Source organism: Telopea speciosissima, chromosome 6 (genome assembly GCF_018873765.1).
Source record: "Telopea speciosissima isolate NSW1024214 ecotype Mountain lineage chromosome 6, Tspe_v1, whole genome shotgun sequence".
Taxonomy (NCBI): Eukaryota; Viridiplantae; Streptophyta; class Magnoliopsida; order Proteales; family Proteaceae; genus Telopea; species Telopea speciosissima.
The window spans coordinates 32,961,407-33,091,474 of record NC_057921.1 but is presented as its reverse complement, the minus strand read 5'-3'; the positions used below and the strand labels follow the sequence as shown (position 1 = coordinate 33,091,474).

General features: G+C 39.4%; 1 protein-coding gene across 1 annotated transcript; it reads right to left on the bottom strand.

The window, feature by feature from the left end:
* Positions 1-61,045: 61,045 nt before the first annotated feature.
* LOC122665275 (choline/ethanolaminephosphotransferase 1-like) lies at positions 61,046-124,358 on the bottom strand. The gene is made up of 18 exons (XM_043861385.1): positions 124,189-124,358; positions 119,680-119,689; positions 119,515-119,565; positions 113,638-113,715; positions 102,054-102,129; positions 101,934-101,956; positions 101,754-101,854; positions 91,780-91,874; positions 91,559-91,627; positions 85,813-85,882; positions 76,731-76,794; positions 76,606-76,646; positions 76,431-76,515; positions 73,993-74,055; positions 63,011-63,069; positions 62,842-62,894; positions 62,414-62,486; positions 61,046-61,416 (listed from the first exon to the last, which is right to left on the bottom strand). Exons 1-18 carry the CDS (start codon positions 124,323-124,325, stop codon positions 61,395-61,397), a joined length of 1,170 nt encoding a protein of 389 aa, XP_043717320.1. The 5' UTR covers positions 124,326-124,358; the 3' UTR covers positions 61,046-61,394.
* Positions 124,359-130,068: the final 5,710 nt, after the last annotated feature.

The window sequence follows — 130,068 nt, the reverse complement described above, 5'->3', positions numbered from 1 at the left end:
TTATCGTAGTCGATTACCCGGAACAGAGGATAAGATTGATGTGTATTTCACCAGTTTACGAGGAATTCAAAGGACTTATGAGGATTGTTGTGCTGTTCGTAATATATTTAGAGGATTTACGGTTTCTGTGGATGAGAATTTTTTCTTGGGTTTTCTTTTTTTCTGTGGAAATTGCTTTCCAATAGGGCATTCTTGTTCATCATCTCACTGAACATAATAAAGAAATAAATGGAATTTTTTTATTGGCTTTTGTTATCAATGTTGTGTATCTATATGTGAAGTTTAGTTTTCCATTTCTGGAAGATAGAAATTGAAGTTCATTTTTCTGATAATGAAATGTGGGTCTTTTGCTCTCTGAAGTCTTAACAGGAAAGGAAAGAAGTTTTGGTTCTAAGCAATCTCATCGGAATTGGGTCATCTTCATCATCAGCATAAATCATTTTCTTCTTTTCAATTGTTGGAGTTTTACAGGGGAAGGGTAAAGGAACAATTGAAACGAAACAGATTAATTTTGAACCAAACTCCAACAAAAACGAAAACCCAGATCCGGATCTTCCAAAAAGAAACCCAGATGGAAAAACTTGTGAACGGAGAAGAAGAAGAAGAAGAAGAAGAAGTCAGAGAAACCTGAAGCACTCCCTGCAACGAAGAAGAAACCTGTGAACAAAGAAGAAGAAAAATAGAAAAAAGAAGAAAATGGGATTTGATTTTGAGAGAAAAACGAAAAAAAAAAAAAGTGTAGACACTGAGTTTTGTCACCCCCCGACGATGATGACAACAGGACACGGACAGACATCGGTATCTCTCTCAAGCAGGACTCTTGTCCCTACATCTAAATCAAATCACCCTAACATCCCTAAAATGACTTATAAGACCCTTTTATCAAATGCTAAAGGAGGTACTGCTCACCCTCCCCCACCACGGCGCTCCCATGGTGCCGTGGACTCTTCCCACGGTGCCGTGGATGTCTTCCCACGGTACCGTGGGGATGTGTACCGGATTTCCACGGTGCCATAAGGGATTGTGACATCAGCCTGCTGACGTCACCCACGGCGCCGTGGAAAAGTCCCCCACGGTGCTGTGGACATCTCCACGGCGCCATGGAGGACTTATCTGGCCAGGAGAGAGAGGGGACCCCTCCCTATAAATAGGAGGGTCTCCCCCCCTCATTTCTCAAGCTTTTCTCGAGTAAGGAGACCCTCCAAAGCTTGTTTTGCCCCCTTTTTGGCCTTTTTTCCTCGTGAGTATGTGAGTGAGTGGAGTTCTTCGACGTGGGTAGATCCTTCGGTTACCCATCCAAGCATAGAGCGATTCTGCTCTTGGGTATTGTTATCCCGTCAGTGTACGGATAACGAAAAACTGCCTTTACAGCCGTTATTCTATCTGTATACAGATAACGAGAATCTCTTAAATTGGGACATCACATATTTTGCCCTCGGTGCGCTTTCATTTATTTCTTGCATTTCTAGACAGGTATCTGTCTCTTTCCCTTTCATTATTTTTGGCATAATGTAGACAATTAAAGCAACTCGTTTAGTGTACGTAATAAATGATTTTCTCTTCCTTTGTCAAGATTAGTGTATCATAATTTAGCCTTACATGTTAGTATAAGATATATTATCAAGGGAGAATATTCAAAAACCAGCATCTAGTAGAAAGACCGGTTTATCCGGGCGAGGTGGGTGCCTGACACCTTCCCACCCTCGTAACCTGACTACTTACCCTGAATCTCTGACCAGACCATATGGAATCACATAGCCCTTTCCGCTAATCCCGAATGGGGCTACACCCATTGGGTCCTAGGCCCTAATCCTAGGTGGCGACTCCATTTCTTTATAAAGCATGATCCCAATCCCCATGATGATATATCGGAATGATAGGTCGTTATTCATCGAAGCCAATCTTTGTCGCCATAAGGCTGAGGAACCCTCATCCCGAGGACCACAGTACTTACAAAAGTCCTTTGCTTTTGGGGGGAAAAACAATGAAAAAGGGGATTTTGGGATTGGAGGGGTAAAATTGGAATTAAAATAACTTAAGGGTAATTTGGAGTTTTAGATAAATTAGACCTGTCCACATCATCAGTTAATGATCATTTTTAATGGTTAGAGTACGGTTGATATAATCTTTATAAAGTAGGGGAAGGGGTAGACATTTTTCTAAACTTGGGTACTGGATTGATATTAGGCAAACTTAGAGGGGAGGGGGATGATATTTCCCCAAAAACTAATTAGTACCCTAAGCTTTTCCTATTCACTCTCCTTTCATATTTCAAAACCGCGGAACTCCCTTTGGACTAGTGCATGTAGAGGCATTCCCATTTTCTTTCCTAGTTTCCATATATTCCTTTTTTAATCTGTGCGAAGGAAGCATCCATAATATGAGTCTCTTCTTCGGTTTTCTCTCTGACATTTCTCCATCTTTGTTCTCGTCTTTTTTCTTATTTCCTCTATAATCTTTCTTTTGTCTTTCTTCTAATTTCAGCAGGGTGTTGTAGGAACAATGCGCCGATTGGTTTTGATCCACCCTTACGAGTGCCGATACAGGATTTACCAGAGATTGATATCTCATTTAACGACTCGAATTGAATGTGGTTCGTTAAACCGGTGATGGGGATGCACAATTTATTTAAAAAAAAAAAAAAAGGAGTCACCACCTAGGTTGTAAAGGGCCTAGAACCCTAAATGGATAGCCCAAATCCTAGTTAGAGGATAGGGCTACGATCGATTCCATATGATCTAGTCAAAAAATGGGTAAGAAGTCAAGTTATAGAGGTTGGAAGGTTTTACACACCCCACTCCGCCTGGATGAGTCAGTCCATCATATTAGATGCTAGGGTTCAAAGATTCTCTCAAAATAAAGTCTCATATACCAACATGCAAGATTAATCTACGGTCAAAATATCATAAATCATAAGAAATAAATATGCAAACTACTGCGCCTAGAGGGCATAATTGCATAAAATATAAATAAAGTCATTGATGAGCACATTTATGTGTGAAATCTTAGGGCCATAAAGCATGCATTTTTATACTTAGAACAGAGCTACTCGAGGTTTTTGTTTGTGTTTTCAGGTTTTAGGCGAATCCTTGTGAAAATATAGCAGATGATGATAAGAAACCATTTTTAAGCTGTTTAGTGGTGTTTTCCAGTAGTTGAAAGCGTCCAAGAATCGAGAAAATCAAGTTTAGATTGAGCACTGAAAGAATCACCACAATTAGTCAAATTTGAACATTATTATAGTGGGCCCTGAGTATAATTTTGAGGTATTAATAGTATGGATGCGTAGCCCATTGAGTCAGCTTCGCAACGGTTCAAACGGCACTTCATTCCGAGTTGGAATGAAGAAGTTACGACCGTTTCCGTAACGACGCGCGAAAATGACATATAGGGGTTTGTTTATAATTATCAAAAATCGGCTAGGGACAAGTAAAGGGGAAGTTCGGATTCGAGGGGTTTTAGCATAATTATCAGAAGTTATCTTTTCTGTTAGCCGAGAGATTCCATTTGGAAGGCTCTGGAGCAGTCCAACTTCAACTTGAAATATCTTGGGCTCCCGAACTCTAAATTAGACGAAATTTGGGTCTATTTTGGGTGATTTTTCGCAAGAAATGCAACAGTGAGGCCTATATAAGTATCTCATGCTCCACGTTTTTTTGAATGACAGAATGGGTACTGTATGATTTGTTGAGTGGAAGCCTAGTCATCACTTTCTCTCTCCTCCAACTTTTCAAGGGCACTTTTAGAATTTTACTATGGATAGATTTCTTTTGAAAAAGATGCTCTTATCCTTGGAAGGCTGAAAAGTCAGAGATGCCTTGATCTCATTGCTTGGAGAAGACTACTACAAGGAAAAGGAAGCACAAGATTAGAATGAGAAGGATACTTTTTAATAAATAGAAGGTTAATGTAGCTAGGATTCTTTTCTCTCCTTTATATTTTTTCTCTTTTTTCTTGGGATTCAAGGCATTTTAAAGGAGGAAGGAGAAGGGAATATTCCCTTATTTTGGATTTCCTTCTCCCACTCTCTCTCCTCTCCACGTTTTTTAGGAGAGAGGCCCCAAAACCATGGAACCCCTCTCCCTCTTCTCTCTTCTTCTCTCTTCCCCCTATAAATACCCCTACCCTCCCCTTTGTAAGGTAGTTCAAATTATTAGTGAAATTTCTTCTTTTCTTCTTCTAGTTTTTGGCTTTCTAAGTTCTAGTTTGAATTCATGCTTTCAATTCCATGGTTATAATGCTTTTGATTCATGCTTTAATTTTATGTCTTGAATATGATTGTAATAATTTTAGTTTAGTTTAAAGTTTTCTAGTCTAGGCTTCTAATTCTAGTGAGAAGATTTAGAAGACTTGGAAGAGGAATCCATGGTAGGATTATTCAAGTGCTCAAGCTTCATCAAATTACATTCATGCAAGGATTAATTAGTTCATGCAATTCAACTTGGGTAGAAGGGAGTATCAATTTCTTATTTTAATTTTATATTCTTCTTCTTCTTAACCTCTTAGTTCTTCTAGTTTCTAATTTCTTCTTCTTTTTCTCTTCCTCTTTCTTCTTCTATTAGTTTTATTTTATTAGTATTCTCATCTCCATTAATCCCTCCACTCTATTAGGAATTTTAATTCTCCATTATTTTTAGTTTATTCTCATTCTCTATTTCTCTAGTTCAATCATGCTTTTAGGATTCTTTTTTTTTTTTTTTATTTACTATTATCATCATGTTAGGATCTTAATTTAATTAATTTTATTTTAATTTCAGATTTGGTCACGCCAATTCAAGTGTGAGAAGTAAGCAATTTCAGTCCAATTCAAGCACCTTTGGGTTTACGTCTCTAATCTCTTATCTTTAGTTTTTCCTTTAGTTTTTTTTTATGTGGTTGTGGTTTATGGCTGCGATTTATTCCTTCCAATCTACGTTAGTTTGATAGGTTAGATGCTTATGTGTTAGGACGTCAATCAATTCATGCCAATTCAATTCCCTAGATGCGTAATTTCGATAGATGCTTGTGAGTTAGGACACGTTAATTTGATTATCATTAGTTTAATTCAACTTTTTCATCAATTTGGTTCGCTTTGCATTGCTTTAAAGTGAGTAAAATAGAGTGGCGTACATCTCCCTGAGTTCGACCCGTAGCTACGACTGATCCGTACGCTTGCGGTTAATTAGTTCTTGCAAACAGTCATATTTAAATTTCATCATTCATTAAAATATGAAAAAATACATTAACATGATGCATGTGAGATATTTCAAATATCAAAAAGGCAAACCAGCCTTAAATGAAAATAATTACCAAATGCCCCTAGAGGGCATAAAGGCATAAAAGAGCTGAGAAGTGATATTTGAACATCACCACTAATATAAATATGACTAAATACATCAATAACATGTATGTAAGACATTCTAAATGTCTAAAGTGCTATCCAACATAAAAGGATTATATTTACCAAAATGCCATTGGAGGTCATAAAGGCATTAAATACATATAAAGTCATGTTTAAACATCACCACTAATCCAAACATGACTAAATACATCAATAACATATATTTGAGGTATTGCAAATATCTAAATTGAAACCAACCTAAAATAGCAATATTTACCAAAATGCCCTTGGAGGGCATTAAGGTAGCAAATGCATAAAATGTCATATTTAAACATCAACACTTATCTAAACATTACTTAATACATCAATAGTATGCATGTGAGATATTCAAAATAACTAAAATACAAACTAACATTAAAATGAACATGATTACCAAAATGCCGCTGGAGGGCATGAAGGCAGGAAATGCATGAAAAGTCATATTTAAACATCACTACTGGTCTTAAACATGACTAAAACCATCAATAACATATATGTGAGACATTCTAAAAGTTGATATGCAATCCAGCATGAAATGAATATAATTACCAAAACACCCCCTAAGGGAAGAATTGATATTGTATATGCATTCAACCATATGTAAACATTACACTGGTCTTAAACTTGACTAAAACCATCAATAAAATATATGTGAGGTATTTCGAACACCTGAAAAGCAATCCAGCATGAAATGCTAATATTTACCAAAGTGCCTAATAGTTTATATGCATAAAACGTATAAGATGGACATATCTATACATGGAAACCTTATAAAGCACTTTTACAAACATTAATATGTATAATAAAGAGGCTAATTTTAATGGTCTACATTATGCCAAATTAGCACAAAGTAGGTAAGTGGAAATACTTGGATACGACCTTCCACAAGGGTTGGAAAAGGAAGAACTTTGGCGTAGAAATTTCGGTGGCGCTTCCGCTCTATCAGACGAGATTTGTTGATAAAAATCTGACAGAACCCTAACTTATCAAACATACTTTTGTTGACAAAATTCAGGCAAAACCTCGACCTATCGGAAGAACTTTGTTACAATTACGACAGAGCCTCGACATATTGGGAGAACTTTGTAAAAAATCAGATAGAACCTCGGCTTAAGTAGAGGGGAAAAGACTTCTGCTCTCTCACTTGAAGGGTTATACCTCCCACACGGTAGGGTTTGGAAAAATTCTCGTTATTTGTAGATTTGAGACTTCGAGGGCCTTATTGAAGGACTTTCCACAAAATAATAGGATATCGGGGTGATAAAGCCATGTTAAAAGAATAAAAAATTTGAACTGAAAACCAGAGGAGAGAAAACCTCAAAAAATCAAAACATTCGAATGTTTTGAGGTTATGAATTACAAAGGGAAAAAAAATTTATAGGATATTTGAGCTATTTTAGGGCAAAAATGGAATTAAAATTTAAATTCATGGTTCAAGAAGGCTTCCACGAATCCGTGGAAGTTCCATGGATTTGTGGGACCTTATGTGGATCGGTGGATCCGGATCACTCTGATTGGCATCTTTGACTATTTGGGGCACTGTTTTATGCCCGGATGTCGGATTTTAACACATAATATACCGTTGGATTCATTTTTTTTTAGAACTATCCAATGGTGCAATATTTAGTCCAAGTTTGGGTCAAAAAATATTTTAATTTTGATCAAAGTGATTAACCCTAATTTGGTGTCGAGGGAATTCCCGACAGTGTTTCCAATCACTGCTTTTGCACCCTTAGCTAGCATTGAGTATTTTGCACTTAAAAACACATGTTTGAACTTATCAGAGTCATGGTGAGCTAAATTAGGTGGTCGAGCCCTTCTTGGAAGAAAAACTTCATCAATCCAAGTTCAATCGTCATGATTACCGGTGATAAAATTCAGGATCTATAGGCATCCTCTTTAAGTTCTTTGTGGGAGTTTCGCTTTCTCTTTGACCGTGACTTGTTTACTTTTTCATCCTTGCATTGAGTAGAAGTCTACAAAACTACTACTGGTTTTTTGTGGGTTGGCAAAAGGCCCCATCAAGCTTTCTGTTGCATAAAGAAAGATGCTTGCCTCCCTATGAGGTTTCCCTCTCTACAACACTGAAATTAATAAGGGAAACAAAGAACTCTCTTGAAACAGTCTTGATTTCTTAATTGATTCATCTCTGCTAATTGGGGCTCAATGGCCTCTATTTATACAAGTTTCAACCCAATCCCCTTCACAAAGATCCTCTCAGTTAGTTTCCTTCCTCATCTAGAGATTGAGTCTTTCTCGATTAAGAATCTTTCCATACATGGATTACGGCTACCATTCAGAATGCCTTTAGGACTTTTCTATGTTGACATGGCTATACCAGTTTAACCGCCCTGTGCGTGATATGCAAATCTTGGACGGAACGTGGTTCTTGGGTTTCAAGCTTCCAAGTGTCACCTTGGGATTGGGTGGATAAAATACAGTGTATCATTTGCCCTCTACTCCATTTGTCTTGGATGAGGCATAGGGAGGACTTCACATTTCTTCCGAGTATCATTGTATCAGTCACTATGCTTCACTATACCGATTGTCATACTCGGTTAACGGTTATCTTTGTTGTAGACTTTCATTGATGGCCAGCTTTCGTCGAACCTCGCCAGTATTCGGTATCGATGAGCATCGCCTTGGTAAGGAAATTTCACTTCTAAAATATGTCTGGGCTGTTGTTGATTATACCCTTGGAGGGGAAGTTGAAACATGGGTTTCAAAAAGAGTGCCATCATTCGTCGTCTCTAGTACATGGGTCCAAAATATCTTCCAGATTTCACGTCTTTTGAGGGAACTTGAAAGGATGCCATAAAGTTTAAATTTGAAATCTTTAAGCTACCGACGTTTCCTTGTTGATGAAATGTCTTTCGAAGGTCTGACACGTGTTCACTACCTTCCCACTTTGAATTTTTGGTTGTATCATGATTGTCTGAATGCACAAATTGGATTGATCCGAGGCATCCAACCATTTTCCCCAGGGTGTATAAGATTCTATTTTCCTGGAGTCTTTCTTCTTCATCGTTTCCAAGTTCGGAAGCTCAAGAGTTCTGATTCTCTGCTTTCATTTCAACCCTTGAAGTCTTAGAAGTCTTCTCACTCTGTACTTTTTTCCTTCAGCCAGACTCTTCTTACTCGAGTAAGTTCTTCCTCTCTTCTCTTTTCTACCGTTGATTCCCTTTTCTTTTATCTAGAAATGTCAAGTTCTAAGGATGCCCCAACCTCTAAGACTTTGAGAGAGACAAATTCCTTATTTGAGGAATCAGATCGATTGTTCCATGGTTTAGTGGCCAGAAATGCCATCGTGGTCCCACCTAGGGAGTCTATTGTGGTTCACCGAACTCGCTCTGGTGCTTCTACCAACACCTCTTCCAGTAAGCCTTCGAAGAAATCATCCATCGCCCCTGGTAGGAAGGCCCAACACACTCGCCAGCCCCAAGTCGATCCCACTATAGGAAAGAGGGTAGAAGAGATCCTTTCGATACTAGATGTGTCGATGTCGTGGAAATCCGAGAAATCTACTCGATTTTGGAGTCCATTGATATTAGGGGTACTAGCCCTAAGGATAGGTTGAATATCGAGCATCCCAGCGAGGGCAACCTTATTTCTGACTCATTCGAGGCTGGTTCTGCCTTCGCGTTCCTTAGTTCATTTCATGCCTCCTTAGACACTACAACGTTGCCCCCATCCAGTTACTTCCAAACTCTTGTGGGTGCATCGACGCCTTCGTGCTCAGATGTACTTAGTTAAACCGACATCCTTCCCTTGCACTGTTCATCAGGTGCTTCTTGCTCAATTCATTGAACTCTCACCCTGGCTGGTACTGCTTCCACTAGTGAGAATCTAGTATCCAGGTTATGGAAAAAATCACTCCTCCATCCATGCTTGGAAAACCGATTCTTTTGGGCTAACTGCTTAGGGCACAAATTTCCCAGCAAGTTGGGCTCATCCAACACTTCTGCTCTGAACAAGATGATATCGATGCCTTAGATATGTCTTGCTTGTAGAAGGGTGAGACTGTGAGAGTATCTTACATATGTTTGCATGCTCTTTCATTATACGGACCTTGTCTTATTACTTTGCTGCTATGAATTTTGATATGGATTCCATGATGGACTTCATAACCGAGGAGAATCTCCAAATCACTGGGGACATGGTGTCCCTCCCCCAGTCACGGGTAAAGAAGAGGAAGCAAGCTCCACCCAAGCAAGGGGTGGACCCCATGAAGGAGTCCAATAGAGGAGATGGCTTGCCAATTAAGGTCCTTGAGGGCCAGATCCATCAGGAGCCCAGGAAGGGGAAGGGGCTCTCGGTGAGGATTACCGAGCACGGTGCTCGGGATAATGTCTCCCTTGGGCCTCTCAAAGAGGCCTACTCACGGTGCTATCGAACACCAAATTGCCCAAGGACTACCTACAGGAGTCCAAAGGCAAGGGAAAATTGTATCCAGACACGTTCATTCCCAAATGCTCCGTACAAGTAGAGCAAAAAGTTTTGGATGATGCCACTGCCGCCAAGTAGATGGCGTTGAATTCCCGCTGATCGGGAGGCTCTTTCCGGGTTGGTTGATGATGCTCTGGAGAGAAATACCAGCGCCCGGGCTTATGAGGTAATTTCCCTTCCAGTTTCCTCTTTTTTTTTAAAGTGTTTTCATTACTTTGACATATTCAAATTTTTAGGCACTGGCTTATGTCTCTGAGGTCGTTCAACGGAAGAGGGAGTATGCTTCCCTGTATGATAAGTAGGACTTGGAGTACAAGGAGTTACAGCAGGTCTACGAAGACTGCAACCAGTAAGTTTACACCCTCAAGAAGGGGGTCACGGAGTTAGAGGAGGCAAATGAAGCTACCGATTCCATTCGAGTGGCTGCTGAGAAGGCTCGGGAGGCAGCCAATAAGCGTGCTAACGATCTGCTTAGCCACAAAAGAAGGCCAAGGAAGAGTCAAGAGGATGGGCAATCTGGCGGAGAGCCAGAAGGTAGAGATCGCTAGCTTGAAGACCAGGTTGGAGAAGGCTGAGGCTCTAGAAAAGGAAGCCAAAAAATAAGTTGTGGCTGCCTATATTACCTCAATGGAGAATAGATGGGAGCACTTGAAGAATACCTCCAAGGTCCTTCTACAGTGCGCATATGCCTTCTGGAGGCTGGTGAAGGAGAGACAGCTCGACTTCAACTTTAAGGATATGACGGAAGTGGAGAGGATGCTCTCCAAGCTAGAGGACAACTCTTATGTTCTCATACCCTCCAAGGGAGAAGTGAGGATTCTGATACCAACGATCTCCAGAAGTGTTGTTGTGTCCTTGAGTATTGATGAGTAGGTTACTACAATTGAAGCTAAACAGACTGCCACATAGGAAGCTGAGTGTTCCAAGTTTGTGGTAGAAAAAGGCATGCAGGTTCTTATTGAATCTTCGCCCTCTACTCTGTCTCAAGATCCCAAGAAGTCCTCTGCCCCTGAAGCTGTAGATCCAAGCACCGATAGCCAAGCTCTAGTTTAGCCTCACTCCATATCTTTTTTATTTTTGTTTTATGCTTGTAGTCGGGCCTAACTGCCAATTTTTCCTTGTAGACAAGAAGTTACCTTAATGAAAAAGTTTTCTGCCTTTTGATTAAATTCAATTCCTGTACTTTCTTTGCATTTATAAATTCTGAGCAAAACCTTTTAACTCTGTATTTAGGATTATCTTACGATGCCCACTGTACAATCTGACACGACAAACAGAGAAGAAGAACTTCATGCTTGGATAAGGGCATTTGAATCCTCCAATGCTATGTTGAGGAAACTCAAGACACATCTTGAAGAGGAGCTGGACTACTACAAGTCGCTTGAAAGGTGGGAGGATGACTTGGTTCAAAGACTTGACTTTGTCAGAGACATAGTTAACAATGTTGTTGACTATCTTTGGGTTGAAAAGTATTCTTCCATCATTTCTATGAGGACAAGACATTAGAAGGTGCTCAACGCTTATACAACAAAGTGAAGAAAGTTGCCCCCTACTTTAATTAGGGGGGATTGACTTGGGTTTCAACCCCAAAGTTCCAGTACAAGATGTGCAGTTGCAGCTTTCTTCCATTTGCTTGCCCTTCTTTCCTACTCCTTAAGATCTTTCGGGTCCATTGCCCCTCAATCCTCGGCATCCTGACAGAAAACGTATGTATCATTGACATCTCCTTGTACTTATACATTTTGTAAATGTAATTTTTGCTAATATAAGCTTTTACGTATTTAATAATAAGTTTTCCACCCTTTTATCTATTTGTAGAAGAAGATTTTTTTTTTACGTTTGTCTCTTGCTGTCAACGTCATTCATCCCCCTTCTGATTGTTGTATCTTGACTTTAATTGTGGTGCAACTCACCACTATGGTATCCACCATTAAAGTCGGTAGACCATCATTTTACTTGTGATGCAACTCACCACTATGGTGCAGATCACCATTATTGTCGATGGACCATTATTTTTCATTGTGGTGCAAATCACCATTATGGTCGGTCGACCATCATTTTCCGTGTGATGCAAATCACCATTATGGTCGGTGGACCATCATTTTCCTTGTGATGCAACTCACCACTATGGTGCAAATCACCATTATAGTCAGTGGACCATTATTTTTTCATTGTGATGCAACTCACCACTATGGTGCAAATCACCATTATGGTCAACAGACCATCATTTTCCTTGGTGCAACTTACCACTACGATGTAAATCACCATTATGGTCGGTAGACCATCATTTCTTTTGTGGTGCAACTCACCACTACGGTGCAATACACCATTATGGTTAGTGGATCATTATTTTTTCATTGTGGTGCAAATCACCATTATGGTCGGTGGACCATTATTTTTTCATTGTGGTGCAACTCACCACTATGGTGCCAATTGTCATTATGGTCGATAGACCTTCATTTTTCTTGTGGTGCAAATCACCATGGTGGTCGGTAAACCATTAATTAACAACTTGCATATTAAAATGATTTAATGGAAAATGCCTTTAGTAAATGTAAAAGCCAAAACATTGGGAATAACCACAAATGAATTTAAAATACATGAGAACTAACCTCTACTGATAGAATTTCCTCAAATTTTCTAAATTCCATTATTGTGGTATGGGTTTCCCCTCCAAAGTCTCCAAATGATAAGCTCTGGAAGCCACTTGTTTAGAGATTCTGTATGATCCTTCCTTCCCAATTGGGTTCTAGCTTTCCCATGGCTCTTGGATCAAAAGCTTCTACTTTGTGGAGCACCAGGTCTCTCTGTTGAAATATTCTTGACTTTACTTTTGCATTATAGTGACGTGCTACTCGCTGTTGATGTGCAGCATTCTTCACCCGCACTCTGTTTGAATTCTTCAAACATGTCCAAATTTGTTCTTAATTCCCCATTGGTTTCTAGATTATAGAGTTGTACTCTCAGTGAGGTTTCTCCAGTCTCTAAAGGGATCATCGCTTCAGTTACATACGTTAGCATGAATGGGGTTTCTCCTATTGCAAGTCTTGTGGTTTTTCGGTAAGCCCACAAAATGTTGGGTAGCTCCTCTACCCACAATCCTTTAGCTGTCTCTAGCTTCATTTCGATCCCATCTAACAAGATTTTGTTCATGGCTTCAGCTAGGCCATTGGATTGTGGATGTGCTACTGAATTCTTGTGCAGTTGAATCTCATACCTATCACTGAATTCTTTGAATTTCTGTTCAAATTGCTTCCTATTTTCTGTTATAAAGGTTCTCAGAATTTCATATATGTAGATTACAAACTGAAAGAAAAACTTCCATACATTGGCTGTAGAGATAGTTGCTAATGCTTCTACCTCCACCCACTTGGTGAAGTAATCTACTTTTACCACCACAAACTGTCTGCCCCCAGTTGTCCTTGGGAACAATCCTAGAATATCCATCCCCCACTGTACAAATGGTAATGGGCTTGAGATAGTTGTGAACTCAGTTGCTGGTTGGCGGGTGATCGGTGCAAAGGTTTGGCACTTAACGCATTTGCGTACAAAACTCATTGCATCTTTATGCAGGTATGGTCAAAAATACCCTTGTCTGATCACCTTATGAGCTAACGCTGTGCCCTCAAGTGTTGTTCGCAAATGCCTGTATGAATTTCTCTGAGGACGCAATCAGCTTCTGATGGTCTGAGGTACTTTAAATATGGCATGTATGCCTTCTTATAGAGTACTCCTCCGATCATGATGAACCATGCTGCTCTCATCCTTATCTTCTTAGCTTCTTCTTTGTTGGTCGGGAGTATTCCTCCTACAGATATGTGATGAGTGGATCCATCCAGCATGGTTCTTCCTCAACTGGCATCACGTTTTCAATTTCTTCAATGGTCGGTGCTTCGAGGACATCAATGTATACTGTCCGGCCAAGGTCTTGAAAATATGACATTGCTAACCTGGATAATGCATCTGCAGATGCGTTCTATGCACGGGTTACTTGTAATATTTGAAAGTAATCAAATTCAGCCATTAGTTTACGTACCTCCTCTAAATATTATGTCATGCGTTGTTCCATTGCTTCATATTCTTTGTTTACTTGATTGACCACCAGTTGATAGACACTGTGTACGGTGATACTTTACCATTAGGCTCTTTGCAAGCCCCAAACTAGCTATCAATGCCTCGTATTCAGCTCCATTATTTGTAGTTTGGAATTTGAATACCAGTGCACACTGTACCACAAATCCCCTGAGCTGGTCAAAATCAGTCCAGCCCCTCATCTAGTGCTACTGGAGGATCCGTCCACATATAAGGTCGAAGGCTTTGGTCATTCTTCATGATCGGAATCTGCTACTATCTTGTCATCTGACAGGGTGCATTTGACGATGAAATCTACCAATGCTTGTGCTTTTATGGTGGTGCACGGTTTGTATTGCACATCAAATTCTCCAAGCTCAATTGACTATGCCACCAGACACCCCGAGTGATTGGGTTTTGACAAAATCTTCTTCAGCGGTTGGTTGGTCACTACCAATATCAAGTAAGCTTGAAAGCAGGGCCTTAATTTTCGTGCAGCCATTATCAACGCATAAGTGTGCTTTTCTATGTTGTTATATCTTGTTTATGTATCTAGAAGCACCTTGCTGACATAGTATATTGACTTTTACACTCGCCCTTCACCTTATACCAATATTACACTTACAACTACCTTGGTGGCCGCGAGGTAGAGCTGGAGCACATCCCCAGGGTCGGGTTTTATCAGCAGCGGTGGGTTGGCCTAGTATTTCTTCAGATCTGTGAATGCCTTTTGACATTCCTCCATCAATTTAAATGTTAGCTTTACCCCTTTGGTCTGCCTCTCAATTGCTTGATTTTTTAATGCTTTAAATAATGGAAGTCACTGATCACCAGAGGCAGAAATGAATCTCCCTTGCTACTATTCCTATTAACTCTTGCACTTCTTTGATTCGTCCATGTGGCAACATATCTAATATGGCCTTGATCTTGGCCGGATTGGCTTCTATCCCTCTTTGTGACACCATGAATTCAAAGAATTACCAGAATATACCCCGAATGCACACTTGGCAGGATTGAGCTTCATTTTGCTCCTTTTTAAAACTTGGATTGTTTCTTTGAGGTCAATTATGTGGCCGGATGCCTTCAGGCTCTTTACCAACATGTCGTCCATATAAACTTCTACATTGCGCCCTATTTATTTTTGAAAAAACTTGTTCACCAATTGCTGATAGGTGGCGCTTGCATTTTTTAGTTACTTTGTAGCAGTAAGTGTCTCTGCCCACTATAAAGGAGGTTTTTAGTATTTCTAGTTCATACACTTTGATTGAATTATATCTTGAATAGGCATTCATGAAACTTAGCAATTCATGGCCTGCCATGGCATCTATCAACAAGTCAATACGAGACAAAGGGTAGTAGTCTTTAGGGCATGCTTTATTCAAATCAGTGAAATCAATGCACATACGCCACTTGCCGTTAGGTTTGGGCATCATAACTACATTAGAGAGCCATTCAGGATAAATAGCCTTGTCAATAAATCCTACCTCTACTAACTTGACAACTTTCTCTACCACTTTTCCCTAGTGTTTGGGTGCAAAGTTGCTTTTCTTCTGGAAGACTGGCTGCGACGCTGGATGAACATTCAGCTTGTGCTTGGCTAATTCTCGATCAATCCCGGGCATATCAGTGGCTGACCATGCGAAGACATCTGCATTGGCCCTCAGGAACTCCACCATATGCTTCTTTCGCTCTCTCGTGAGACCTACGCTTACTTAGATGATGCAGCGATCATCTCCCTCAACAATCTCCACCGAAACTAGGTCCTTGATTGGTTCTATTCTTTCGTGTTCGGTATCATCACGAGCATCTTCAAGTGTGACTTGGAGCATCTGTGGCTCCTTCCCATTTCTTCTCAGATAGCCCTCATAGCACTTTCTTAAGGTTTTCTGGCTTCCACGACACTCTCCTACTCCTCTCTCAATAGGGAATTTTATTACGAGGTGGGGAGTGGAGACTACGGCATGCAAAGCATTGAGGCCTGGTCGACTGAGTATTCCATTGAAGGTGGGGTTAACCTTCACCACCAGGAAGTTCATCATCACTGTGGATAGTAATGGCTCAGTCTCTACAGTCACTAGTAGCTCAAGAGAGCCTTCCGCATGCATAGGGGCTTCATTAAATCCATAGAGTGAGGAGTCCACCCTTTTCAGCCTCTTGGGTTTTAGTTGCATTTTCTCAAACGCATCGTAGTAGAGTACATCCACCAAGTTTCTGTTATCAATGAGTATCCTGGCCACCGAGCAATTGGCGATGGTCATCTTGATCACCAGAGCGTCATCATGGGTTATTGGATATCAGAGAGGTCTTCATCCAAGAAGGTTATTTTCTGCTCGATTCTTCTTTTCTTGTCTAGTATTTCAGTCTGGAACATGCACTGAGCATGATTTTTTCTGGAAATTAAGGACTCTCCCCCCAAGCCTGGGCCCCCAAAGATTGTAGCTATCTCTCTGAGGGGCGCATTTTTAGTATGGCGCCTGTGCCCCACTGGATCTGCCCTATCTTCATTGTCCCCCAACCGAGCAGGGGACTTTGCTTTCTCCTCAAGTTCTCAAGTTCGGTTCCCCTGTCTTCTATCGTCGCCTTCTTTTTTCACAATTTTGCTCAGGCGGCCCCCTCTAGATGAGAGCTTCAATTTCATCTTTCAATTGCCTGCACTCCTCTGTGTCATGGCCATGATCTTGGTGGAATCTGTAGTATTTATTCTTGTTGTGCTCATGTGCAGGCTTTATCATCTTTTTCGACTAGCGCAATGTTACCTGGTCTTTAATCTCATTAAGGATGTATGTTGGGTTGTGTGTGAGGGCAGTGTACATGGGCTCCGGCCTCGAATCGCTTGTAGGAACCCATGCTCGATCATCTCTCTTCCTCTTACCGTCTTTCTGGTCTCTGCCATCTTTCTAGTCATTTCCCTCAGGTTGGGAATCTTTCTTTTCCAGACCTTTCTTCTTGGGCTTTCTCTCTATCTCTTGCTCGGCTGTAAAAACTTTCGCACGATTGATATGCTTTTCGCAATGTGAGAAATGTTCATACATATCAACTGGCTTGTCCATGATCAAAGACTTCTTCAATTCAACATCTCTAATGCCACTACATAGGGCTTGGAACTTCACAATTGGGTCCAAATTTTGTACCTCCAATGCCTCGTTGTTGAACCTTGTGAGAAAGTATTTGATCGTTTCACCAGAACATTGATTGATGGCCAAAAGATTGGTCGTTGTCTTCTTATAAATTCTGCTACTCCCATCCAAGCTCCATCAAGCTGGAGAGTGATAGTGGCTTCAGGTACGTAAACCACTGTCTCGTCGAACCCTTCAAGGTGGAGGGGAAGGCTCGGCACATAATAGTGTATGATGCCCTTTGAAAGAACATCAAAGATTTGAAGATTTCAAGATGGTCCTCCGGATCCGTCGTGCCTCCATACTACTCAATGGTCGGCATCTTGAAACCCTTAGGTAGGCACTCTGCTCTAATTTCGTCTGTGAAGGTGAGATCGGTGGTGAAATGGAAGTCATGGCTTGAAGCATGATTCTTTCCCTTCAGAACTTCTTGGATCTGCTCTTGCAGCTCCATCACTTTGTCATTCAAGGCCTCTTCCACCTTGGTCATATGAGATTCTTGTCTCTTGCTGTCTCCCATAGCTTCTTTACCCTTTCCCCGAACATTGTTTCCATCGCTGCGATTTTCACTGTGTTCTAAGGAATGAGTTCTTTCCTTCACTTGAGAGGGATGCAGGGGTGGCGGTGGAATTCCTTGTAGGATGTTACGTTGCACTTCCATCATCTGGTTCATCTGGTCCTGCCATCGATTTTGTTGGGCTTCGAATTGTTCCACCATCACAAACCGCGGAGGGGAGTCTTGGTTGAGAATCTTCCTTCTAGGAATCGTCCTCTTCTATGATCACATCGTCCCGTTCTGCGTGAGGGCCAGAGGGTCCCTCCGGTGCCCCTTCTTGAGTAGCGGCACGAGCCACGACTGTGGTGGTAACAGTAGCGGCCAAAATCTTTGATTGGTTGCGAGTGTTGGTCATCATGGGATCTTCGTAGGTTTCTGGCTCTTTGTTCCCACAGATGGCGCCAAATGTTGCACAAAGAAAAATGATGCTTGCCTCCCTATGAGGTTTCCCTCTCTACAACACAGAAATTAATAAGGGAAACAAAGAACTCTCTTGAAACAGTCTTGATCTCTTAATTGATTTATCTCTGCTAATTGTCGCTCAATGGCCTTTATTTATACAAATTTCACCCCAATCCCCTTTACAAAGACTCCCAGTTGGTTCCCTTCCTCGTCTACAGATTGAGTCATTCTCATTAGGAATCTTTCCATACGTGGATTACAGTTACCATTCATAACGCCTTTAGGATTTTCCTTTACTGTCTATGCGGACGTGGCTATACCGGTTTAACCGCCCCACGCGTGATATGCAAATCTTGGACGGAACGTGCTTCTTGGGCTTTAAGCTTCCAGATAGCACCTCGGGATTGGGTGGATAAAATACGATGTATCACTTTCTTATGGAATTTTTGCTTTCTTCTTGGGTATCTAGGGGTGCTAAGACAATTTACATTATTGGGGGAGTTTCTTTTATTGTTGCTTTTTCTAGGTGGTTGAGACCTTTTTTTAAGTACACTAATTTAGCGGAAGGTTCAATTACCACCAAAAAAAAAAATTTAACGGAGGGTTTAGGAGTTAGGGTTTTTGCTAACTCTTTTTGATTCTGATTATTCAACATTTTCTTAACATATAATATAAAAAGTTATATTTTGTTCCCAATTTTATTTTCAATAGTGTATTAGTTTTTCTAGTTTTTTATAGTAGTACAATATTTTCAGCAGATTGTATAAAACCATTGTGGTTTTGACTCTAATAAAGGCAATTTTTCAAACCGACATAATATATCTTTTTTTTACCTTACCAATATACTCCAGTCTCTAGCGAACTGCTAAAAAAGGAAAGGGTAATTTACACATACCATCCCTGAGGTTTAACGAAAGTATAATTTTATCCCTCAATTTTGGATAATTCTGTGTATCGCTTGAGGTTTACAAACGTTAATAAATACACCCATTCTGTTAGTTCATGGCTAACAACTTTGAAAATATATTGTGAAGTGACTAAATTACCTTTACAAGAAGAAAAAAATAAAAAAACAAACCTACAACTCATCTTCCCCAAAACCGATTGGGGAAGATGAGTTGCAGGTATGGGAAACACCATGGAAACCGAGACAGTGGCATAGCTCGTCCCTTACACATCACCACCATTCTAATGGCAGAGCTAATATAGGAGATCGTCTACCAGAGCCCACCACCAACAACACCACCGATTCTAAGCAGAGCTCCCCTGCGGTGGTTGTCGTGGCTGGTCTTGGCCAAAATTGCTCTGTCATCAACCTCAAAACCATGGTGGTCTTGGCTTCACCGCCTTCCGCTCCCACAACTCTGCTGCTGCCACCATCAACGCTTCCCTTGATCCCTCTTTCCCCATCACCGTCGATTCCAGAAAGGTAACAGGCACCCTAATAACTTTCCCTCACTACAAGAAATTGGTTCTACGACGGCGTTTTTAAGCGCCGCTATAGATCCAAAAAGCGCCGCCGTATGATATGACGGTGTTTATACTTTGTGCCGCAAAATGTCGGTGAAGGTACCCGTTTTTGTACAATGGCGTTTTTTGGGAGTGACTGTGTAGGTGCCTTTATCGCGGCGCTTTCTAATAAACGCCGTGGAAGATTTCCTACAACGATGCTTTTGGAAGTGCCGTAGTAGGCATCGAATTTCTAATTGTTGCGACGTTTATAGTAAATGTCGGGATAAGTATACTAAAGCGACGTTTATAAAAGTGCCGCCATAGACAACAACTTTTAATATTGCGGCATTTGTCAATAAACGCCGAATCGGGGTCCTCGCTTTTGTTTTTGCCGACGTTTATAAAAATGCCGCTAATATGGGTTTTTTTTTTACAAAAATAGCTTCTATATCTAATCCATTAACCCGTTTCAAATATAATAGATTCATCCCGCCACCTATTTCATATATAATACACATTCATTCATATTAATCTTTTCGATCACTTGTTTCATATAGAAGACATTAATCCCACAAAATAATGGTTTTACTAATGACAAGATAAATTGAACTATGTAAATTATCCATTAAATATAAAATAAAAACAGTGTCTAAAGTACTAAGGTTCCGATATCGCAAAAAGAGGAGATCCTCCTACACAAAATCCATAGTTTTAAGGTTCGAGATATTGCAAAAAGACAAAAGATCTCCTCCTACACAAAATCCACGATACCAAGGTTCTGATCGCAAAAAGACACAAAGAGACCCCCTTCTATACAAAATTCATAACCCAATTAGCAAAGAAAATAATATCAATTCATGGATCTCTAAGCCACCAAAGTTATACTCCCAGGAGGAAACCAAGCCCAAAAGTGAAATTCCAAGACCTGAACACCATCTCCATCCTACACAAAACCATTAAATAGCAATATAAACTAATTAGTAAGATCAAGGTGACAAGAGGTATGCACAAGTGCCAATAACAAAGTAAACAAAAAATTATGGGGACAGATAAACAATCCAATCAACCATCCTTCACTGGTTTGTATAAATAAAACCCCTTGACAGATCTTTACACTCAAGCCCACACTCACCTTGAATTGTGCAACTTTCCTAGATGTTCTTAATCGCTAATTAATTACTACCTCCGACTTGTCTATTTCAAACCACGCTTTGTTTCTTTCCTTGTGGTTTGCTCCTCAAGTGATTGAATAATGTTAATTATACTATAAGATGGAGATATGGCTTAATTGATCGCAATTGAGTAATTTTAATTATTCTGTTAGAAGAACATTCCTTCCAACATATTTCAGCTATTGGATTGCTTTTTGAAGTCTATACTTGATATAGGAAACATTTTTAAGCTTTACTTACCAACACTAATTGGTGCTTAACATAACAATTATAAGAAAATCTTTAAACCATATTCGTGATTTTTCTTTAATAGATATTGAAAAGGCTGGCCGAGTTTACTAAGTACCCGCTTGATAACCTTCTCGTTGGGAGCAGTAATAGGAGACTCGTTAGTATCTCAATAACCAGGGTAAGCTGGGCTGATATCAAGGTCGAGCAGCCCTATGGTTTCAATGGAGTTAAGCAAAGGGGATGGGTTAACAAGAAATGGTAGAAGGGATTTGAAGTGAATGGAGAAGAATACATATGAACTCGAGGTCTAAAACCAAACTTTAAAACATAGCAATCACAGGCAACATAAATTACAATTGAATGACATTTTTAATGACTGGAATAAGATTAAAATAAAATTTATGAAAGTAGGAACAGTAGCCAAAACAAGGTATGAGCTCAGAAGTTATAGGGATTTTCTTTTTTTTCTTTCCATCCAGCAAACTTTTGCTTGCATATGGCAAGTCTAACAGAAGTAGCTTTTTTTGCAAGAAGTGTAAAATAAAGCTTGCTATGAGAAAAACCTGAAGAAGATTTAGAAGGGTTGTTTCCATAGAAGTAAATTCAGAGCATTAAATATGGAAGCCATTATCAAAAGTAGCAAAGCATAAGGTGCCGACAACCTTATAAGATAGCCAATGTTTTACCATCATATGTATACCACCCAAGGGCAGTAGTACTTGGATATTATTACTTCCCTTCTTGGCCTACTTCATCAAGGAAAACCTGTATATATCTACTATAACTAATAAGATCACAAAATACTGTGGGTGGCTTGAAGAAGAAAGTTGCAAAATTAAATACAAGAAATGCCATGAAAATGCTCAAATGCAAGTGTCAATACAAGGGTTATGCAAGTGTAAATATAATGGAATGAGGGATGCACCCTTACTGAAATGGAAAAGAAAAATTCTTAAATGCATCAGGTTGTGTATTGTGAATAACCAAGCACATACCCCCCCCTTGCTGCCCTACAACTGAGCACACACACCCTCCCCCCCTTGCTGCCCTACACCTGAGCATACACCCCCCCTTGCTGCCCTACACCTGAGCACACCCCCCCCCCCTTGCTGCCCATTCTAATCGTTCCTTCTTGAATTAAAGCTTGTCTCAGGGAGAAGTAAGCATTAAAAAGTAGCATTACTTCCTATTGAAACCCTGGAATTGCTTACATAGAGACAAGAATCATGCTTCAATCAAAAAATGCTGAGAATACCCAAATGCCTAGGGATTTTAGATTCAATGAAAATCAAGGCAATAAATGCATTTAAATACACATGCACACAAATACTGAAATACGAAGAGAAAGATGAACCGGAGGTCCAAAAAAACAAATCTAACACAGATCATACAATTTTTTCAAGATAAATCAGAAATAAATATTCTAATAATGCTCTTTGTTCTTCCTACTCTTTAATCTTCTGTTTCACCATGTTTCTGCCTTAGTTCTTCCTACTCTTTATTTTTTTTTCTGGTTCAATAATGCTCTTTTCTGCTATTTGCATTACCTTGGGTTGGACCGAGTTGATACGACTCTAAACCCCCCAGCCCAAAAGACCTGAAACTGTGGGAGATCATTCCCCTCCCAAAAAAGATTCAAACCCATGATTCCTGGTCTTTACAAATCTCACTACTGTTGCATCTTTCCAACCTGCCATGTCTTGTGATTGTGTTGAACCAGTCCCATTCGAAGCCTCTCCATTCCTATCTATAAATGCTATTCCAGGTTTGAATCAACCCATTAGGTCTAGGCGATCCCATTGATTGATTTACAGACCATTTTAATTAGAAATTAGAGGGCTGCTATTGAAAGGAGAAGGGTGGGGCGGGATTGCAGGGGAGGGAGATTAAGGGAGTGGTTGGTTCCGTCGGGAGAAGGAGGAGGAGGAGAGAGAAGGATGTTGGGGCATTTTGGGTTATTCATTTAACTTTTTTTACTCATGTGGAGGTGTGGTAAATTTTTTTAAATCAAGTAACTTATGAATGTAAAACATAATTTACTACTAATGATTTTGTAATTTTTTTTTAATCTAGTAGATCTAGGAAATTCCCGCTTTTGATAATTAGCTTCTAAATATCATTTAATCTTAGCTGGAACAAGTATGTGGTAACCACTAACACACTCCTGCTGCTCAGATCAAAATATAGTTAGGTACGCATCTGACAGATTGCCTGAACGAATCAGCTGAGTTGATTGGAAGCCAGAAGACAGCTTGGAAGTTGGGGAACTAAGACAGCTTGAAAGTTGTGGGGAACTTACCTGACGAATGGGCAATGACTCAGTCCTTGACTGTTTCAGAATTCTTGAAATATTTTGAACTCATGAAAGAGTAATAGGAATTAGTACCCCAAAAAAAAAAAAAATAGAGTAATAGGAATGAGGAGATGGGTCGAAGTCAAAGGTCTCATGAACTCTATCTATGGGTGTGCAGATAATGGACCTTAGCTTACTGCTATTGCACAACTTGAATCAAGCTTATCCCAAGGCTTTTTTGAGGTCCCCTGGCATATTCTGTTCCTCGTAACCTTTCAACGTCATCCCACCGGCCAGCATTTGCGTATATGTTTGCTAACTGTACCTGAAGATCATCATTTTCAGGTCCTAACTTAATAAGTTGCTTCGCAGACAGCTCTGCAACTGCTGTGTCTCCTTGAACTGTTGCAGCCCCAAGCACTCTTCCTACAAGGCATGTCTGCCTACCCATAGTAGAGTTTTAATCCTTGCTGCCCTGCCTAGAAGGGGTGTCTAAAAGCTGTCCAAAATTTGAATCCTCGGAATTCTAGCTGCATTGCTACTACTTGCTCTACTACTACTGTATTGGAATCTTATCATCTCTCTCATTCACTCACTCACTCACTCACTCACTCATCAACTCGATCAGACTCAACTCAAGAAGATGTAATGGTTGCTGGCTTCTTGGTCTGTGACTCTCTAATAGTGTATGTATTATACATATATACTCGATCTGAAGCTCTCTCAATCATATCTATCGATCTCCAACATAACTTAATGTCAAAAACCCAGAAAACTTAATTGCATCAAAGTATCAGTTCCAGTACTACAACATTAATATCTCACATATGAAAGGATATTTATATAGAAAAACCAGGTATATATAGGAGAATCCATATAAGGTTACACCCTTCATGCATGAAAGATCTCCAAGGTTCAAGTTGATGAACAAATCCAATAAGGTCAAATTGGGATTTTTCATTTTCAATTGAGTTGCAAGCAAGTAGCAACAATGCAACAGCCATGTAGTATCATCAATTCATCGTTACAAAGGAAAAAGAATAAAAAAAGAAGTATCTCTGTAGAAGAATTAGTAGCAGCCAGCAACATCATCATTAGTCACTATAAATAAATAAAAAGTAGAGAAGAAGACTATCAAAAGAACCCAAATCAAACTCAAAACTTATCCATTCAACAGTTCAAATGAAACTCAAATCTTGACAGTACTGAAAGCTTACCTGTACAGATAGACGGTCAAAAAATAAGCCAACTTATGCAATGGCCTCAATTATCAACTGTTCAAATGAATGGGTGAGCAAAATCAATATATATAGTACTTCAAATAAAAATTAAAATAAAAAACCAACAAAATTTTATAATTTTATAACTTACATAAGTGAGTTGAACTTTCCGAACTACCTCTACCCCGAAGTATTTGGGATAGATCAGCTACAACACGTTTCAAATCAACAATTTCTTCCTTCATCATTGCAAATTCTCTTTGTCTTTCTTATTTCTCCCGTCTTTCCTCAATATTTCTTTGTGTAAGGCCAAGAGTACTCGGCTTTACGCCTAGGCCTGCACCGCGCACTCAGCTTGGAGGATCAACGCCAAATGCTTCCACGAAAAGATCATTTTGGACAACACTCATCTCTCTCATTTCTGGGGGCAATTCTTCCAATTTCTCGTCAAACTTATCCTACAAACCAATGTATAACAAGTTAACAACGGACATTCCAATAGATACCCAAGAATATGCATAAAATTTATAAACATTATTAATCTTGACAAATACTTACTATGATATCTCTTGTCACCTGATTTATGTAACTGCCATCTCTCCTTTGGTGGGTTTTCTTAAATACCTACACTCTAGTAGGATCTGCACCATCAGGGTGTTCAACTCGCTGAACAAGCAGATATGATAATTAGATCAAATATAATCACATCCATTTATGATATTACCAAATGTTCATGAGATGTGCATAAGAAAATTACCATCTCGTGTGCTACCTGTGCGAAACCCTTCCGGCCAGTTGTATGAGACACTTGTTGGTTCTCTCTCCTATTTTTGTTAGCTATAGATTTTACCTATCATATATCAAACCCATCATTAAAATATGTGTCATACTTAATTAAGTAAAATAAAATTAGGTCAATTCATTGTTTTAAAAAATATATATTACCTGCCAGTCCTCAGATGTCCACTTCCCTATGAGGTACGCCCATTGATCAGCTGGAATGTCTACGGGATCAGTAGGGCGGGGAGCATTATAAAAATTAGGATATTTTCTCTCTGTCTCTTTTTTCAGAACTTCCTTGAAATCCCGCCATGAGTGGCTCATTCTCATGAAAATAACACATTGGGCATCTTTCGAAACATTAAATTTTTCCTATTAAACAAATTCAATTAGTACAAGTCTAAACCCAAATAAAAAATCAATACTTACCTATGAAATTAGGTCAATCTTATAGTGAAAATAAGATGGGATATCACCATACCTCAATTTTCTTCCACGCATCTTCTTTATGATGATTCGGAACCTTTCTCCAGTCAGGATAGTTTAATGGTAGTAGGGTTGGGATCCTAGCAAGTAGTCCAGAGTATGTGGATGCCTCAGCTGCATTAGTTCCAACTACAATGTTATGCTTGTCTAATTCCAAATCTTTCTTAGTAGAGCTAGTCCTTGCATTGATAGAAAGGCCTCTTGTGCGCCCTCTCTTACGACCTACAATTAAAAAATGTGACGGTATTACTGACTAATGTGCTGTACGTCCAATTAATGCAATCAGCCTAATTATTAAGTATTCAAAACTAGAAACCGAATGTTGTACTTGTAGATGACGATGACAATGATGCATTAGGGTCCCCAGAACTCTGTTGCTCAGCCATCACCTATACATGCATTGGAACAAAATCACAATTATAGTAAGTATATGTGCTTGTCAAGTGCAAACTTAAAACAAATAAAGAGAAGTTAAGCACAATAAGCACCTTGCCATATGATGGTACCCTAACTTTCTTAATAACCTATAAAAAGAGAAGGCCTAAAATCAATCATAAATTGACTATCAACACAAGAAATCAAATCAGAAGCAGCTTTGGAAACTATCGAAATGTAGAATAACAGAACAACTCAGGCCTAAAACCTATGATAATTATAGCAATTAGAAAAAGGAAAATAAGACTCCATAAAAGACACCATTCTGGCATCACTATTTCATGCTTCTATATGCATGAACACTATTTTTTTTTTTTTACATATATGCCCATCAAATGTATTGGTTGTACAAGAGGATAGACGAAATTTGGCTGAGAAACAAGCTGAATTTGAATTGATGAAATTTGAATTGTAGATACAACCAAAACTGATGTCTGGAGCTTTGTTCATCTCTTGTTTTATCTTTGCCTCTCTCTATCTCTTTCTCTCTCTCAAGTCTCAACACAACCTTTGAAGGAGCTTTTCTATAAGAATGAGAGCCTCCAACAGAGTCCTCTATTCATTGTAACCGAATCTTATGGAGGGAAATTTGTTGTTACTAATGGACTGCCAGATGTAAAAGCCATTGAAGCTGGAGAATTGAAGTTTAAACTTGGAGGTAATTCAAACTGAATCTTTTCTTAATATCAGAAAATTTTAAACCCTTTAGGTCTCACCATCACCAAACTTTGTAATTCAACTAGGACTGTTTTGATCTAATTTTGTGTGTTCTTAGATATTGTCTTTAGGTCTCACCATTACACCTTGTAAGCTGCCATTACAATCATTACAATCCTAATTAGTCCATTTCAATTCCCTTTATTGTATGCATATATGGGTGTTCTCCTCATACTTTCTATCTTCAGTTACTTGTAATGGATTACAGTGCAAAATAAAATTGTCCATTAACTCAAACTTTCCTTAAGCCCTAGCCAACAACCATCATACCAAAACCTAACCCCCTAGTTTTACTGCAAACTGTACTTTTTACTTTAGTTTTAATCCTTTTCCCACCCAAACAGTTACTTTTCCTTCTCCTAAATTTACCCATCTAATTGCTATTTTGGTTATTTTAGGATTGTTTTTACTCTCAATGGATTAAAAAGCTGATTCTTTGTAGGACCATAGTTCTATATGCGATGTGGGATGTCCAGTGGTTGTCAAGCATCAAATTGGTATGAAAACTTTAGTGCGTGACTTTCCTACATCACTCCTCCCCTTCATGTATTTCTAAAACTAATTAAAATTTTATTTTTGCATATAATTCAAAACATCAATGAAGCAAATACAAGGAGAAAGAACAGTAACGAAGAATAAGTAAACATAGAATAGAAGAGGAGGAATAATGAAGAAGGATAAGGGAAAGGAGGATGAAACACCTGTAATGATGTAACGTGAGAAGAAAGGGGAAGAGAAGCAATCGGCTAACATGAATAGCATGATATTAGCTCTCAGCACCACATTAAGCCATAAAACTTGATTCAAATTCCAATCAATTTTATGTCTCCATAACTGGTTACATATATAAGGAAAATAAAGAAAAGAAATCCTAAATGGTTTCTAAAACTGGATGCAAAATTTATTCAAACACTATCTCTATGATTCTATCAACATTAATAAAATAATAAATGAAATTATAAAATTACCCAAAGAAATAAATTCCTATATCCTACATTTAACTGCATCAATGTCCCTCCTCCACAGATTTATTTACCATTATACCAAGATTATGTCTTCTTCTTGTTCAAGAACTTGGAACTTCCAACTAATTATGCAATTGCCACTACCTTTAAATTTGGAACTGTTTAGTGCTTGGGTGGGCCAATAGCGACACATAATCAAGATTTTGGAACTCAGGGTTCCATTAAAACCCCTTAAGAAACCAACCCTTGACCTTTCTAATACTTTCTATCAAAGGGAACCCTTTTAGCCCATTTTGAACATACTTCCAGCCCTAAAGAAAACTTAAGTAACCTACTAATCAGATCCACAGGTAAGGAACCTGGTCTCAAAGAACCTGCATGCCAAATTCCTTGGTTTTTACTCTTTAGCCTCCAATCCTCTGACTATGTTTAGCTTCCCAGCAAGTGAAATTTAAGGAATACGAAGGCTCCATCTGTTGGGAAAAGTGAAGTGAAATAAAGAAAATCCTCAATTCTCCTTGTCATGTTTGATTGTCTACCAGCATATTGCCAAGGGAAGGCTCTCTCTCTCTCTCTCTCTCTCTCTCTCTCTCTCTCATCTACAAATACAGTTAAGGCAATGAAAGGAACGATGGCAGTAGCACTGGCTGTTGGTCGGACAAAACTTTTGAACCACTGAAGTTTTGCACACCTTAAAATATAGGTGGGTGACAAGGAAAATCTTAGTCCCTAAATAAATCATGTCCCTAGACACAAGCAACCCAACATAGCCTTTGGGTCTCCAACAAACATCAGGAATTCTTCTAGGTCCTGTAATAACATATTATCAATAACAAGAGATCACCTCATAGCAAGTAGGTGTGGGTATCAGATTCAGAAAATCCCCAAAAAAATATACATGATTCTAGGACTAGCGGTATACAGAACTTTTAAAAAAAATTATACTTATTATTAGTTATCTTAATATTATAAGATGTTATCAAACATATCAACTTTAAATGTAAAAAAAAAAAAACTATGCCCCAAATAAATATTACATTATCGACTCTTATTCCCAAACAATGGTTTGTAAAGAGGTATAATATGTTACCAAACGGTGGCTTGTAGTTAGGGTCAACAGATTGGCTATGGATTCAGGGTCTAAAAAGAATCCATATATAAACTATGATCATATATGGTTTTATGATCCAGTAGAAACACATGTTCATACATATATAAACTAAATAAGCAAATCCATAGATAAACACAGAATGAATCGAAGCAGAAATAGAGAGAGCGAGAGAGAAAGGAGAGTTTAAGATTAAAAAACAAAAATTTAAAACAACAGAACTCAACTATAGAAACCCTAAACAAAAGAATATTGGACAAAAAACTTGAAATACTAACAACAGATCAAACACAAGAACTAATACTTTATGAGAAATCAAAACATGTAAGAAAAAAGCAGAGGAGAAGGGTTGAATGGGATCGAACCTTGTGGGACTTGCGAGAATTGGTATGACTGATGAGAATCTCCAAAATCTTTTACTAATAGAATGCCTCCAATCTATTACGTACCTGGTGAAACACCAGGTTACTGTCGAATTCACCAGCTCAACTAGCAACAGTTGCCGATTCACCGTTTCTCTGTCGTTTGAAAGAGATTTCAGAGAGGTTTGACGGTTGAGAGAGGAAAAAGATTTGAGAGAACTGATCGACTCACCGCTGCTCTGGAGTTTGAAAATACTTTTGAGAGAACTTTGAGAGAGAGATGGAAAGAGCGGGGGAAACGAAAAGGTTTTTGAGAGAGAGATGGAAATTAAGCGCGGGGAAGTGAAAACGAATTGGGGTTTTTTTTTTGAAACCTATTATTTTATACACGTTTATTTATAAACGCGTTGTATTAGTGACATACAACGGCATTTTATTGAAAATGCCGTTAATAAAAAATTAAATCGTTATTAAATAGTAAGCTACGATCGCTTGTTAGGAAACGCCACAAAACTAATTTGTTTAACGGCGATTGTGTACAAACGTCGTTATATATTCATATATGACGACGTTTATACCTAAACGCCGTTATACCTTTATATATCACGGAATTTTTACAAAATGTCGGTATATCTTCATATATGACGACATTTGTAGAAAATGCCGCAATAGCTCAACCCAAAGTGCCATCGTTGCACCAATTTCTTGTAGTGCCTGTTTACCTTTCCTTTATCAATGCTTGACCTTTCTCCGTTGGAGTTGGGATTATGGAAGAGGTCATCTTTACTGGACTCACCCAGCCCTCACTGAGTTTCAGTATTATCTAAAACTCTCAATCTGCTGTTGTAACCTAATTTTCCAAACATCATCACCATATGTGAATGTCAAATCATGCTACGAATTTCTTCAAATTAGGGGGAATATGACACATTTAGCTTTAAGCCTTTAACCAGAGTGGGGCTACCCATCTACGTTGGGTATTGTGGCATTCTCGACTAAACCTATCGATCTCTTTTATAATTAGGCAACAGTTTAGTTGTCCAAGGGGTCTCACCAAGACGAGGAACGAAATACTCATGTAAGGATCGAAATTCGCAGATAGAAAAAATTTCCTGTACCTGCAACTCATAGATGAAGGGTTGATTCATGGTGTTTCCCATACTTGCAACTCATCTTCCCCAATCTAGAAGGTACGCATAATTATCCAAAACTAGAAGGTAAAATTATGCTTTCGTTAAACTTCGGCGGTGGTATGTATAAATTACCCAAAAGAATCTTTTTTGGTGGCTTAGACCTAAATATTTCCGTTTTCTAGTATCATCTCACTAATTTCTTGTCGGTCAATGATGTCCCTCAAAATAAAAATTTTTCTTGCGTTATTTTTTTTTCTTGTTTTTTTGGAGAAAAAGATAAAATTATATTAATAAGGGGATAAAAAAATAAATTTACATCCTGAAATAAGTTTGGAAAGAGCCAGCGAAAGGCTCTTAATATAGAGGTGGATCTCATGGTGGGTCTGTAATAGCCCAGCCAAGAAATCTGCTCACCTACCAGACCAATTGAGTGTCACGGCACTTGAAATCGCCCACATAGCGTGTGGGACCTTTATCCGCTACTGTAACTGGAGCGTTGTTGTGCGCATCGTGCGGTGCAACAGTAGCCATGTGTACACAGTGGGCACCGCAGCGGCCATGTAAGCACAATGGGGTCTGCTGTGTACACATGGCAGCTACTGCGCCGCATGATGCGCACAGCAACGCTCCAGTTACAGCAGCAGATAAAAATTCAGCATCTGTACCGCAAGGCTGCAACTAAGGAGTCAGATCTTACTCAAACTTGAGGGAGGTTCAAAGATTTTGCTTTCACAAGGCCCTTCTGTATTGCCAGGAGTTCAACACAGAACGATATTATCATCTTCAACAGCCCTTGCTAAGGCAAACACAACATTTCTAGTAGAATCTCGACCCATGGCGCCATACCCGTCCAGGTTAATGGACCCATCACAGTTGATAGCAACCCATCCTCGAGGCGAACGCGGCCAAGAATATGGTGTCATAGTCTGATGACGTTATGCAACCTAGACTTTCCATCGAGCAAAAAAACTTCTATTGCTACCATTATCCAGCACTTGAATTTGCTTATCAAAGAAGCAAGCTCTAGTGTCATTAACAACTTGGTGGAATGCAAGTCCGCTCTTCCGTTTCCTGTAGAAGGATCCTATTGTTGCTCTTCCCCCCCCCCCCCAATAGCCTGGAGATTGCAGGGATCATGCTGAACTTCTTGATGTTGCACACCAAGGATGTTCCTTTGAAGTGTAGCACCACCCAAGAAACTTCTCCTTCCTAAGAGTCCAAAGAGTTTCTAGCATAGCTGTTTAACTGTATTATCCTTTCCCATACCATCGAAGAGAATGAGCATTGGAAAAACTGGTGGTCGGTCATCTCAGGGGAATTATTACAAAGGAGACGAGTGGTGTCAATGTTGATGCCCCAATGTGCCAGCTTGCACCGAGGTAGTCTTCTCTGAAAAGCCAACCAAGGAATTAAAGAAAAGCGAGTTTGTGCCACTGAAAACCAGAAAAGCTCAGACCATATAGTTCTATCCCCAACTTTGCGATCCCATGCTATTCTAAGACTGAAACGGCCATTCGAAGTGAGAGTCCAAGACTGCCATATCCTTTTGAAGCTTCGTGTGTAATCTAGTGTTGTGTATCTCCTCCAATCGATCAACAATTACTAGATCTGTGGTTATGGCATCTCACAAACCCGCACCTGATTGTAAGACAGCAACAAGATCCAAGACAATGTTGGCTGATGTGGCCCAAATTGCCGCATCAGCAAACGTGTTGCAATAGGTGGTTAGTTACCTTACTGACTAGGTAACTTCTGTGATGGTGGATAGTTATCTGTGGAATAAAATAAGGTAAAGAGGGTTCTGGCTCTATTACTCGATATGCACATAATTACCATCTTGGTGTGTTTTTGAGAGAAAAACTATCAAGAGACAGATAATCTCTTACTGATTGACGGAGTGCTATCGGAAGAAGACTTCACCGGAGAAGAAGATAGTTCGCTGTTTCCGCAACTTGATCAGAGACTTTGGCATCAGACGATTCAAATATTTTTCTGGGACCGTCAAGAGGTAGAGTGCATTACCTCCTTTTGATTATGACCATGATTAAGTTGTGTGGAAGAGGGCGGACAAGACCAACAGTTCGTGTGCGACAGGGATCGTCAAGAGTTCTGCGTCCACAAACATGCATCCAGGTATGCCAAGAACACCTCTATGTTTTTGTATGCTCATTGATCTCCATGGATGTTCCGCATGAATTTATTCTATCAATGATATCAGAGCTGATCATGGTTGATCAATGGGGCTGCAATTTTTTTTATTTTTAGTTTGGTTGTATGTGAATGCATCTGATGAAAAAAAAAAAAAAAATTTCTGCCGAGCCATGGCTGAAACCATGGCTGCAGCTTGCAGTAACAAAATTTATTTTTATTGGTTGTTTTTTTGATCGCCGGATCTTGGTGGTTCTTCGCCGTGGAGTTTTACGCAGCCAGTTGACTGTGTTTGGCTGTAATCAATATGGCTGCAACGAAAAAAAAAAAAAAAAATTTTGAAAACCCTGTAACCCGCAAGGGTTATGGATGGTAGATTTTCTTCTAAATCGTGGTCTCCATCGTTTTTCTTCGAGTTTTGAAATCGGAGTCTTGACCACCAGGGCCTGGCGGTCATTCGCCGGCAGTTTTGACGCCATCGGCTCTGTTTTTGGCCGCCTCAAGTGGAGTCGATGGTATTTTTGTAACCCTAAAAGTTTTGGCCGTTGGGGTTTTTATTGGCCATTGAGGCCGGGGTTCTGATCGTCGATGGAAGGCAAAAGTTCGGTGGCGGTTTCGCTGGCCATCGGTTCCTGGTTTGGCCACCGTGGCCGGCGGCAATGGTTTTTTTTTTTAAACTCTAAAACCTGTGTTTTCTCCTTTTGCGATTTGGGGAAGAAGATAGGGAATATTCCCTATTTGATTCCCCCCTTTAATTATTAAAAAAAAAAAAAAAAAAAAGATCGAAAGGTAAAAAAAGGTTTAAAAAGTCAAAAAAGGTTAAAAAAAAAATAAGTAAATAAATAAAACAAAAAGTTAATAAAGGTTGATAATGGGTAATGCTATCGTGCACCGGACTGTGGTGCTAACATGTGCCTGGGTCGGGTCGACCCGATTGATCGACCCGAACTTTTGACCCGTTGACCCGGTCTAGTAAAAGGTTGGCCGTTGACCGAATCGGTGTTGATTTGGGACTTGACCGATTTGGTTCAGGTTTATGTGGGTTGATTTTGGTTCGTCTGGTTCGATTCTGGTTCATAAAAAAAAAAAAAAGAGGGAAGAAACAAAAACACGTTTGGTTTTGTTTTTGTTTTATAAATAGAAATAGAAAAACAGATGAAACAGAAATAGAAAATAGGTAAAACAAAAACAGAAACAGAAAACGGGTGAAACAGAAAAACATTTTTTTTTTTTTTTGTAAACAGAAACAAAAAAAAAACAAAAAAAAGGTTTAGTTTACTTTTCTGTTTTTGTTTATATTCTGTGCTGTTCTGATCTGTCGCGATAGGGAACACATGATTTCTAACACTTAGAAATTTTTTTGCTGTGTTTCCAATTTTTACATAATGAGATTTTGTGATTGTCACTGTAATAGTAAATTATTTACTTGTTGGAACTAGTAATAGCATGATGGAACACCTTATATAGATATTAATTGTTTCATACTCTAGTGTTCCATAATACAGTACGAATCATTGATGGTATACATTGCAATAAAAAGACATATGTGATATATACCTCTTGACTCCTTGTTATTGTCATCGTGCGGCAATACTTGTACATTGTGGTGTTCCAATAGGAACACGTTTATGTGTTTGATTTGTACTTTGTTATGTTGAAAATTGGCACGATAAGGAACTAGTATGCAAGGTAACACTTAGTTTTATTTCAGTTGTACTTGTTACATGCCTAAAGAAGATTTTTAACAGAAATAAAATGAGCCCATTCGGTTTTTTGGTGGCTTATTATTGTTATAAAGTCCATTAAATTTGAAAATGTGTAATAAGTATATAAGCCTGTATTAATTTTTCTTTATTAAAGGCTTATCATCGTTTCATGCCATGTTTATCATATTGTCATATTGACTGGTCGAACCGGTGGGAGGATGGAATTATGTACTTCAAGCCAGTTATATGGTTCAACCAATGAGACAATGTAATTATGAACTTTGTTTAGTTTTTAGCTAAGTTTGTCTGTTTTGGTACAATTCAGATTATGGATTATTTGTAGAAAATGATTTGATTCATTTCATTTACAGAAGTAATTTTTTGTTGAGATATAATTCATGAAAATGTTGCAAAGAAATATTTTTGCTTCATAATACCATTTGTGCACTTCTACTTCAGGGAAACAATTCTATTTTGGAAAACAGTTTTAATAAAAGTGATTTTCTAAATTATTTTAAGGCTATTTTTAAGTCATTTTTTGACCGTTCTGATCCTGAATTTAAAGAGTACCTTGAACCGGTGGGAGTATAAAATTTAAGTTAAGGGTAATTTAATGTTCCATACAGTATCAGGAACGTGTTAAAGTATACTCTCAATTTTGAGAGACATTAAATTAAACTCCCATATAAGGGTTTATTTGACTACAGTATGTATCCATAAAGTAAATTTTGGTGCATATTGATTGTTTAATTGGCCAATCATCTATGTTTTGTTTTCCCTCATGCTATGTCACATGTACGATTTACAACATCACATTTTGGACTATTCTATGTGTGGATTCAATGCCATTAAGGTTGTGACATCTAAGTATGTCACAAGGCGATAATTAAACCACATGTGTTATAATACATAAGGAACTCGTGACATTTTGTATTGTCATGAGGTATTATAATCAGTGATGTATATTTTTTGATTATTTGTGACATTTAGGAAAACACAATCTTTAATGTCTGGTATTTATAAGTTTGCCACTGAGAGGATATTGTTGTCACATGTTCCATCGTTTCATATACCATAAAGTTATCTTATAAATATGAAAAGACATTGAAGTTTTATTTTTGTAACTTCTGTACAAGATGAACATGATGATGTCCACATAGAATTGATGTTTTTGAATTATTTAAGTAATAAGCTTGGGCTTATAAAGTTATAGATTAAATACTTCCATCATAGTTTTAATGAAACCTACTTGAAAAAAGGTCTTATAAATGGATTGATCATAAATTGCTTATGGAAGTGAATTAGAAATCATACGGATTAAGTTTGATCTATTGAAATAATTTCTGAAGTCAAGATATGACCTTATGAGTTTGGCTTCATTTTTAGAAATCGCTTCTGTTGATTGGTTCTAATATCATTTCTGATCTTGAAGATCATTTATCAAAAATTATTTGTGGATTACTTTTTGTGCTTATAGTCATTATTTTAGAATCTCTACGATGTCGTAATTATGAATCTATTGACTTGTTAGTCCTTCTATTGTGCATGGGTTTTTTTTTTTTTTCGTCATCGTATTCCATTAGGTTGGGTTGACTCAATAATCTGGCCCGTCGATTTATTTTTGGGCCAGTAGACTCGTTGTCAGTATGATCTTTTGATTTTGATCGATTTTGGTCTTTTGGTTTAAGACAGAGATTCAAACAAGATTAATTAGTTCAAAAGTGAACAAGTTTTAGATCTTATATGAAGTCTTCTTATGGTGTCACCATGGGAAGATAGAATTCTATCCTACTATGAGTGATGGATGCATCACATATTGATTTATATGTATTACACTGGCTTTTCATGAATTTTTTAGCCAATTTGATGTATTTTTGACTTGCTCATCGGTGTTATACAGTCTGCGACATTCGGTTTCATCACAAGGGATTGCATGTAGCCTATTCTTGGTATTGACATCCTATGATAATGATTTCCCTAAGCGTCACGAAAGGATTAATTTATGTGACATTTCTGTAAATATATTGGTTATGTGTGTTTTATGATAAAAGTAATATTGATGGAGATTATTGAAGTAAAATGGGCATTCAGTAGCAACCCAAGTCTATGGGATTCATGATTTAAATGATTACGCTTCCACTCAGTGGGCTAGTTATTTGGATTGTGAGATCATCATTGACTATTCGGATGGATTGCAGTCAAGGAAACCATATGGCGAATGATGTGCTCTTGCCACCACAGGTGAGTCATTGTTTGGTCAGTTTCGCTTGATGGTGTGAGGGTGACGTTTTGGACTTCGCTACTCTAGAGGTTCTTGTCTTGCCACCACAGGTGACGGAATCCTTAGAGTGGTGTTGTTGCAAGCGTCTCGTCTTACATGTGAGAGATTCCATTACGTATTGGGCGATCTTGCCACCACAGGTGTGACCCCGACGACGCCGGATCTTTTCCCAGTTTATGTTTTCCTACAGTTACCAATATACTCCAGTCTTTAGCGAACTGCTAAAAAAGGAAAGGGTAATTTACACATACCATCCCTGAGGTTTAACGGAAGTATAATTTTATCCCTCAATTTTGGATAATTCTGCGTATCCCTTGAGGTTTACAAACGTTAATAAATACACCCATTCCGTTAGTTCATGACTAACAACTTTAAAAATATACTGTGAAGTGACTAAATTACCTTTACAAGAAGAAAAAACATAAAAAAACAAACCTACAACTCATCTTTCCATCAACCTCAAGACCATGGTGGTCTTGGCTTCACTGCCTTCCGCTCCCACAACTCTGCTGCTGCCGCCATCAATGCTTCCCTTGATCCCTCTTTCCCCATCACCATCGATTCCAGAAAGGTAACAAACACCCTAATAACTTTCCCTGTTTACCTTTCCTTTATCAATGCTTGACCTTTCTCCGTTGGAGTTGGGATTATGGAAGAGGTCGTCTTTACTAGACTCACCCAGCCCTCATTGAGTTTCAGTATTATCTAAAACTCTCAATCTACTGTTGTAACCTAATTTTCCAAACATCATCACCATATGTGAATGTCAAATCATGCTACCAATTTCTTCAAATTAGGGGGAATATGACACATTTAGCTTTAAGCCTTTAACCAGAGTGGGGCTACCCATCTACGTTGGGTATTGTGTGGCATTCTCGACTAAACCTATCGATCTCTTTTATAATTAGGCAACAGTTTAGTTGTCCAAGGGGTCTCACCAAGACGAGGAATGAAATACTCATGTAAGGATCGAAATTCGCGGATAGAAAAAATTTCCTGTACCTGCAACTCATACATGAAGGGTTGATTCATGGTGTTTCCCATACCTGCAACTCATCTTCCCCAATCTAGAAGGTACGCATAATTATCCAAAACTGGAAGGTAAAATTATGCTTTCGTTAAACTTCGGCGGTGGTATGTATAAATTACCCAAAAGAATCTTTTTCCGTGGCTTAGACCTAAATATTTCCGTTTTCTAGTATCATCTCACTAATTTCTTGTCGGTCAATGATGTCCCTCAAAATAAAATCTTTTCTTGCGTTGTTTTTTTTTTTTTTTTGTTTTTGTGGAGAAAAAGATAAAATTATATTAATAAGGGGATAAAAAAATAAATTTACATCCTGAAATAAGTTTGGAAAGAGCCAGTGAAAGGCTATTATTATAGAGGTGGATCTCATGGCGGGTCTATAATAGCCCAGCCAAGAAATCTGCTCATCTACCAAACCAATTGAGTGTCACGGCACTTGAAATCGCCCACATAGCATGTGGGACCTTTATCCGCTGCTGTAACTGGAGCGTTGTTGTGCGCATCGTGCGGTGCAATAGTAGCCATGTGTACACAGTGGGCACCGCAGCGGCCATGTACGCACAGTGGGGTCTGCTGTGTACTCATGGCCGCTGCTGTGCCGCATGATGCGCACAGCAACGCTCCAGTTACAACAGCAGATAAAAATTCAGCATCTGTACCGCAAGTTCGCAACTAAGGAGTCAGAGCTTACTCGAACTTGAGGGAGGTTCAAAGATTTTGCTTTTATAAGGTCCTTCTTTATTACCAGGAGTTCAACACAGAACGATATTATCATCTTCAACAACCCCTGCTAAGGCAAACACAACATTTCCAGTAGAATTTTGACCCATGGCGCCATACCTGTCCAGGTTAATGGATCCATCACAGTTGACAGCAACCCATCCTCGAGGCGAACGCGGCCAAGAATATGGTGTCATAGTCTGATGACGTTATGCAACTTGGACTTTCCATCAAGCAAAAAAACTTCTATTGCCACCGTTGCCCAGCACTTGAATTTGCTTATCAGAGAAGCAAGCTCTAGTGTCATTAACAACTTGGTGGAATGCAAGTTCACTCTTCCGTTTCCGGTAGAAAGATCCTATTGTTGCGCTTCCCCCCCCCCCCCCCATAGCCTGTAGATTGCAGGGATCATGCTGAACTTCTTGATGTTGCACACCAAGGATGTTCCTTTGAAGTGTAGCACCACCCAGGAAACTTCTTCTTCCCAAGAGTCCAAAGAGTTTCTAGCATAGTTGTTTAACTGTATTATCCTTTCCCATACCATCGAAGAGAATGAGCATTGGAAAAACTGGTGGCCGGTCGTCTCAGGGGAATTATTACAAAGGAGACGAGTGGTGTCAATGTTGATGCCCCAATGTGCCAGCTTGCACCGAGGTAGTCTTCTCTGAAAAGCCAACCAAGGAATTAAAGAAAAGCGAGTTTGTGCCACTGAAAACCAGAAAAGCTCAGACCATATAATTCTATCCCCAACTTTGCGATCCCATGCTATTCTAAGAGTGAAACGGCCATTCGAAGTGAGAGTCCAAGACCGCCATATCCTTCTGAAGTTTCGTGTGTAATCTAGTGTTGTGTATCTCCTCCAATCGATCAACAATTACTGGATCTGTGGTTATGGCATCTCACAAACCCGCACCTGATTGTAAGACAGCAACAAGATCCAAGACAATGTTGGCTGATGTGGCCCAAATTGCCGCATCAGCAAACGTGTTGCAATAGGTGGTTAGTTACCTTACTGACTAGGTAACTTCTGTGATGGTGGATAGTTATCTGTGGAATAAAATAAGGTAAAGAGGGTTCTGGCTCTATTACTCGATATGCACATAATTACCATCTTGGTGTGTTTTTGAGAGAAAAACTATCAAGAGCCAGATAATCTCTTACTAATTGATGGAGTGCTATCGAAAGAAGACTTCACTGGAGAAGAAGATAGTTCGTTGTTTTCGCAAGTTGATCAGAGACTTTGGCATCAGACGATTCAAATATTTTTTTTAGACCGTCAGGAGGTAGAGTGCATTACCTCCTTTTGATTATGACCATGATTAATGTGTTATGACCATGATTAATGTGTTGGGTTATATTCCTTATATTGGTATCAAGAGCTGGTTGATGCTGCTCTGGTCACTTTATTGCCGGCATTTTCGGCTTCTGACCGGTGTAAACAAATGTTACTGATAATGGCCATACTTGGTTATATATTTTTATTGTTTTCTGTGAAAGTGAAACCATGTACGACAACGGCATCGTATTAATGCCAATTGTTGTTTTCTAATGGTGGTTTAATATTTATTGCTTTACGATTGGTGAAGCCATAGAACCTTTTAGGAATTTTTTGCTGGAAATTCTGCGATCTAGTATGTTTAATATGAATGAGTTTTTCTAATTATGGATTACATACTGTTAATATCATTTTGAGAACATTGACTATGATTGAGAACCAATTTATTAAAGTTTTCCCACCATTATTTAGCCTTTTGGATCTTCATTGGGTGGTGGCCGAACATTAATGGAGACTCGTCGGTTGTTTCTTTGGCCGGCAACAACCATTTTGGTCACCATTATTGAAGGTTTTGGGCTGTAACTGGGTTTTATGTAATGGTTTTTTGGGTGCATACTAACGGAAATGATGACCGGTGTTAGAATCGCCGACTGTAGACCATCATTTTCCGGTGGTATGACGACAGGTGCCCGCTGGAAACGGCGTCATATTCGGAGGAAACTCTCACGGGTTTATGTTGTTATTGTGGCAGTTATGCGATTTGAGGTTGAAGAAGGGGATATGATAGTCATTTTTCCTTTTTGTTTGTAGCCTTTTATGTCCTTTTGCAAAGGACTTGATGTTAAAAAACAAAAAAAAAAAACACGGTTAAAGTAACAGTGTACATGTCTACATTAAGGATTAAAGTTTTGTGATTTGGGGAATCCCAATTTTGTGGGGTCGTTACAAATTACATGGCACGTTGGCATTATTTTGAATTTAAAATTCAAAATTAATGAGAATGTTAATGTGCACCGTCGCGACATATTTTTCTCCTAACATGTGCCGTTGGGTCGGCCTAGATCTGAATATCCGAACCGAAAATCCGTGTATTTGAACCATTTGGGTTGACCCATTGATCCCTCTCGACCCAGTCAAATGTTGACCATTGGCTTGGACCGTGGTTTGTTTTTCCCTTGATTCTATTTTGAACTGGTTTGGTTCGTTTTGATTTTGATTGAACCATTTTATTTTAGTTTGGTTCACTATTATTGTATATATGTTTTGCATGCTTTCTTGGAGGACAGAATTCTATTCTACTGTTAATATCTTAATACAATGGGAGGACAGAAACGGTCCTACTGTGGGTGATAGAATTTATTTGGTTCATATCTTTTGATATACAGTTGTGATTTTTGTGATTCTTGAGGCCAACCCGGGGTTTTTGGACGTGCTCTACAGCGCTATACTGTCCATGACTTTCAGTTATGTCACTGGGCAGTACTTGCAACACATTTTTGACCTTTTTGGGTACCCCGTGATTGCACAAGTTATCATGATTATTTAATTTATGCTTATTTATTATTTTCTTGCATATATTATGATTAAACTATTAAACCTATGTGTCACATAAAGGTTCTAATGACATAGAATTTATGATTCTGGGTTCATGATGCGATTTATTTAGCAAATTACCACCGAAGGACTTAGTGTTTGTCACACTTCAAAATAAGTCCATAAAGCTTTAATTCAGGGGCAATTTTGTAAATGAATCCTAAGGCATCATAAATTTTGCAACAAATGCATGAGAATTAACTCCGAGCCCCAAAGGAAAGTTGTTAATTTTTGTACATATGTTGGGACAAGATAGCTTGATAAATATTCAGATGAGGGGGATTCTTAAGGCCCAAGGGTATGGGATTCCTCTTGTTTGGATATGATTCATTCTAGTCTTATTGTTTAAGATACAAACCTTACAAGTTGCAGTCTTTGCCCAAAGGTAGAACTGTGATAAGTTTGGTTTGTTGTTGATTATCAATATTGGTTGACATCAACACTAAGGAAACAAACTACAGTAAGTTGCAGCCTTAGCCCAAAGGTAGGTTGTAATGAGCTATATTTAGTTACTAAAATTAGCATGGGTTAATTTTCAGTATAAAGTTCCATGAGCATGTCACTAATTTAGTTTAAATTGTACAGTTATGGTTGACAACCAATTCAGGCTCCCCCTTCTGACTGGGGATATCTATACTGATTGGAAAGAGCTGCTTGAGCTTACCTTGGGGTATCTGGATTTGGATTTGACAATTACTGAGGATGAACCCCTGCCCTCACTAATGCAAGTACGCCAGATGAAAGGACTTATCATTATAGATGGACTCGATCAAACCGTATGAGTCTGAAGCTCATTAGAGCTTAGATAAGCAAAAGCATCAGAGGTTCTATTCCTGCAAGTGACAAAGCTAAGGAATACTTGAAATCGATCGATGACCAGTTTATTGGCAATGATAAGTCTATCATCAGTACTCTGATAGCAAAACTCAGCTCTTTAAAGTACAATGGCAAAGGTGGTGTGCGTGATCACATCATGAAAATGAGAGACATTGCTGCTCAACTCAAAGGAATGGAAGTAGGAATAACTGATGAATACTTGGTGCATCACATTCTCAACTCACTCCTCCCTACAGAGTATAGGGGCTTTAAGGTCTCATACGGCACACAACCACAAAAATGGACAGTCAATGAACTAATGAATATGTGTGTTCAGGAGGAGCAGAGACTGAAGAGTGAAGCTAAGGAAAGTGCACATCTGACCACTTTTGAGAAATGGCAATCAAACAAATCTAAGAAGTCTTTTCTGAAGAAGAAGGGAAATAAGCCTATGAAGAAACAAGGCAACAATCAATCCAAGTGCTTCTTCTGCAGGAAGAAAGGACATATTAAGAAGGATTGCATCAAGTTTCAAAACTGGTTGGTGAAGAGAGGTATGTCCTACGTTTGTTTTGAGTCTAATTTGGTTAATTCTCATTCATATAATTGGTGGATTGATTCTGGTTCTACAATCCATGTTGCCAATACAATACAAGGATTTCTACAGACAAGACCACCAAGGGAAAATGAAAGAAGCATCTATTATGGAAACAAGGTGCAGTCTCGGGTTGAAGCGACTGGAGTCTATAGATTGATCCTGCAATTACATTCCATCTTTTTCTAAGAACTTAATTTCTTTTTCAAGTTTCACGCCTTGTGGTTATGTGTTTAATTTTTTTGGTACTATATTTAATATGTATCAAAACAATATTTTAGTTGGTTCTGGAACTTTAGTGGATGGTTTATATTTACTACATCTAGATTCAGTCTTTGAAAGTAATTTACTTACTTCCTCAAGTTATATTGGCAGTAAAAGATCAAGATAGACTCAAAAGGTTAGTGAATGATGGAGTCTTATAGACTTTAGATTTCACTGATTTTGAAACATGTGTGGACTGCATTAATGGAAAGCAGACCTACAAGTCCAAGAAATGAGTTAGGCGAAGTATTGATATATTAGAGATTATACATACAGATATTTATGGACCATTTGCCACACCCTATTTGAATGGTCAAAGATACTTCATTACATTTATCGATGACCATACTAGATACATGTATCTCTACCTTATGGATCATAAAGATGAGACACTTTATATCTTTAAGATCTATAAAGCAGAAGTAGAGAAACAGACTGAAAAAGGCATTAAGATTGTAAGATCAGACAGAAGATGGTGAATATTATGGAAGGTACACAGAACTAGGACAGAGACTAGGTCCATTCGCTCAATTCCTTACTGAGCAAGGTATAGTACCACAATATACCATGCCTAAATGGCATTGCTGAAAGAAGAAATCGGATGCTTATGGATATGGTATGAAGTATGATCAGCAACTCTAACCTTCCTTTGACACTGTGGAGTGAAGCCCTAAAAATAACAGTGTATATATTGAATAGGGTACCATCAAAAGCAGTTCCAAAGACTCCTTATGAACTTTGGACTGGATGGAAGCCTAGCTTAAGACATACAAGTGTATGGGGTTGTCCAGCTAAAATTAGGGTATACAATCCACATGAAATGAAGTTGGACCTTAAAACAATGAGTGGATTTTTGATTGGCTATCCAGATAGGTCTAAGGGTTACAAGTTCATTTGTCCATCTCACTCACTTACCATTGTAGAATCTAAGAATGCTAAATTTTTAGAGGATGACAATAACAGTGGGAGTTCAGAATTACAAAACATTTAGTTTCATGAACAACCTATTCAAGTTCCATTTTCTACACAATTAAGTAGAGGAATCATTCCTCCAATCATTGTTTATAGGGGTTCATCATCAAGAGAACCAGAACCTCATGACAATGTTGTTGTTACTGAACTTATTGTTGTTGAACCTGTTGTTCAACCTCCTACTGTGCAAAATGAGGATATAGAAATTGAACAAACAGAATTAAGAAGATCCTCAAGAATTAGAAAATCGACAATTTCTTTTGATTTTCATGTTTACCTCCAAAATTGTGAGGTTGATGATGGATTTGAAGTAGATCCAACACAAGCCATGAGTTGTAGAGATTCCATTTTATGGTTTAACGCCATGAAGGATGAAATGGACTCTATGGTAAAGAATCAAGTTTGGGATCTTGTTGAGCTGCCAGAAGGAGCCATCCTTGTGGGATGTAAATGGATTTGTAAAACCAAAAGGGACTCTACTGGTAACATTGAGAGGTACAAGGCCCGACTTGTGGCGAAAGAGTTTAATCAGAAAGAAGATATTGATTATAAAGAAATCTTTTCACCAGTTTCACGAAAAGATTCATTTAGAATCGTCATGGCCCTTGTAGCTCATTTTGATCTTGAGTTACATCAAATGGATGTCAAAACGGCATTCCTAAATGGTGACCATATGGAGAAGGTACATATGGAGCAACCAAAAGGGTTCTTAAAGGACAATCGAAATCATTTAGTCTATAAACTCAAGAGATCCATATATGAACTGAAGCAGGCTTCTCGACAATGGTACCTTAAGTTTGACACCACGATTACTTCCTTTGGTTTTGTTGAGAATCGTGCTGATCAATGTATCTATCTTAAGACAAAGGAAAGTCATTTCATTATTTTGGTACTATATGTGGACGATATACTCTTGGCAAATAATGGCCTAGGGATGTTACATGAAACAAAATGTTTCCTTGCAAGCAATTTTGATATGAAGGATATGAGTGAAACATTCTATATTTTAGGCATAGAAATTCCCCGGGATCGGTCCAATAAGACCTTAGGAATGTCTTAAAGAGGTTATATCGAAAAGATACTGGAATGATTCAAGAAGAAGAATTGTTCTTCAAGTGTAGCACCTATAGTCAAGGGTGACAGACTAAGTTTGGAACAATGTCCAAGAATAGTCTTAGAGGAACAAGAAATGCATAGTGTCCCATATGCGTCTGCAGTAGGCAGTCTAATGTACGCACAAGTGTGTACAAGGCCAGACATCGCATGCGTAGTGAGAGTTCTGAGAAGATTCCAAAAGAATCTGGGTATAGCACATTGAAAAGAAGCAAAGAAAGTACTGAGATACCTTCAAGAAACTAAGGATTTTATGTTGACATATCGACGTGTCAATTTTTTGGAGCTAATTGGCTACTCTGACTCAGACTACGCTGGATGTGGAGACATAAGAAGATCCACTTCAGGATGTATTTTTCTGCTTGCTGGAGGAGCAGTTTCCTAGAAAAGTGTGAAGCAACCAAAGACTGCGTCCTCAACAATGGAAGCAGAGGTGGTTACGTTATTTCACAAAGATCTCCAGATTATTCCTTCTAACAACACATGCTCTGTGAGTCAATGTAGGCACACAGAGATCAAGTATTTTGTTATAAAAGAGGATGTTTGGGATCGTCGTGTTTTGATAGAACACATTGGTACTAATAAGATGTTAGCAGATCCTTTCACTAAAGGGCTTCCACCTAATGTATTTGTGGAACATGTTGGGAATATGGGGCTGATGTAAATCTTAGTACATGATGTTTTATCGTTGCAACATTAATTTTGATGATTCTTGAACCTTAAGTTTTTCTGTCATCTATAAAGTTTGCGCGCAATTTATGTTTTGAAATGACAGATGTCTATTAAGTTTCAGAGCAATAAAGTATACCCTCGAATTGATCATGAGGTTGATTCTGAATTGATCATTGGATCAATTTTCTAAAGTTTTCAAACTAGCCATATTAGGGTTCACTATCGGAATAACAACTCATTATACTACATGGAAGGGAATGGCATACTTTTTGGACATGAACCGCCATGATTCGTGAGTTGGAGTTTCATTTTGAATGTTAAGGGAAACCAAAAGTTTCATGTATGGTCATACAACAAATGTAATAAAAGGCATTTTCTTGGCATGTGGCAATATGGGCCAAGTGGGAGAATGTTGGCTGATGTGGCCCAAATTGCCGTATCAGCAAACATGTTGCAATAGGTGGTCAGTTACCTTACTGACTAGGTAACAATTGTGATGGTGGGTAGTTATCTGTGGAGTATAATAAGGTAAAGAGGGTTCTGGCTCTATTATTCGAGATGCACACAATTACCATCGTTGGTGTGTTTTTGAGAGAGAGACTATCAAGAGCCAGATAATCTCTTACCGATTGACAGAGTCCTACCGGAAGAAGACTTCGCCGGAGAAGAAGATAGTTTGTTGTTTCCGCAAGTTGATCAGAGACATGGCATTAGACGATTCAAATATTTTTCTGGGACCATCAGTAGGTAGAGTGCATTACCTCCTTTTGATTATGACCATGATTAATATGTTGGGTAACTAGGTAACTACTATGATGGTGGGTAGTTATCTGTGGAGTAAAATAAGGTAAAGAGGATTCTGGCTCTATTAATCGATATGCACACAATTACCATCGTTGGTGTGTTTTTGAGAGAGAGACTATCAAGAGCCAGATAATCTCTTACCGATTGACAGAGTCCTACAGGAAGAAGACTTCTTCGGAAAAGAAGATTGTTTGTTGTCTCCGCAAGTTGATCAGAGACATGGCATCAGACGATTCAAATATTTTTCTAGGACCGTCAGGAGGTAGAGTGCATTACCTCCTTTTGATTATGACCATGATTAATATGTTGGGTAATATTCCTTATAGGCAAACCATCCCAAAGCATCAGCAATCAATGCGCTTGAATTACAGATTGGCCCACTCGCTAGCGAAGGATCAAAGCAAAGTAGTGTCCCTTCACCGTTCTTTAGAAGGTACCTGATACACTTCGCGACAACATCACGAGTCCTCAAATTGTTTTAAAGGTTACCGTGCATTGAGTTGGCATAGGTAATGACCAAATAGAATTCTTCTGCAACCACCTGTGTTTAACAAAATGCACCCAACAGGTTATGGAATCAGAAGCAACATTCCATACTTCTCTCATCATTGCAGCAGAATTCCACTCAAACAATCGCCGAAAGCCAAGCCCACTTTCTTTTGGTTTGCATACGGACTCCCAAGAGATCTTATAGGCACCCCTATCGGAGTTACCCCGCCACAGTAACTTCGCCATTATATTTTCTAATCTGTATAAGAATTGCTTGGGAATATGAAAGATATTCAACCAATATGCAATGCTGTCCATGACAACAGAGCGTATAAGGGTTAAGCGGCCAGCATAAGATAACACCTTCACCCTCAATTAGGGAACTCTCTTCTCCTCCTTGGCAATAAGACCCACATAGTCATGAGGTTTGAGGGATTAAGAAGAGAGAGGCACGCCCAGGTATTCAGTGGGAAGACTTGCCGAGGGTATACTCAAAGAATTAAAGAAATCGCCAGAAGAGGGTACACAAGAAGCTCCACTGGACTGAGTCATAGGTCTTCCTCAGGTCCAATTTGGCAGCAAACCGCGGCATACCATTACTACAGTGATAATCATGGAGAAGCTCTTGGCATAATAAAATATTATCCATTATCTGCTTCCCTTCCCTGAATGCTGATTAATTGCACCCCACCAATTTGTGCATGTATAGCTTGATTTCGTTGGCTAGAAGTTTAACAATAAGTCATAAATAAAGGAACTCATCGCAATGGGCTAGTAGTCATGAAAGGAGTTCCGCGAGTTGCCCTTTAGGACTAATGTTAAGCATGGATAATTTGAGTTGCTCCGGGAGTCTTTGATTCCTGAAAAAGCCAAGAATTATAGTACAGGCATCCCCACCAATAACGTTTGACATGGTTTTAATGTCATCAGATTCCCCATTAAAATTACTAGTTGAGACTTTTGATTTGTGGAACTCTATTTGACATGACCAGCCCAGACACTGCCTACTCACCCAAGTGCTGTCAGATATTGCCAGATACCTTATTATCACTAACCAGGCACTGTAATTTCATTGCACTGCCTCTGTCAGCTGTACTACCATTGCCTAATTGCCACATGCCCAGTTCTGGCTGTCATTGGACTATCTACCACTACAAATTTTGCTAAACATTGCCCAATCTAAACTGTCGGATCTAACTCCTGTCCAGCCGTGGCGGGAGTTGGACCATCCAGCAACCCCTTTAGATCCTGCCATATGGAGTGTGCCAAATCCAACGGTCTAAAAGCAGAAGGGTATTCTTTATCCATTTAACCCATTGTATGTTCGGTTCACTCCCTTACCCGAAATAAGTCCTAAAGCCTGCCAAGCGAAGCCCCAAAGCCTGCCATCTCTCGCCTTCCCACGATTCTTGTTCGATCTCGGAGCAACGATTTGAGCTTTAAAACAAGCTTCAAATCAAATTCTCCTTCCCCGAAGTCAGTTCTTCTCCTACTGAAACTCCAACCGATTCTATCAGGCAAAGAAGTTGAGAAGTCGCAGAAACCAACACGAAAAAAGAAAAATTCGAGACCTGTTAAGAAAAAGAGGGACTTGAGCAAAAGCTTATTAGCCCTTGAGTTTGAAGAGCTAAAAGGGTTATGGAGTTTGAAGAGCTAAAAGGGTTCATGAATCTGAGTTTTGTTTTCTCTGAAGAAGATAAAGATTCAAGTTTGGTTTCTATCATTCCAGGGTTGCAGAGATTGGGGAAGAAATCTGATGAAAAAGAGATAACCATTGACGAATCTGCAGTTTGGTTTCTATTATTTTGTAGGTCAAACTACGATCCAGGGATCAAACCAAGGATCCCTAGGGAAACTAATTATAATCCAATTAGGGTATTGCACGCCCTGGGTTAACCCATGGTGTCCTATGGGTGCCCCATTTTAATGTTAGGGTTTCCCATGATTTCCCATGGGAACCCTAGTGCATCCCTGTTAGGGTTTCTCCTTCCCTCATGTGTCCCATGCAATTATGAAACACAAATAGGGCGAAGAAAATCATCTCTAATCCAACACATGGCAAGAGGGATCCATCCCATACTCGTATGCACAGCGAAAATAAATCGATTCGAGTTTCTTTTGCATCCCATAAATATTAATAATTAATAACTGAAGGAATCAACCAAGAATTGTTAATCTGGTGAGCTTCAAGTGTTGCTCCTCCAATAGACAATGGTTCTTCCTCCAATGAGCGCTCCAAGTAAACAGATATGAACCTCCAATGGTGCTACCAAGGTTCTTCAAGCCAATCCCAGATGCTCTCAAATTCTTCAGCACAGATCTGGGTTTCTAAAACCCTAACTCTCAATTGCAATAGAGAGAAAATAGAAGAAAAAGAAAAGAGATCACAAGAGGGGGAGAGAGAGAGAGACCAAAACGCAGGAGAGAGGGGGTCAGGCAAAAACACAGAGCACTGCCCCCTCCTGCATTTTTGGTCCCCTTTTATAGATGTAGGGTTTAATTAAAAAACCCTGATGAGATTTGTTCAATCCCTGTGAAAGTCTAACTCTCTCTCTCTTAGTATAGCAGTTCTGTTTAAACTTAAAGTGCTTCAAAAAGGTGAAGAAGCAGAATCTAATAGGGAAAGTATTAATTAGTTCCTTTATTTAATATTTATGGATAATTATAATTAGCACCATATCCATTAATTAAATAAATAACCAATTAAACTAGCAAATTTTAAATAACTCCCTATATGATAACAAATTATCATATACAACCCCCCCACTAATCAACACCATCATTATGAAATCTAGGGCATGTACACATGTACTACCAAACCCCAATCCATAGTACATGTCTATATAAGAGCATCTATGCATCTGATAGGGTCTTGCAAAACTCGATAAAATACTTTGTTCAAATAATCATATATAATCTATTATTTTATATAAAATAGATTTTTGCAAAACCATTTCCAAAACGGCACTGGATCCAAATTCTGATCGACCATACACAAATAGTCTCAATCTTGGTGTTCCCCAATCGGGCAGTGGTGACCATGTTGGATAACTCCTTCACTCACAAAGTGTTCATGCATTCCCAGAACACCGGCTTTGACTCGTTTGAGTCTCAGTCCTTGATGAACCAAAGAATGCGATCACACTTTGTAGCAACAGGGTTCCCTCAGGCGAAGGGTGTCGGTGACACATGTCTATCCCTTCCTCCATCTGGCAGTAATACATGGGGGAATCGACAAAGTATATTCTTCGCCAATGCACACATCAAACATGTGAGCACTTGCATTCGTACCCTAACATCACATGTCTAGACATACCCAATGCGACGACCATATGATAAGGGTGCCCAACCCAAACCCTAGTCATGACTACCATTTTAAGTAAAACTTACGGACACATAATGCTCAAAAAGCTTATACCGCATGTGATGATATTAAACTAAAATGTATAAAAGTTCAATACAAAGAAGAACCGGGTTGAACCGGACCGAACCGGGTTTGATGGACACACACTTGTCCAACAATCTCGCACTAGTACATCAAAGCCAATTCCCCAAACATTTTAAACCCATGCCCTCCATGTGTTTCTCAAACACTCCTGGAGACAAACCCTTTGTCATGGCATTAGACACATTTTCAATTGTGTCCACTTTGGAGATACTCACGTCGCCCTGTTGTATTATCTCTCTGATGAGGTGATACTTCCGCTGCACATGCTTATTCCTCTGATGAGCCCTAGGCTCCTTAGCTTGTGCAATGCCCCTCTGTTCTCACATAACAGGGGTATGGGGCCCTTAACAAGGTCAAGGACAACCTCCAAATCTGATAGGAATTTCCTCAGCCAAACACCTTCTTTTGCTACATGGCAAGCTGCAAGGTATTTTGCTTTAGTAGTGGAATCAACTGTAGGCTTCTATTTCGCACTCCGCCACACAATGGCACCTCCACCCATTAGATATACCATCCCGGACGTGGATTTTCTGTCATCCTTGTCAGTTTGGAAATCCGAATCTATGTATCTCAATACTGACAACTGATCAAATCCAAAAATCAAGAAATATTTCTTAGTCCTTCTCAGGTACTTAAGGATATCCTTGACAGCACTCCAATGCTCGCGTCCAAGGTTAGATTGATAACGACTTACCATACCTACTGCATAGCAAATATCCGGCCTCGTACACAACATAGCGTACATAAGACTCCCTACTGCTGAAGCATAGGGAATCCTCTTCATCTCTTCAATGTCCGTCTGAGATTGAGGACAATGAGATCTGGAAAAACTGATTCCATGTCAGAAGGAAACACTTCCCCTCTTGGAGTTCTCCATGCTAAATCGGGCCAAGACTTTGTCTATCTAGGTAGCCTGTGACAAGCCTAGCATCATTTTCTGGCGATCTCTCACGAGTTTAATAACAAAGATATAGCTAGCTTCACTAAGGTCTTTCATCAAAAACGTTGTGGATAACCACCGTTTTACTGATGAAAGAAATCCTACATCGTTACCAATCAGCAATATGTCATCCACGTATAAAACAAGAAAACATACTGCCCTCGCACTGATCTTAACCAAACGATTTGATTGATTGATCAAACCTGATGTTCTAGCTCCAGGAAGCCTGGTTCAGTCCATAAATGGACCTCTGCAACTTGCATACTTTTCTTTCCTCCTCCAAGGAAGAGAACCCCTCTTGCTGTTCCATGTAGATTTCCTCTGGAGGAATCCATTCAAAAATGCAGTATGCACATCCATCTGCCAGATCTCATAATCAAAGTGTGCAGCGATAGCCAATAAAATCCTGATGGATTTCATCATTGCCACTGGTGAAAAGGTTTTCTCATAGTCTATACCTTCTTTCTGGGTATAGCCCTTTGCCACCAGTCTCGCTTTGAATCTTTCGACCTTTCCATATGCGCCCTTCTTCCTCTTGAAGATCCATTTGCATCCAATAGGCTTGATGCCAGGTAGTGGATCAACTAGAGTCCAAACCTTGTTGGAATGCATCGAATCAATTTCAAAGCGCATTGCCTCCAGCCACCTAGTGGCATCAACATCCTTTAGAGCCTTAGAGTATGTTATCGGATCATTACTCGATTCAACTGATACCATGAGGAACTCTTCCACTATTTCCTCTTCAGTTAGAAGGGTAAGCCTGGTGGGTAGTCTAATAGTCCTCCCACTGCGTCGAGGTTCTTCAGGTGTTGGTATTTCAATGGGTATGTCAATTGGTCTCACTTCTGGAAGTGACATTTCTGAGCTGTCTGATAGCTCTTTAATTACTACTGGTTCGGACCTCTGGGTCATCATTTCTTCCTCCAGAAATGTGACGTGTTTACTTACAATGACTTTTGGTCAACCAAGTCATAGAAATAATAGCCTATCGTGCCTTTGGGATAGCCTAAGAAATAACATCTTAAAGTCATGGATTCCAACTTGTCTATCAGTTGCTTTCCCACATGTGCTATGCAACACCATACCCTAAGGTGTTGAATACTGGGCTTGCGCCCTTTCCACAACTCAAAGGGTGTCTTGGCTATAGACTTAGTTGGAACCCTATTCAAGATATAAATTATCGTTTCTAAAGCGTACCCCTAGAAAGAGAGAGGCAGCTCATTATAAGTGAGCATCGTCCAGACCATATCCAATAGAGTCTGATTGCATCGTTCGGATACACCATTTTGTTGTGGTGTGCCTGGATTAGTTAGTTGACTAACTATCCCTTGTGATATGAGATATTTTTTAAATTCATCCGATAGATACTCCCCTCCACGATCTGATCGTAAGGATTTGATGTATTTATCGAGCTGTCTTTCGACCTCGGCTTGGAATTCTTTGAATTTATCAGAGGCCTCCGATTTCCTACACATCAAGTATATGTAACCATATCTAGAGTAATCATCGGTGAATGTTATAAAGTACTCATACCCATACCTTGCTTGTATGTTTATGGGTCGTCCACACACGTTAATGTGTATCAACTCTAATAGATCTGTAGCTCTAGCACCTTTATTGCTAAAGGGTTTATTGGTCATTTTGCCCTGAAGGCATGACTCACAGGTGGGGAATGGTTCCACCCTCAGACTCTCTAAGGGCCCATCCCTCACCAATCTACTGATTTGGTCTACATTAATGTGACCTAATCTTACATGCCACAGGTATGTTGAGTTCACTGGAGCTGCTTTCCGTTTCAAATCAACATTTGAAACAACATTCGTTCTAATAGGGAAATCTAGAAAGTATAAACCACTTTGCATATATCCGGATGCCACAAAGAAATTATTAAAATGAATAATTAATTTCGAATTAAAGGAGAAACTATACCGGTTCAAAACAAGTTTTAAAACTAAAATAATCTTCCTCTTAAAAGAGGGTAAATAATAGCGATCCTTTAAAACTAAACAAGCAGAATTAAAATTCAAATTAAAGTTCCCACAGCCATCGCTATGGTTTCAGCTCCAGTGCCCATCCGAAGACGCACCTCATTTCTTTCCAGGTTCCTTGTCTCCTTGAACCCCCTACAAATCATTGCAAATGTGAACAGTGGAACCACTATCCACCAACCATGAATTGGTCGATTCAAAAGATAAATTAGACTCATAAAGAACGTGAACATCACATGTACCTTCTTTATCAGCCTCTGTTTCATCCGGCTTCTTATCTTTCAAAGTCGCCAGGTAAACACGACAGTTCCTTTTCCAATGACCCTCCTTCTTGCAATAGAAGCACTTGCCTTTGCCTTTATTGCCAGACTTCCCACCCTTGGTTTTCAGGGTTTTACCCTTACTTTCCTTTTTCTTCTTCTTCCCATTTGAAGAAGGCTTCACATCAGTTGCATTGACCTCAGCCTTGTCCTTTTTCAAGGAAGCTTCCGCCTTTACCAATGCGTTAGCAAGCTCGGTGAGCTCCATCTCCTTATCTGACATCTTGTAGGACATCTTAAAGGGTGCATAGGCAGAAGTGAGTGACGCTAAGATCACATCGGTCTTGTATCGCAGGCTGAAATCAATCCCCATGGATTCTAATTTTTCAAACAGATTGATCATTTTCATTACATGATCCATCACTGAAGTCCCATGGGACATCTTGGAGTTATGGATTTGACTCACCACATCAAAATGGGCATATGTCAACTGCCTGTTAAACAATTCAGCAAGCTTATCCATTTTACATCCAGCTATGCGTATATTCTTGACCGAGTCCAGAATTGACTTTTCCAAAGATCCTAGGATATAAAGTGATGCCTTGGACTTCCTCATCCTGCATCGTATCATTTACCTCAAAATCATTTGGGTCTGGTTGAGAAGGAACTTGTTCATCTAGAACTATGTACAGTCCTTCAGCAGTCAGGAGCAACTTAATGCTCCAGTACCAATCGACATAGTTCGTACCATTAAGTTTGTATTTACTAATGAGTATTAACTGGTTGGAATTAATGGCAGCCATCGTATAATAATCTACACATATACAAGTAAAAATCACATGCTAATTAACAACCATTAAAAATAATAAATTGAGCACACACATATCAATGGTCTTTCATGATTTGGGTCTCCCTCATGACCCACAGATGAATTGGATACCTACAACCCTTGCATGCATAACTTACCCTGTCGGGAGTCATTATACACATGGTAGTGTGGACTAAGCTGTCTGCCTCATGGGCTTCCAATATTTTTGGCCACCTGGGTGTCATGTCCAGATCCTGTCGGCTGACATACACCCAAGTTATGTACTTACCTATTGCATTAGTTAGAATCATGGAATCATGAAAGATGGCCTACTGTCGTAGTGCCCTCTCACTATCCATACCCTAACGTATCTAGATAGAGGTAAATATAGATAAATGTGTGACAGAGGTCCTGGCAATGTCCTGTCGGCTTGCGGGATCATGTCACACACTTTCTACATTTATCTTCAATAGGAGGCCATGGACATGTCTACCGATTAAGACTAGTCCATATCATACATATATTATGATCAAAGAGGGATTAATCAACTCTCACATATCATAGATAAATTTAAACAACATAATTAATCAACATTAATTAAAAGTGATTATGGGATGACAGCATTTTTATTAGAAGCAATTAAAGAACCCTCCCAATAAAAATAAGGGGGAATTTCCTAGATCTACTAGATTGAAAAAAGTTTTACAAAACCAGTAGCTGTAAATTATGTTTTACATTCATAAATTAATTGATTTAAAAAGACTTACCAAACCCCCATGTGAGTAAAAGAAGTTAAATGAATACCCAAAATGCCCCAACATCCTTCTCTCTCTCCTTCTTCTTCTTTGACGGAACCAACCACTCCCTCGATCCCCCTCCCCTGCAATCCAGCCCCACCCTTCTCCTTGCAAACCCTCCCTGCACCACCACCCCCACCGCCACCCACCCCTCCCTCCTCAGCAGACATATTAAATTCTTTATCACAATGACCCTATCTTTGTTACTCGCAAGGAGTTACTGAACGAGGATCACTCTTTTAGAAAGTTACTAATTTTTGTCCGACCTAACTTACCATCGACCGTGGATTGTCTCCTAATATTGAAAATTATATTTCTATTCCTATAGACCTTCAACCAGCATACCTAGTCCATCTGACCAACAGATTGTGAATGTCATATTTTCTCTCTAAATCTGGTTCATCCCTGTAGTTCAGGTTTCTTTTTTATTCTTGGTCATACTATTAGGTTATTAGGATACAATTAATTCCTCTGTTTAGAGTAGCAAAGGAAATCCTCCGAAGAAGAGAAAGAACAATAAACCCACTATTGAAATTCAGTCCCTCAGTCCTCTTCTCTCTGTCCTCAAACGACGGTGGGATCTGCTTCTGAGTGACAATGGCCCATAAATGTTTATTTCAATTGGGGAAAAAAAAAAAGACTTGGAAATGAGGATGTGGAGAGTTACCCCTGAATTTTTACCTAAGAGCAGCTACTTGCAACAAGACATTGGAGATTTCTGAAGTTGGGGAGAGAAGCTGGTTCAGCGCCTGTTTGGGTACTGAGAATTGAATTCAATCAGTTTAAAGAACTTGGAGTTCCACTCCTATGGCGATTCTCATGCTACACAAGACATCAAATTCCTCAATTTTAGGTGGAGGTGTGAATACCTATTGGTCATGAGAACTAATCAGGGTGATAACATAACAATCTTTCGTGATTCCTGATTTTCACCAAATGATCCAATGTAAATCAGGCATTTCATGGCAGTTTGGATGCTTGAGCATCCAATAAGATGCTTAGAAAATAAAACACCCTCCTTCTCCTGCGGGAGGGGTGGCTGGCGGTGGAGGTGTTGGTGCAGGGCGGGTTTGCAAGGAGAAGGGTGGGGCAGGATTGCTGGGGAGGGGGATCAAGGGAGTGGTTGTAGGAGAGAGTGGTTGCAGGAGAGAGTGGTTGGTTCCGTCGGAGAAGAAGAACAAGGAGAGAGAAGGATGTTGGAGCATTTTGGGTTATTCATTTAACTTTTTTTACTCAAATGGGGGTTTGGTAAATCTTTTTAAATTAAGTAACTTATGAATGTAACATATATATTTTACTGCTTGTGGTTTTGTAAATCTTTTTTTAATCTAGTAGATCTAAGAAATTCCCCCTAAAAATAAAACTAATAACTTGGGTGCATCAATCATGCCATGGATGCCACGACTTGATCATCTCCTCCGCACGATCACATCATCAAAGTAGGTGATTTGCATCTCCATAAGCTTTGAGCGCCACATGTGGATCACCATCAACATGATCTGGGAGTCCTCACTCCTCTAAAATTACAATGAAAACCTAGAAAAAATTCTATACACTTTCCTTTCCATAATAAATAAACCCCGCATGGAGAAACCAACCCACCATTTGGGCTGTCCATGAGATGAAGTACATTTGTTTATAAAAAAGATAGGGGGAGAGAGAGAAAGAGAGAGAAGCATCACATCCACCCATAATCCCATGTATCACATACATAACAATCCATCCATTTTCTTAGAGTGTCATTCCCATAATCACATCATAACATAATTTCATGCATGGGCATTATTAAAGCAAGTAAACCGAAAATAACATGGATTTCTTCAATTATTGAACCACCACATCACATGTGATAACATGTATCCAAGCCCATAAAATTAAAATCATATTTTAATTACCAGTGGGTGGAGAGAGGGATTCTTTCACCCATCTTCTTCCTTCAAAAAACAGAACAAACCAAAAAAAATTCTGTTTTGAAAAATAACCCTTTTGTTTTTATTAAAAACTGGAGGGGAATCAAGGGGAGTGCATGCAGCCAACAAGAGTAGGCCGCAGGCACTCCCTGCGCAGCCCATAGGCCCACAGACAGCAGCCTGCAGGCCGCAACCCACACAAAGCATGCGCACAAGGCAGGGATGGGGGGAAGGGCGTGCGTAGAGGCTTGGCAGCATGCGCTTCCCCCCCCCCCCCCCACATATAACCATGATTAAAATTTTTAAAAATATATATTTATCACCCCCACTTGGATACCATGTTTCAATAATTGGAATGAACAAATTAATTAATCAAATCTATCATCACATGGGCAAGTTGTTACACTAACAACCTTATAACTACCCATGTGCACATGAGAAGGTTGTTACAACAACCATACTATAACCACCCATATGTAAACTTGCATCCCATTCATGATAATTATATTAACCATTAATTATCTGATATTCATGGGTGGGAAAGGTGGCTCAGGTACCACACTGTAGGTCAAACTACAGTCCAGGGATCAAACCAAGGTTTCCTAGGGAAACCAATTATAAACCAATTAGGATATTGCACGCCCTGGGTTAGCCCATGGTGTCCCATAGGTGCCCCATTTTAATTTTAGGGTTTCTCATGGTTGCCCATGGGAACCATAGTGCATCCCTGTTAGGGTTTCTCCTTCTCTCATGTGTCCCATGCAATTATGAAACACAAATAGGACGAAGAAAATCATCTCTAATCCAACACATGGCAAGAGGGATCCATCCCATACTCGTATGCACAGCGAAAATAAATCGATTCGAGTTTCTTTTGCATCACATAAATATTAATAATTAATAACTGAAGGTATCAACCAAGAATTGTTAACCTGGTGAGCTTCAAGTGTTGCTCCTCCAATAGACAATGGTTCTTCCTCCAATGAGCGCTCCAAGTAAACAGATATGAACCTCCAATGGTGCTACCAAGGTTCTTCAAGCCAATCCCAGATGCTCTCAAATTCTTCAGCACAGATCTGGGTTTCTAAAACCCTAACTCTCAATTGCAATAGAGAGAAAATAGAAGAAAAAGAAAAGAGATCACAAGAGGGGGAGAGAGAGAGAGAGACCAAAACGCAGGAGAGAGGGGGTCAGGAAAAAACACAGAGCACTGCCCCCTCCTGCGTTTTTGGTTCCCTTTTATAGATGTAGGGTTTAATTAAAAAACCCCCGATGAGATTTGTTCAATCCCTGTGAGAGTCTGACTTTCTCTCTCTCAGTATGGCAATTCTGTTTAAACTTAAAGTGCTTCAAAAAGGTGAAGAAGCAGAATCTACTAGGAAAGTATTAATTAGTTATTTTATTTAATATTTGTGGATAATTACAATTACACCATATCCATTAATTAAATAAAGAACCAATTAAATTAGTAAATTCCAAATAACTCCCTATATGATAACAAATTATCATATACAACCCCCCCCACCAATCAACACCATCATTATGGAATCTAGGGCATGTACACATGTACTACCAAACCCCAATCCATAGTACATGTCCATATAAGAGCGTCTGTACATCTGATCAGGTCCCGTAAAACTCGATAAAATACTTTATTCAAATAATCATATATAATCTGTTATTTTATATAAAATAGATTTTTGCAAAACCATTTCCAAAACGACATTGGATCCAGATTCCGATCCGACCATACACAGACAGCCTCAATCTTGGTGTTTCCCAATCGGGCAGTGGTGACCATGTTGGATAACTCCTTCACAAAGTGTTCACGCATTCCCAGAACACCGGCTTTGACTTGCTTGAGTCTCAATCATTGATGAACCAAAGAATGCGATCACACTTTGTAGCAACAGGGTTCCCTCAAGCAAAAGATGTCGGTAACACATGTCTATCCCTTCCTACATCTGGCAGGAATACATAAGAGAATCGACAAAATAGATTCTTCGCCAATGCACACATCAAACATGTGAGCACTCGCATTCGTACCCTGGCATCACATGTCTAGGCATACCCAAGGCGACGACCATATGATAAGGGTGTCCAGCCCAAACCTTAGTCGTGACTACCATTTTAAGTAAAACTTATGGACACATAATGCTAAAAAAGTTTATATCGCATGTGATGATATAAAACTAAAATGTGTAAAAGTTCAATACAAAGAAGAACCGGGTTGAACCGGACCAAACCAGGTTTGATGGACACACATTTGTCCAACATATTCCTGGTTGCAGAGATTGGGGAAGAAATCTAATGAAAAAGAGATACAACCAAAGACCTTATTTTTCTGAAACTTGGGATCTTCATAATCGAATTAGTGAAGAGAACCCACTAATGAATTGGAGATTTCCTACTTCCGGTAAGGAAATCGACATAAAAGATCATCTCAGAATTTGGGGTCACACACTTGCATCCACTGTTAGGTGAAGAGATATGGTGTACGATTATCTCCTCTGTTTTCCCCTATTCTTATCTCCTCTATTTTCCCCTATTCTTATCTGATCTCTCTACCAAATAAGCCCAAAGCAAGCGTCTTTGTTTTACCGTATTTGGTTCAACAATGTAATTTTGTTCTCCAATTTACTTGTACTATGAATAAATTAAAAAGTGTGAAAATTCTATAAAAATTTTGCATTTCAATTTTGAGATCTTATCACTGCCCAATCAGTGTATTTAATCGAGTTAGAGCTTCCCCTGTGTCGCAGAGAGAAGATGATCCAAGATCTCCGAGTGTGAAAATTCTATAAAAATTTTGCATTTCAATTTTGAGATCTTATCACTGCTCAATCAGTGTATTTAATCGAGTTAGAGCTTCCCCTGTGTCGCAGAGAGAAGATGATCCAAAATCTCCGAGTGCAAAGAATCTTCTTCCACTTCCCCCCGTACCAAGAACAAAAATCGGCCATCACCATCGCTGGAACCCTTGAAGAAGATGCATTGGCTCTAGTTCAACCATGGAAGATGCAATGGCTCGAGTTCAACCAGGAAGATGGAGGTTCGCAACAGAGGAAGAGAAAGACGGAGTGTTTTGACGATTTTGAAATTTAGTCTGATCGTGTTGGGTTCGTCAAACGAGAGGGTGAGGTCGTGAGGACATCCAAAGAGGATTTATTAGACTCTCTGATGACCATTGGATGGACCCCTAGCCAGGTGGAAGGATCTTAGAGGGGTGCTGGAGCTGGACAGGAGCCAGATCCAAACTGCCGCCGCATTCTATACATTATACAACTACCTAATTGTGCTATCTCGCTATGCCATACAGACCATCATTGAACCATGCCTCATCAGACCACCATGTCAATGACTGTTGACTAATCTCTGTAACTGCTCTAACATTGCTCTCTATTTGTCTGACCTTTACTCTGTTGTCTGCTCTACCGTTCAACTGATAACTATGTTGACAACAATAACAACCCTAGTTCAACAACAAAAATCATGATGACAAAACCACGTAGCTTGGAAATGAAAAGGTTTTTCAAAAGACTCCTCAATTGGCCAATTGTGATCTGAACCATGAAAAAAGGGGGGAGGGATGAAGAGAAACATTGTTCCTAGAGGACCCACTCCGAAAAAGCTGATCTATTAAATACTAGGTAAGAACATATCCCTTCACAAAATTACCATTGTGATAATTTCTCCAGCACCTGTATCGCTGCCACTATCACCATAGGAGAAAATTGCAAGAGATTTAAGTTCTATTAATATTTACTCTTCCTTTTTGGTAAGGAAGGAATGCTACACCAGTGGATTAGATGGTGGTGCAGTTCCTCCACCCTGATTCTTTCCACTTGCCATGCCAAGAAAATAAATATGAACTATTTAATAGAAAGAGAGCACCATGTATTCTGTATAGTGTCAAAATACCTTTCAGTATAAATTTCGCTTGCATTGTCAATGATATAGTTCTATCCAATGATCTATGGTTTTTTACTATACTTTAATTGGTACTTGGTTAAATTAAATTGAACTCAAACTTGATACATAAGTAGAAGACGTACAACTACCTGTCACTAAAACCCCGGCTGACCTGTCCTACAGTATGGTCTGTAATTCATGCACTCCATTAAATTAAAATTCTACCACCAACACCACTTTGATGAAACTAAATTAGCTGAGAAACAATGAGATCACTGGCTTGATCCCCAAATGGAAAGATTTACCAGAAACACCAAAAAATAAATCTCTGGTTGTCAATCCAAGGCATCCCACTTTTGTTGTAGAAACCCGAAGATGTGCATAATAAGCCGATGGATTTGCAAAATTCATTAAAAGACCATATTCCAAACCAACTGCAACCTGAGCAGAAATAGAAGCCTTCTCCGGATTTTGTCAGATCAAAACCGGCTGCTATATGGTACATGCATATATGTGCAGAAACAGACCCCAGTGAGACATATAGACTGCTCTTAAGCTTCTTTCCTTGTTATCCTGACATTTAATGTGGGAATAGTTAGAAACAGACTATAATTCTGAAACAATATGCAAAATGCTGACTGGGCCAATGGATCAGCTTTATGGCTGATCTTAGCATCCAGGGTGCAGTTTCAAAACCTACAAAACCTTGGATAAAATCGACCCTTCAGAATATTTGAACAAATTGAAATTATCCCAAAATGAAATTTGAAGTCAAAATTTTGGATTGTCTCGACTTCAATTTTTTATTTAGTTTTTTTTATAACCCAACATAAGGCATATGAACAATGAATTAGCTACCTAAAGTCCAAAATACTAACATAAAAAAAAAGAGGGTTTTGTACTTTTGTTAATGGAGTTCTAATTTACAAACATTAAATGAACGACTTGTATTGTATTGAATAATATACGATACTCATCTACGTAAGAAAGCATAAACATGGTTGGATAAGCACGAAAATAATAAGAATAATCAAATTAAAAGAACATGAATTTGCCCTAAATTTTAGAATTAATCCAGTGATCAGAAATGCCTCTTTTAAAATAAGGCTGCAACCCTGCTTTTGGGAAACATAAAACCAGCATACCTACACAGCCACGCATCTCTCCTTCAAAGCAGGACATCGTGGACAATAGTCACATTACCAATACACAATTTTCTAGGTAAGTTGGAAAATTTATTAAAGAAAACCCAAAATTCATTTTCTTTTTCCTTTTATGATGTGGCCCACAATTATTATTGAAATGCATATAGGAGAATGATTTTTAAGACTTTAAGCCAGGTCAATGGGACAGAGCTGAGATCATTATTTCCATTTTTTTTTTTAATAGGCATGCTAGTAGAACAATGGATTGGGAAGTGAAATGAAATTCAAATCCAAGTCTGTCATGCAGCATATAGAATTTTTCAACTCAAAAAATCGTTACTTCAAGGATTAATGTAACTCATAATCCATTAGGGTCGAATATGCATATAATTTCTTTAACAGGATACAGAAAGCAGCACACTCACCTGAAACAGTAGATTCCTAGAGCTGAGGTGATTTCATGAATGACAGAAGTGGCAAAGTGCAAGTAGAGTGTCGCTGATTCCAATGAAAAAGAAGGTAACATGAGCACCAGAATGTAGAAACATGATAATAACTAGGTACTCCAGAATGAAAGTGAGAAGTACTGATTTAACAATGTGCAAAGAATATTAAAAGCCACTTCAGAAACGTAACCAGGTTAAATGCATCCAAGTTGCACATCCATGATATAAGAACAGTAGCCAACAAGATTTTGTTCAAATTATTAATAATCTGATAAACAAAGATAGATAAACCAAAAAAAAGGACCAACAACTGGCTAAATGAACTGAGCATAGAAGTGCTGCTCCTGTTCTGAAAGAAAGACGGCCATTGCTGCAAATGCACAAAACTATCAACCGCAATATTTTACCTGTGAATATACAGTAACCAAGAAGAACCCAGCTCTCATCAACTAAAGGAACTCTGCCACAAAGGAGAGACAGGAGTAGTAAGTGGGAATAATGTTAACCATTAAAAATAGCTGGAACAATAGGTACATCGATTAAACATACGATAACAGTAGTAATATTATCACATACCCATCATTGAGCCTGGCGGTGAGCGCGTTAGCAATGGCAAATGGAAGATACAACAGTGACTGCTCAAATTAAAATGCAGAATTCATTATTCCATTATTTTAGGCACCCATTTAGAAATCTTGACTATATATTCGGAAATATTGCAAAAGACAGAAGAAAAAATAAGAATCATACAACTTGCTTGATTTCCCTTAAAATTTTAGTACATGATATAACCTTACAGAAGTCTCTGCATAATTTCAGCTTATGAATGCCAGACAATTTGTTGAAATCGAGGAAAACAAAAAATCAGAAAAAATTCTCAATTTCATCATAAAAAATTTCAAGAGATTCGAGATTTGGGAAATACAAAAAATTCCTACCAGATAACTTTCAACTTATAACAGTATTTAAAAAGAAGACCAGAAAGCAAGATGAGCAAACTGACAGGCCTGCAGAAAAGCAACCCACACATTTTTTTTTTCTGCAAAAATTACCAGATTCCCTGAAATTGGGTTTTTGCTTTACCAACCTACCCAGCCAATGGTTGGTTTTTTACTGTAATATCAAAACAAAGATGTTTATTACCATTTTACATAAAACAGTGCCCACCATACATATGGGAAATTTGCGCCATACATTATAGACAGATTTTTCCCTTTAATATCGGTACTGAAAACCAAGAGAGGGACGTCAGCTGGTTCTATCAGGCCTGCGATTATTACTCTCAAGATTTGTACCAAGGACTGACAAGCTGTCGATAGATAAACATATACGAAAATTCCAGAGGAAAACTTCACAGGAAGTCAAATAATTGAGTGCACAAAATCCCAGATAAGTTAGTAGTTGATTGTTGTAATAGTTACTAATGGTTAGTTGTAATAGTTACCCATGTGGTTTGTTATAATAGTGTTACTAAGGGTTTGTTGTAATAGTGTCTAGGGTAGCTATAAATAGCAACCCTCCTCTCCATTGTAAGGCATCCTTGAAAAGCTAAGAATACATTCCCTTTAATGGTATCAGAGCCATGGTAGCTTAACTCTCCTCTTGCCTTGTCCAAGAGAGCACTGCTCTAATGGTTTGACATCTGAGTTCATTAGTCATCCGGTGAGTATGCTCTAAGGTTGTCTCTTTGAGGATCCTCCTTATCAGAAAACTATGGATTGACCAATCCGGTCAAATAGGATTCTTGTCGATAAAGTCCCTTGAGATTTAAGGTGGGTTTTCAGGCAAAAGGCCGTTCTATATCCTGTTAGTTTATCTCGAGAAACCTTCAGCAAGGATACTATTTTCTTTAAGGATACTATTCTCCCTAACACATTTGAACTCAGATATCTACCATTGTGAGCGTCTCTCAAGGATACGGCTCCTTCCCAATCATGTTACAAGCACCACGTCCCAGTAATGCCTCCACTAGCTCAGAGGTTACACTTCGAACCTCCAAGTCCACTAAGGTTGATTACCTATACGAAATCAACTACACCCTGGACTCAGAGAAGATCTACCCTACAAACTTCCCTGTCATTAACCCATATAGTGTCTTTCTGAAGAACACGACCTCCTTCACCAAGAAGATTAGGTCCATCGTTGCTCCTTCGAAGACTCCAGAATTGAAGGAATATGTGCAAGCTTCCCCATTTTCCCAGAACCAAGTCACTGCTTCAAGCAAAGAGTAGTACTTCCCCATTGAAATAGCCCAAGATCTCATCCGTCAGTGGATCTTGGCTATACACATCTTCACATTGGAGCCATTCGGATAGCTCTTACTTTTCACGGTCTCAAAGGTTTGCCAATCGCCTCAAAAATTGATCTTCTTGACACCCGGTTCAAGAGATATGCTCATGCCACCATAGTCAACATTCAGACCACACTCAACTCAGGAACGGTGTTCTTTATATTGTATCCCAATTACAACATTGCCTTGAGTAATCCAAAGCTTCTAGATGCTTTGCAGTTTTTTGTCCAAATCACAGGTGCACCACAAGTAGAATCATCAATAGTGGCAACTCTCCACTATCAGATGTGCTACAGGTTGCAGAATCACTCATTCAACCTTAACACTGGCCATACTGATGATGCATTATTCCTCAAGATAGATTCAGATCAGACTCCGACAGTCACCTATGTGCCTCGCCAACTTTCCACAGCAGAACTGGTCAAACTGATCCCTAAATCGTGGATTACTTCATATGAGCAGAACCAAGAGGCTGCACCTCCGCCACCCCCTATGGTTGTGACCAATCCCTCTTACAAAAGACTTGAAGATGGAAGAGTCTCAGTTTCTTTTCCCAGACCCACAGACATGAACCCTGTGCTCCCATTTTTCCCAATCGACCCCAAGCCTTGCCTCCCCAATGTTCCCATTAAGGCGTTTGACAATGCCGGTGAACCGATCTATGAGTTCCAAAGCCCCTCAGGACACAAATGGTTTGATGTCTGCGATTGTGCAGATTGTTGCAATGACTCAGAAGATGATGAACCAAGGCGTTTGCGATCTCAGAGAAAGAAAAAGAAGGCCCCAGATCCCCTTTGGCAACGGTACAAAGCAGGTTGCCCCAATGTTGGTCCCCTTGGAGACGACCCAGGAAAGTACTAGTTCATTGTTGAGTATGGTACACTAAAACCTTGTTCTTTGGGATGTTGCACTCCCCCAGAAAATCCTCCTTACCAAGACTCTCCTCCTGCACCACCACCACCACCACCACCTGAATCACCATCAGAGGCCTCCCTTCCATGCTATATGATGCACCAATCGTCTTCTTCTTCATGATCCGGTTCTTCCTCATCAGTCAGCAAGAACTTTCCACCAGTTGCTGAATATCTTGACCATGACCAGAGATTGCACAATTGGAAGATAACACCTCCAAACACTGATGATCAGAATGGGAACAGACCAGGCAATACTTCAATTGAAGCAGCACTCAATTGGGAGGCTGAGAATGCTATTGTCCAGAACCAGTACTTGCAAAAGATTGTTTCATATCAGGAGCATGCAACTTTGCAATTCCAAGAGCAGAGTTTGAACATCAGCTATCTAAAGCAAAGGATTGAAGTCCTCCATTATGAATTAATGCACATTGCTACTACTATGAAGGATATGGCACATGCCTCTCTCCTTATCTCTGTCCGAGAGAAAGAAAAGAAACAACTTGAAAACCAGCTTCAAACCCTACAAGCCCTGATTCCACAGCCTCCTCCAACACAGACACCAGCCATGACCACCGTCACCACCTACACCCCATTCTTCCCAGATTTTCCAGGAACCATTCAGATTCTAGTCTCTCCTACATCAGATGGACCCCACACATTTCCCAAAGAAATGCTAAAGGAACTTTAGCCAACAGCGAAATTTGGCCAAGTCTAAGGCTAAAGCTAGACCACACAGCCACCAGTCCTGATCTCCTCAGCGTCAAAGACCCCCTCCATTTCAACCTTACTTGCCACCAGCTCCTACCACAACGGTTCCTACAACCAGTACCTCCTTACCCCCATGTAATCCCCTCTGACCAGCAGAAAATCTGAATCTTCTCAGTTCTTTCCTTAAAAATCTGGCTATCCAACCCTCTCAGAGTCCTCCTAAATCCTTCCCTTTCCTTTCTCTCTCCTCTGAGACTGACTCAGACACACCAGACCCAGCTCCTCTCTTTGCAACTCAGGACCAGAGTGACCATACCCAACACACTAAGCACCTCACTGATGAAGAAGACATGGCAGAAAATCTCCCTCCAGCGGGTGATAATCCTCCACCGCAACAATTTTTTACCCAAGGACCCAGGCAGTTCTTCACTTTGGATGATATTCCTTATTCCAAATGGCCTCAAAGATTCTCAGAATTCCATGCATGGCTTACAACTGAAGAAGCTCAAGAAGGGTCATCATCACAGATTGCATTGACTAAATTCTTAGTCCGCACCCATGGTAACTTGAGAAAATGGTACATGAGTCTCGGTCCCTACAGACAAATGCAATGGGTACAAATGGAAATTTCAGCATTCATTGTTGCCCTCTACAATGAATTCCTAGGCCCAGTGGAAAATAGCAGAACCAAGGCCAGAGAAGAATATTTCCAAATGAAATGCTACTCATTTCAAAGAAAAGATCTTGACAAGCACTATGTGCGGATGTTTGAACGTTTCTACGTTCTTGGTGGAATTAATGATGTCAACATGAAGCAGGTTTTTCTCAACTCTTTTTCAGAACCACTCGGAAAAGAAGCAGCAAAAAACTTAACAGGCCAAGGTATCCAGATCCAACAGGTTTCTCTTGGACGACTATATCAAGAAGTCCTAACCTCCCTATCTAAGTTATGCAGCCAACAAGAATTTTGGAGAAATTGGGAAAAGACCACCGGAAAATTAAGCAATCTCTGCAACACTTCTTACCTGAAGATCAAATGTAAGGACAATAACTGCAGTTACCCTACCAAAAAGAAGTCACATGTAAGTAGACACAGAAGGCATCATCCTAGGTTCCAAAAGAACGGAAGGCATCAGCAAGGATATCAAAAGAAATGGAAATATCTGAAGAAGAAGAAGTTTAGAGGAAAAACTTCTGACCGTTGTTATGTTTGTGGTAAGAAAGGCCACTTTGCAAAAAGTTACCCTGATCAATCTAAGCGGAAGAAGTTTATCTCTATGATTGATCCATTTACTTCCCTAGATGATGATGGAGATATTGAGTCACTCTACTCCATTGATGATGATTTCTCTTCCGATATGTTGTTTGCCATAGAAGTCCCGGAAGAAGAATATTCAAATTCATCAGACGAGTCCGAGGATTTGGAACCCCTCTACCAGATTACCTCTCATTCACTTTCACCGCCATCACTAACCCAGCCATTACCATCTCTATCCACCTCCAATCTTACCCTTCCATTGGCCCCTGTAAACATTATACCAACTGCATATGACCACCCTATTAAAGTAATTGGATACTTTGATACGAGAGCTTCCATGACCATTCTTGCACCCCAAATCCTCCCTTCCCATTGTTGGAAATCCCACAAACAGCATTTCCAAGTGGCAAATGGTCCAGTTTTTACAATTGACCTCATATCCAAAGAACCTGTCCAAATAAAACTCTTCCCTACTCTTGTTGTCCGCCATAGAGTTTTAGGATCAACTCTCCCAGGCAGAGATCTCCTTTTAGGCTTTGACCTCCTTAGCCAACTTCCATCTCTCCGATGGAGTTCAGAAGGCCTAACATACAAGAAACAATTTTTGCCTTAGACAACTCTTTCTAATCTTTTTCTTGCAGCACCTCTTGCAGATATCCAGCAGCAAATCTTGACAAAATCATGTGCAAATTCTCATACTGAATTTTTGGACAAATGTGCTCACCCTCTTTGGCAGAATCCTAAGTTTTTCATTTGTCTGCCATTCAAGAAAAATGAAGATGTCAATCCAACCAAAGCAAGCTATTTAGGAATGAATCCTGATCATCTCCTTCTGGAAAGAGAAGAAGTTACCCAGCTCCAGAATCAGGGACTCATTGAACATACAACTTCACAGTGGGCATGCGAAGCTTTTTATGTCAACAAAAGAGCTGAGAAAGACCGTGGAAAGATGTGTCTGGTTATCAATTACCAGCTCCTAAATGCATTTCTTGCTGATGACAAGTTCCCCCTGCCTACCAAACCTTCACTGATGCTGCAGCTTTCGGAAGCTACCATCTTCAGCAAATTTGATCTGAAAGCAGGATGTTTGCAATTAGGAGTTCATCCAGAGATAGGGCTAAGACAGCCTTTTACATCCCAGGATACTATTTTCACTGGACGGTAAGGCCATTCGGATTAAAGGTCGCCCCTTCACTTTTTCAGAAAGCAATGATGAAGATCTATGAGCCAATCCAATCTCAGGCGTTGATCTACATTGATGACATCTTACTGTTCTCCAAAACAGAAGAAGAACACCATCAATTACTCCATCAGTTCCATGAAATAACCCTGTAAGTATGAAATTATGCTCTCTCCCTCAAAGATGCAAGTTGGGGTCTCCAAGATTGACTTCCTCGGCGTCACCATTGACCAAGGAAAATATGAGCTTCAACCTCATATTGGAAGATCTTTGTTACAGTTCTCTGATGGCCCACTTACTGTTCAGCATAGTTGTCACGGCGTCACGGCGATCCAAGTCGGTGGAGGGGTGTCACGTTGATATATCGACATGTCACCCGCCATGGCAACGCGAGCATGTCGACCATGTTTTATTTTTTATTTTCTCTATTTTTAATGTTTTAATAGATGTATACTCAAGCCATGTTTTATTTTTTCTCTATTGTTTCTCAAGTTTTAAGAAGAAAATTCCGAAGTCGAAGAAGCAATCGAAGAGGGAAAGAAGAAATCGAAGAAGAAATCAAAGAAGAAATCGAAGAGGGAAAGAAGAAATCGAAGAGGGAAGAAGAAATCGAAGACAGAAAGAAGAAATCGAAGAGGGAAAGAGAGACAAAAAGAAGAAATCAAATAGGGATGCCATGGCGTAGGTCGCCATGCAACCTTCTCCAGCGCCAGGACGCCATGGCGACGCCATGACAACTATGCTGTTCAGCAGCTCCAGCAATTCCTCGGGATCATAAACTACATGACTGAGTTCATCCCCAATCAAACTCAGTATACAAGTCCATTGAATGCCCTCCTCAAGAAGAACCCTCCACCATAGTCATCCCAGCATACAGCAGCGGTCAAGCATCTCAAAGATATTGCTCAGAAGCTTCCTCCCCTCCAGATCCCATCAACCGGTCTTCGAATTCTCTAAACAGATGCCAGTGATACACATTAGGCGGCAATCCTCCTTGAAGAAAAGCAGCGAAAAAGGCATGTTTGTGGATACCGCAGTGCCCAGCTTAAACCTTCTGAATAGCACTACCACTCCACTTTCAAGGAAATTCTTGCAATATGAAGAGGTATTGAGAAATTCCAGTTCTACTTAATTGGTCATACTTTCCAGGTAGAGATGGACATGTCATCATTCCCCAGAATGCTTCAGTTAAAGCAGAAGACTCTCCCGGAGCTACAGCTTCTCAGATGGGCAGATTGGTTTTCGAAATGGTCATTCAAGGTCAAACATATCAAAGGAAAATATAATGTGCTAGCAGACTTCCTATCCCATCCCAAAAAACCAATCCAGTGCTTTATCCCTGTCCTTCCCCTCTGTATGCCTCTCACTCCTGGAGCATCCTCATATTATCCACCTAATGATGATGAACCAGATGAACTTGACCCGGCTCCATTCATACCGACACTTCCCCCAGAGGTCTACAGCGACATATCTGGTCGCACCATGATTGAGTATAGTAGACAAACCTATCAGGACCTTCTCCCTCTCCTAGTATACCAATATGGCCTACAGTACAAATAGATGGTATGCCACCCTACTTACCCATACCTCACACTCTTCAACATCAATATGTTTTATCTCTTTGAAAAAGAATTCTATCTTTTTCTGGCACCTTTTTGTTGTTCACCATATAGCATTATGTCTTCCCATTTCTATCCTCCACCACTACCTAATACGGTACTATAGTAGTCTTCTTCCCCGGGCTGTAGAGATTACCCTGGCCTTCAGGTATCCCCTTACTTTTCTAAGCTTCTCACTTTGTTTGCCCTTATCTCCCATTGGATTAATATTCTGTTTACACTCCCTGATGATGACACTTTTGTCACCATCCTTTTTCACAGACCTCCAGACCATATTCATCCCGCTTTTGTTGAGCCTAATATCTCCTCCAACCATTATATGGCCTTCTCCCCAACCTTCCAGCTGCTAGGCACCTCAACATATGACCTGTTTGATCAGCGCACAGAAAGAAGAAATGAATGGTTTCAATTCATGCACAATATGTGCTCCCACAACCAAGTGGACCCCGCTTGCCTACCGGAATGCCTCATCACCACTACTCTCAATGCATGGGAGACTAATGATATTCTTCAAGATCCAGATATCCACCGCATCATGGAGAACCATCTGTATTTCTTAGCGCAACATCATATGGATGGGTCCTACAACAGTGACACTGGTCCAAACACTGATTGAGTTTGGTTTGGTTCGGTTTGGTTAAATAAAGTAACCATGGTATGGTAGTTGTAATAGTAAATTTGGTGTGGTAGTTGTAATAGTAACTTTTAATGATGGGTGGTTGTTGTAATAGTTACCATTGGTTAGTTGTAGTAGTTACCAATGGTAGTTGGTTGTCGTAATAGTTACTAATGGTTAGTTGTAATAGTTACCAATAGTAGTTACCCATGTGGTTTGTTGTAATAGTGTTACTAAGGGTTTGTTGTAATAGTGTCTAGGGTAGCTATAAATAGCAACCCTCCTCTCCATTGTAAGGCATCCTTGAAAAGCTAAGAATACATTCCCTTTAATGTCACAGGGATTGAAATACATGCTTTTGCATTTGGGTTGGTTGGGGCACAATCCCTGGTTCCTCAACTGCCTCAACATAGAAGAAAGAGGGAGGAGTCCCTGTTTATCAAAATAGATGAGAAAGGAGTGGTTTAGCAGCTGACCGGCCCTCCTCGAACCCCTCATCGTCGTTGCTTCAGAAACCAAACTCAAATCGTAAACTCAGAGCAACAGAAACATAGCCTGTTTGCTTAAGACTCTCTTGGGGAACCTTAAAACCCTTTCCTTGCCAAGACTAGCTGATTATATCACCACATAGAACTGCAAAGAGACAAGAATGTTCTGCTCTTGCATAGGAGGGAGATAGGACCAAGACAATACCAGGAATCATGGAACCCACCCGTAGCACCTGTGTCTAGAACTTCAATGCCACATCTGTAGTTCTGGTTAGTTTATCCATGGTTAGATCATAGTTTTACCCCTTGATGTAGAGTAGTATATTGAAATGTTACATACGAGAGAGAGAGTCGGTGCAGGGAAGTCAATTGAGCTCTTGATATTGGCATGTAACATGGGAAAGGGGGAGATGATAGTTGGGGTGTTTTAATACTCGAGGTAGGGGAGTGGACCTGGGTCCTCCAGTGTTTTAAGCATGTAACAGAGAAAAAAAAAAAGAGGATGATGAAGCAGTTAGATGTAGGGCAGAGCCCATTTCTCTCCTCTTTTTTAATATTATTACTACTCTACTTTTTTTCCCCTAAGCTGATCTATTGATTCTCAATGGAGTTATTTACATTAACACAGTCAACACACTCAGACCCAGAAACCCCATGAAACGTAGATGAGTCAAACTGCATGACTCCCAATCATCAGAGCCTGACGAGCAAGAGCATATCCAACTGAATTTGCTTGTCACCAAAAATAGTCGAAGGTGCACTGTTCAAAAGTAGGAACCAGACAAGCAATATTTTCAACAATGTACCTACCTATACAACTATGGATTTGTCAAGGTTCGAAAACTCGGGTCTCGGAGCCATCTCGGCCCAGCCAAAAACCGAGTCAAGTCGAGATCTCTCGGCGAGTTTTTGCATTTTTTTTTTTTTTGACTCGAAACCCCATCTCGGTGGGTTTTAGACCTATTTTGGGTCCGAAAGTTGGTATTCAGCCTATTTTAGGCCATTTAAACACAATGACATTATCAGATTTTGCAAAACCAAAGTCCAAATAGGACTTTTACATCGGACCCTAAGTTGGTAATCTGCTGATTCAGTATACCAAATCTGAATCCGGCATACCGGATCATAATAACTTACAGATATAAGGTCACAGAGAGCAAACGAAATGCTCCGGATTGAATCCGGCATACCGGATCAAAATTGTCCTTTCAGACATGGATCCAGCATGCCAAATCCAAACAATCAGTATTTATCCTATTTTTTTCAATTTCTTTTTTGAAAAAATTCATTTTTTTTCAGAAATTATAAAAACAAATTAATAACCGAAAAAAAATTTGGACTCCATCAAGTGATAGATCGGCCAAAGTTGTGTAACATAACTTAAAATCACACGAATCTACCAAGGTTTCATCAATTTTTTTTGAAAAAAATAGATTTAGGGAAAATGCCTTTCCTTTCCCTTCAAAAACTTGATGAATCTTGCAAAAGTGAACTTCAATCTTCAGTTTGGCAGCAAAATCACCCTCCAAAGCTTTCAATCCATGAAAAAAATGAAGAGTAGAAGAGAGGCTTTGAGAGAAGAGGTAGAAGAGAGGTAAAAGAGGGCTTCTTGACAGAACTCGCCGAGATTAGCGAGTTCTGTCGAGATGGACTCCTATATGTTAAGTTAAATGGGTAAAATAAAACCCGAGATCCGAAACCATGCCCACGACCCGAGATCTCGGCGAGATATTGTATTTTTTTGTTTCGACTCCCATCTCGTCTCGGCTTTGCGAAAAACCGAGAAACTCGACGAGATCTTGCGAGTTCTCGAACCATGGGATTTGTATAACTAGCAAGCAATCTGATTCAAAAATGACTCCATTGAACCTGTGTCTAGCATGTAAGAGAGAAGAATTGGAATTGCCTTTTTTTTTTCCGTCTCAACATAAATGAAGAGAGGGAGTGCAATTTGGGTAAGGGAAGAACCTCCAGAACTCATTCTCTTAGGTCATATCCCCCCCCCCCCTCTATGCGTACATGCATACAGCCTTTTAGGTGTCACTGGGCATTCCTCCACCCAAGATTAAGAGCAAATTTGTCCAAATAGTATGCAAATGGTCCTATATGTAGAGTAGTTACTATTTTGTGTATAATAGTAATAGGCATCTTTCTTTTGGCAATTCAGTAAAGTTAAACATTGGGAAGGTAGTTTGGTAAAGCCAAACTCATTTTTAAATAATCTGGTACTTTTCCCTATATTTTTGGATAGGCAAGTTGGTCGGTGATTAGTTATTAGATGGTGATTGGTGAAGATGGTTTTCAGATCCAGATCTGTAGGGCATGTATCCCCCAGACTTCAACTTAAAAAATCCAGTAAATGTGGTGAGAATCCAGGACAATGGGACAAAACCCCATAGAGAACAAGCCAAGAAATTTGACAGAATTTTACCATGCAAAACAGATTCAGAAATCAGAATTATTTTATCCAGGAGAAGCAGCATACCATGCACATTCCAGTTTTTAAGCCCTTGGGTTCATCGCACAAGTGAGCCAGAATCATTCTTCCCTGCCAAACATGAATTCTCATCTCAGACTGTTAAATGAAAAGGATGAAGACCTACTAATACCACATGCTCCCTAAAAGGTCCTTCACATACACAAGTTAATCCTTTTATAATTAATAAATAATGTTACTGTCTGCATATTGCAAAGTCAAAATAATGTTACATATAATTCATTTTAGATAAGAATGGAAAATGGAGGCACTTAGATTATGCTATATAGATAAAATATGGTCTTGGAATAGCCAGTTGGTTGGAATATGCTACAATACATTACTGTTCAGGGCAGCATGCATAGGCACATGTTTAATGGAAGTGAACTAGTCTATCTACGAGTTTGGTACACATGAATTACGGGTACAATTCGAATTCGGGCAGGATGAGCCAGGTTTTGAAACTCAAGCCGAGCCCAAGGTCCAAAATCCACAACCCTAGAACAGCCCGTCCAGGGTCAGGACAGCCAAGCCCAGCCTTGAGAGCCCAACTTCAGGCAAGGCTGGCTTCAGACTGAGCTTGATACGTGACAAGAATCAACATAAACGTCTATACCTAATCAACAGCATATAGGTAAGTTGAATCTCTTCTAGGTATTGCCAAATCATTGGCATATATCAACAAGAAAAAAACCAAGTCCCAAAGAATAGTCCAGCCAAAGATTAGAACAGAATAAGCCACATCAGTACAGACATAATCCAATGACAAGCCTACATAAGAGAACCAAAAGGTCTCAAGAACAGAAAACAAAAAGAAGAGCACACCAAACCCAAATGGCTGTGTGGGAAAAAAATGCCATAAATATCAGCGTCAAAGGAAGCATGTATTCCTGGCAGAGGATCCACAGAAAGCACAGCCATATCAGGTGTTGCTGAACCCAACTTAGCAAGAGAGACTGCAATCTGATTACCCTTGCAATAGAGATGGAAGCGGAAAACCGACCATGATGTTGGCAGCATCAACAACCGAGGAAGGAAAATATCAAAAGGGAGACTGAAGGGATTTCACACATATTCTGAGACATAATTATGGAACAAAAGAAAAACATCTGCAAATTGGGGGGGATGTGAAAAACCTAAATTTGGATAAGCTTGGCAAATGAGGGAGAGAAAAAATCAGAAACATGAAACTGAAGGAAAGAGAGGAGAGAGATGATGGAACTTACCGGCTGGGTAACTTTCACACCCACAGCAAGACTGTCATGCAGATGCTAAGTGAAGTAGAAACTCAGATATTCTCTAAGATACTGAACTGAGGGGAAAAGGAAAGGGGACAGACAAAGTAGGGGTGCAAAACAACAGCCCAACAAAAAGGAGAAATCCTAACCATTTTTCAACTTTCTCCCCTCTGTTTTCCACACTCAAGGGAGAATGACACAATGACTAATTCATAATACCCCAAGCCATTCGTATATAACACCTTCAATACACATAAACATAGATATACAACTTATATACATAAGTAAAATGGGACTTGGGCCTGGTCCCAAGGCCTCAACCCTAAACTAAACCAAACCAACCTTGGTTAGCATTTCCCAACCCTAGCCTAACACATGGGCCAAAGCTCCCAGCCCCAGCCCAGCTCGATTGACCTGCATGCCCCATCATTATTGTCAAGGTGTTGCTTTTGGTGACAATGCACTTTATGGAGGCCAAGGTGCTCACCTAGGTCCCCGAGGGCTCACCTTGTACAGTTCTTGGGCTGGGCAGGTGCCATAGTGAATTGGTGCAAGTTTTCTATTCTTTTGTTTTTCATGAATGATACATCCCATCTTGCTTTTACTGCACTGCAACAATGGTGTGACTGCAATTTTTCTCACTGAATTTGAATCATAAAATGATTTAAAGTGAAGTTGCAATTGTGCTGGCTTCTTCCCCCCCCCCCCCCCCCCAACCCTCCCTGGCGATATCTTTATTCTGCAATATTATTGCAAGTGCGGTTTTCCTTGTTGAACATTGAAATATGAATAAAGTGAACTTCCAATTTTTACTAGCATAACTGAATATAGAAGCTGAAGGTGTCAGTTTGTCCTGCCAGAAAGTCTGTTGCTTGTCGCAGCACAGACCTGGGTTCAAATCTATCCACACCTCTCTCCCTCCCCCCCCAAAACAAAAAAAAAAAAAGAAAACCTAAAAGAAAAAGACATATCCATCCCTTAAATATGGATCACCTTGGTCAATATGCCACCCGCCTAGAAGCCTGAGCACTGCCAGGCTTGCATTGGTGTCATGACAGCTATGGCCCCCATATATCACAGGGCTTTTAGTACTAGAAAGCCATAAAAAAGTTCTAGAAACACAAGATCTACTGTTTGGAAGAAGAATCCAAAGCATCTTATTATAGAATCAAGAATGGGGTGAGAATACTGAATGCATTAATATCTTACCACAAGAAAACCAAATGCAAGTCCAGTTCCCACCACAACTAGATGTGGATAGTTCCCTATAATATCAGAAGGAGACAGATAATCCCTGCGCAATTAAGCAACCAATCAGATTTGTATGCAACGTGATATACTTCTTAAAGTTAACCATTCATAAAGCAAGAAGCACAGATTATACCATACTAGAACTCCTCCTAGGAGCACTGCGAAAGGGTAAAGCTGGCAAGAAAAAGATAGATCTTTTAGGTGAAAAGGAAACCAGCAGTCGAGTACTGAACAAAAACAGTAGAGAAACAGTATTACCATTGCTAATGCCTGAAGCATGCTTCCTCTTCTTGCTTTCACAATATTATAGACATTGTATATGCTGCATAGGACATAATAAGAACTGAGATAAAGCTATGATAAATCTTACTGAACAACATAATGAACTTACTCAGTTAAATATTATGCATAATTTTATAAAGATATATTAATGTAGATAAGTTTCAGGGCCAGAAGTACAGCCGCAGGAGCCTTAAGGACCAGGCCCCTCACTCTTAATGGGAGCCTTGATTCGACGGGCCTTTGGGCTAACTAGTCATAGGCTGGGCCAACCCTTTCAGTTGGGTGTTACCAGTTCATTCAAAACCAGAATGATAGGGGATAGTTAGTTGGTTTTATTTTGTGATCTTTGTTTCAATTTTTTGAGTTATTAAGTTAGGAACCTAGATTATTGGGAAAGCCTTGGTGCAACAGTTAAGTACTCAATGCATGATGGTTTTCTTTTCCTAGGGGTGTGGTTGTGCATTCCTAACACTTCTTTGAGGCAGCACCTTGTTCGTGAGCTACATGAAGGTGGCATGGGAGGACATTTTGGCAAGGACAAAACCTTGTCACAAGTGGTTGATTTGTAACCAACAGGGCATAAGACCTTTTAACTGGAAAAACTACTTCACCATATCTGAATGTGTTGGAATATGTAATCCAGAATACCGTGGGGGTATTCTAGTCCTTTTGGGGTAGTTTTATTCTTAAGTTATTAAGTTTAAGTCGGCTATGTGGGGTTTAGTCCCACATCGCCTATTTCAGTCCCTTTGTAACTTTCCCCTCTATTATAAATAGAGAGGCATACCTACCAATGAAAACAAGTTATTCCATTCTCTCATTCTGTCTTTCTAACCCACGATTCTGCCAACATGGCATCAGAGCAGGTCTGATCTAGGTTAGAAAAAGAGAAAAAACCCTACTCCATCTCTTCAATCGATCTCTCCCAACTTCTTCTGTTTTTTTTCTTCTCATCCTTGTAAGGGGGCAGCACTAATGAGGTACATACAATATCCAATGATTTAGTTGCTGCCCTCCTCCATTATATCTATTTTTTTTCTATTAAAAACTGCTGGAACCATCTCTGCAATTTGGAGTTTCCCAGAATTCTTTGGAGATCAGAACCTTATCATCATAGAAGGCTGACCTTCCACCATTGGAACTCCCTTCGCTATCTTTTCCAGCACCTTACTATCCTATTCCAATGTCCTACTTCCCTTTTTTCTTTTTCTCCATCTCTCATTAACCATTCCAGCCCCTACCCTAATCGATCTCAACTTGTCAAGGTTTTGAAAAACCCTGACTCCAATCGATTTTAGGGTTTCCCTTTCCCGATGCAGCTGAATTTTTGGGGGTGATTCCCTACTACTACAAGCCCTACTCGACCTATGTTTGGACCCTTTCTGATGGCTGGATTTGTTTCTACAGCAAAACTTCCTTAACTTGCTAATTTGGGTATCTACTAAAAACCCTGACTTTCAGGTTCAGTTTTTGTTAATTTTTTTAGGGCTGATTACTCCAACTACAAGGACCACTCGACCTTAGTATTAGCCTCTTTCCAAGTTTTTGAAGACCCCTAACCCCAATCGATCCTCCTTTTCAGGGTTTTACAAAACCCTGACACGTATCGATTTTAGGGATAAGGTTGCTTACTACTGCTGGAGTTTTTTGGAAGTATTTCTACCATCAAGAGGGACATTCTACTTCAACTATTCAAGGCTTGAAGAAGTTCTATAACACAAGATAGCTGCTGCCCTATTTTTTCTGCAATTTTTTGTGTTTCTCCCTCTTGAAGATCAAGTCTCAAATACAAATAGAGATTGGTTATTTGTATTGGAGATCCATTCAAGCCGCAGAGGACATCTATTCAAATACATCATCAATCTTTGACTAGTCATCATCAATTTTTTTTTTTTGAAACCCCCTTCCCTACAATCGATCTCAACTTTCCCCCTGACTTTAATCGATCTTAGGGGAAGGGATGTCCTATCTTGCTGATTTTTTCAGGGGACTTTTATCACCATCAAAGGAGTATTCGACCCAAGTTTCAGCATCAATCATGGATTTATTATTGAAAAAATTCAGGTTCATCTTATGGCTAGATTTGTTCAATTATCACCCTATTTTACTGATTCCTATGTGGCTGGCTGCTTCAACTACCTATTGGATCTGCTGAGTTATTATCTTATATTTGCTGGTTCTATTGATTGGCTTCTGTAAGCATGACTGGTTGACATGATATTGCTACCTTTATGTGGACTACTGCTGCTCTATTATTGAGACTGAGTATCCTTCTATTGGAGATCGAATTTCTTTCATTGTCGAAGACTCGAATCTACTACCCTGGAGATCAGCTTATTTGGGATTACAACAGTGTGTTCCAAGGTTATTGGTTGTAACTACGAACCTATTCGGTTGTGTGAAGCTCTTCTATTGGTTCATATCCAGCTTACTTTTGGAGCTTGATCTAAGCATTCATTCCTGATTCAGATCTGATCCAAGTTTTTGTTGAAGCTTATTACATCAATTCTGTCCAGATATCTTTGTCAGTTCTATTTAGCATGTGAGAGTTTATAAATTGGAGTTTTGCACACTTGTTCTTCCTTGTTTGAAGATTGATCAAGCCTTGAAGATTGGAGCCTTTCCTTACTCCAAATCAGATCTGTATACTTAGTTACTTATCAGATTTGATTATTGGAGTTAGGTGTTTCTCCCCTGCAAGAGTTTCCATCAAAAGTGTTTGTTTGATCATTTGAAGATGGTAGACAATTTCTATGTTGCATTGTTTTTCTCCATAATTCATTATCCCACTGCTTCTTTTCACTTCACCACCTCCCAGATCATTCCTTTGGCAACCCACAACTACCTTGGAAGTTTATGGTATTCTCTAAATTGCCATTTCTTCTCTTTCCATTACCCTTAGCGCCTTTTGGAAAATTCTGGAATATTATCCTTTTGCACTATTTCTTACATCATCTCCATTTTCTGTCCACGTGTACTACTACATGTGAGGGGGGATTTATGCACAGTATACCTGCAGCCATTGCAAAAAGTAGAACTTGCAAGAACACTTGGTGCAAAACATTGAAGATCAGTGTTTCCACCATTGCTATTGGGTATCCTTCAGTATTGGGTTGAGTTTGCTGTAAGGGGGAGATTGGTATTAAAGTATTGAAGATGTTTGGTTATTGCCTGCCTATATGAGGTTCTACAGTTGGGTTGATTTTTTCCATTGCTTGATCTTTTCTGCTGCTTGATTCATCTGCTCGCTACTCTAGTTCCTTATCTTCAAGATTATCATTCAAAGAATCATCACTGGACAGCAATAGAAGATTGATGAAAGCTGCCTTTTTTGGAAGACATTCCAGTCCTGGTTTGCTGATCAAGTCTGCCCAAGTTTTGAAGATCTATTTTTTCAAATTCTTGAAGGTTTATTTGGGAGCTACATTCATATGTCAAGCTGGATTCTACTGCAATTTAGTATTTTCCCATTTTTTTCAAGTTGGGCATTAGTACCTTGTATGCGCCAACTTGAGGGGGAGTGTTAGCATTATTAGGAGTTCTTTTTACTTTAGTTCAAGCTGGATATTCTTTCTTTACTTATTTGTATAATCCAGCTTGAGGGGGAGTGTTGGAATATGTAATCCAAAATACCGTGGGGGTATTCTGGTCCTTTTGGGATAGTTTTATGGGTTAATTTCACGGACACCCCTGTAAGTATACAAAATATCACGGACATACCAAACTTTGTCAAAATATCAACCTTCCCCCTGACGTTAAGCACAGTTAGTACTGAAAGGTAAAATATCACTTTTACCCCGTAGTAAAGTTAAAATTCTTATTCCATCATCTTCCCTATTCTTCACAATATCAAACTTCGGAAGATGACGAGAACCGAAGCAGCGGTGGTGGCGCCATCACCAAAGCCATCGTGAACCACCACCCTTCTGAAGTCACCACCACCACCAAAGGCGACTGAGCTACTATCACAGTTGTGAGGCAACCCCGACTATTCAATGCCAAACCCTAGAAAACCAGACCGTAGAACGAATCCCCAATTCCTCTGATCCTCAGATTCGAGAATGGGAAACCAGAGCTCGAGCTTGGCTCTCAATGCTACAGAAGCGAAGGAACGTCATGATGAGTGAGATGGAAGCTTGGGTTGATTCTAATCAGGTCACTCGACCTCCACAACTCATGCCGTTGCCGGGTCCACAGCTCTATCAGCGAATTCTATCCATTCACAAGCTCATGTGACAGTCCAACCAGGTATGGTGGCCGTTTCTATTCATCTCAATTGACATTACACTTTTTTTTTTTTTTTAATCATTCTTCCGTTGAATTGGGTTAGGTTATTCGATGCTCTTCGTTATCTTACACTATAGTTTTTGTTGGAAAATTCTGGCTTCTGAATTCAAGTTCCACCTTGATTACTAATGTCCAGTAGTGCGAAAAACCTAAGTTCTGAATGCTTGAACGGGAATTCACCATGAGAACGCCTTGCGTAATCATGGAGATTGTTACCTCGTACGTTTTTACCTGTGTTTGAGAAATTTTGGTTTTTCTAACTTCCAACTCGACTTCTCCATTCTGCTTCAATGTCCATATGTTGACAACAATCGAAGTTCTGAAAGTTTGATTTAATTCAGATTAAAAACGCTTTGTGTCCTGGATATTGTGTACCTCCTTATTATTGTTTTTCACAAAGAGCTAAAGTACTTATTGTACTAATAATTGGTTAATTAGCCTAACATGTGGAGAACCTTTGGCAAGCAACCACAATCGAACCAAAGTACTTCAGCGTAGGAACTAAGGGTTTGAATCTCTGTGTGAGTTGTGATCACCTCTCTACTCATAAGAAATGATCAGGGTTTGAATTTTTGCTAGTAGCGATCACCTCTCTGCTTGTAAGAAATGATCCCCAGTTTAGCAAATCAAGATATAAAATTTGCATGGTGGAAAAATGAAATTGTGTTGGTCAGATAAGAATATATTCATCTTCAAGTTAGTTTTAACTTGACATTGTCCATGAAAACATTTGATATTTGGCAATATTGGAATTCTCAACTGAGTTCTGAATGGTGGAAATCCTTCAACCTTCTATCTCCCTCTTTCTAGATTCCCAGGTTAAGTTTTTATTTTGGAGAAAAATGGAAAGAGTCTTCTTGTAATGGCCAAAATAAAACTCGCTAGTCCGTCTGGGCAGATTGTTGGAGGGTCCATTGTTGGGTCTCTGTTCGCCGCTGGAAATGTTTATATCGTCGCTGCGGGATTTAGTATTCCTTGTTATCACCGGTTGTCTACAGAAGATGAGTTGCGGAGTCCACTTTTGGGTAAAGCAGATCAGTCTCCGTCGGGTTCTGGTGGTGGTAGTGGTGGTGGCGAGGGAAGCCATGGCCATCCAGGTCTACCGCCTGCTCCGGCGGAGTCATGTTGGGTGTCAATCTATAGCTGTCATGCCTTCCAATGTGATTTGGGCCCCAACCGCGAGACAACCACCATCGCCACCGCCTGGAGAAGCTCCCTGTTCTTGCGTCTTCCTCCTTCAGCCCAGCGAAAACTGTTGGAACAGAGAATGGTGTGCCCAGCGAAAAACCGTTGTGTTTGTTTTTGGGTAAGTTTGGGGTTTTACCCTTAAGGGTATTATGGTAAGTTCATCCTCTTATAAGGGTAATTTCGCCATTATCAAATAATTAACAGCCACTTAACTACACACACCTAACAGAGTGGACTATGTTGAAATAAAAACATAAAGTAAGGGTAGTCTGTGATATTTTTCCAAAGTTTGGTATGTCCGTGATATATTGTATACTTACAGGGGGTGTCCATGAAATTAACCCTAGTTTTATTCTTAAGTTAATAAGTTTAAGTCGGCTATGTGGGCTTTAGTCCCACATCGCCTATTTCAGTCCCTTTGTAACTTTCCCCTCTATTATAAACAGAGGGGCTTATCTATCAATGAAAATAAGTTATTCCATTCTCTCTTTCTAACCCACGATTCTGCCAACAGTACTCTTCGCCACACATTTAGAGAGACGTCTAGCATGTCATACAAAAGTGGTGTACATGTCAACTTGCCAAAGGAGAGAAGCCAAACACGGGATTGTATTCCTTCAACCAGTACCTAAAGCACCATGGCTACACATCAGGATGGACTTTGTCCTCGGCATGCCACTGCCACGAGAGCGGCATGATTCTATTTTTATGGTGCTGGCCAGGTTCTCTAAAATGTCTCATTTCATACCTGTTCAGACGACGTTCGATGCAAGTCATATAGCCACAAAATTCTTCAAATACGACATGGACTGTCAAAATCCATTGTGTCTGATCATGATGTGAAGTTCAAGAGCTACTTCTGGAAGACTCTATGGATGAGAACCAACACAAAGCTGAAATTTTCTTCGGCATTTCACTCTCAGACGGGTGGCCAAAAGGAAGTTGTGAATCTAAGCCTCGGCAACCTTCTATGTTCTCTCATTCACGATCATGGGAACATGGCCTTCGATTCTTGACAGTGCGGAGTTCTCCTATAATAGCTCTGTCGTCACACCACGGTACACCCTTTGAGATTTTGCTTGGGCTTCAACCTCAGAGACCTGTTGACTGGGTAATTATGTACAGGTGAGCATTGAGGCGGGGATGAGTTTCTTAGACACATTACAGAGGTTCACACAGATGTTCATCGCCGTATGCCCATTAGCAATGATGTTTATAAGGCAGCCACTGACCGACATTACCGTTTCGTCGGGTTTCAGCAGGCAGACTTGGTTATAGTTCGTGTTGTTCCGAGTCCCAGTCAGATGTTGCACCCTTAAAAAATGGGTCCATTTAAGGTGTTGTAACACATTTGACCTAATGGCTAGATGGTAGAGTTGCCACCAGATATGAAGATTAGCGACGTTTTTAACATGGCTGACCTTACTCTATATGTGGGTCATCATTCAAATGAGGATGACACTGAGCAAGCTTTACGACCTCCCCAATTTGCATCCCTAATCGTGGATGAAATAGAATATGTTCTCGACAACAAGTTCACTATGATGCGAGGTGGAAAAGGTTAGTACAACTTTCTTGTCAAATGGAAGGGGCAACCTGAACTAGATTGTATGTGGATCTATGCTGACGATTTCAAACATCTTAACCCGGATCAGTACGAGTGTTATATATCCTTCCTACATGCATCGGAGTCGAATGCTTCTAAGTCATGAGAGGTGATATAGATAGGTTTCTGGGCCAGAAGTACAACTACAGGAGCCTTAAGAACCAGGCCCCTCACACTGCACAATGAATGGGAGCCTTGGTTCGATGGGCCTTTGGGCCAACTAAACAAGCCATTCATTCCTACTCAGATTTTGGTAGTGAACTAGCTCCCAAGGGACCTCCCTTCAAGTAATTTCAGGGGCATCCAATGGTTCAATATCATTGCAGTACTTTGTTACTAAATTTGAGTTTTAGTTTCTAATTTTGAGACACCTTGATATCTCCGCATCTAGCCGTTAACTTGGACTGAGATTTTGAGAGAATGTTCAACCCTATTAGAACTCCACTCGATTGGAAAATAAGGTTCATCCAATCCCTTTGACTGCTATTTCTGAAGCTTGTTGATTTTAGGGTTTTAAACCTATTTCACTGTCCTGCGATAGACCAGTTTTGGTCTTGTGTTTGTTTCTTGTGATAAAAATCAGTGCTGAGTTTTACTAACTTTGTTGGGTGTCCAAGGGTTTACATATACTGATGTTCACTTACTGTTAAAGTGTATTATAAGATCTGTTATTGTTATTATTGCTGTGACCTACTAATCTTGTCACATAGTGATCCTAATCTTGTCACATAGTGATCCTACTGAGAGACTAGTATCTAATTGGCTTTTGTAAACTGGCCTTACACGATATATATATATATATATGTATGTATATATAGCTTCTCAGATGGTTCAAAAGGGTGCATTTAATGCTTTCCGTTGGTCAACAACCAACCGCAGCTCTCTATAGTTCTTCACTACTCGTACAAGGAGTCCCTTTCTGTCTGGAGGGAATCATATAATTTAGCAATCAAGAATGCCTCAACTGGATAAATTCACTTTTATATATATATATATATATATTCAGGTGAAGCTAATCTATGACAGAATGTAACCCAAATCCATATCCATAGTGAACCTTTGTGCGAAAATGGGTAACCCAAGGGAACTCAAAACCCACAAACATCAACAACCAATGTCCAAGGTTTCACCAAAATTTCGAGAAATATTCGAATTAGCAAGATGATGAAACCAAATTCGATACAATATGTAAAAAGTACACGGTTTCGGTTGAAATTTTGTTGTTTTGGCAAAATTTTGACTGTCTTTCAATATCGTTTCGGCTGAAATGATACAAACCTTTAAATAAAATATATAGTTTCGAACAAAATGGGTCAAATTTCAACCTACTTTGTTGGTTTAAATGGCTTTGAACTCTTAAGGTTTGTGATAACTTGGTTTTTGTAGTTTTTGGTTATAAATCACTTCCATACATGCATGGAACATGTATAACATTTGATAATTATGAAATGATCTATACTTTTATGTTTATTCATTCTTAACACATATTTTAGTTGTTTTAATCAAATTAAGTGTCTTCTAGAATTTTGTGTGGAATATGCCATATTAGAGCATGTACACTGCAGCGTACAGCGTATGCTAGTACTACCAACCTAGTTCCGAAGTCAGATTACCATTTTCGGTGAGTTTTTTTACAATCTAAGGGTTCCACAATCTTTAGAGGGCCTAAAATAGGACTCCCTACAAGTTTTGGGACCTAATTTGGTCATTGGGGCCTCAAAACCATGAAATTTCATGGTTTCACAAATATCTCGGTTTCAAGCCTGGTCAGAATTTCACGGTTTCACAAATATTTTGGTTACAACCATGGTTGAAACCAGGCTCGAAACCGAAACCTGGAACCTTGTCAACAACATAAATAGTGATATTTTAGCCAAATGCACTCCAAAGGGAAAGAACCAATGGAAATCTACACACAAATAGATGAATGAAACTTTACTTTAGAGTTTTGACCATAAAAGGAGTAACGCCACTTACTTGAATGCTACTGTTGGTATAACACCAAAAGCCATCATTGCATATAACACAACCTTGTATGTGGGGATATCTGGCAATTTTAGAAAGTAAGGTCAAAATTCTAAATAAATATGGAAGAAAAAAACCAACATGAAAATACAATTTAGAAATTAAGAGATTGAAAAGATAAATATCGACAAATAACCAAGGGAATAATTGCAGCATAACGATGAAGAAATATCACAATCAAAAACCTAAACAATTAAAAGGTCTAGGGAAATTTTTCTAGGTGAAGTTCACTATCAGTACCAACAGTTTGTAATGTAGCTCTAAATAGGAGAAGGATCCTATTAGAGGCCAACCAACAGGATCTAAATAAGGCTGCTGGTTTGGCTAGGCAGTTTGGGGCTATTTAGGGCAAATTTAGGGTTTAGGCTAGGGTTAGGGATGAATGTGATACATGGTAATGGTCAGCAGGTCTAGGGGATTATTTTGATATAAAAAAAAAAAAGGATTTGATTAGGTTTTATAATTCTGCAGATTTAGGGTTAGGGTTTTGGGTTTTAGAAATTAGGGAAACTACCAAAACTAGGGTTTCAAGTGGGCTGTGAGGGCTGGGCTTGGGATCGAGTGCACTAAACAGTAAGGGGGAGACTCGATAGTAATTTGGGCTGAATTGGATGGCTAATTAGGTCTGAACAGGTTTTTGACTATTTAGGGTTTAGTGGAGATGAAGGGGAATTAGGATTTAGCTATTGAAGATGGGGCAGCAGGCTAGGTCGAGTGGAGACAATGGTGTGGGGAGGCTATGGCCTAAGTTTGATTGATTTCTGATGGAGAAACAGATCTGGACAAAATTAAAACTAACTAGGGTTTATGGGAATTCAATTAAAAATAAAGGGATCGAATGGGGAAGGAGAAGGAATGAAAAAAACAGAATTAAACTTCAAACTCACCACTGGAATCCACCGGCAGCAGCATGACAAGTGAAGGAACCTCCCGATCGTCTCGATGCAAGGAGTCGCAGGAATCCACCCACCCTATCCACCTTGAAATCCACAAGGATGCACACTCAAAGGAGAAGGAACAGCAGCAGCAACAGCCGACAGTAGCAAAACAGATTTTTTAATTCAAATTTCAATGTGGGGGAGCCCTCCACGATTTAATATATTTATAATATGGCTTTATGCCAAGTCCTAGTACAAATTAAAGTCTCCTCCTTCAAAAATCGTGGAAGGGAGAGATTTAATCTAACTTAATTAATTTAAGACAGTAAATTGACTAAGATAACCCCTACTAACTTAAAATAAAAGAATCTAACTTAAAACAACTAATTTAAAGAAGATTCCATACTAGCCAATAGGATGTAAGGACCTATTAACCAATAGAAACACTTCACTTAAATTAGACCATTGAACCAATTGGGTGCAACCAATTCTAAACCGGTTCAATCTAAAAGCAGGAAAATAAACTAAGTATGGAAAATAATAATCCTAATCTATGGCTCCCTATTCAAGCCCCCAGGGCTTCTTCTTCTTCTTCTTCCTTCTTGGAGCTGCATCAGTTTGACTTTAGAAATCTGTGCTTCAGAACCTACTTATGGCTTCTCTCAAAGCGACAAATAATTCCCCAATAAAGCACGTGAAATCAGAGAGAGAAGATGGAAAGAACAAAAGATGTAGAAACTGATGCAAGGTTTAAAGTATCGGTATTGGGTATTGGTCACATCTTGTAGAACAAGTTTTAAGTCATCATTTCCGATTGGCTTCTTGTCTCGTTTATCTTCTCTTTATTCTCTCTAGTAGAATTGTAGAAAAGTCCTTGGGTTACCAAGGCAGGAGCAGAATCTGCCATCGCCTAAAGCAAATCAGAGTAGGTTTCCCTTGATAGCAAGTCTCTAGACTGAAGTAAAATTTAGGGAAACAGAACCATATTGTATCGAAGAGACACGATACGCTAAAGATACACATGGACTATGGAAATGCTCAGGTTACATGCAAAATATAGTTTTGAAGCATAAAAAAGAACAAAGAAGTAATATGTAAAATATATCATGTATAAAAAGGATAACAAAGTACGACAAAACAAAAATATTCAATTGATTATGTATAAAGGATGAGATTTCTTAGATGTACTAATACCAACAAAATGTCAATTTCAGTTTGGGGAGGATTTAGGGTTTAGATGCACATATCATTGCCAAAAAAAAAGCCTAGTTTAATGCAATCATTCAGATTTTTTTTCACTAATCTAGTAATCCATTGCAAAAAATGACACTAAAATCCAATATTTGAGCAAAAAATTCAAAGTTTTGATAGATGAATGTTCTTGCGCAAATCTGGCTTGAATCCTTGATTGCAAGCTGTTAAGTCAACACTACTAAAATTGGTTTTGCCAATAGAAGCAAGGAATAAATTTTTTTTTTTTTGTTTACAAAAAGAATGATTAGAATACCTTACAAGAGCTCTCAGTAAGTGTTTTGCAGTCACAGATATTCATCTGTAGTTTATAAGAGATGTATCGAGCTTATCAATAGGTATCAACCATATCAGGTCACATATAGACCCAATACAATTGATACATTTTAGGTATCATATCGGTACCTTAAAGATACAATACATATTGGTTAGTATCGGCAGATACGGTAAGATACTCAAAACCTTGAACTGATGAATTGTAACCAACAGGGCATAAGACCTTTTAACTGGAAAAACTACTTCACCATATCTGAATGCATAAGCATATCTCATTATCTTGAAAACATCTTCCATTATGCTGCAATTTTAGAACCCTTATTCTCCAATTAGTCAGAAAAAAGAGTCAGAATCAGTCTTAACTCAAGTATTATTACCCAGGATAATAATCAAATGTAGTTCAAAAGGGCACTTCAAGGTCTTTTTGAAGGCCTACTATACTTCTCTCGACTCCCAGCGACAGAGTTTGGTCCCACACGGCCAAATACTTTCAAGGTTTGGAAATCCTTGCCACCTCCCCCCCCCCCCTACAGTTGTCAAGGTGTCGCCTAGGCATCCAGGCGCCTTTCTCTCGCCTTGGTTTGCGTAGGCACCTTGACAACTATTCTCCCCCCACCCCCATCCCGGGCGTACAAAAGAATGCAAAGCATTGAGGAAGGGGGAGAGAGAGAGAGTCAAACAGAAGAATCTGTGAGGTAGATTGCAGCATACAATTCAAATCATAAAAGATTGCAAAAGATGTATATCAATGGTCTATGGTGAGGTGAAGGTGAAGATGTATATCACTTTGAGGAAGTGTTTGGCAATGTTCTGTACGCAATAATGGGGTTCGTAGACCTAGTGTTTGGTAATGTGCTGTACAGAATAATGGGGTTGTTAGACCTAGGAAAATGCAAAATGCTTCTGAAACAATAAAGAAATGGAGATCAAAATTATCTGATCAAGATTGCTTTAATCTGCCGACAGTTAGTCAATGTACCAGAAACAGCCATGGAACCTGCTAACCTCAAAATGACCAAATTGTATGTGGCACATAATGGTGCAATGTTGGACAAGATTTAACATGACCAAGATCACATTGATCTAAGGAAAGGTTTGTCAAAGTCTAAAATACAACCAAAGGGTTGAAACAAAGGGCCCAATCCCCAACACATCAATGGTATAATTGGTATTAAATTAGGTACCAATCATAGTTGTGAAGGCATAGACTAGGTGTCCAGGCACCTTGGTTGCCTTGTTGATGTCGCCTCGCATGCGAACTCCCTCCAACACCTTGGGTCGCCTAGATACCATGACAAATAATGGTACCAATCAAGATCTATCACTCTTGAAGGGGCTTAGTCAACAACATGCCAAACATTGCACTGGTGATGCAGTTCAAAAGAACAAGAAGGCCAGCAGCAAATCATGCCATCAAACCAAACTAGAATAAGAAGGCCAGCAGCAAACCAGGCCATAAAACTAGAATAAGAATGGACTAATATGTTTCATTTTGAGTATCTAATGGGATATATGGGCCGTGAACCTAATATTTTTGGGCTTACTATTGTAATGGGACAAATCTATAAGCCCAAATATTAGGGATTTAAGTCCTATACGAGATTAAGTAGTTAGTTTCTAAAAGCTTTCTATTTTGTTTTCTCTAGAACCCTCTTGCGCATGAAGACTTACTATTTTCTCATAATGTAGCAAAGTTACAAATAAAGGAGGAGGGGGATTGTACTACCCCAACAATTTTGACAAAAACTAAAGCTCTTTGCTATGATTTACTGTGAGATGCAATGGCAACCTTGTTGAGGTGCTAAGTTAGCTTGGTGGGATGCCAAGTTGGATTGGTGAAATGCCAGTCAAGTTCCAATTGGGAAGCCTAGCTCATATCCTTCTTCTATCTTTTCCTTCTTCATTCAATCATCCTTCTTCATTCAATCAAGCTTTTAGATCAGGGTCTAGTGCTGATATTCCCATCTTCTTCTCCCATTGATTACAAGTTGAATTGGCAGTTCATTGCTTATCCGTTGATGCTGTTAAAGCATTATGTCCACCATTACTTTCTATTTTCTACTAGTTTCAAATTTTGATTTACTTGTTATTTCTGTCCTTGTTGGATTCCTTTTTTCTAGTCCACAGTTTCTTACTTTAAAACTTGTTTAGTTTCTATTTTCTGTTAGTTGTTATTATGCCTTGCCGGAACTGTTTATTCCTAGTTTCTAAATCTGTTTTGGAGCCTTCTATTTTCATATCAGTGCCTTAATTTCAGATCCAGACGTTGGATCTTGACAAGGTTTTGAGGGATTGTTCACATCGTCCTAACGGAGACACCCGACCAGAGTTATGTCCTCATTAGGTTGACCTGCTGGGGATATAGAAGATCTCTTAATTCTGGTAGGTTTCTATCAGGAATCCTAATCTCTACCTTTGAATGAGTTAGGATCTTATCACCTGGGGCCTCCAGACCTTGTAAAATACCAAAATGCACCCCTAGAAACTACCCTTATCGAATGTGTAACACATGCTCCTGGGGAAAAAAAATAGTCAATATATTTCCTTCACAGGAGTCCAAAGGAGTTATCAAACCAGGTGAATATTGGGTCCTTACATAAACCAATTATGTAAAATATTCACATCTCATCACTGTATGTTAATGCAAAGGCACATCAGACAAAAGAAACCATAACAGAGTCCATCCGTGTCACTACTTCCACCTATTAACACTATCTATTCTTGTTTAAACAAATGTAGAGAGGTACATCCAAATCTCCCATGATGAATATCTCAACCTCTAGTGGAAGAGACACATCCATGGAAAAAAATGAAACCAGTGTGACTTCTTGTTTAACACTCTGAAAGTGCATATCATGTGTAAGACCGATAAATAACAAAATCAATTATGAAATTTGGCCAAAACATATAAAAATGATCATACAGACCCCACATGACTGATCTGATGGAAAGTTGTGTGGAATCCATGTAGCGTTGATGTTGTTTAGCGCCATGAGTAGTCTCATAATATGCTTATGTCTTCAGTGGGTAATTATTCAATTCAAAATTCAAAAAAAAAATGAAGAATTTGAATTTCAAATCCTGGCATGCAATGGAACAACTGAATGGTGGATTTTTAAAGCCTATAAACCATAAATATCTGTAAATGTAGAAATCCAACAGATCAAGACCAAATATATCATTGTTAAATGGAAAATTTAATTCACTAACAAAAAATCTACGTCAATGAGAATTTTTGGCCCGATAGGAAACTAAAGAGATTTTAATTACTTAACAAATCAGGATAATCTTACCATAAACAAATGGTAACCAACTAAAGAATGGCATGGATTTCCCAAACTGTTGGACCCACCATTCAGCACCTGAAATAGGAAGGAATTATACAGTGTCCAGCCATCAAAAGCAATAATAAAAACAATAAATTAATGCAAATCAAATAAAAAAAAGACCAAAATGAAGTGCCTGAATATAAAACTAAAGACAAATACTTTCTAGTAAAACACTAAAGACATACCAACAATAGACGTGAAAAAACGGCTCATGTAAATCAGCATGAGACCTTCTGTAGGTCCATTTATTGCAGGAAGAATAAGTGTGTTGGTAAAGAAGCTTGACCACACACAACATCATCAGTAAAATAACAACATAACCTTCAACAATGAGAATAAATAAATGGCATTTGTTTAGATAAATGACAAATGTTATTGAGTCATAAAAAGAGGTACTCAGGTACACGAATCAAAGATACAACACCAATCCCTGAAAAAGATAATAGACAATCCGGGAAGTATTGACCTACATGGAATTCCTCAAAACAATGAAAATGGCCAGATCACCTGTCAGAGAATCATTACAGAAAATCCTACAAGCGAATGAGACATTCATAGAAGAAACCAACTGGCAGTACCCTATCTTTGCTCATGAGATGAGACCATAGTTGTCACGGCATCTAGGCGATTCTAGACATTGGAGGGAAAAATCAAGGAAACAACAGCAAGGAACCAAGGCGACGCCTAGATGTCCAAGGCACCCTTCCAGCAAAGAACTCCTAGACACCTAAGCAGATGAGACAATCTCCAAAAACTATCAGTCGACTATGATGTACAAAACGATGATAGTTGGTCTATCCTATTGTTTGCAAATGATAGAAAACCCATGACAATCATAGCAATCGCCCACTGCACAAAAGATTTGTAATTTGCTTTGGCTTCAGCATAACTAGATGTATTGGGATTTGTAATCATTTTTCCATTGATCTTCTCTTGAATATTTTGACATTTGATTTTTGTCCATCAAACCCAATTTAATTTGATTAAATTAATTAATTACATTTTTATTATATGCTGATTATAATTGTTATATTTTGTGCAACAGCCCAATAGTAATGTTACTAGTTATCAACTATGGAGTATGGATAGACTTGGGCACTCTGTTCTAGGGTTGTCGTATTGTATATTTCTTCAATGACGATTGGATGGAAATATAAATACAGGAACTTTATTGTGTTGAAAATTCATCCATTTGAAATTCTTGATGGTTCACCGCCAATTGTGGTTGACAACAAGAATTTCTAGTAGTCTCTTTTTCCTATATCTGAGAGGCAAACTATTACATTTATATTTTGTGCACTTGTGATGAGCTAGTGGTTAATGTCTATCAACAGGACTGATTATAAACCGGCCGCCCCGCATACACGATATGGATGGTAATAGGGGTGACACTCCATAAGGTTTCCACTGCCTGAACGGCTGTACAGGGAGAACATCAAAGTAAGGGAGTTGTTAGACTGACTGGTCAAAATCCTGGCTATGTGTATGTTTTTTACATTAGATTAAATTATATTTGAAAAGTGTTTTCAAATATTTTGGGTCCAGTCACTGGTCATGATACTCCTATTATTTATTACAAAGGACTTATGATGCAGGTCCAAGCTGTTATGAAATGTATCTCGTCTTTATTAATGAAGTGTATCCATATATATATGCACAGTGTGTAACTAAATAACAAAATACAGTTGTTACATGTGTCTATTCCTTATCACCCTCCCTCAAGCGTAACGGTGGTGAACCAACAGTTAGCTTGCCTTTAAGCCAAGTAAAACGTTGGCGAGATAAACTCTTAGTAAGAACATTAGCAATCTGATCCGTGGTAGACACATAACGGAGAGCTAATTGCTTTGTGGCAACCATATCACGAACAAAATGAAAATCAATCTCAATGTGTTTCATCCTAGCATGAAACACTGGGTTTGCAGTGAGATACGTTGCCCCAATATTATCACAGTGAATGATTGGTTGGTGAGGAAGGAAGACACCCAACTCTTAAAGTAAAGATCGAATCCAAATAAGCTCTGTAGCTGTGGCTGCAATTGCACGGTACTCAGCCTCAGTGGAAGACCTGGACACAATCTTCTGCTTTTTGGAGCACCAAGAGATAAGATTGGTTCCAAGATATATAGCATAACCAGTAGTTGACTTGCGATCATCAGGGCATCCAGCCCAGTCTGCATCCGCATAGGCTTGTAGTGCAAGAGAAGATCCTTGTAGGAACAATCCATCAGTCAAAGTGTGCTTAAGATACCGAAGCACGCGTTTCACAGCAGTCCAATGCAAGTCAGTGGGACAGTGCATAAATTGAGCCAATTTGTTAATGACAAAACCAAGATCTGGGCGAGTCATGAGGAGATACTGAAATGCCCCAACTACTCGACGGTACTCAGAACCATCAACCAATGCAGTGCCAGAATGGGCCGTGAGAGGAGATCTAGTGGCCATAGGAGTTGATATGGGCTTTGCTTCAAGCATAGATGTACTCCGAAGTAAATCAGTTATGTACTTGCGTTGTGAGAGATGAAAGCCCATAGATGACCGAGTAACTTCTATGCCCAAGAAGTAATTGAGATCTCCTAGATCCTTTAGGGCAAATGTAGCTGATAATGTGCTAATGAGAGTTTGAATTGTAGAAGAATCATTGCCCGTTATGAGAAGGTCATCCACATAGACTAGGCAATAGAGAATTGTAGCTCCTGAACAATAGACAAACAGGGACGTGTCTGTCTTTGAGGCAATAAAGCCGTAGGCAACAAGCCAGTCTCGGAGTCGAGTGTACCAGGCCCTAGGAGCTTGCTTGAGCCCATAGAGTGACCTACGAAGGTGACACACATAGTCCGGATGGGCCGGATCAACAAAGCCCGGAGGCTGTACCATATACACATCTTCTGTAAGAAAACCATTAAGAAATGCATTATTGATATCTAATTGTCTCACCGGCCAATGTTGAGACACAGCAAGAGTGAGAACCAGCCGAACAGTGACGGGCTTAACTATCGGACTAAATGTCTCATTATAATCGAGTCCAGAATGCTGATGGAATCCCTTTGCAACCAACCTTGCTTTATAGCGTTCAACTGATCCATCAGAGTGGCGTTTGAGACGAAAAACCCACTTGCATCCTACAATATTTTGATGTTGGGCAGGAGGTACTAAAGTCCAAGTGCCATTACGTAACAGTGCATCAAACTCCTCATTCATTGTTGTGCGCCACTCAGGAGAACGAGCAGCCTGTGAGTAGCACGTGGGTTCTTCTATGGCCAAAGTAGTTGCAGCTAACGTTAGCCGATTTGGCATTTTAAGAGAACCAGTTTTGGACCTTGTGGTCATTGAATGAGTGCGCACAGCCATGGGCCGTGGGCCTGTTTCAGGCATAACAGGTACATTACTAGATTGAATCTCAACATATTGTGGGCCTGCTGTATCACTAGCTAGTGGGCCATGAGCCACATCATCCACAGAAGGGTTTAAAACATCTGTGATTGATCCAAGCACCGTGGGCCTGAACCTGTGGGCACAGTTGTGCCATGATCATCATGGGCTAAAATATTTGGGCCATCTTGAACTGTGAAGACCGGAGCTGAGCAAGGTAATAAAATTGGTGGTACCACATCACACCATGAGTCCACTGTAGAGCTAAACGAAGGCTGCCATTGATTGTTGGGCTGAGAAGGAAACATATCCTCTACAAAGTCCACATGTCTACTGATGTATAACCTGTTTGTAGCAGTGTCAAGACACTTATAGCCTTTATGTTGAAGGCTATAACCCAAGAAGATACAGGGTACAGATCAAGGTGCAAGCTTATGAGGACTGTAGGGCCGCAACCATGGATAGCAAAGGCACCCAAAAGCCTTTAAAAAATGATAATCTGGCTGTATTCCAAAGAGACGATGATATGGACTGTCAAGCTGAAGAAGAGGTGTAGGCAGCCTATTTATAAGATAAATGGCTGTAAGGAAGGCATATGACCAGTATGTTGTAGGGAGATTTGCATGAAATAAAAGAGCAAGACCCGCCTCCACTATATGGCGGTGCTTGCGCTCGGCTGCCCCATTTTGAACTTGAATATGAGGACATGAAATGCGACGAGAGATGCCATGTGCACCTAGAAAAGAATCCAATTTTTGGAATTCCCCACCTCCATCAGTTTGGATACATTTAATCTTTGTAGAGAAGTAGTTTTCAACTAGGAGTTTAAAGCGTTGAAAAATAGGTAACACATCTGCTTTGCATACAATAGGAAACAACCAGCTATATTTGCTGTAATCATCTACAAACAGCACATAATACCGGAACATATCATGAGAGATAACGGGGGCAGGGCCCCAAACATCACAGTGCAGCAGTTCTAAAGCATGAGTACTAATAGTAGGAGATGAAACAAGTGAAAGTCTATGGCTTTTAGAGCACTTACAGGCCTTACAAGTAGACAGTAATGAATTAGTAACAGGTAAAGAAAATGAAGAAACAACATGTTTAACAGTTTTAGAACATGGATGTCCAAGTCTAGAATGCCAGCCATCAAGCGAAGCATGAACAGCAGAATGGGAAACACACGGCAAGATGACTGGAAGAGTGAGTTCATAAAGGCCATTGTTACTCCGGCCTTGGTACAGAATCTGACCGGTCCTCTGATCCTTGATCACAAAGCAATCAGAATAAAATTCAAAAAATGAATGATTATCTTTGCAAAAACGTTGAACAGAGATCAAGTTTCGGTGAATATTAGGCACATACAGAACATTAGAAAGCAAGAAATCACAAGATCTAGCTGAAAGATTAACAGAACCAGAACTGTGAATTGACAAACCTTGCCCATTTCCTATTATGATTTGTTCTGGGCCACAGAAAGGTGCACTAAGGGCAAGATTGCTCACATCTGCAGTTAAATGATTATTAGAACCTGAATCTAATAACCAGGTAGAGTGTGTAGAGGAACCAGAAGAAGAAAAGCATAGATTTGTACCAAGAAATGCATGATTATATCTTTGAGGACAGAGTGAGGCAGAATGCCCTTCATTTCCACAGATTTGGCAGCAAGAACGAGTGGAAGAGTTTGGGAAAGATGACTGACCATTTGAAGAGTCCGATTTACCATTGATGCACAGACGATTCTGATCAGAACTTCTAGAACCAAAATCTTGATAACGAGTCTAATCTTGATAACGATTCTGATCTTGATATCGATTCTGATCTGAGCGATTCTGACCAGACTGACCACTGCCTCGCGAGTTAAAGTGGCGATTGCCCCGGGATCGTGGAAAACGGGAAGCAACATAACGCTTATTGCTTTGAAATAAGGCATTCTTGGCATCATTTTGACCTGCCGTTGCCATATTCGCTTTAGAAACAGAGAAAAGCACCTCATCCGAGACTGACTGAAGAAAGCTTTCATGGCTAAGCAGTAAATCCGTGAGATCGACGAACGAAACAGGTTCAGCACGGAGACGGATCGAAGTAGCAAAGTCTCGGTAGTTCGATCCTAGACCACGGAGAGTGTTTAGCACCAGATCTTCATCACTTATAGGATGATCAATAGCAGCAAGCGCATCAGCCACTGCTCGCAGCTTTAGAAGATAGGCTCCAACTAAATTAGAGCCTTTTTTGCAGCCTGAACAATCGTTCTTTCAGATCAAGAACTCTGGTCCACGATGACGTAGCATACACCCTAGCCAGCGTCTCCCAAGCATCACGAGATGTTGCAGATCCAACTATATGAGGCACAGCCGCTTCGGAAAGGGACGAGATGATCCAGCTCAAGATGAGCTGATCTTGGCGATCCCATACGTTCGAAAGCGAGAATCCATCAGAAGACTCTCCTGCCGGGCGTGGATAGCTGCCGTCGACAAAACCAAGAAGGTCATATCCCTTCAGTAATGGCACAAACTGTGCTCACCAGAGAATGTAGTTCGAAGAGGTGAGTTTCAAAGGCAGATGCGGCGAAGCATTAAGCGTGACCAGAGAGGAAGCGTCACAGGCAGAGTTCGCCGTGAACGGAAGCGAGGTCGCCATGGAATTTCAAGTGAGAGACCTGAGCAAGAAACAAGAACCGAAAAGGAAACCAAAAAGCAAAAACAAGAAACCCCAGGAAAAGCAACTCGTCATAGCGTAAAAGAATCTGATACCATGTTATGAAATGTATCTCGTCTTTATTAATGAAGTGTATCCATATATATATACACAGTGTGTAACTAAATAACAAAATACAGTTGTTACACGTGTCTATTCCTTATCACAAGCATCCGCAAGAAGAAGAAACAGCTCTAGGAATAGGGCTGATTGTTGGAGCCTTAGTTTTATTTTGCAAGTTTCCATAGTTTATTTTTTCATACTTTCTATTTTGTAAACTTAAATTGAACCGGTTCAGACCATGGTCCAATTTAAGTGATCTATTTCTATTGGTTGTTAGGGGATTAATCCTACTGGTTGTTAGGCGATTTAATCCTATTGGTTGTTTAGGGAATATTTTAAGTAGTTAGCTTTTAATTAATTAGTCCCACCCCTCCACGAATTTTGAAGAGGGTGTGAATTGTTTTTGTAATAGGAATTCAGCCAAGGATTCAAATTCCAAGGCAGAATAGGTTTTAGGCCTTTGGTTCTCACATTATAAATAAGGATAATTTACACATACCACCCCTAAGGTTTAACGAAAGTATAATTTTACCCCCCAGTTTTGGATAATTCTGCGTACCCCCCTGAGGTTTACAAACGTTAACAAATACACCCATTCCGTTAGTTCATGACTAACAACGTTAAAAATATGATGTGAACTGACAGAATTGCCCTTGCAAAAAAACAAAAAAAAAACCACGCAACTCATCTTCCCCAAATTGGGGAAGATGAGTTGCAAGCATCCCTTTCTCTCCTCCTCTCTCTCTCTCTCTCTCTCTCTCGTCAGAACGAGAACTTCTAGCCAGAGATTTCAATGGCCTTCACCTCTGGCTTCTTCACTTCTTCCTTGGGCACAGTAACAGTGAGCACTCAATTATCCATGGCAGCCTTCACCTGATCAATTTTTGCATTCTCAGGCAACCTGAACCTACGCAGGAACTTGCCACTACTACGTTCAACCCGATGCCACTGGTCACTCTTCTCTTCCTGCTCTTTGCTCTGCTCTCCACTGATCTGGAGATCTCTGCCTTCTTCCACTTCAACCTTCACTTCTTCCTTTTTGAGCCCAGGAAGATCAGCTTTGAAGATATGGGCTTATGGGGTCTCCTCAATCGATTTGGGCATTGGCAAACGCAGCTGTTCCATTGGCAAATGTCACTGCGCCCACCAAAAGGTCCAAGAACTGCAGGGTCTCTGATGAAAAAATAAGGATCCCCAAATGGATATGGCCCTAATCTCGTTGGCCTTATGGTACCCATCCTCCTCTTCCTCATCTTCTTCTTCTCAGAAAGTGAAGCAAACTTCTTCTAGCTCCCTCCAATTCCCTCTGCCGCAAAAAATCCAAACTCTTTTGCAAATTTCTGCTTCCACAGATCATCGTTTGATGATAGGTATCGCAGTTCAGAACAAATACAGCCAATCTTTGCTGTATCTACACCTGGAAGAAAATCCAAAATTTGAAACTCAAGTTCAGTCGGGAGCAGCATGAAGCATGGTGGAGAAACTAATCCAGTTTTCTCAGAGATCGACAAGGAGAGGCAATGTCAGTCTGTCCTTCACCATTTTCCAAAATTCAAACAAAGAAGCTTGGGATGAGGAATAGATAGGGAGGTTGAGAAGGGAAAGTTGTTGAATGGATCATAGATGGTTCACCGGCCATCAAAGAAGGTTGGGATGATCGAAATTGCCACTGATTTAGGTTTTGTTTAGGGATTGACACGAATTGCAGAGAACTCTTCACAGATTGGTCGATGGTTGGCATACAACTTCATGAACATTGTGGAGGAAGGACACAGTCCTGTATGTATAGAACAGGGGAGGGAGGATTCCAGTACTTTCTCGTGTTTTCCTTCACCTGGCTTTAAAATTTCTTCTGAATCTATTGGAAAAGAAAGACCAGGTCCTTCTTTTTCCCCATTAGAGATTTAGAGTTAGAGAAGAGAAGACGGTAGAGGACTTGACAAGAGAGAGAGAGAGGAGGAGAGAAAGGGATACCGGCAACTTATCTTCCCCAATCGATTTAGGGAAGATGAGTTGTAGGGTTTTCTTTTTTTTTTCTTTGCAAGGGCAATTCTGTTAGTTCACATCATATTTTTAACGTTGTTAGTCATTAACTGACAGAATGGGTGTATTTGTTAACGTTTGTAAACCCCAGGGGGGTACGCAGAATTATCCAAAACTAGGGGGTAAAGTTATACTTTCGTTAAACCTCAGGGTGGTATGTGTAAATTACCCTACAAATAAAGTTAAACGTGGGAGGCTCCCCCACAATTCAGATTTTCAAAATTACTTAGCTTTCTGCTATTCTACTGCTGCTGCCTTGCTCCTTTGAAAGAGTTGCCTTGTGAGTAATATCAAGGTGAAGGGATTGGTAGACCTCCAATCGACTCCTTGCGTCTTGTAGATCGGGAAGACCTCTTTTCTATCTTCAAAGCTGCTGCCATTGAAGATCTGCAACTCTAGTAAGTAGTTTACTGTTTCAGCAAACAACCTTCTTCTTCTAATCCTCTAACCTAAGCCTATTGACCCCCACTATCACCCCCTCCATTAATCCTAATCGATCCACTAAACCCTAGCTTATCTTCATTCTGTCCAGCACAATCCCACCAGCCAAATTCAATCAAACTTTTACCACAGTACCCCCTCATCAATCCTTCCACTCGATCCTAGCAATAAGCCTATTCCTACATCACAATCCTAATCCCCCTCATCTCCAATCAAACCCTAAAACCCTAACTTACTGTCCATCAATATCCAACCATCAAAAACTCACCCAACTTTGGCCGAGTGCTCCCCTCTATCATTGGAGAGCTCGACCTAAAGCCCTAGCCCAAACTCCACCTCTAAACCCTAGATTCCTTCACTCTCATCTTTCTCAAAACCCAAAACCCGAAACCCTAATATTCTGATTTTTAAATTCTCACTCAAACCTCACTAATCCCAGCTCATTAGACTCCCGTAAACCTGCCTGGCAATACCATATAAGACATACCCCCATTATCCTAAACCTAACCCTAGTTTTGACATAAATCCTCAAACATGCCCAATCGGTCAGCAGTTTGAAAGGTCCTGGTTACTTGGCTCCTAGTAGATCCTTTGTCTGTCTAGGACTACATTAACTTAATTACGTGGCGGTGATTTATTCCATGGTTGCTAGGTACATTGGGGATGTTGGTGTTGTGGGGGAGAAATTTTAATGAAAATATCTACCACTGGGGGTTTCAGGTTACGCCTTCTATAGTGTTGTCCTTCTGTGCAATTAAGGACAACTTAAAGGCAACCCTTCATGATCACACCAATTGGAGCAATGTTGTCCGTTAGATTGTAATCTGCTAAGTTAGCTTCTTCAATTTAAGAGAAGCTTTGTTGAAGCCCTAATTGCAAATTTGCAACAAGCATAATTTGCACAATATTATTCTTTTAGAGAAAAGAGAGCTTGAGAGAGGAAAAAAAATGTCTTCTTCCTCCTCAAGCAAGGGTTTCAGCCATTAGAAGTGGTGCAGTTGACGTGCCTAACGTGACCTCGTGCTGCATTCCTTTGGAGGAACGTGCCAACTTGTGCGTTCTAGGTAACCTACAAACCAAGTTTGGTTTTGGTATCACATGTGTTCATCGAGATCCTTGTTCCATTATTTTGTAATGGACTTTTGTATCCTTAATGCGCCACTCAAACGAGTGAATAGTTGCGCTTCCACCGCCACCAACATCTTCTTATTGTTCCTCCTTAGGTTTCCTTTCCTGAATTATTATATCCAATACAGGGTTCTATACAGTGTATTGAGATAAATGATAACTAGGCAACGGTTTCAATCGTGATATAAAGGTGTCATGAAATCAGTCTGAATTGTCAAAGCAGGCGGCTAAGCCACTTAACTGTTGACTGCTAGATTAACAAGGTTTGACCTCCATCTCAGTTGTCAAACAATCATAATCTTCACTAACAACCATTGTACTTGTCCAGTTCTAATTCCAACCAAACATATAAATAGGCGAAGGATAGTGACATTAAACAAAAGATCTAATTAATACCATCAAGATAACTCACTGTTCCCATGTTGCACAATAAAATGGGATGGCTGAAATAACCCAGAACCAGAAAGTGTCCCTTCCACACATAGCAGTGCTCCCAAAAGCCAAGGCTTCAAACTAAAAAACAAAAGAAACAATTTTCGACAGGAACCAAGTGAGCATTACAAAAAATGTCAACCAAAGTAAGAATACATACCGCACATGCAAGCGCATCACATCCTGTGATAGATTTTGGTAGATCAATAGATATACTTCATCAATAGGAAGCATTTGTAGAGGAAAATTTAGGCGAAAGTGTATGAAAAAGAGAAATCACCATGATCAAACAGCTCCCCCAATGGACTGGAAGAATTTGTACGCCTTGCTTGCTTCCCATCAACAGCATCAAATGTCTGTCATACATTTCTCAAAGCAGTAAGTATTTCCAGTGATAAAAAATTGCTCCCCATAATAAGAAGTTAACTCCTACTGGATGATTTTGAGGAATGCAGAAACTACAAAGAAAATTGAAGAATGGCATAAAACATTCTCATAATGGCCACATCAGTCCAAATTTGTCATAGGGACAAATTTTTTGGATTCTTCCCAGATCACATAGGTACAAAAACTAGAGTGTCGAGCCTAAATCCCAATCACACCTGTGCAATAAAAACCATTCCAACCCCTCCCCCAACCACCCAAAACAATGCAAGTCATTATACGCCAGCATCAATTGCGGTGGAAAAGAGATGCAGTAGAGCAATCATTTCCATTATATAAGTTTCATAACATGAAGTACAAAGGAGGAGGTTTTCCTCAGAAACAAAGCTGGGAGCAAGTGGACAAATGAGGATATTGACATAGGTGAGTTGCAACACTACAAAAATAAGCGCCAAAACCAGGTGCAACTTAAAATGGTTATAGGTGATAGAATGAGTAAGGAAGGTCAGTAAAAGAAAGATGAAGAGAAATTTGATGTGTCAATTAATCAATGGATGATGTTTATTATTTATAAAAAAAAGATTGACGACTAATTATTCAACGAAACATATGGTCTACATTCTCTAAATTTTGGCATGCAAGAAAGAATTTCTGCACGAAGCCTAAAAACCTAAGAAGTTAAGGTTTAGATGATTAAGTTAGGCCCGCGTACGTTCCCAACTTTGTTCTTCAAGAATATGATATCAGGTTCATGAGAGAATGAGACGAGGTTGGCTTGTAGGAATAGACTATTTGACCAGGATTGCTACTTGCAGGATCAAATGGCTTCACCAAAGAGGGGGTGAATTGGATGATGACTTTTTCTTTCACTTAACAAACATGCAGTAAATTGCAAGTGAAAGAGAAAATAGAGAGAGACAGAGACAAAGAGAACAGACACAAGCGATTTAGAGTGGTTCGGACCAATCTGTCCTATATCCACTACTTTGATCACGAACCAAGGATTTCTCCACTATCAGATACTTTTCCCAGGCAAATATCAAGAACCTTTACACATAACCATGGGCTGTGTACCCAAGGCACACGAGCTCAAAGGATATTACGACAAGCCACATAGGCTACCTCTTTCAGCATACAATTTTATAACTCCTTCAATATAAATGAGACTTAAGCAATCTCAGATTTGTTTGGACACAGCACAACCAGCTTTCTAACAAGTCTAAAATGGCTCAAATTTGATTTGTATTGACAGAGTTATGTTTCGGTCTGTAACACCCCACAAGCAGGTCATGAATATATTGTTATTTAATGTACTAAGATATATTTATATGTACTATGGTAGGTATTATATGATTGTAAGATGTATTGACATGATACTTTGGCTTGATATTTTAGGACTTGAGAGACTTAGGTGCTACGATAAACAAATTGAATCTGTGAATCATTGTAACAAACAAGGTGAGGGAATCGTACTAGTATTTCTATATGATGTATATTGAAATGTATGAGCATGGCTTTGTGTTTTATGATGCGTAATATAGTGTATGAGCATGATATGGATTATTGAATGTTTGACTTGTATGCATGATTAACGAATGTGAGAGAATTGTATATGTGTTGCTATATGAGGTGTATTGAAATATTTGACATGATAAAATTAAAATGATATGATTATGAGGTGAATGATATGATATTAAGTATATGTTAAGGTGTTATATGACTAGTTGTACGAGTATAAGTTTGTGTACAAGAAATGTGAGCATATGAATGAGAAATGTAAATATGTGTACGAGATATGTGACCAAGAGTACGAGTTATGTGAAAAAGTGTATAAGATATGTAAATCAAGTGAATGAGATTAATAATAATAGAACTATAAGAACATGACCCTGAGAATATCGTCCCTTTCCAGTAGGAGGTTATGTATTGGATGAGGTTTCTTATGAGCTAAGGACTCAGTAAAATCTTGTATGTGGACGAGCTAAGGACTCGGTAAAATTCTGTATATAGAAGAGCTACGAACCCAATAAAATTCTGTACGTTGACAAGCTAAGGACTCAATAAAATCATGTGTGATACAAGCATGAACTAAGAACTCAGTAAAATCTTGTATGTAGACGAGCCAAGGACTCGGTAAAATCTTGTATGTGATCGAGATTACGAGCACGAGCCGTATCATTCCTCTCCTGGGTTACATTAGTGGAATAAAGAGTTGATTATTGACACAAGGCCAAGCTAACCTCTTCTATATAGTGCACTATCGGTATTTCACAATATTGGCTAAAACCTAACATAACAATAAAACATTGTATATGTACACTATTATTGAAGCACATGAGCACTTGTTTGTATTGTATTATGTTTTCCTCACTGAGCTGTTAGCTCATCCCTGTAATAAGTCTTCTTTTTCAGATGATAAGTTCAGAGAAGAGGTGTGCACAGCAGCAGACTCTTTACAGGCTGTGAGTGCACGTGGTGCACTAACCTTAGAGACAGGCCACGAGAACTTATGATGTTTAGATAAACAATGTGATAATACAATCTTTTGATGTAATATAACTTTTGATAACTATGTTGAACTTTAGTATTTGCCACCAGTAGATGTATATGCAATGTGTAAACCTTAAATCCAGCTCCGAGTGTTGTTAAGTCTTCTGTTGTGTATGTATGTGATATATGAGAGTTAGGTTATTATACAAATGTGAATGGTGGTTTCTGACCAATGCTCGTGAGGGCAGTACCTTATGCCCTGTCCGGATTTGTACAGGGTCAAACTTTATTTGGTGTGCACAACAAATGTTGCTAAAATCGTTATGAATGAATATAAATTTTTAGATATCAAAACAAATGATTGTTTTGCCGCTCTTTTGGTTTTAGCAATGTTCTATCACAATAAGATTTATGGAATTTTTAGGTTGGAGGAAAAACTCAGCATTTGAAGGTTTAAAATTTCACCTACCGTCGAAAATCCAGTTTTTGTTCTTAAACTGGGGAGTTGACTTCTTATCCTTTTGGAATTTGATTTTCTAACTATTTTTATTGGATTCAAATAGGAGGTATTTGCTTATTTATGAATAATATCTTTATAAAAACATTTACTTAAACGATGTTTGGCATAAATAAGGGAATGATTCTGGAATTTTTTGGAAGACAAAACAATACAGGTCGAAATTTCAACGATACCAAAATTCCAGCCGAAGCCTTGTATATTTTCTATTTCGGTATTGGTTTCGACACAACAGCTATCGAAACTGAGACAAATTCCGAGATCTCGTGAGATCGTGGCAAGACCTCAAACTACAATTCTAGTATTGGTCCCTATGAAGGGTCCTGGGAGGGGTAAGTTTGGAATCGGTCCTAACTCCTAACCTTTGGCATCTTTGGATACAAAGAACAAACACTAAACAACAATAATCTGAATGCTCTAATACAAGTCAATGGTGAGTGTTATATGGGAAAGAAGCACCTCACTTAAGGAATATAGCATTGAAAGAGATATTCCAGACATGTTCCACCTCCAGACGTGAGCATAACTACCTTTCATTTATTCACTCTAGTCTCTAAGAGGCACATTTGATTGGGTCAAGCATGGAAAGAGAATTTATCATATGTGCACTACAAAATGAGACTGAAGAAGCAACATATACACATGGACATGGAAAATAACAAAGATCCAATCGAGCTCAGCAGCATCGTCTAGGACGAGTTGGATGATGAAGATCCCCACTACGAGTGGGTGAAATATCAAGGTAACCTTGCATTGAATAAGCCTAGGGGTAGACCCAACACAGAGATTGTTTGTCAGATGGGTGACGCATTTATGTCTTCTCGAGAGGGTCGAGTTCACTCACAAAACATCAACCTTTCGAGTCCCAACCTGGCAGGGGAGATGAGGAAGACATTGACTTGCAACATTCCAAAGGCCACACTATAATGAAACTTTTATGTAACAGTTAAGAGAGAGAGAGAGAGGGAGCGATGGAACAGGAGAAGCCAGAGGCGCAGAGGGAGAGTGTGGGTCAACTTGGGATTCCAAAGACGATTTTTGGACAAGTAATGACGGCTGGGGATTGATCCTCAAGGTAGCAGGGCTTGGTTAGTTCTCAAGTTCTCTTCCTTTGTTGCTGCTACAGAGGTGGCAATGGCACTGGCTCTGCCGCTGGCCAGTGGTGGTGGCTATTGCTGCTCTCAGGCAGTGTTGGTGACTCGTATGAAGAGTATGATGCCTTGCCTTTGGACAAAGAAAGAGCTTACAGAGGGGGCAGGGCAGGGGGAATTTGTGGAGGAGGGCAGGACAAAGGAAGTTGCAGGGGGTAGGTAGGATAGGATGGTGCGAGGAAAAGGGAGAGGGAAGGGGAGAGTAACAGATTTACAGGGATGGGGTGGGTGGGGAGGGGAGAGAGTAATGTAGATCAAAACATGAAGAAGAAGAAGAGTCCAAAACACTGTTCATGTGAACAGTGTTACAGCCCCTTATTTTGCCTTGGTAGAGAGAGAGAGGGGGGGAGTTGCAAGGATCTGGCTAGGCTTGGAGAGCTCAGATTGAGCTCCAATGGCAAGCAGCTGCAGCGGGAGGCAGTGGTTGCGATGATTACAGCAGTGGCTCTGGAGGCCATGGCAAAGGGGGAGAGAGAGGGATGAGAAGCATCTAGAATTCAACCGGATTTTTTTAGTTTGACCATGCCACCCAAGATCTTGACCACGGTGCATGTGCCCCTCGTAGAGGCTACTCGAGAGGTCCGTGCCATCACTTCAGACCAAATGAGGATAGCATGGATATAGACATTACGAGCTTGGTTGGCACACTTGGAGGCATGAGTCTATAGCAGTATTGGATATGTTGGCATGGGCAATCATGTGTACCCTCATTTGCCGGACAAAGCTAGAGTTCTGAGTATGGTGGGTACGGTGCATATGGTGGGTATTGGAGGGTGTGGGTAGTATAGCCAAGGTTTAAAGTATTGGTATCGGGTATCGTATCGGTCGGGTGATTTTATGAGACGTATTGTATCGTATCATATCGTATCATAGATACGTATCGATCGGTGCAGAAACACATGAAAATGATCAAAATACACATGAAAATACACTTTTGGACACCAAAAGAAAAAAAAAAACAATATAAACAAGCAATATGTGTCATATATCATGCATATACACTAAGAATTGTGAATAATGTATAACCAGACAAGTCCGGCACTTTGAAATTGTTATAAAAATGAGATTTCTTACATGTTGTAATCGTTTGTTAGCCATGAAGAGTATTGGATGATACAAAGGATGATGTTGTAGCACTCCTTGATTCATTTTTTAGCCCAAAAGTGTGAAAACCAAGATCCAATGCAAGATTTTAGTCTCTTGGATGAGAGTTTTCCTTCATTTTTCTGTTAGAATAGGAGTTGTATCGAGTCTATGAGTAAAAATGGATTTTTTAGTTCACAAAAGAAATGGCTTTTTTATGGAATGAATCGGTACGTATCGGTATGTATCGAGCCGTATCGGCCGATACTTATTGATACGTATTCAACCACCCACAGAACCCTTTACTAGACGTATTGATATGTATCGATACATATCGGTCGTATCGTATCGGCCCATATCGGTCGATACATTTCGATACAATCCGAGACACTTCATTTTTAAAATTTAAAAAAAAAAAAAGAGACGTATCGGTATGTATCATATCAGTACCGACCGATACCGATACATATCGGCTTTAAACCATGAGTATAGCTCTTTGTCATTCCCATTGAGAATGTCATAAACAGAATGGATCATCTTTACTCTTTCGTGGAGAGCTTACTATCATACCCAGCCCCCCCCCCCCAAAACCATATCAGCCCGGTCGATCCACATATGCATCTTCCCGGCCCAGTGATCTATATCCTAGGTTGGGTTACTTAGAGTATATTGACGATGACACCAATAGGGCAGTTATGTTGGACTTCGAGCATTTCTTCAGGCATACCCAAGGTTCGAGAACTCGCGAGATCTTGCCGAGATCTCGCCGAGTTTCTCGGTTTTAGGTAATACCGAGTCGAGTTACTAGTCGGTTCCTAAAAGTGCAATTTCTCGGCCGACGATGATATCTCGAAGGTTAAAATCAAGATATTTTCAATACAAAAAAAACAATATCTCGCCGAGATCTCGGCGATATCTCGGTTGGGCCCAAAAGTGCTATTTACTTGTATTCAGCCTAATTTTCACCCAAAAACCCATTTCCAACATAAGAGAGAGCAAGAACAGAACTCGATAGGCTCTAAACTAAGGGGAAAAACACCTCTCCTTCAAATTTCTTCTTCTTTCTTTCGATTGTTGGATGGAATGCACTGTTTGGAGTTAGATTGAAGTGCCAAAGTGAAGATTCAAGTGCTAATTTGGAGCATCATCACCTATTTGCAAGATTTCAAAGGTGTTTTCTATTTCTTCCCCAAATCTATTTTTTCCAAAAAAAATTTTTGTAATCCTTGTTAGATTCATGTGGTTTTAATATATGTTGAACATCTTTGCCCGATCTATCACTTCATGGAGTCGGATTTTTTTTTCAGTTAATAAATTATTTATTATAATTTCTAGAAAAATAAATGATTTATTTGAAAAAAGAAAATGAAAAAAATAGGATGAATAGTGATTGTTTGAAAATGATTTTGATATATGTTAAACTACTTGGGATGCTCTACAGCCCCATGGATTAATTTTTTATTTTCACCCATTAAAAAAATTATTTTATTTTTCAGATTTAATAAATATATTATAAAAATAAAAAATAAATATATAATATTAAGGAAAAATACTTATTGCTTATGAAAAATTATGTACAACATATGTACATAATATTCAACTTCAAATGGTATCAAATTCATCATTACATCACCATCACTAGCATCACCAGTGTCATCACCACCACCATCATCATCATCAGCAGGACTTCCTACAGCAGGCTCAAAAGGTTTCGGTGACTCTGCATGTGCACGCCCCTCTTGCGTCGACATATATTCATCAACATCAGTGCCGGTTACAGACGCAATGGTGGGGTCGGGCCTACCCCCAGATTGATCCATATCAGGTGTACCATGATCCCTCACCCACTGGAATAGGGGATCCTCATCGTCATCAGAGTCCTCTTGAAAAATGTTGGACAGTTCAATGGGTTCTTTATCATTGGCCTCAATTCCTTCACGTATGTGCCTCATCCTTAATCTCATATTGTAGTGCACATACACAAGCTGCTCCAGTCGTTCGCTACCCAACCTGTTCTACCTCTTTGAATGTATCAATGAGAATGTACTCCAGTTGCGCTCACATCCGGAGGATGAACAAGTTTGTGAGAGCACTCTCACTGCTATCTTCCTCAGGTTGGGTGAACTTGTACCATAAAGCACCCACTAGTCGGCTGCATTACAAATATAGAATAGTAAGAATATGTACATTCTAAAGAGATCAAATTATAATTCATAAATGTAATATCATGCCACCTAACAGGGTCTGACTTTTGTCTACCCTCCACTGCAGCTAGTCAACCGAAACTTGCTGAGGCCTCTCTGAAGTATTTGATCTATTTTCAATTTAAGGCATTAGTATTTCCTATTTAGTAATTACATTCATAAACTAACTACCAAAGTGCCAAAGTCCCATACTCTCACCTCATCATTGCAAGCAGCTAGTGTCTTTGGATGGGGCTCCAACTTCTGAGTAACAGCTTGAACTGCCTCTAACAATTCTATGTCTAGCCCAAGATCATGGGAGTAGTGATACTTTGGATTCAAATAGTATGCTGGTAAAGTAAACACCACAAATATGATTTGTTAGCGACTTAATCGCTTTAATGCCTTTAGGATTTTGAATATGTAAATGTAAAAAAGTTATAACATTTAAAGTATAAAGTATGTTGAACTCACCAGCCTTATGCAATGGATGACTCAAGTGCTTCTCCCACCGCTCATCAATGATGTTAGTGTAGGACTTTGCACTTCGAGGTATAGCAGCTCTAACCATTTCCTTCATTTTTTGGATGGCAGCATAAATGTGGCCCAAAGTAGGCTTCTTCTCTGTATCAACCATCCTCAGTACTGCCACCACTACCTCTAATATGCCAACCACTTTCCCCAAGTCCTTCCAAAATCCATCATTTGCAATGGTCTGTTGTGCTACCTTTGCTTCTTTTGACTTAGAACCTTACCAACCAAACCATTCATGACTTGCAAACATACACCTTAGACCTATCGCCTTACTCTGAAAGCTCTTCAATGCAATGTAATTGGTGGCAAATTGAGTGACACCAGGCCTCACTAAATCTCCATTGCATTTCTCCCTCATCAAGGCTAAAGCATAAGAATGGTTGTACACAAAAGTTGTCACTTGTCTTGCCCTATTTACCACACCCGCCACCAAAGTCTTTTTCCCCATGTCCTTCAGCATTAAATCAATAGAATGGGCTGCACATGGGGTCCAAAAGAGTCGGATCCTCTTACTCTTCTTATTCATCAACTTCTCTCCAGCCTTTTTATAGTTGGAACCGTTATCCGTCACAATTTGGATAACGTTCCTTGGTCCTACCTCCTCCACCACTTGTTTCAACTCCTTATACAAGTATGATGCATCCTTTATATGCTTTGATGCATCGATAGACTTCAAGAATATAGTCTTTCCATTACAACTCACCATGAAATTTATGATGGACAGCCTAGTAGGTCCAATCCAACCATCAGCCATCAGAATAACCCCATATGTCTCCCACATTGGCTTCAAACCATCAATGTATTCTTTTAGCTCCTCTACCTCCTGAGACAAATATACATTGTATAATTCAAATGGTGAAGGTCCCTTCCATCCTGCACCAGCCCTCCCTGCAGCATCAAGGAATGCATTATAGTATGTTCCTTGTGCTACATTGGCTGGAATGCCATGGTAAAGCATGAACTTGCTGAAGGCTTTTCGTGCTTTCTCTTGTTTACCACCAAATACTTGTGCGATGGTTGGCTGGTAGGCATCTTGTTGCCTAAAAGTCCACCAAATACTTGTGGGATGGTTGGCTGATAGGCATCTTGTTGCCTAAAAGTGGTGGGATCCTGCTCAAAAATGGGTTCTGGACCTTGTACTCGTGGTCAGGTTTGGGGTCGTGGTATATTTCTTGTCCCAGTGCTTCTCCTCCTTTCATCTTCTTGCACTGGTGCAGCTGAGCCAGATCCACCAGCTCTTCTTGCTTGCTCACATGCTCTTATATTATCAAAATGAAAACTTTGTCTACTCTCAACCAAAGTCTGCTGGTAAATTCTCCATTCAGCCTTTGATTGAAACTCACCAGGTGGAGGCCCAATGTCAGTATCATCTCCGCCACGGACCTCTGCACCAGCCCTCTCTAGTATTGCCTCATTAAACTCTTGTTGCATTCTTTCCCTCTCAGATTTTTTTAATCTTCCTCCTTTCAAATGTTGTGTCATTGCCACTTTCACTTGGATAGAAACATTTGGGCATGATGAAACATCCTTGCCTGTACCAGCCAAATGTTGCTTTAACCTGGTGGCTCCTCCAGATAGCAACTTCCCACAATAATTGCATTTGGACTTCTTTTTGTCTGCGGACATGGGAACTCCATGTTGCCATGCTATATCAGACATTGTATACAAAATGTCTTATGTTTTACACTGTTACATAAAAAAGCATGTATTAATAACCATGGATCACTTAAAGTAAGGTATTCAAGACTTAAAGTATGCTATTCATAACTCTTAAACGTAATGTCAAGCTAAAAGAACTATGAAATAACTATCTCTTATTTATCCCCTAACCCTAGTATTTATTTGTTAATTAAAAATAATATTTTGAATTTTTTTTTAAACTATTTATACCTAAAAGTATAAGAAAAATATAATGTACTGATGAATTTGACACCATTTGAAGTTGAATATTATGTACATATGTTGTACATAATTTTCCATAAGCAATAAGTATTTTTCCTTAATATTTTATATTTTTTTTAATTTTTATAATATATTTATTAAATCTGAAAAATAAAATATTTTTTTAATGGGTGAAAATAAAAAATTAATCCATGGGGCTGTAGAGCATCCCAAGTAGTTTAACATATATCAAAATCATTTTCAAACAATCACTATTCATCCTATTTTTTTCATTTTCTTTTTTCAAATAAATCATTTATTTTTTCAGAAATTATAATAAATAATTTATTAACTGAAAAAAAAATCCGACTCCATGAAGTGATAGATCGGGCAAAGATGTTCAACATATATTAAAACCACATGAATCTAACAAGGATTACAAAAATTTTTTTTGGAAAAAATAGATTTGGGGAAGAAATAGAAAACACCTTTGAAATCTTGCAAATAGGTGATGATGCTCCAAATTGGCACTTGAATCTTCACTTTGGCACTTCAATCCAACTCCAAACAGTGCATTCCATCCAACAATCGAAAGAAAGAAGAAGAAATTTGAAGGAGACGTGTTTTTCCCCTTGGTTTAGAGCCTATCGAGTTCTATTCCTGCTCTCTCTTATGTTGGAAATGGGTTTTTGGGTGAAAATTGGGCTGAATACAAGTAAATAGCACTTTTAGGCCCAACCGAGATATCGTCGAGATCTCGATATCTCGGCGAGATATTGTTTTTTTTGTATTGAAAATATCTTGATTTTAACCTTCGAGATCTCGGCCGAGAAATTGCACTTTTAGGAACTGACTAGTAACTCGACTCGGTATTGCCCAAAACCGAGAAACTCGGAGATCTCGCGAGTTCTCGGCGAGATCTCGCGAGTTCTCGAACCTTGCGTCAATGAAAGCAATCTTCTAGTGATTTTGAGCCTCCCCAGAACTCTCTGTGGCATCGACATAGGCAATAGGGTGTCAAAAGTTGTACTAATACAGTTATACATATATAGTTCTACTTATTGTCTATGATGACACTTTTTTGACCTTGTTGTAGTATTAAATGGTTCCTCATTCTTAATACATATTTCAATTTCTTTTATTGAATGTTTTGTTTTCTCGTACTAAATTATGTATAGAATAGGTTATATAAGGGAAAGGATACAGTAGGCTACAGACTTACAGAGTACATAAACAACCTAGGGTCTTAAGCCAAACTAACATTTTTTGTGTGCTTTTTCCAATCTAATAGTACATGTGTAATCATGCTTAAATAGGCTTGCCCTGATGTTTCATAGAAAAAATCAATTGTTTGACCACTGAAATGACCATTCAGTTTATGTGCCAAAAAGTTAAAATTTCGTCCGAATTTTCGAGATTTTGCAGCACATTTCAGTTTCGACAGAGGATCAAAATTTCGCACCTTGGAAGAGATTATTGAAGTCAATAGATAAAACTTAAAGAAAATTTTCCACCTAAAGCCAATCCAAGCTCATAGGATAAAGTAGCATGCCAAATGGGAAATTCAAAATAAGTGAAGCATAATGCATAAGGAGGAGAGATATACTTAATTGAATTGGACATAGAGCAATATGAGAAAACCTGATATAAGAAAAGCAGCAATCCATGTGCAAAATGAACCCATCTAGGGGGAGGTGAATCCAGACGAGGTGAATACACCTGGAATGGGAAAAAAAGATAGTAACACAACCGAAGTATAGAAATGGATGTAAGCTAACAAAAGCATAGAACAATTCTGGACTAAGCTAAGATTTTCTAAAACTCAAAAACATATATATAGCCAAGACAATCAGCCATATCACATATCTACCTAATTAGCATAAGTAACCAGAAAATTGCAGTAAAATGGCCAAATGATGAAAAATAGGGGGGATTTCCTCCAAGCATAAGTTTTCTATGGCAACATTTCTCATGTTCACTTGTAGGTAACTCCTAGGCATTCTCAGTCTCTGATGAATGTCTACTCAGTCAGCAATATTGACATTTGTCCTTTGTTATTTAAGGTCATTGGCATGTTAAAGTTAAAAAGCCAATCCCAAGCAGACACATTGATTAATTTTGGTGTTAATTTGTATTGACAATGCAAAATGGATTGTATGCATAAGTTCAAACCTCTGAAAATGCTACCCCTGCATTTTGGCTCATTATAATAAAATTGTGTCACAAAACAAGATGAAATTATGCCATAGTCATGTTAACAAAGGCAAAAGGTTAAACTAAGACGATACATTCAACTTTTAGGAACTCGTGATGATAATTATTATTACAGATTTTAGGTATTTACTATCTAAGCTGGTCATATCCAGGTCAATGACTCAATGACTTTATGAATACCAATATCAAATCCAAGTACCCATGGCACATGAAAAGGGAACTAGATCCACCATAAAATGCTCCAGAAAACTATGGATCATAGAGTACAACCGTATTAAATATAAAGAAGAGCATAATCAAAAAAAATCCCTTCAACCGGATTGTATATTTCTCCGAGGATGATCCAACAATTTCATCTCAAAATCTTCCGTTTGTTTTCAAAGCGGAAACCATATCAAAGCCAAACCAAATCCATTCCAAGTTGAGATGAAAAATGAGTCCTTTAGATAAATATATCAAGCCAAACTAGAGTTCATTTGACAAGTCACAAGTTACTAACAATCAATATTAGCTACAGTACAACAAACGCAACTAAAGAAACAATATACAAGCTGATCAGGACTATATGTACTTAGTAATCAAATATATTCTCATGGAATCAAGAAAAAATAATATTTTGGAAGATACAGAAATTTGCATTTAATATTTTATACAACACTAAAAGAGCGTTTGTTATGCATTCTTAGAATGTATTTAGGTCTAGAACACATTCTGGAAAAATGAAAACATCATTTGATATGGGTTATCAATCAAAATTCCAAGAACAAACAATAATGGGCCTCGTTCTGGAACACGCCCAGAAGTCCATTGGAAGTTCTGGGTCGCAGACTGGTACAGGCCCATTCTCGTAAAAGTGCTCAAAACGTTAAAAACAAAAACATACATAGTTCAAGTCAAATTTAAGGATGTTTTTGTCATTTTCCCTTTTAAAACAAGAAACGGTATCTCCATTTTCAGTCATTTAAGAGGAAGAGAGAGAGAGAGAGGGTCCTTCATAGGGGTTCTTCTTCCTCTAGCCCTGACTCTGTTCACCAAAAAAAACTCCATATCAGAAGGATTTACTAGAGATTTCTCATCAGTGGACACATGTAATCTACCTTCAGATTTGATTTCTCTGAATTCTCGAAACTTTCTGCATCACACAGATAAGTTGTTTTAATATTTACGTAATTGAATTAATTCTCAGATTAGGTTTCTTCCGTTCAGAATCTGATTTCATTTTCCATGGCTTTAAGCATTGAATGGTATAATGCATCTATTATGGTTCTTGGTTATATCTGCAAACAATTTTGGATGGATTGAGGCTTTCAGCTTGATGGCCACTATACTGTTATCTGCAGCCATATATGGCCACAAATTCTGTTACACAATTGAATGACTGGACATTGGGGATCTGAAGTGCTAGAAGAGAATATCTAAGGTTATTATTGATATTATCAGTTATTTTTTGCAGAGATCGTTGATTGCTGGTCATGTTAACATAGTTGTCAAGGCGACCCAAGATGGTGGAGGGGTGCCTAAGTGCCTTAGGCGACAAGGCAAGACGCCCAATTGCTATTTTATTTCCCTTCTTTTCTAACATTATTTAATATGCTACAATATATACCTTATATCATCAAAAATCAACATTAAGTCACATCAAGTCATAAAAAATCAATATTAAGCCACACAAAGACATCAAAAATCAACATAGAAGTTGAGAACTAGAAAACATCAGACTGAAGAAGTAAGCTATTGGAAGTTTAAAACAATCAAAACATGAAAACATACATTTGGTTTGTCTCACATTTGGTTTATACTATTCTTAGAATATATGATCTTATCTATAAGTAATTACACTACTTTTGATTTAGAGAAATGTTTTTGTTCTCAGAGAAGTTTGACTGGTCAAATGATTTTATTTTTACGTAAGACTTTTTGGATTAAGTAGAGTACAAAACCAGCTTTCCAACAAATCCAAGATTGCTTAAATCTGATTTATATTCAAGGAGTTATGTTTTGGTCAAACCTTATTTGATGTGCGCGAATGCTATCAAAATCGCTCTAAATGAAAATATTTTATATATATCAAAACAAATGAATATTTTACCACACTTTTGGTTTTTAGCAATATTCTACCATATTAAGATTTATGGAATTTTTTAATTTGAGAAAACTCCAGCATTAGAAAGTTGAAAATTTCACCTACATTTTTGTTCTTTGAACAGGGAGGTTGAATTTATATCCTTTTGGAATAGGATTTTTTTTAACTATTTTTATTGGATTTAAATAGGGGGTATTTGTGTATTTATGAATAATATCTCAAGTAAACATTTACTTAAATGATATTTACCATAAATAAGGGCCAAACCTAGATCGATAACACTAAGGCGGCAATCGCCTAGGCAACACCTTGACAACTATGCATCTTAAGGTTCAATTTCAATAAATTTTGCGGCTTTCTTTATATTTTTATCAAGTTTTTATATGCATGTTAAGTTTTGCTGAATTTGAAAAATCATTTGCTTCATTTGATCGGAACCTTGAGGCCACTTATTGATAAAATTGTTGAACAAGGTAGGTGGGACCTTAAAGGCAACACTAATTCGATGTGGAACGAGATGACGGCGTGTATTAAGAAGGTTGCAAAGAAGGTACTAGGGGAATCAAAAGGTAAACGTCTTGTCCCTAGCCACACTCCAAAACAGAGGACACTTCCTTTCCCAAAGAACAAATACTCGCTGACATCCACTGATCTTGTTGCCAGAGCTCAAGTTCAAGGCCTGCAGGATGGATCTGATTCTGATGGTGGTGACTTCATACTCCCCTTAACTAAAAAGTTTTTTTTTCCTTTGATACATAAAGAGTACTTATAATATTTGCAAGTTTGCTTGATTGAAAGAGGTTGTAACTTCCAACTCTACTGGCAGTGTCCAATTTTCAGGTGCACCATACACCTACCAAAATGTGAACAGGTTCTTAACACTTGTTTTTTTATGAGAAGGTTCTTAACACTTCAACCTCCATCAAGACCCATACAGCAAATACACTTACTGGATCAACATAATTGGTGTCAGCAGGCTCTTCACAGACTTCACAGGGAGCCTCCATGATTTTCAACAGTGGACACACCCTGCCCAATCTAAGAATGAAAGAATGCAACCAAACTGTTGCATAATATAACATTGATGGTCTTCCCCTATGAAACAACCATGAAGAGACAGAACTGAGAAAGAGATCTTTCTACTTCAATCTCAATATTTTCTCACCGCTGCTGATTTTATAATTCATTGCAGTTGCATAATAATATAATTGAAAAAGGAAATAAAATTGCTAAAATTTGTTGCTTAGTGGTTCTCTTTTTTATGCAGTCCAAGGAGTATTACTGTTCACATAATACTGTTCACGTGAACAGTAGTCTGGTCCCAGATTTGCCTTGCAAGGAGAAGATTATGAAGAGCCATGTTTTATATTTAGTTAGTATTTTAATAATTTCTATTTTGTGTACTTAGTCATAGTAATGTGAGGCTTAATTTAGTTTCTATTTTTGTTTTCCTTGTCCAGCAAGTAGTTGTTTCGGATAGAGTTTCTATTTTGTAATGCAACTTTATTTTGGTAACTTTCCAATAGCCATAGGGGCTTACTATTTTCTTGTAATGGTTTTATACATTATAAATAAAAGGAGAGGCCAATGCAGTGGCCACGATTTGAGTAAAACAAAAGATAAAGATATGCTTTGCTGAGTGAGTCAGTTGCTCTGTGAGAGAGTAAGGTGAGATACCAAAATATGGTGAGAGGCCGTGGGTGAAAGACCCTTCCCTATTACCTCTCTTTTCCCTTTCTTCTTGCTCTTTGATTTCTTTATTACTATTTAATTGTTCTACAATTATCAAGTACTTGTGAAGCAATCAAAGCGCTTTTATTACTCCTGTGGGAGCTGTTGGTATTTTGAAGACAGTGCTGTTAGGATCCAACAGAAGCCGATCCATATTCTGTTATTAGTCACTACGATCCTGAAATTCTGTAGGTTGGTTAGTGTTGATCCTGCTCAGCTTAGCCTTATTACGTTACTTTTCTTGTATTGTTGACACGCCAGTCAAACATTTTATGCATTCTATAGCCTGCACTAAGTTGTTACAGCTGGCAAAATAAAACAATATTTTAGTGATGGGAAAAAGAACTCTGTCCGGGAGTACGGCCTATGCCAGCACTCCCATGAGTCTATCTCTCTCCTCCCCATATGAAAAGACACATTTGCCCCATACTTGTCAAGGCGCCTAGGCGAACAAAGGCGATCGAGGGGGTAAAAAACCAAGGAGACACAAACATGGCGACCAAGGCAACACCAGAAAACAAGGCAAGAGAAAGACGCCTGGACGTCTATGCGACGCCTCAACAATTATGCTCTGCCCCCTTGTTTTGAGGAGAGAGATAGACACATGGGACATGGGAGTGCTGGTGTAGGCCACACTCCTGGACAGAAAACTACTTCCCTTTAGTGATTCAGCTGGAAAGTGCAAAAAAAAAAAAAAAAAAAAAAAAGGAAAACGCTACAGAGTACATCCACACACATTAGATGAGCATGCCACCACACACAGCTAGAGTGTAATAGTCACGTAGAAGTTGCACTCACTAAAAGTCGGTTGAAATCAGTCATTCACATATGTAGGATTGATAAGAAGGTACATAATGAATAAGAATAGCAGGCTAAGAATACATTTTTAGGAATGCGAATATGGATACCAAAATCATTTCCCACTCTATTATCCAAAATACACTTTAGGAGAACGTGTATCTAAGGGACATTCTCATTCTTCAATACGAATGCATTCAGCATTCAAAATATCACATTCCAAATACTACCCAAATATCCCTGATTTCTGTAACTTGTGTAAAAAAAAGTGCAGTTTGTAATTCTTGAGTATCAAGTTGAAAAAACTCAAGTGATGCCTGAAAATAATAGAGAAGATTTAAGACGGGAGGGGATCTCTCTAACAACCATGATTCATGAAATTTATGAGGAGTTTCTTCAATAAATCTCTTGTTAAGTTTACAGCAGTAAATGTGAATAATGTTTATTTAAATTTGATGAAGTAGAACCCATCATGATACAGGTTACCAGGACTTTTTCCCTATGGAAATCGATATATGAAATTCAAATCAACTAAAAATTTCATGAAATTTAACATTATAACAGTATGAAAAAGAAGTAGAACTGGAGGAACATAACTTCAGATGTACAAGGAATAAAAACAACTACACAATCCTAAGGAAACAGTATAGATAAGATTAAAGAATATAATGACATGATTATCTCCAACTTACATAGCCAAGCAGCGCAGATATGAGCAAGAACATGAAACCTGTGAGTGTTATCTGGAAACAATAGCAGAACCTATTACTAGACAAGCAAAAATGAAGACAAACATTCTGAAAGAATATGAAGTATGGTGTGGGATGATGTTAGCATAGATGTTAAAAATATCTTACCATGTTTGGCCTGGAGAAGCACCCAAACATGTAAACATAGAAAGTGAAATGTAGTTAGTAACCATTCATAAAGTGCTATTAGACTTGCAATGAAACAATTATATCATTAAACCAGAACAAGATATAAAAAGAAGAAATGGATAAATAAAGAATAATTGTATGACAATGAGAATATCAGAAGGTATGCAAAACTGATTTCCAAAATGCATGAACAATGTCATGCCTAGATAATTAACCATTCTCTTAAAGTCATCCAGTCGACAAAAAATTGGGTCATTTACATTAGACACCTGTCAAGCAGATAATTTAGTTGCTGAATAATAACTTTTGTACGATTTGGAACCTCATTAGGATAAATTAGCCTCAGTCCTTGAGGTCCATGTAGTGCTCCACTTGAAGAAGAAACCACTAGTCGCAACACATGATGAAAAGTCAGTGTATGCAGTGTAGGTACTGTGTGCCCTTGAATAATATGTGGAGGATTTGAATGGACAGAAGTTTCAAGCATCTTCTGTGATAAGTCGTGACCCATCCAGGAAATATTGATGAGACAACTAACAGAGAGGCTCATTGGGCAAGTACAGTAGATTTCTTTAGAAGCATCTTTGTAGACAGCATAATGATGACCTGCTCATACATTGCTCCAACCAGCCCTATCTTCATGGGTCCGTAGCTTTTGAGGTCCCATTCCGCCAGGCTTCAATTTAGGGCTGCAACAGGGTCAGATTGGGCCAGGCTTTTTAAAACCCCAGCCCAACCCTGAGTCCCTTTAGCTGGCCCAAGCCCAGCCCGGCCCTGACTCGGGGCCTGAAAAATCCAACCCTAACCCGCCCTCAGGGCCAGCCCAGGCTGACCTTTAAATTTTTTTTGGGTGAATAAAAAATTCATTACCAAAGAGAAACAGGGCCCTGAAGGGAAGCAAAATACAAGAAGAGAAGGAAAAAGAAAAGTACAAGGAGATTCTAAGAAAATACAATATGTCTATTCCTGGGAGAGTATAAATCTAAGAGGCATCGCAGATAAGTTGTTTCTGATATCAAGGAGATGGAGTCCAAATCTGATGAAAACAATCTGGAATTGGAAGTTCATCTTCTGAGGTAGCACTCTATCCAAATATGCTGAAAGCAAGTTTGCCCACTCAATCACAAACTGAGGAGCCACCAAAAGTCATGTCTACCCAAATCCACTCCTACTAAAAAGGAAGGATGTACCTTCTGATAGGCCAACAACGAGCAAGAAGCCAAGACCAAATCCTACAAGAGAATGGGCAGCTGAAGAAGAGGTGATCTACATCCTCAATCGCATTCCAACATAGGATGCATGAAGGGGCCACAAGGATGAGCCTCTGAATGAGGAAAGACTGCATCGGCAGGCAGTATCTAAGAACTCTCCAAGCTGTGGCGGGGAATACGACTAGGAAACAAAACCAAATTGTGCTAAGTGACCACCGGTCCTCTAGGTCTGAGATGGTCCCGATTGGACTTCAAACTGAACTGGCCCGAAGAGGAAGCAAACTAAGTGACCAGATGGCCTCTGTCGGAAGGTCTCCTAAGGATACCCGAGTGGGCAGACCATAGGTGGCCCAAATGGGGGGGTTGGAGAGGGAGGGTCCCAAGAAGCACCCCGGATGATATCTAAGACTATGGTAAGTCTGTGAGAGCCCAATCTATGAATAGTTTTATTACCCACCAAAGGAACGATACCCAAAGGGTGCCAATAATCTATCCATGGTCTAGTAGAGGCACCATCATCAATTAAAGAATATATTAGAACCTTGAGCCAAAGGCTGACCCTTATTGGCCTTGACAGTGAACCACCTTAGGCATGAGGATACTGATTTGGGCCTTCTAAACTGGTAAGCCACTAGATTTGTTGGTTGATTAGAGCTCGCTAACTCAAATAAAGGATTTACCCATTACAAACGAAAAAATATTGGTACTCAAACATCTGCTAAAAAGATCCACGCACCTCATGTCCACCCTCAGGACTAGAAATACATATAATTCATCATCGGCCTTGTGATATCATATCAAAATTCAACAAGAACAGTTGAAATTGAAATTAAAAGCCATTGGACAGTAGACACTCATGATATAGTTCATTGTCCATCTCAGCCTTCAGCACTATGCATGGCACGGGTGGAAGATGAAATATGAATTTCTGGCAAGGTTCTAAATCTCGGGTTTCGACCTGGTTTCGACCAACCCGAAACCAAGATATGGTCGAAACCTGGTACTGTTCCCCCAGCCAACTCGAGACTATGGTTTTGAGGCCTAGATGGTTTTTTAGGTCTAATTTTTTGAACACAGCCTATTTTTTACATTCTAAACACAATGCATGAACTCTTTTCACAAAAAATAAAACACTCAAAATGGTACTTGTGGTTATTAACCCAAGTTTACTAGTGTACGCTAAAGGATACACTGAACCTGGTATTATAAATACTTAGTTCACATAAAGTTAGAGTACAAGAACACTGAATAATACATGTTATACAAATAAAACATTAAGGTGCTCCTTCTTTCTCAATTTCATGCGGAGTTTCTTGGTGGGTTGAATCCACGAGTTGTGTACTACTGAATATTTCGGAGCCGTTCCTCTAAATGTAACACATATGTATCCCATGACATGCTTTGGGCCCAATTGTTCTGATAGTCCAAACTGCTCCATCATCAACTTGTATAAGATATCCCAACCTAGGGAAGGGCTGACTGTGACTGTAAGAAGTTGGAGCCGACACACATGGTTGAGATGGATACCCGAATATACTATCGACAAAGAATTTCAACAAATTTTACCATGTATTCAAATGGTAGAGAACACTGCTACCTTTGAGAAGAGAGGTTCATACATTGGATTAAGAGAGTTGATGTAGGTTGTAGATGCACCAAAGGAAGAAAATATGCGAAGAAATCTACACCTTTTGAGCCAAATTATCACTCCCTGTGTCGAAACCACCGAGATATCTTGTGTTTCGATCAAAACTGGTCACTTTTAAACATCGGTTTCCGAAACTGGTCGAAACCAGTCGGAACCAACCGAGATATGGTACTTTTTAAACTCCCACCTTAACTCGTCTCAGTTTCTTGCGAAACCGAGATATCTCGGTGGTTTTGGTTGGTTTTGACCGAGTTCTCTTTCCTTGATTTCTGGTTCAACTCTTTCAAGGAAAGGGGAAGGGAGATGTAGGGGTTGGGCCAAGTTGGGGAGAAGAGGAAGAAGAACTGGGCTCAGCCCAAGGCCTCAACCCTATCCCCGGTCCGGCCTTGACTAGGAGCCAAAAATTCCTAGCCCTAACCCACCCTCAAGGCTAGGATATCTCAGCACAGGCCATGTTCAGGCTCAAGGCGGGCTCAAGCCGACATGGCCAAACTTGCACACCTACTTCATAAAGTTCTAAAGATTAACTCAGGAATTTTGAGCCCTCCATTAATTGGAGGCATGTCCACAGATAGCCAATACTAGGAGTACAGAAGCAATTGTCTCTAATACCACTAGCCTAATTAGGAAGATGACTCGAATAGAGAAGAGGTCTTTACTGTGGTCCCAAAATTAAGGCTTTCCCAAAGTCTAAGGGGGTAGCTACTACAGGTGAAAAATGAATAATGTTCAATCAGACTCATCTAAAGGGGGGAACTTTTTCATTTATTAGGAAAGCTCAAGCTTTTGCATCTAGATTGAACATCTAACTTAATGCCAAGGTTCGAAATTTCGGTTTTTCACAGGTCATTTCTACCCAGCCGAAACCGAAATATTTCAGGCAAGGTTTCGAAATTACGTTATATATCTGCGAAATTTTGACTATCATTTCCTTTTGGTTTCTTGATAAACAAACATATCTCAGTAATTTCGGCGAAATTTGTTCAAAATTTTGAATTATACTTAATGGATATGAAGGATAAGTAATTTACTGAATCATAGGGTAAAACCGGAATCAAGAAACCATGCCTAGCATGGGAAATTATCACTAAAAAACTAGAAGGAATTATCTTGGCAATTTGAAGAAGAAAATAGGGGTGTAACTCTCTTCATCACCATTGTCCAGTCTGATGAAAAGTTATCTGAAGAGTGTTTATCTTCCCTATTGTACCAAAACCCCTAATGACTATGTCATTTCTCAAAGGTGATAAGATATGAGAAACTCAAAAATGTTAAAAGCTGTATATAATTATGAAGCTAACTTCCTCTTTGCACTGGCAAACCGTATTGAGTGGATAGTCTGGGAATAGTGGAACAGTTTAGGGAGCTAGTATCGTGGGAAAGCCAACACGTTAATTTTGAAGAGAGTGACAATCTTATCAAGTATCATGAACTTGGCAAAGTACTGCAAGCCATAGTCGTGTTGAGTTGAACTTAGGTGGAAACTTCTCTACGGATGACAAGTTCCTAAACTAATTAACTCACTCATATATAAAGAACTAAACCAATATGACAGCAAAAGATTCAGGTAGCAATGAAATTCGCTTTGCAACTCAGAAGGCAATCACCAATGGTTAACGAAGTACTTACGCCATCCAAAGGGGAAAGAGATTCACGCAGCTTCTCCAAAATGGCTGTAGAACATATTTGGCGAGATAGGAGTGATCGACGCCGCTGTACTTGTACCTATGCAGAGCAGCCAGGCCATGAGACCCAATGTATCGCATCTTCGAGTAAACCAACAAAACCCTTCGTATCACCTGGTTAAGTTAATTATAAACAAAAATAACCTCACTAAATTAGTGCATTTCTTCACTGAGGGAATACAGAACATAAGCTCATCAAATGATAAACCTTCTTAGAAAGAAGAGCTTTTAAGAAGGATAAGGTAATAGAATGCTACTAGAAGATCGAAATGGACACAAATCAAGAAGGGTAGCTCGCAAAAAGATAAAGAGCATAGGAGAATTAAAAAAAAGAAACAGAAAATCAAAATCAAAAGAGAAAAGAGCTTTCTTTTTGCATACCTTTCAGCGATCAGTTGTTCAGGCAAACTTTCTCTCCCAATTTCCCACCCTAAAAGCTAAAAGAGAACAGGGGAAAAATTATAGGAGAGGCCAGCTCATCCTATAATTGGGCATGGATACACCACTCCATGTTTTATTTGGTAAACAGCCGGACTATTCAATGATGCGTGTCTTTGGGACTCAATGCTTCCCTTATATCAGACAGCCTACATCCTCCAAATTGGAGCCACGATCTCTACCATTCCTGTTCTTGGGCTACAGTGACCATCACAAGGGTTACAGATGTCTTCACCTACCCACTGGACGTGTCCACATGTCTCGCCATGTGGTGTTTAATGAGTCAATGTTTCCCTTCAAGCCTGTTGCCCCTACTAATGCTGTTCTTCCTATTTCAGGCGATGTGAGCACCTTTCAACAATGGCAACTCCCTACGGAACCTACTCCTTCTGCGCCTGACATTACAGCTTTCCCACCCCCTCCTGCTGAGGAGGGCCAAGCTGTTCGAACACCCATCACCGAGCCCGCAGCTGCACCCATCAACAAGCCTGCTGCTCTTGAGCCCATTTCTGAGCCTGCAGTTGGGCCTGAAGCTGGGCCTTCACCACAGCCTATTGTTGGACAGCCTATACCTGGTCCAACTATTGATGGGTCGTGTACTCTCCCTCCTCCAGGCCCTGAGCCCATCTCTGCGCCTGAGGTTGGGCCCATTCCCACGCCTCGTGTTGTAACCTGCAGCAAACATGGTATTGTAAAACCCAACCCCAAGTATGCTTTGGCTGTTTCGGCAATTCCTACTGAGCCCAAATCGGTCAAGTCTGCACTTCGTCATACTGGTTGGAAATCAGCAATGGAGGATGAAATTCGTGCTCTTCACTATAACGACACATGGGACCTTGTTCCCCCCTCTCCTGATCAAAATGTTGTGGGTTGTCGCTGGGTATTCAAGACTAAACTGGGTGCTGATGGCTCCCTCCAGCGCCTTAAGGCTCGTCTCATCGCCAAGGGGTTTCATCAACAGGCTGGTGTTGATTTTTTGGAGACATACAGTCCGGTCATAAAACCCAGCTCTATTAGGCTAGTTCTCTCTATTGCTACGGTCAAGAGGTGGCCACTTCGACAGCTCGATGTTAAGAACGCCTTCCTCCATGGGCGTCTCCAAACTCCAGTTTTCATGGCCCAACCTCCCGGATTTGTTGACTCTTCTATTCCTCATCATGTTTGCCATCTCAAGAAGGCCTTATATGGTCTCAAACAAGCGCCGTGAGCATGGTTTGATCGTTTCAATCACTTCCTTTTGGATTTTGGTTTTACTTGCTGTCCCTTTGACTCTTCCCTGTTTGTTTACCATCAGTCTGGTCACTCTATGTTTCTTCTTCTCTATGTCGATGACATAGTTCTTACCGGCAGCAACAACACTCTTTTATCCTCTCTTATTTCTCGGTTGAACTCCGTCTTCTCTATGACAGATATGGGCCTTCTTCATTACTTCTTGGGCATTGAAGTTATCCACACATCACTTGGTCTTTTCATCTCTCAGTCCAAATATGCTGAGGATCTCTTGGTTCGTTGCCATATGGTTGCCATTAAACCCATCTCAACTCCGCTTGCTGTCAAGTCTATCTCTGCTCTTGATGATCATGACCCATTTCCTAATGTATCTCTCTTCCGGAGCATTGTTGGCACTCTACAATACCTCACTCTTTCCCGGCCTGACCTGTCTCACTCCTTCAATACTGTGTGCCAATATATGCATAATCCCACTCAAGCTCACTTCCGTCTGGTCAAGAGAATTCTCCGTTACATCAGTGGTACTCTTGACCATGGCCTCATCATTCATCGTCACAGCTCCTTTTCTCTCTATGCTTTCGCTGACTCTGATTGGGCTGGCTGCCCCACCACTCGCCGCTCCACCACTGGTTTTTGCACCTTCTTGGGCTCCAATTGCATCTCCTGGAGTGCTAAAAAGCAGCCCACTGAGGCTAAGTACAGGGCCATGGCCTCAGCTGCTGCTATGCTTACATGGATTTCTTTCCTCCTTCGTGATCTTGGTGTCTCACAGCCTCAGCCTCCTATCCTCTTCTGTGACAATATCAATGCCCTTCATCTTTCCATTAACCCTGTCTTCCACGCTAGAACCAAACACATTGAATTGGATTACCACTTTGTGCATGAGAAAGTAGCCCTTGGATCACTGATCACCAAGTTTGTCCCCTCCCACAAACAACTTGCTAATCTATTCACTAAGCCTCTCCCTCGATCTACCTTTACCAGCTTGTGTTCCAAATTGGGCTTGTCTTCCCGAGTCATGCTCAATTTGAGGGGGAATATAGGAGAGGCCAGCTCATCCAACTCACCTTTACAGGTCATCAAAGCTCAAAGGATGTCACGCTATTCAGCTGAAGAATGTTCTACAACTGAGAACCACTGATTTACCCTTTTTGTAACTAATTGCTATTCATTTGTAATCTGACCATTGGTTTTGTATCTTTAGCTATATACAGCTTCTATAAATAATATCCTTCACTGAGCTTCTCATTCTCTGAGAAAGCTTTACATAAACTATCTTGTTTCTCTGAGTTTTTTAAAAATGAGTTTTAAACAAACGATTAATCACAGCCAATACTAAGAACGACTGCTAAGACGTGTAGTCCAACAGGTGCTGACAACTGGTTATCATATAGAAATAAGTAAATTAATTTGGGTTGCCACCTACACATAGTTGGTATTTTGTAAGCAATTCTGCTTCTGCATGTACATAGTCACTTCAATTGTGAGATGGACACGAAATTGCAAACATGGAATGCTATTTCTGCCCCTACAGGATGGAGGGTGATTCTATACAAGTCCGGATCCTCTACTTTCGTTTGCCCCTACTTCTGTGTGCGCCCTACACACAACGGGGCACGCAAAGACCATCTTACCCCTGCCCGACCGCCTTGCCCGAGCAGGGGTAAGGCAGTCTTTGCACACCTCATTGTTTGTAGGGCACACATAAAAGTAGGGGCAGGCAAAAGTAGAGGATGTCGATTGGATTGTATACATATGTAAAAAATAAAACCATTTTTTAAGGGTTTTATTCTTTTTTTTTTTTTTTTTTTTTTTTTTGGTAGAAAGGAAATTTATTGATTGAAATGCCGAGAAAAAGCCAAGGCGTCTGAGGTACACTGCTCTTAGAGCCAAGGAGTGGGAATAGGTCAAACTGTCGTGCTTGGAGTTGACATGGCCTTCCTTGCTAGGGAGTTTGCTACAAAGTTACTATCCCTATAAATGTGATTGAAGGAGCAAGTCTCAAAATAGGTGGTTGTATGTAGGATGTCCTAGATTATACTTTTTGCTTCAAGAGGCATCGGCTTTGAAGGGTTCAGCAAGAGAGTAATCAGTTGTAGGCAGTCTGATTCGATTTCCACAAGATCGAAACCCTCAGCAATAGCATATAGCTAAGCATATTTGACCGCCAAGGCTTCTCCGCACATGATAGCATTAAAATCTGCAGGCTCAGAGACTTAAAGGTTTTATTCGGCACCACCATGAAGAGTGAATGAGTTAATTCCACCATCATTTTATTTAGGAAAATTATCAGTGCCACCCCCTGAGGTTTGCCAATATTTTAAGGCACCCAAACAAAGTATGAAAATATCAACGTTACCCAGATTTTAACAAGGTTAACCTATGAAATGTAATTATTTACCCAAAAAAAATAAAACCTATGAAATATAATTTACTAAATTACCCTCTACACTAAAAAAAAAATAAAAAGAAAAAAAGGAAAATTGGCCAAATGTGATAATCTGCTGACATCACTACTTAACAACCTGATAAGTTAGTCAAGGTCTTAAACCACCATTTCGCCTTCTCAGCCATCCAAATACCCTAGCGTCAATTGTCCAATTTTTGTACGCTTGCTCCTTTGAATCAATTGGAAAATTGGCCAAATGTGATAATAAGAAGCTTGAAGAACAAATTATCACTCTTCGCCAACCTTTCAAATTCTCAAAGTAAAAAAATTCAGGCAAATCAACAAATGAACAGCAACCTTAGAATTTGAATAAACAAAGCTAAGCCTAGAATAATCAGTAAATAAATGCCTGCAAAGGAGAAACGCAAAAAGAGGGTTTGGAGATGGAACTCGACTCAGGAGAAGGAGAAAAGTTGCAGGGAGTTACTTCTCAGATGTATAGGCTCTCTTAAAATCGTTTTCCAGAACAAGAACGGGTGTAGCTGCAAGGAAGAGTATTCAGAAATCTCCTACCTTCTTCCTCTTTTGCTCTCTTGGCATCTATTGGTTCCTCTATAATCTGGATTTTTCAGTCCAAGTTCATTCTCCTTTCAAAAACCGTGAGAGCCATAAAGATTTTGTTTAGATCTCAGGTCTCAGTTTGTTAGATAGATTGTACTAAGAGGTTTCAAACTCATTAAGAAGAGAGATTGAACGGTCATGACTATTGGAATAATCATGACTATTGGAATGGTCATGACTATTGGAATGGTCATGACCATTCCAGTGAATGGTTTCCAATGTATGAGTTTCCATTGAATGGGTTCGAATGAATGGGTTTCCAGTGACTGGGTTCCAGTGAATGGGTTTCCAGTGAATGGGTTCCAGTGAATGGGTACCCGTGGCTCTATATAAACCAAGGCAGTTCAGCCACTCAACATCAAGGTTCTAAAACTCGGGTTTCGACTAGGTTTTGACCAGCCAAAATACGAGTTCGTCTCGATTTCGACCATATCTCGGTCGAAACTTGGGACTTTTTTCAAGCTAACTCGAACCTTGGTTTCGAGGCCCAGAAGTTGTTTTTTTTGCCCTGATTCTTGTTGTGATGCCTATTTTTGACATTTTAAACTCAATCCATGTATTAGTTTCACATAAAGAACCCTAAAAATATTACTTGTGATTTTGATCCAAGTTTGATACTATATATTGTTCTTGGACATGATATCAAATAAGGCTTGACTGGAACATAACTCCTTCAATATACATGAGATTTAAGCAATCTTGGATTTGTTAGAGAGCGTTGCTTTGATACCTTTCCAATAAGTCTAAGATTGCTTAAATCTGATTTATATTGAAGGAGTTATGTACCGGTCAAACTTAATTTGGTGTGCGCGAATGCTGTCAAAATAGTTCTGAATGAAAATACTTTTTTGGACAACAAAACAAATGAATATTTTACTGCACTTTTAGATTTTAGCAATGTTTTACCATATTAAGATTTATGAAATTTTTAGATTTGAGAAAAACCCCAGCATTAGGAAGTTGAAAATTGCACCTACCGTAAAAAATTCAATTTTTGTTCTTAAATTGGGGGATTGACTTTTTTTCCTTGTGGAATTTTATTTTTTAAATATTTTTATTGGATTCAAATAGGGGGTATTTGCTTATTTATGAATAATATCTTAAGTAAATAAATGATATTAGACATAATTAACTGTCTGTCCTGGT

Excerpts from the sequence above, each read along its gene's own strand:
- LOC122665275 (XM_043861385.1), bottom strand. The coding sequence starts at position 124,325 with ATGCGATACATTGGGTCTCATGGCCTGGCTGCTCTGCATAGGTACAAG. Across the intron at positions 101,957-102,053 it reads GGGGGAGCTGTTTGATCATG|GATGTGATGCGCTTGCATGT; the intron begins GTGATTTCTCTT and ends AATCTATCACAG. Across the intron at positions 91,875-101,753 it reads TATTGTGCAACATGGGAACA|CTTCTTTACCAACACACTTA; the intron begins GTGAGTTATCTT and ends TGTGTGGTCAAG.